The sequence below is a fragment of the Mobula birostris genome, chromosome 8 (genome assembly GCF_030028105.1).
Source record: "Mobula birostris isolate sMobBir1 chromosome 8, sMobBir1.hap1, whole genome shotgun sequence".
NCBI lineage: Eukaryota > Metazoa > Chordata > Chondrichthyes > Myliobatiformes > Myliobatidae > Mobula > Mobula birostris.
In genome coordinates this window covers 44,292,637-44,436,815 of record NC_092377.1, presented here as the reverse complement: position 1 = coordinate 44,436,815, position 144,179 = coordinate 44,292,637, and the positions used below count along the sequence as shown (strand labels likewise).

The following is a 144,179-nucleotide window of genomic DNA, read 5'->3' as shown; positions in this document are numbered from 1 at the left end:
AACACAGCCTATAGACTCACTTTCAGCCTTTGTCATAAAAGGATTTTCATGGAGTCTATTCTATTTTTTATATTTTCCTGTGGGTGTCTGCAAGAAATTGAATCTCAAAGTTGTATGTGGTATACATACTTTGATAATAAATTTACTTCGAACTTTGTAAACAATCTTTTACTACTCTGAATGATACAAGAACCAACGCTGAGAAATGTGTGGATGGTTTTGACATTTTGTATGACTAATTAGGGTTGGTGGAGGAAGGAAGTTGTGGAGTCAGTCATGTAAATTCCTGAAGGCTAACGCAACATGCTTTGATGAGGACATCAGACCCTCTGAGACAACAGTGCATTCTGGCTCTTCTGTTTGCACTTTCTTCATCCCTATGCCATCCCCATCTCATCTTCCTTCTTGTCCTTGTCCAAAGAGGCTACATCATGCCTCTAGCTCCTGCTAAAGACAAGGTCAGTAGAGTGCAAAAGGCCCATGACTCTTACTGTTGTGGTGCCAGCTACATACTGAAAGATAATATTTAGATGGGTCCAAACACCAAAAGCAACATTTAAGTATGCTTGTGGTGAGCCATTTCCTGTAAATAGATGACTTTTCTTAAATAACACTGGATCTCACCAGAACAATTGATAACGTTTCCTTTTGGTTGCCTTGGCCATCAAATAGCCAGACCTTAAGACTGCTGAGAGACAGAAATAGGTCACTGAGGTGGTGGTAGAGGTGGTTGGGGGGGTGGGGTGGTAGTGGAGGGTTGCCATTTCACAGATGATACAAAGTAGCTGACAAGGAACCTCATGGGCTTATGTAGCACACCTGGAGCACAAGTCCCTGTGACTAATGAGTATTCCTGGGTGATAGTCTTGAGAACCACAATCCCGGGCACTCACTGCAGACTAGGGAGTAGATGTGAGACCAGAAACAGAGGTTATAGGATTAGGGTGAAAGGTAAATATTTAAGGGAAATCTGAAGGGGATCTTCTCCACTCAGCGAGTAGTGGAACTTGGAACAAGCTGCTGGCGGATGTGGTAGATATGGGTTTAACTGTAGCATTTAAGAGAAGTTTGGACAGCAGAGTGGATGAGGAGGATATGGAGGGCTAGGGTCCAGGTACAGGAAAATATGGCTAGGCAGAAAACCAGGTCAGCATGGACTAGATGGACCAAAGGACCTGCTTCTCAGCTGTACTACCTCATGACTCAGTCTGACTAGATAACTCAGTGGCAAAGTTCAGGCAGTTACCAGCTCCTCAAAGCAAGGCGTCCATCCAGCACCTGATTTATTACTGAGACTCGGAGTACAGTGTAGTGATTACTTTCATATCCACAGGTAGGTAGACTAATGGCTTCAACAGACTATCAGTGTTCTTCCTGGTTAGTAATGGCCTGCCACCTTGTGACATAAAACTATGAACCATACTTGCTTAGATCCTCTGTATGTCAATTCTGCATGAAGAAATAAAAATGGAACATGCTGAAACCAGATAGCGTCAGGTGGCCTCTGTCGAGATTTTTGAGAAGGCAGATTTAACATTCCAGGATGTAAACTCTGGTTAGAAGAATAATCTCTGATGATCCCCTCTCTCATATACAGCTAAAGGTTTCTGAGGAGCAGAGTGCCATTGTTACTGAAGCTCTTATTGTTCCCCTTTGAGTCTAACAGTCGATGTAGAGCACACATTGTGAAGTCTACTGGAGAGCAGTTAAGTGCATTAACCATATCTACAAGCCCAGTGTGTTGAAACCGAAAGATGGTTTTCACAAATGCTTTCACGAATAGTAGAAGTTTTACAAGTTCTTATTCTAGACTTTCCTAGGGAAAGAGTTTGTGAAGAGTCTGTCAAGAAATGCAAGGGAGAAGATCAATGGAACTATGATAAAGATGTTGCATCTTCAATTGCCACAGGTGAAGTACCAGAAGACTGGAGGATGTTTAATCTTGTCCCCTTGTCCAAGAGGTGCAGTTGAGGTAAATCTGGAGCCAAATGCTGATAAGAATTAGAAGTCATTGGAGAAGATTCTGAAGGTGGATTTATACAGGGAAGATCATGTCTCACAAGTGTGACTGGATTTTTTGAGGAGGTAACCAAATCAATTAAAAAAAGACAGAGCAGTAAATGTCTTTATATGCTTTAGTAAGGCTTTAGACAAGATTCTGCATGTCTGTTGGTCCAGAAGGCTAAAGTAGAAGTTATCTGAGGCAAATGGTGAATTGGATCAAAATCCTAAAAAGATTCTGTAAGTATACTAAGAGTAAAATAGTAGCCAAGGAAGGGAGTAGGTATCCTTAAGAGTTTGTGTGGTAATCTATGTGTGGAGACATGGAAATGAGAGAGGTATAAATGAACTATTCTCGTCCTCATTGTGGAGGTGCTGGTAGTGAATTCAGGGGAAGGAACAGTAGTAATGCTGAAAATATCAACATTACAAAGGAAGAGGTGTCAGAGGTCTTGCAATGCATAGATGTGGATAAATTCCCCTGACCAAGTGTATCCTAGGATGTTGTGGGAAGTAGGGAGGAGGCCGTTGAGGCCCTGGCAGAAATTATTGTAACTTCATTAGCCACAGGTAAAATAGCGGAAGACTGGAAGGGTGCCTAATGTTGTGTTTTTATTTAAGAAAGGCAGTGGAGGAGCTGCAGACTGGTGAGTCTTACCTCTGTGGTGGGAAATTATTGGAAGTGTTTCTGACAAGCAGGGTTCATTTGCACTTGGAAAGGCAAAGACGGGCCCGCGTGGTTTTGGGCATGGGAAATCATGCCTTGCAAAACTGAAAGAGTTTTATTGAAAAGGTGACCAGGAGGACTGAAGAAAGAAATATGGTATACATTTCCTACATGACTTTAGCAAGGCTTTCTCTAAGTTCACAGATAGTCGGCTGCTTTGGAACACGTTCACCAGGAATGAAGGGCTGTAGTTACAAGAAGATTGAATAACCTGAGTTTATACTTACTGGAATATAGGTGATATTATAGATATTTACAAAATTATGGAGTACATTTATTGAAATAGACTATCAGTCTTTTACTTAGGGCAGGGGAGTCTGCAAGCAGAGGGCACCCGTTTAAGGAGAGAAGAGGAGACCTGAAGCAAAATTCATTGGTGAATATTTGTAATGAGCTATCAGTCGAGCAGATAAAATTACAACTTTTAAAATACACTTGGCATGTATTTGGATAGGAAAGAAGTAGAGGATACAGGCCTAATGTGGGCAAATAGGATTGGCATTGATGAGTATCACGGCCAGCATGGAAAAATATTAGTCATGCATGAACTTCTGTTGTAAATAAAACACTTGGAGGCTGGTTACCTAATCTGAAACCAAGGTACCACAGAAGCTTGAAGTCTGATAACAAACAGAAAATATAAGAAATACCCAACAAGCCAGACAATATCTGTGAAGGGAGGTATGGTTAATGTTTCAAGTTAAAGACCTTCTAACAGAATAGGAAAAGGTTACGGATAAAACAAATATATATATCCAGAAAAATGGAGATAAGGGTGTAGTGTATATAACTTCTAATGACTGAATGCCACATATGTTGTGACCTTGATATTTTTGTGCAAGGTACTGCTGTTTAGTTGAGATTGCTTACTTTCAAATTGTTTACTGATTCTTTTTCTGATAATTTCTTATTCAAGCAGCACAGCAAGTATGAGACCCTAATGACAGGGGAAGAAACGAGATTCAAGACTGTCTAATGTCATTTCCAGCAAATAAGTGCAAAGGAGAATGAAATAATTGTATCCAATGCAGCACACAGTTAGTGTTGTTCAGCTTTACTGCTTGGAGAATGTAACTGATTTTGAGTCTGATGGTCCAGGCGTGGATGCCATGTAGCCTCCTATGAAGCATTCACTGATGGGAGTAGGGCAAACAGTCCATGACCAGGGTGGGTGGATTCCTTCATGACATTGCTGTCCCTTTTCCAGCACCTTTCTGTATTAAAGCCCTTGATGGTAGTTAGGCTGGGACCAGTGATGCATTGGGCAGTTTTGACTACCTACTGCAGAGTATTCCTGTCAACTGCAGAGCAGTTTCTGTATCACGCAATGATGCAGCATCTTAGAATACTCTCTACTGCCCATACGTAGAATGATATGAGTATAGATGTGCACAGGCACAAGGAAATCTGCAGATGCTGGAATTTCAAGCAACACAAATAAAAGTTGCTAGCGAATGCAGCAGGCCAGGCAGCATCTCTAGGAAGAGGTACAGTCGACGTTTTGGTCCGAGACCCTTCGACAGGACTGACGAAGTCATGATGAAGGGTCTCAGCCCAAAATGTCGACTGTACCTCTTCCTAGAGATGCTGCCTGGCCTGCTGCGTTCACCGGCAACCTTTATGTGTGTTGTATAGATGTGCACAGTCCAGTTTGCTTCAACCCCCTCAGAAACTAGAGGCATTGGTGAGCTTTCCTCATTGCATAGAACATGTTTTGATACTATGAGAGGTTGTGTGTGATGTACACTCCCAAGAGATTGAAACTGCTTGCAGTTTCCACTGCTGTGCAGCCGTAGTAGAGCGGTGTGAGTGGTATGAGTTCTCCTCAAGCATCTTCTTTGTTTTGTTGATATTGAGGAAGAGATTATTTGCCTGGCATCAGGCCTCGAGTTCTTCCCACCCTCTCTCTGTAGGCCATCTCATCATTGTGAGCAATGAGTACCCACCAGTGTCATGTCATTGGAAAACTTGGCAATGTGATTACTTCCACATTTGCCCATTTGCAGACCCCATTTGCAGTTGTGTGTGAGCAGAGCCCTGGGGGGCACTCGTGTTGAAGATGATGGAAAGGAAGGAGCAGTCATACATCCTGACTGCCTGACGTCAATTGATTAGGAAAACCAACAAAAGGGAAGACCTCACAATAAGCTGAAATCAAGATGAATTTAATGACAAAAGCAGAAGGAGACAGTTCGGAGGCAAGCAAAGAAACAAAGGACTGTTTCAGAGAGTTCAGCAGATTTCTTATCAGTGGTAGCAGGCCCAAAAATTTGAGTAATAGTTATGATCTGAGATTTTTGAACAATGCAGGATCCATAAGGCTGTAAAATTCCAAATGGAAAGATGAGTTTCTGTTCCTTGTGCTCATGCAGAGCATCCTTGGAATGATGTAGGAGGCTAAAGAATGAGAGGTCAGAATGCAAGTGAACGTTGAAAGAAAATGACAGGTGATGTGATTTATATTTCCATTTATGTGGCTGACCTGTGAAATTAAGAGTTATAATATTTCATAGCTGGCCTTGACTAATCTTCGGTGTGTTTCATTCTATACAATTAATGAGGAAAACATAATGTTTCAATCAAGGAATCCAAACCAGTATCCACACTTGTTATGGGACATCCTATTTTACTGTCCTACTATTTTCACAGAAGAACAAAAGAAATCCGTTCTCCCATAAATCAATACTTTTCACACACATGCAGGACTTGCAAGTTCATAAAATGATATTTTATAGGTCAGATCTGCATAGAGGCATCACAGAGTTGCTTAATCTTGGTAAATTAGTCATATGTTTTTAAATTATTCATATCTTTGAGTCCTCAGGAATTTAATGATATAGTACATACACTGATAGTAATTTACTTGCTACAAATACATTTATTTAATTATGCCACTAAACTTAGTGCACCAATTGGTCATCATAAGGGCTTGAGGCAGGGTAGCTAGGCTAATCAGAAATAATGGTATGTGTTATTTTGTCCCTAGCGGCTAGGTTCTGAAATGCTATTTAGATCTCAGAAGGTTAATGTCCTCCTTATGTAAATTGTCCAATTTAACATTCACTGGCAGTATCATAAATCCTAGCTCCAGGATTTCATTAAATCTATGTTCAAACTAGTTGACCTCGGAGGTTAACAATCACAAGTCACACAGGGCAATTATTTAACTCTCTTCTTATCACAAGTCTGAATCATGCTAAACATTCTGCAATTACTCATACCTCACAGATAGAGTTTACAAAAGTAATTGCTCAATCTATGGGTCATGATTTTCCTAAAGACCACATTTGCTGGGGTCTGCAAATGGGCAAATAGTGCATGTTCTGCAGAGTTAAGGAGTGTCTTTGATGCTGTAATCCAATTACAAACCCTTGTCAGGGTCATTTTACATCATGGTAAAAAGGCCAATATGAAAAGAGCCTTGCAATTTGCATACAAACTGAATTAAAGTCTGATCAAGATTAAACTATGTAGGGGAATGATTTGGTCTGTCTTAGTTCAGAATGGAACTAGATAATATGTTAGAGTGTGTCCTGCCATAGGAGAGTTCATGTTCTGCTGTGAATAACAATCGTAACTAACAACATGGGCTAAATTTTTCTCCCTGCATAATTAATCCAACCACTGCTATGTTGTTTTTTAACATTGCTCAACCTAAAGATAACACTTTAAAATCAAGCATATATTTTACATTGAAAATTATATTCAATACAAGCAGTTCTCGTAATTACTCACAGAGCTCCAAGTACAAATCAGCTTAACGCAGAATGGAGCAACTTTGTGCACATTTCAGGAAATTTAACCCCTGATTTTTCAGTGATATTTTCATTCTTTAAGAACAACATCATCAGCAGTGCAACATTCAACTCTTGTCCACGGTAATCTTTTTAACAGCATAGATGTGAAATCCGACATTTCTTATTTATTCACAATACAACCTGATTTTACTAAATCTGTATCCCTTGATGTTATGCTTTTTAGTGGGCCAAAACTCCAATGAGATCTCTGGCTTTGCTGAGAGCTCTGAACTCCTACAGCCTCAAATATGATCTCATCCAAGTGTTTTGATTGTTTTGCACATGGTCACTCCTAACTTCCAAGCCTCAGGGCAATCCCAGGCTGCTGCTGCTTAGTTCTTCCTTCAGCTCACAAGAGGACTACATGGGAGAACTTTCCGTCCACCTGCCAATACTGAAGTATCCATTCATTCAGTAGCAACACACCCCTGAAGCTGGAATTGATACTCTGCAGTATATCTCTTTAAGAGCAGTCTCCAGAGACTCTGTCTAGTGTATGACATACTGAGAACATGCTGAGAACTGCAAGAATTTGATACACATCACAGGCAATGTCATGTTCAGTGGAACATCGCACAAGAAAACACATCAAAGCTGTACAGTGAATCTTACAACTGCAAATCTCAAATTAACTTTCGATAGATAATGTTTTGAATAAACCCATAATACTGCCATAACATTAAAAGAAGATGTTAAAAAATAACTATTACATTAAAGAAGAAGATACAGAGAGCATCTTCTAGGCCCATATACAGTGAACTAAGTGTATTTTCCATTCTTGAGGGAAACATCATAAAATAAGGAGGAGATAATCCATCACAATATCATAAACTACTTAAAAAAAGACATATTAGTATGGGGCAAATATCAGGGGAGGACATTTTCTGTTTCTTGTTATGATTGCAAGATGTAGGAATAGGCAAAATTATATTGACCATCAAGATTATTTCTTTCACAGACTATACACAATGTTATTTACCTGGAGCTCAGTCATATTCCAGATGGAAGCAACTAGTCATTCAAGCTGCAAAAGGACACGATTGTGAAACTTTCATTGCCTACAACAGTAATGAGGTGAAACTTTGGTATCTTAGTCCTATTGAGAGTACTTACTATGTTGTTGCTGGTAATTACATTTTATAGATAATGTGTATTTGGACCCAGCTTCATGAGTTCTAATCTTGAATTGATAAATTATGAAAAAGCTTTGTAAATTTACAGTCATATCCTCCTTTTCTGCAATTGTGTGTACTTTAAGTATGTATTTAACTCAACCTTGCAAGGAAATGACAGAAGTTCTGATGTAAAGAGACCTTTACAAGAATTGGTAATTGGATTACAACATTTAAGACATTTCTTAAGTCTGCAAAACAAATCTTATTTTCCTATTGGAAAGCCCAAAACTTGGAGAACACACTTCGCCTGTGACTTAGCTATTGCACCAAAATTGGGCTTCTTCTGGAGTGTAGTAATATTTGCACAGAGGAGGCAATTGCAAAGTTATAGAGGGTTAGGCAATTTACAAATTTTAACTCAGCTTTTTAATTGAATGATCTTAATTCTTTTGAAGTGTTGCTCTGACTTCTGAGAAAAGGTCACTGACCTGAAATATCAACTGGTTTCTCCTTCCATAAATGATTGACTGATTGAGTTCTTACAGCGTTTCTGTTTTAGTCTGTGGTTTTAGCTGTTGCTCCTTTCTTAAAAATATACTTACTTTAATGTCCCCTGATCCTCTCCTATCCCTTTTGCCTATCACCTGTCCAGCTCTTGGCTCCATCCCTCCCCCTCCTGTCCTCTCCTATCATTTTGGATCTCCCCCTCCCCCTCCCACTTTCAAATCTCTTACTCACTCTTCCTTCAGTTAGTCCTGACGAAGGGTCTCGGCCTGAAACATCGACCGCACCTCTTCCTAGAGATGCTGCCTGGCCTGCTGCGTTCACAAGCAACTTTGATGTGTGTTGCTTGAATTTCCAGCATCTGCAGAATTCCTGTTGTTTACTTTAATTATTTGATTTTTAAGACTTTTGTAATATTTTAAGATGCTTCTAGCTTCCTTCCGGAAGTATGCTACACAGTACTACCAGCTCCTTTTTCCATGCCAACCACAATGCCCACCCAGCTAGTCTTTTGTCCCATATTCCTCTAAGTCCATCCCTCCATATCCCTATACAAGTGCTTCATATAGGGTACTAATGTACCTGTGTTAACTGGCAGGTGACTTCATGACTTTCAGCTAACACATAAAAAATGTTTATATTCATTAAAAAGCTATCAAACATTTCATTCTTAGCATTTCCATTTCCTATCCACACTGCTGATCAAAAGACCACTAGAACCAATTAAAATTTAAAACATTCATTCAATTCAGGTATTAAGGTTACTTTGGAAAAGACACACCCTGAATTCTTCAGAAGAATAGTTGTTCTTTTCCAAAACTTGATGTTTGAAGATACACAATATGATTCAGCTACTGTGGAATGTAATTACAAGATGCTACTTTATCTAAAACATTTATACAATTAAGATTTATCTCTTGAAATGTCAATGGAGCCATTATTTTCAGAACAGTAATAATTAAGTAATGTCATATGTGGAGTGAACATGAATGTCATGACTAAAACGGGAGGGACCCTAAAATTATTTATTTCAATTCAATCTCTCAGCCACCAGACAAGTACTTAGAAAATGTGTTAGACAAATGGCACATTACAACAACAAACCATTATTTGCTCCAAAGTTTTGGGAGCAGATTTAGAAGTACAAATAATCCATTTTTCATTTTCACATGCTATTTTAATTCAATTTGTGCTGCAGGTACTATATGGAATTAAACTGTAAGTTTTTCTGATGAATAATAGGCGCAAAAGCTAAATTACAGCTGTTTCTCAACATTTAAAGTTCTATAAAAATAATATAGACAATTAAGTTTGCATCTAACCTATCAACACTAGCCTTTAATACCTGCGTAGAGCAGAGGGAGAAATTATAAAGAGCCACTCAGCATGGAAGAAGTGTCTCAGAGCGTCATTAGAAAATTACATTACAACATTATTCACTTCTATGTTCACAAATTCATCCAAGCCTGTCCCATAATTTGTGTCTCAATATTTTACCATATCCATCTCCTGTAAATTGTTTCCTTTGCAACTTCTAAGGCTGTCCATTATGCTCTACCTAGAAATTAATTTCCAATAATTTAACTGAAGGTAAATGTTAAAGTGTACAATATTTTTCTATACGAGGTGAACTTTGTCCTTGACAGGGTCAGTTAGTGCAGTAAGTGAAACTTTCTCAAGTTCATGTATGGCCAGGTCAGTTACTGGCATGGGAAGGAGGAGAATTCAGCTGGTAAGTCTGCCACAGAGCCACTGCTGAAGTAAACTCTTAAAAGTGCAAGAGCAGGAATCTGGGAAAGAAGGCACGCAGCAGCCAGCGATGAATAGTAAGGGTCAGGTGAACCTTCTGTTCGTTTTGAAGCATTAGGAAATGGCTCAGAAAAGTGTAGTAGCAATTATATATAATATAATTATGAATTTATGTCCTGATGCTTCTAATAAAATTAAAGCTGACTGGGAAAGAGAACTTGAGATCAATATACCAACTGAAAAATGGGAAAAAATTCTTCAGTTGGTGAATTCATCCTCTGTATGTGCTAAGCATAGGTTGATACAGTTTAAAGTAGTGCACAGGGCTCATATGTCCAAAGATAAACTATCTCGTTATTACTCATATTAATCCAATATGTGACAGATGTCATTCCGAGATAGCTTCTTTAACCCACATGTTTTGGTCATGTCCTTTGTTGGAGAAATATTGGAAAGATATTTTTGATATTATTTCAACAGTCCTAAATATAGACTTACAACCTCATCCAATTACTGCTATCTTTGGACTACCAATGATAGATTTAAATAATTTAACCTCTTCATCACGTAGGATGATTGCATTTCTTACTTTAATGGCTAGAAGGTCCATTTTGTTGAATTGGAAAGAGATTAACCCTCCTAATGTATTTCATTGGTTTTCACAAACTATGGTGTGTTTGAATTTGGAGAAAATTAGAAGCGTGGTTTATGACCCTTCCATTAAGTTTGAAAAAACTTGGAGGCCGTTCATTCAGCATTTTCATTTGATGTAATTTGATCACTTCCAAACTTGTTTTATCTCTCTGTACTGTTGTTGGAGAGGAATGGAGTCATCGACACTAAGGTTTTCTTCTTTTCCATTTTTAAGTTGTTAGTTTTGCCCAAGCCTTTCAGTTTAGTTGATTAACTCTGCTTTTCTTTGGAGATGGGGTTTGTTTTTTTTTTGTTTTGTTTTTTTTTCTTTTTCATGTTTTTTTTCCAGTTTTTTTTGTTTGCTTTGTATTATCTGTTGTTAGTTCTACATGACTGGGAGCTTTGTTAATTTATACTATTTGGTTTTGCAATTACTTTTTTAAGTGTAACAATATATCTCCTACTATTTGTATTATTGTTATGTTTTGTTTCTATATTTTGAAATTAATAAAAGGATTGAAAAAGAAAGAAAGGAAATGTCTTCCAATAGTTGCATTAACAGATTCATTAAAATAATAAATTGTATTAGGAGTCCTATGGTGAATGCAGGACGCCAATTCAGACATTTCAGTGAGTTGTATAAAATTGAGTTACAATTGCCATTACAATACCCAGGTAAAAATCGGGTCAGGCATATATTTGACAGAAGATATTTGCCTACCCCTATTCGTCATGCCATTGAGTGAGTGGCAAATCAAAATAGCCACATGACAAATGTTAAATTCAATGAGCATCTTACATGAAGCATTATTTCTTCAAAATCTAACAAAGTACCTCAAAAAATCAGAGGCTGCGTATTTTCATCAATGCAAAATATTTACGGTCAGGATTTGAAAGGTACTAAATTTAACTGTTGTGATGCACCCCTGCACAATCCTTTTCCTAACACATGATATTGTATGGCATATAATCTCAATGAAGTTTGGAAACAGTTTTAACATGCTAATCTGTACTTGGACAACCTATTAGTTCAAGGCTTAGAATCTACACTGTAAAGGAACCTATAGTGTGTCTGTTGGACTGCCAGTTAAGAGAAATATTACATGCACAAATATTTCTAACCACCAAAATATTTACACAGTTCAGTATATTTACTATATGCAGTTTCAGCGGTTGTTCATGAGCCACTAACCTCAGGGTTTAAGTTCTTAAAGTGGTTTTTAACTGGAACTGCTGCTGGAAATGATGAATTATCCTAGGAAGTCTCAGAATGAATGCAGCAATAATGCCCCATTTTTTAAAACACCAGATTGGAGGTTATAGCCACTGAGATGGATATCAAGAGAGAGGAATATAGGACTAGTCAAATAACAGTGTAAAAAGTCTGATCTACTTACTAATAAAAATCTGATCTGTTTCTTAATCAAAGCAGAGTCCATCTGTGGCTGCAATGAACAGCCCATCAAAGACGAAAATAATGTCTCTTCATTTAATTTGTGCATCAATAGGCCTGCTTCTTTCTGTTAACACCAATAGTTTGTTTGTGGTCACACCGTTTTTTAATAACATAACTGAAATCGAATGTTTCTGCAGAAATGTCAATAAAACACTGAATGCTGATTAACATCATTACCCTACACCTGGCATCCCATGCGTGTACATAGGAATGTCACATACATGACAATAAATAAACTAAAGTTTCAACATGAATCATGGGCTTGAAGGTCCCAGACTACATTTCAAATATTGAGTACCTTAAAAATAAAAATGAAGCTGATATGATTACATTTCCAACCAAATGGCCTTCTAACATGTCAATGTGTACAGAAATGAAAACAAAACTTCATCTGGCCTCCACAATGTAAAAATGACTGTGCATTGCAAACACTGCAAACAAAATTGAAAGAGGTAAAATTAGGTCTTCCAACAGGCACCAACAGCCATTCCTTCTTCCCCAGTATGCATACCCAGGAAATAACACATTTGGTACTTATCTTCTCCCTCTCCACTATCTTGAATGCCAAATACTCATTCCAGTACAGGAGTCATTTACTTATATTTCTTTCAATTTATTATATTTATTTGCTGCTCACATTATCTTCTTGTCTCCGTCAGGGAAGCCATTCTGCGCACGAAACGCCTTTCAGTCTCTACCCTTGGATGTTGTTTGAACTCCTGAGTATTTTCTGTTATTTCGATCCTGATGAAGGGTCTCAGTTTGAAACATCTTCTCTTTACTCCCCTCCATAGATGCTGCCTGATTTGCTGAGTTCCTCCATTATTTTTTGTGTGCTGTTTGAGATTCCCGACATCTGCAGAACTGCTTGTACCTTCTGTCATTTTCTGTTTTTTTATCACCACAGTATTAAATTATGTGCTGTACCTCATCTCCAGGTCTCAGGTGAAACTCAGGGATATTATACTCCATGATGTAGCATGTGAAAATTTTCTTTCAATTATTTTATAAAAGAACTACCTCAATTGAAATAAATAATTCAAATGCTCAATTAAAAGAGAAGGCAATTGAAATACATATACAGTACATGAATATACAACTCTGTCTCTTTAATAAAACTGCATGGTGCAATTTAACCCCACAAGTGTCATTGAAGCCTTTTCTAAAAAAATCACAGACATTCACAGTTAACACTACATGATATATATTCCATCATTTTCAGTGACTAGATTTCTAGACCTTTTTAACGTAATGCTCCAAGAGTCTCTGAAGGACACTCCAGGCATCCCAGCTCGAGAATTTAAAAACTCCCCAGTGAATACCCAAGGTGTTATGAATCAAGTTCACGATAGGTATCATACGCAAAAATCCAATGCTTTTTTGTGAGTCCTCAAGAATGCAAGGAACTGGAACATGGTTTTAGCCTTTGTAATAATAGGAACACTGTTACTGTTCACTGCTGTTGTATTGGAAAACTGGAGTATGCATGTGCTCATTAATGTTCATCCCCTGCAGTACTGAAGTTCTTGCACTTTATAAGTTGTCAAGGATGTCAACACTTTATGCTCGCAATTAAAATTCTTTGAAAACATTAAATTGTTTGAATGAGTTGTAACTTTTAATCGTGCAATAAACTGTAATTTCTGCTGAATACCTCCCAAGCCTTGAGAAACTTAATTTTTTATAGTATTTATTGCTTTCATTATTCAAAATTCCTGCTTTTTACAATTTATTTGTTTGTTTGTAATAGATTTAGATTCTGGATACTGGGATTTTGCGGGATTCTGCTCATAGACGTTCTTGTCATATGCTAATGACTTCATTGCAGAGCTGGGGATCAAAATGAATGAACTCTTTTCAGGCTTCCTGCTGGTTAAGGGTGTTGATTTTAACCCATGTTTTGATGATAAACTCTGCCATCTTCATCAGGGATGATGCCTGGGCATGTCTTGTCTGGTGGCACATATACCCCTGTCATCCATCTCTCCTCGTTGGTTAGTCCTCATCCAACTAGGTTTCCACTGTCCCACCTTGTTTACAATCAAATTCTAGTTATTACTTAAAGTGAGACCTTCAACTTTGTTAAAATCCTTTTCCACTAGCTTTATTTCAATGGCTTCTTTTACCAGATGATCCCAAAAGCCATTGGCACAGCACAGTAGTTTGGGGATCAAAATGTTTGCCAATGACACCAAATTTCAGATGATGGCTTTATTTCATCCATTTACTCATCCCAACCTATTACTACCCTCTTTCATTGCCATTACCGGTTGTGCAACTTCTTTTACAAGCTACACTTTTGTGTTTTTTTCTCTTTTGTCCTCTTAAGCTATTCTCCATATTCTGTATTTTAATGTTTGTTTATCTCCACTTTCTCCCAGTTTTAAAGAAAGGTCACTGATTTGAAATGTTAACCCTGTTTCTCCACAGCTGCTGCCTGCTAAATTTTATCAGCACTTTCTGTTTTTAACGTTTCCTTGTTATGCACTCTTGTAACTCAGCCATGCATGTGTTTTCAATTGTATTTAATGGCCAGAAATAGAGAGGAATATAAAGTATGTAAGTTGATGTCTTGTCATATGTCTACTGTTATGTTTTGCAACTTCAAAGCATTAAACTAATCCAAAGGTAGACACAGGAATCCGGGAATGTGGGTCTAACTTCATATTTACTTTAAGTGAGGTGTGCTTGTGTCACGTGGCAGCATGATGACATATGCAATTCTCGTATTTATACATGTGTAAGGGGGCTTCGTCTTTTATGTTACTGTGTAGGCTAATTAAAATGGCTTCTTTGTTATGTTATACTTGGGAATGCTTCTTCGTTATGTTAAACGCTGAGAAAGTTCTTGCACTAGCAGCTTATTTTGGGTTAGGGTGTGATAAGAATATGTTACGAACCAATTGGGATAGTTGTTATGTTTTTGGTGTATTTGAAGATATTGTATGCGCGGGGTTTGAGGGGAGAAGGCGGGAGAGAGAGACAGAGGATGGACCAGGTGCTGTGATGTCCGCCAACGGGGTCGGACCCTGAGCAGAGCGTTTGGCGAGGAGAGGAGATGGAGACGGACTCGTGTGGAACGTCTGGTCGACCACCGTTGTTGGTCCCAGGTGGCCGGTCGAGGTGGTCCGAGGGGTCGCAGGGTGAAGAAGAAGGGTCCTGAGCTCCAACTGTTTGTGCACGAAGAGATTGAACTTTGATAAGTGTGGCGCCTTTTATTTTCCTTTTATATTTTATTCTCTATTAATTATATAGTTCCAGTAATATCTATAAACTATAAATCATTTAATCGTATCTGGGGTATTGTCTGTTATTTGGGCGGGTTGGGGTACATCACACAACATCCACACAAACTAGTTACCCAGTTTGGCGGGGCCGAGGGCTATTTCCCTAGACGACAGCAAGCCAAGCAACCCTGAGGCTGGCCAGGGGGGCTACATTGTGGGGGCTCGTCCGGGATTGGATCTACTGGTAGGCTGTGTGGGTGCCCTGTTTAAATCAGTAATGTGTGTCTCTGTGGGTTATTTGCTGGTTATTGTATGTGTGGTGAGTGAGGTCTTTGTTCGGGTTCAGACTAGCATTGACGAGTTGGAGGTGGAACTCGGGGCTGTCCATGCTGTTGGGAGAGAGAGGAAAGAGTGGTCTGATTTGGACGTAGTGTGTGCGAATAAATGTTCTAGCTCTGGCATGCTCTGCCTGGCGTTTGGGATAGTGTCCACACCAAGAGGGTTGGAGACTTGCGAGACGTGGGCGGAACGGATCTCTCAGTTGTTAGATGAGTGGCAGTGCTCGGTTGAGGGAGAGCGACAGGGATTGGTTGAAAGTTTAAGTAGGCAGGCTGGTGACGGTGTTAGAGCTGTCAGGTTCACTTACACCATAGTGACAGCTGTCAGTTATTTGAAAGAGGGGGGAAAGTTTTCAGTGTGTCTTCTCTGGCTAGGAGGGCAGCTAAACTGCTTGCAGTGCCAGGAGGATCATTTCAGGGGATCAGCCCCTCCTTCAGTTGTTCAGCTGATCAGAGTGGTGTCGGGAAACTTAGTGGAGGCCCAGTGGGGGAAACGGCTTGGGGTCTCTGGGGAAGCACGTTCCCAGCAATGTACCAATGAACTTCCGAAAGGAAAAGACCCTATTTCTGAAGGCTTAGAGGGACCACGACCCGGGGTGTCGTTACGGATAGAGGGAAGTGAGGCTAAAGCCATCCTCGACCCCGGGGCGCAGGTCAAGTTGTTGTACAGTTCATTTCACAACCGGTGTCTGAAGCATTTACCCTTGACAACTGCAAGGGCACCGGAGATTTGGGGTACCAGTGCCAGTAATTATCCAGAAGACAATGATTGGTCAGTGACCCTGGCATTCATGGGGGCATTTTCTGGGCACCCAGCGTGTCGAGTTGCTTCTGAGGATGTGTGTAGTAGCCTTGAGCCGGTACCGAATTTAAACGAGACCCAGCGGTGGTACGGCCTGGGGAAAGTAGCTGAGGGTGAGACCCTTTTAGTAGACGCTCCAAACTACCATGAGGGAGGGGAGTTGACTGCTGAAGACACCTCAGTGAGAAAGAGGTCATGGCAACTGGACCCTGGCGCCGTGGAAGATGTAGACAGCGTGTGTGTGGGTTATGCGACGTGGTTTAATTTGCTGGATCTGAGGAGTGGATGTTGCCAGATCCCGAGGAGCGCGGCTGATGAGGAGAAGACGGCAGTTATTAGTTCCCTAGGATTCTTCCGATCTGAAAAGATGCCGAAGGGCATATCCGGAGCCCCTGCATCCTTCCCACGGGGCATGAGGAAGACCATGGGGGAAGTGAAGGTGTGTGGAGTTTTGGCGTGTGTGGATGACCGCCTAGAGCTTGGATTCGCCTGGGGGGACTATGAGGCAAAGCAGGTGGCTGAGCCCGGGCGACGGAAGCGAAGTGTCAAATGTGGAGGAGTTTTTGGCCGGAGGAGTTTGGTGCGATGCAAGAAAAATGACCCGACATACCAGTTGAATTTCCTGGTGTTGGAACAGACGGTGGTGGACCTGGGGATGGAAACCCAGGTCGTCAATCCGAATGAGACACAGTGGGGAGAGGGGATTTGCACCGCTGAACTGAGTGCTCAGAAATGCTGGCCGGAGAAAGAGTGCCGCACTTGCGGGACGACCATTGCAGACTTGGAATTCACGTTCGTCAACGTGGAGACGGAGCAACAGAATTCCGAACCGACACTGTGGTCATGTACTGATGAATTAATCCAGTGAGAAGAAACAAGTGATCCACCTTCGAAGGGATCAGCAGTGACATAAAAGACGAAACCCTCTTACACATGTAACTCATAATTAATTATTTAAACATAGAATACTTAATCAGCTAATATATATATATATATCAGAATCAGGTTTATTATCACCAGCATGTGACGTGAAATTTGTTAACTTAGCAGCAGCAGTTCAACGCAATACATAATCTAGCAGAGAAAAATAAATAAATAAATAAATACATCAATTACATACATTGAATACATTTTTAAAAAACATGCAAAAACAGAAATACTATATATTAAAAAAAAGTGAGGCAGTCCAAAAATTCAATGTTTATTTTGGACTCAGATGTCAGAGGGGAAGAAGCTATTCCTGAATCGCTGAGTGTGTGCCTTCAGGCTTCTGTACCTCCTGCCTGATGGTAACAGTGAGAAAAGGGCATGCCCTGGGTGCTGGAGGTCCTTAATAATGAACGCTGCCTTTCTGAGACACCACTCCCTAAAGATGTCCTGGGTACTTTGTAGGCTAGTACCCAAGATGGAGCTGACTAGATTTACAACCTTCTGCAGCTTCTTTTGGTCCTGTGCAGTAGCCCCTCCATACCAGACAGTGATGCAGCCTGTCAGAATGCTCTCCATGGTGCATCTATAGAAGTTTTTGAGTGTATTTGTTGACATTTCAAGTCTCTTCAAACTTCTAATAAAGTATAGCCGCTGTCTTGCCTTCTTTATAATTATATCAATATGTTGGGACCATGGAAGATTCTCAGAGATCTTGACATCCAGGATCTTGAAGCTGCTCACTCTCTCTACTATTGATCCCTCTATGAGGATTGGTATATACATACCAATGTGTGTGTGTATATATATCAATTGTTTGCCATCAAAGTATAAGGATCAGTTAAAATGCACATTTAGTTAAGTGGAAGGTTTACTGGTAAAGCCTGTCACTGTGGCAATGTACAGACAATATTACAAAATTCATTGGTGATTTAGCAGCAGTTAATTTAGACTGTCAGGATGTAAACCCTTGGCATTCCCTAAATTAATAAATACTCAAAACAGCATTTCATCTTTCAATGAAAATAATTAATTATGTCTCAGCTGACTCAACAGGGTAATGGTGAGAGAGAGTCTCACAGTCGGAAATGCTAACTTTTACATAAGCTACCATATTTGCTTTTATATTGACATAAATGGTCCTGTCCCTGTGTTTTCAATTTCATGTTAGGACACAGAAGAAGGACGTTTAGTCCATCAAGTTTATGCCAGTTTACAGAGCAATCCCACCAATCCTATTCACCCCCTCCCTTATTTTCCTCTTAACAATTCTCTCTCATGTGCCAGTTAATTTCCTCCTAATTCTCTTATCACCCATTTACACAAACAGTAATTTACAAGAGACACAGAAGCGTCTCCAGATGCTGGAATCTGGAGCAACAGACAAAATGTTAGAGGAACTCAGTTGGTCAGGCAAAGTTCAAAGTTCAAAGTGCATTAATTATCAAACAACACACATCAAAGTTGCTGATGAACGCAGCAGGCCAGGCAGCATCTCTAGGAAGAGGTGCAGTCGACGTTTCAGGCCAAGACCCTTCGTCAGGACTAACTGAAGGAAGAGTGAGTAAGAGATTTGAAAGTTGGAGGGGGAGGGGGAGGGGGAGATCCAAAATGATAGGAGAAGACAGGAGGGGGAGAGATGGAGTCAAGAGCTGGACAGGTGATTGGCAAAAGGGATATGAGAGGATCATGGGACAGGAGGTCCAGGAAGAAAGACAAGGAGGGGGGTGGGGGGAACCCAAAGGATGGGCAAGGGGTATATTCAGAGGGACAGAGGGAGAAAAAGGAGAGTGAGAGAAAGAATGTAAGTAACAGATGGGGTACGAGGGGGAGGTGGGGCATTAGCGGAAGTTAGAGAAGCCGATGTTCATGCCATTAGGTTGGAGGCTACCCAGACGGAATATAAGGTGTTGTTCCTCCAACCTGAGTGTGGCTTCATCTTTAGAGTAGAGGAGGCCGTGGATAGACTTGTCAGAATGGGAATGGGATGTGGAATTAAAATGTGTGGCCACTGGGAGATCCTGCTTTCTCTGGCGGACAGAGCGTAGGTGTTCAGCAAAGCGGTCTCTCAGTCTGTGTCGGGTCTCGCCAATATATAGAAGGCCACATCGGGAGCACCGGACGCAGTATATCACCCCAGTCGGCTCACAGGTGAAGTGTGGTCTCACCTGGAAGGACTGTTTGGGGCCCTGAATGGTGGTAAGGGAGGAAGTGTAAGGGCATGTGTAGCACTTTTATACAACTTTAAGATACACCTCCTTACAGAAAGCCACAAAACAAAGAAACATCAAAAGATCCCATTAAAAAAGATGTCTATCAAACTCTCAATGTGCAGAGAGGAAGAGAAAAACAAATCATGCGAACAATAAAAGTAAGCAAATAGCTTCAGAACTGAAGTTTCACAAATGACGCAAAGCCAGGCGTCACTGCAGCTGGAGCAGGGCCCAGCCTCAGCTCTCTGCAGAGCTGAGTAAACGTTATGGAGCAGCGAGCAGAACCAAGCAAAACCAGCCCCCGCCTCATCTCTGCTTCAGACAACTTGACCTTTTCAATCTGGCCCAGAACTTACATCGTCCAAGCATGGGGTCATTCCTCACTCTCAGACCGCACTGGGGCCTGAACCCTGCTGCCACAATTCAGCCCATACGCGACCTTTCCAATTCGGCCAGGAAGGGGAGAGAAATGGATAGTCAAAGCTGGATAATCTACAATAGCTATTCAGACTAACAATCAGTGTATCAGTGAGTGTGAGAGGAACCTGAAACACCCTCGGAAACTAAAGAGATACAGGTAGATTGTGAAACAGCAAAACTATATTTTGAAGAGAAGGTGAATTGTTCCTGTGTACTATTTAACATGTAATTCACACAGCAACTTTTTAAAAGCCGATGTTTTGATCATTATCACATCATCGTTGTAAATATACAAAAATTGGCTTCATTATGTACCTTTCTACATTTCTCCATTGACTATAAAGTCCATTGAAATTGAGTTGTAATGAGATACATAACTGCAAGTATTTCTTTCCCATTGTTAGTTCTTTGTGATTTATTATTTCATTGACAAGATCAGATAATTGATCACAAAATATCAAAGCTTTGTTTTAAAGATTAACTAATTTATGTTATTTAGTGTAAATCATAACAAATCAATTAACGTTCACATTTTTTATCTTAAAATATGGGTATTCTACAAATACACATTGCAGAAATATAACCAAACTGAAGACACTTATGAATTCCAGAGTTACAATTTAGTGCTCAACCCACTGAAATTTTTATTAGCCACAAATGAATACTAAAATGCATTTAGCAGACATTAGTTTCTAATCTCCTTTAACTTGCATATCATATCATAATGATAGAATCTATCCTGCAGCTAGAGAGGGAGAAGCTAAAATCAAATGTATTGATGCCATAGTTGAGCAGCAATGGCTGGGGTTTCTGAGAGTAATTCAGAAGACACAGGTTTGGTTCACCCCAAAGAAGAAGAAGCGTTGTCAACAATCGTGGCTGACAAGGGAAATTAAAGACAGCAAAAAAGCAAAAGAGAGGGCATACAATATTGGAAAAATTAGTGGGAAATTAGAGGATTGGGAAGCTTTTAAAAAGCAACAGAAAGCAACTAAAAAAAGCAATAAGGAAAGAAAAATGGCAGACAAGCTGAATAAGTATTTTACATCAGTCTTCACTGTGAAATATACTAGTAACATGCCAGAAATTCAAAAGTTAGAGAGAGGAGAAGTAAGTGTAGTCACTATTACTAAAGAGAAGATGCTTGGGAAGCTGAAAGGTCTGAGGGTCAGTAAGTCAACTGGACCAGATGGACTACTTCCCAGAGTTCTGAAAAAAGTAGCTGAAGAGATTGTGAAGGCATCAGTAGTGATCACTCAAAAAATCTCTAGACTTTGAAATGGTTACATAGGACTGGAAAATCATAAATGTCACTCCACTCTTTAAAAAGTGAGAGAGGCAAAAGGCAGGAAATTATAGGCCAGTTTGCCTGAAGTCAGTGGTTGTTAAGTTGTTAGTCTATTATTAAGGATGAGGTTTCAGGGTACTTGGAGACAGATGATTAAATAGGCCAAAGTCAGCATGGTTTCTTTAAGGGAAAACCCCAACTGACAGATTTGTTGGAGTTCATAGATCATAAAAATAGGAGCAGAATTAGGCCATTCAGCTCATCAAGTCTGCTTCGCCATTCGATTATAGCTGATGTATTTTCCCCCTCAACCCAATTCTCTACCCTTCTTCCAGTAACCTTTGACATGATTACTATCAAAGAACCAACCAACCTCCACTTTAAATGTATTCAATCATGTTGGATTAGACTGTATAACTTATTTTTATACAGTTTAGTGATATATGCCTATTTGTCTTTCATAAAGTTACCTATACACAGGCAACTATTTAATGGATTTCCTAGTAGTTACAGTATGTATATGAAATTCTTCAGTGTATTCCCTAGTGGTTACAGTTATTTGCATTAATATAGAAGCATTTTGCTATCACATTATTTGAATAGGAGTTGTCTGATTGGTTAACTCTTATCTACAAATCTGAATGGAATGTTTCATATCTATGGAGTATAAGAAGATCAGAATATGTTGCCCTGCCATCTTTAGTTTTTTTTCTGAACTTTGTTCTTAGCTACTGGACTTTTACAACTTTACATTTCTGATTCTCCTTGTTCTATTAGTGCTTAATAAAACAATTGTGAACTAGGTTTTGTGCCACTTTCTTGACTTCTGAAAGGACATTGGATCATAATAATCATAGTCGAATAATTTTTGGGATAGTTGGCAGGATGGTTGTGAAAATTTGATGTCTTGGAAAAATCCCTAATGAAGTGGATTTTTTAGCACCCAAGCAAAGGAGGTAAGATCTTCTTTAAATTCCAAATTGTTTGAGATGAAAACGGACTAGTTCTGGCTTTAATACACCATCTGCTGGAAGTGAAGGATTAAGGAAACTACTATACACTACTATTTTGAAAAAAAACAACAGATCTGTAAAAATTAGATGAACACTGAAATTAATATAGGGCTCGGATTAAATTCATACAAGCCAATATAGTGTGAAGAAAAATTCTGGTTGTAATCTAGTGTTTTAAAAAATCTAGATTGTAATCAAGTGAGAGAAGTTTGCAAACCAAAAAAAAAGATTTCTACTGCAGCTCTATAAAGTTTTAGATGCAATCCTACAATATTTCTGTTGCTATCTAATAATATTTTGAGATTGCAGTCAAGGTAATAAAAAGTATGCTTAAGTTAAGTGTTACACGGGATTGTATCAGAACAATGGCCAAAGTCATGAAACTAAGCTCTCATCTGAATAAAGCATTTGAGTTTGATAAGATTAATGAAAAAATCTGGATGAAATATACCATTAATGTTATTAAGAAGGTGTGTAATAAGATCCATGATCAATCACATGGCTTTGAGCCCACATCTGAGGAACTTACCAGTCATTGATTCAACTATTATACAATATGTGGATGATGCTCAATTGCACCTGAAGCTACAGACCAGTATGAATTTGCTTTATTTGCTCAATTATCTATCCTCCAAAGGTCACAAAACAAATCTAGACAAGGCACAATTGCAACAAGAAGTAATTTACTTGGGACAGAAAATTTCCCAAGGTAATTGGGAAATAACTGAGGATCATGCAAAAAACATGAAGTCAGCAAAGTCACCTACAAGAATCCAGCAAATCTGATCATTTCTAGGCTTGTGTAACTATAACAGAGCATGGTTCAATTCAAATGCTGAGATTACTCAGCCACTGAACAATCTGCTAAAATTTTAAAGGCGACATTGTCTCCTGTACCTGCATTACGAATCCCTGATACAGGTAAAGCAATTACTATGGATGTTAATGAGAAACACATGATGGCGGTCTTAACTCAAAAACATGGAGTCTGACATTGTCCTGTTCATTATTACTCTACCAAAAGTCTGTACTTCGATGGCTCATCAACGATTGAGATAAGAATTCAAACAGCTGGATGGGCTGATGATTTTGAGACTGAAGTGCTGGCTTTAGGAAGCATGGCTGCTGGTACCTCTGCACAAAAAGCAGAACTGAAAGCTCTGATTGAAACAGGTTGAATAGTAGCTAATATTTACACCAATTTTTGATATGCTTTTGGAATTGTTCAATATTTTGGAAGCTTATGGAGACCAAGGGAATTTCTTATGACTGTAAGAACCCCAATCAAGAATAGCCAACTAATACAAGAACTCATGAATGTCTTACAATTGCCATCAGAAGTGGCTGTTTTAACATTTAAAAGCCTTTCCAAAATGGCTACAATGGAAAGCCATGGAAATGCATTTGCGGATGAAACTGTGAAAAGGCAAGTGTGGAAAGTAAGAAGTTAAAAAGGTCAAAGAATTGGAAGAAGTACTGAAAACATACACAATTAATCCAATAACTAAAATCACGGAAATGGAGATGGACTCTGTTTCACAGAAGAATATATGAGATATTTGAGAGATGCAAGCTCAGTGCTCCGGAAAAAGTGGTTCTGGATAGAGAATGATGGGAAGTTAAACAGTGATGGAGCATGGAGATATGGCACTAGTCATAGACTAGCAGCTTCAACTACATTGATCCCTTATCTAGCACAGCAGATATACTCACTAGGACACTTTGGAGTGGAAAAGATGACCAACAGATTCTCCCAATGTTGTTGGAATCCAAAGTTCAATACATTAGCTCAACAAATATTTGAGGATGCATGACATGCCAAAACATGAATCCTGAAGCAGCAAAAAGGCTACCACAAGTAAATGCTCCTGTCCCACCTTACACTTACAAGTGAACTACATTACTTTGCCAAAGTGTTAAGGATACTCAGATTAACTAGTAATAGTGGACACATTTTCAAGATGGGTGAAAGCTATTCCAGCAAAACCACTGACAATACAGAGCAAAAACTCTGATCAAGGACTATATTCCTAGATGGGGATTGCCATGTCGTATCAACTCTGACCAAGGAGCACATTTCACTAAGAATGATTGTCAAGAATTATGTTGACTGATGAACATTGAATTCTTTTTCCATTGTCTACATCACCCAGGGTCATTGGGACAAGTCAAGTGAATGACTGGAACCATCAAACAACAACTGACTAGGTGTCATGAGGAAGGTGTACCATGCTTATGCTTTTCCTATGGTGTTGCATAGCATTAGAGCAACCCCAAATGAGAAAATTAAATTTAAGTCCATTTGAGATAGGAACAGGATGTCACTGACGGGTGTTCTCAATCTCAGAGCAGCTGATAAACACAGTGTAACCAACAGTTGAGATTACAATTGTGTGAAATTAACCCGAGCTGTCGAGTCTGCTTCTCAGTAGGTTTCTGCCACTGGGAGTGATCCAACAGAAGGAGGATACACCCTGATTCCTGGTGAGTGAGTCCCTGATTAAGAAACTGCATAAGAACCATTGAGAGCTTGATAGGTAGGTCCTTACCGAGTTAATTACTAACCCAGCAGTGAAAGTAGAAGGTAAAAGTAAGTGGATAAACACCAGCCACTGCAAGCAAGCTAAAGTGGTATCCAACAAGGATGACAAATACAGTGATGATTGTGCTAGTAATCTTTGACCCATGCCTATGTTGCTGGGCTACAGTGAACAAATCATCAACCAGCCAGAAGACTTCCAGCAGAGTCAACAGCTACTGAACATTATGAAGTTTATTCCAATATTATTTGTTGCTATATTTTTGTCAATTATCCCTACAAACAATGAGTACTAATATTTGTCCTAATATATTTTATCATAATTTACATCATTATTACTTGTATTAGGATGAACATTAACAGATTAGTTTAAACTCACATAAGTGTGCCTACTAATCTATCTAACAGTCACATAATCCTACATGTACACCTGTCAATATTTCTATAACTAAGGTAGCTTTTTGATTATTTCATACTTAACTAAGATACTACCAGTTTTCTCTGTCTCTTAATTTTCAGATGTAATGATTCTAAATGTGTGATTTAGAATCAAAGGGGGAATGTTAGATTGGGCTGTATAATTGTTACTTTCTATGCAGTTTAACAAATTTATGCCTGCTTGTATTTTATGTAATTACCTATATACACATAACTGTTTCATATGTTTCCTAGTGGTCACAGTATGTATATACACAGCCCCCTGTGATGCCATGATTTCAATCTCTGAGGTCGACATGTGAAGATCTTCCAAGCGGGTGAGCCTACGGGAAGCATCCAGCCAAGATGGTGTACCTAGCTGAGTACTAAAGACTGGCTGGAGCACTTAGAGTTCTATAACCTCTTGCTGAGGTACTGAATTGCTTCAAGCAGGCTTCAATTGTACCGGTGCCTATGAAGAATGTGGTAACCTGCCTCAATGACTATCATCCAGTAGCACTTACAACCCTCATGATGAAGTGTTTTGAGAAGTTGGTGATGAAACATATCAAGTCCAGCCTGAGAAGTGACTTGGATCCATTCCAATTTGCCAGAACAACAGGTCCACAACAGATGCCATTTTATTGACTCTTTACTCAACCCTGGAACATCTGAACAGCAAAGATGTATACATCAGAATGCTCTTTATCAACGACAGCTCACTCAGTAGACAATACTATTATCCCCTCAAAGCTAATCAATAAGCTTCAAGAACTTGGCCTCAATAACTCCTTTTGAATTGGATCCTCAATTTCCTCACTTGCAGACCCCAGTCAGAACTTTTGTAACTCTATATTTCCAATTCTATTTGTTCTATTAGCGGTGAATAAAATGATCATAAAGTAACATATTTTGTGCCACTTTCTTGACTTCCGAAAGAACATTGGATCAAAAGCATCAGAATCCAACAATGACTTAGCCTCTACATCCATCAATAGCAAAGTATTCCATAGATTCATCACCTTCTGACTAAAAAAAATTCTTCCTCATCTCTGTTCTAAAGATTCTTTTATTCTGAGATCCTATATTCTCTCACAATAGGAAACATCCTCTTCTCATCGACGCTATTATAGGCCTTTTGATATTTGGTAGGTTTGAATGAGGTCCCCCTCCCTCATTCTTCTTAATGCCAACAAGTGTAGGGTCAAAATCTTCTTGAATGTTAACCCTTTCATTCTTGGATTCATTCATGTGAATCTCCTCTGGAGCCTCTCCAATGTCAGCACATCCTTTCTTAGATATGAGGCCCAAAACTGCACACAATACTCTAAATGTGATCTGCCTAATGCCATGCAAGCCACAGCACTATGTCCTTGGTGCTATATTCTAGAACTCTTGAAATGAATGCTAACAATGCTTTTGCCTGCCTCATTATTGACTCCACATGCAAGCTAACATTTAGGGAATCCTGCAGGAGCACTCCCAAATCCCTTTGCACCTCTGATTTCTGAATTCACTCCCTATTTAGAAAATAGTCTGTGCCTTTATTCCTTCTACTAAAGTGCATGACCACACACTTCCATATCCTGAATTCCATCTGCCACTTCTTTGTTCGTTCTCCTAATATGTCCAAGTCCTTCTTCAGACATTCTGCTTCCCTCATTCTACCTGCTGCTTCATCTATCTGTATCTGCAAACTTAGCATAAATCAACAATTCTGTCATCCAGATCATTAACATATAACATGAAAAGTAGCGGTTTGAACACCAGTGCCTGCAGAACACCACTAGTTTCTGACAGACAACCAAAAAATTTTTCGAGGAAGTAACAGGCAGGATAGACAAAGGAGAGCCAGTGGATGTTGTGTACTTAGATTTTTCTCAAGGCCTTTGACTAGGTGCCACACATGGAGCTGTTAAAAAGACAGAAGCCCATGGTATTACAGGAAAGATATTAGCATGGACAGAAGATTGACTGACTGGCAGAAAAAATGAGCTAATGGGGAATTTTCTGGTTGGCTGAAGGTGGCTAGTGGTGTCCACAGGTCTAAGCATTGTGTCCACTACTTTTCAAATTATATGTTAATGCTCTTAACCTGGAAAGTAAAGAGACTTGATTTAAACTTCTTGACTTGTTACTTTTTGTCTCAAGTGAAGACTGCTTCTGCTGCTTAAGTAAACTTAAAATAACCTAGTAGTATCATAAGGTGGTGGCTGGGAATGGACCCAAGTGCAAGACACAGACACTGACATACTAGGGACAGGGCTAGGATACAGGCTGAGGGCAAGGACATGGACACGAAAACCAGGAACCTGGAACAGGACTGGACAAGAGAGCTAGGAGCCTGGGCTTGGACTCTGAGCCAGAGACTGGACAAGGACCCAGTACCTGGGTCCTGCCTCTGGCTCGAACCCCAGAACCAGGCAAGGATGAAGCTTGGCAGGCAGGATGAGGCTGGAGTCTTCAGGCTTGAGGCTAGAGGCGAGGCTTGGCAGGAGGCAGGAGGCTGGAGTCTTCAGGTTTGAGGCTTGAGGCTTGAGGCTAGAGGCGAGGCTTGGCTGGAGGCAGGATGGACTCTGAGCCGGAGACTGGACAAGGACCCAGTACCTGGGTCTTGCCTCTGTCTCGGACCCCAGAACTAGGCAAAGACGAGGCTTGGCAGGTAGGCAGGACGAGGCTGGAGTCTTCAGGCTTGAGGCTAGAGGCGAGGCTTTGCAGGAGGCAGGAGGCTAGAGGTGAGGCTTAGCAGGAGGCTAGAGACTCGAGGCAAGGCTTGGCAGGAGGCTAGAGACTTGAGGCGAGACTTGGCAGGAGGCTAGAGAGGCCAGAAACGAGGTGAGGCTGGGGGCTGGAGGCAGGAGACTTGAGGCGAGGCTGGAGTCTTCAGGCTTGAGGCTAGGCAGGAGGCTGCAGTCTTCAGGCTTGAGGCTAGGCAGGAGGCTGCATTCTTCAGGCTTGAGGCTAGGCAGGAGGCTGCAGTCTTCAGGCTTGAGGCTAGGCAGGAGGCTGCAGTCTTCAGGCTTGAGGCTAGGCAGGAGGCTGCAGTCTTCAGGCTTGAGGCTAGGCAGGAGGCTGCAGTCTTCAGGCTTGAGGCTAGGCAGGAGGCTGCAGTCTTCAGGCTTGAGGCTAGGCAGGAGGCTGGAGTCTTCAGGCTTGAGGCTAGGCAGGCTCCTCTGGGGCAGGGCACTGTACTCCTGGGCAGGGCACGGATCACCTGGGCAGGGCGCAGTACTCCTGGGCAGGGCGCGGTACTCCTGGGCAGAGCACAGTTCACCACCCAATGGAGGCATGGGACAGGAAGGGACAGAACCAACCGCAGGTAACGGCGAGACGGCCTGGCTTACCCGACGGAGGCAAGGGACAGGAAGGGAGCTAGATCCAGGGTGGCTCCAGGACAAGACTGCAGGCGAGACGAGGAGAGAGTTAACAGCAAGACAAGGCAAGGCTTCAGGCAATGCAAGGTGAGATGAGAACTTCAAGAGAGGCGAGAGTTACTAGCAAGACAAGGCAGGGCTTCAGGCAAGGAAAAAGAAGGCAGAGGAAGGGATACAAGGAGTAAGGACAAGAACAATCCAGCAACCACGCCCTGGTCTCTGGAGGTATTTATGCAGCCAGCCCCAATGAGCATCAGCTGCCTCAATTAGAGCTAAACAAGAACAGAAACAGGGTAAACAGGAAAACCCGGAGCAAGGGTCAATGGACCGGACCGTGAACCGGAATACGGACTTCATGGACTGGACCATGACAAGTAGTTGTTAAAGGAGTTATTTTGAATATAGAATAAACTAAATATGATTGGTTCATTTTATCCATTGAAATAATAACATCATTTTTTGGCAGCATGAAATCAGTTGTAAGAACTCTAAATGTTTCCATGGTCCATTTGAAAATCTCTTATCTCATGACTCATAAGAAACATTTTTTTCATGAATAAGAATGTAAAATCACCATAGCAGCATCTCACTCTATATGGGCTCCTATATGTGCCTCATACTATAGCTGTGTGGACCAGTTGCTGGGCTAACCCTGAACAAGGCATTCAGAATCTTGAACAGCAAACCATTTCACTGTTATATCAGATTAATGGTTTATATCAGAATACCAACTGCAAAAAGTGAAACTAGATGGTGCTTATTACGTAACACATTCTTAGCTCCCAGGTAAGTGCCTATAAAATAGAAATTTAAATTTATATTTTAATGTTCCCAGGAGAATTTGCATGCTAATATTCTGATCTTTTCTTAACAGCTGAAATGGACCCTATAAAGTACTGATTATGGAAAATGGAAAGGTAAAGTTTGATCAAACCTTTATGTTGCATATCATCCAAGCACAAAATTGTACATCTACAAATATATTGCTTTAATTTATAGCTTAAGGGGTTCAGACTGCAGTATATCAAATTACATTCCAAATGTTTTTTTGTTTTTATTTCTCTTTCAATATTTTTATTAGTTTCTACATAGAAGAATACAGAGTACAATAAAGTATATGTAAAAGTCAAAAAAAAACAACTACCAATTACATTATATCTATTCATAATAACAATCTCATTACCCCGTATTCATGTAGGTTAGTCAAAGTTATATTGAAGTATACTAATTTATTACAATAAAAAGAGTCTAACCCCTACCAAGAACGAAGCTGTTTATTAAGGAGAAAAAAAGGTAAAATACTTACTTGTATAATAAAAATTAATAATAGCCAACATCTAAATTTAAAAAATGAATTGAGGGTTTTGAAAGTTTTGAACATAATTCAGAAAGGGTCCCCAAAATGTTTGAGAGTCTTGATGAGATTCAGAAATTGAACAATGAATCTTCTTTAAATCTAAGCATGACATAACGTCTCATAACCATTGAGCATGAGTAGGAGGAGAAACATCTTTCCATTTAAACAAAAGCACCCTCCTAGCTATAAGAGAGCCAAAGGCCAAAATATGTAAATCTGATGTCTTCAACTTGATATCTTGTCCTGCAACAATACTGAATCGGGCCGTCAGAGGATTAGGCTTAAAATTGACTTTGAAAAGTAAAGAAAAAGTTTTAAAAACTTCCAGTATTTTTCAAGACATGGACAAGTCCAAAACATATGAATTAATGAAGCTTCTCCATTATTGCATCTGTCACAGTAGGGAGATATATCCGAATAAAAACGAGATAGCTTACCTTTAGTCATATGGACTCTATGTACCACCTTAAATTGTATGAAGGAATGGCAAGCACATAGCGATGGTATATTAACCAGTTTAAAAATTTCATTCCAAGTTTCCTCAGATATTGATGTCTGTAAGTCTTGTTCCCATTGTTAATAAATTTTCTATTATTTCTCTTCTTGGATACTCATTTCCTTTATTTATATGTAAACTAACTGATAATTTAATAGTTAAACATACTCTGAGGATCTGGATACAATTTAGAAAACATTTTGGTTTATTGAGATTTTCCCTTTCTAGTCCCATTTACAGTATTCTAATTTTTTTAAACCCTCCATGACTAATTTAGTTTTTAAAGAATGGGATAGGTTGGGTATTAAATGTTTTTGGGATCTGTTTGTTGGAGGAAATCTTTTTTCATTTGAGCAATTGTCAGCTAAATATAGCCTACCCAAAACTCACTTTTTTAGATATCTACATATTAGAGTCTTTCTAAGATCTCAATTATGCACATCTCCTATAAGCTCAGATAAGGACTTAATAGACGTAATTTTTCATTTGACACCTTTTTATTATGGTTCAATATCTAATATTTATGGTATGTTACTGGAGACAAGGAATGTTCCTTTAGACAAAATTAAGAATCTCTGGGAACAAGTTTTTATTTCTCATAGAACATTTCCCAAGCTCTTATTCTCAGTTTTACCTCCCATAAAGTGATAAAAGCATTACTTTGTTATGATTATCTGAACTAAGATTGACCATTGGGCATTTCAGTTCATGTTAGTACCATTTCAAAGTTTCTCACTAAATACCTCACTCCAATAAGGTCTAACATAATGAGCTACATTTGCTTCTACACAACTTTGAAAGACCCCATTGACTCCAAAGCGATATAAATTTTAAATACTTTTGGATAAGAATGAAATACTATATGGCTTTATGTTATTGCCATAGTTCCTGTATGAAAAAGGATCTGGTGCTTTCCCAGCATATATGATGAATAAACTCTTCATGGGCTTCATCCCTGATGAAGATTGGCAGAGCTTGTCATCGAAACATTGGTTATAATAGATGCCTGTAACCATCCAGAAGTCCAAGAAAAGTCTATTCATAGTTTCTGTATGTTGAAAAAGTATATTTAATGATAACAGTAGTCCTCCCTGCTAGTAGAGAAAGAGATCATTCAAATTCAATAGTTTTCTAGGAAAGATCATTCTGCTCAGGTAGTGAATTTGATGCTATTGATCTGTTTTTTTATAAACATTGAATGCTGGAACACTACAGGAATTGGTTGGTGATATTTCAACTGCATCATCAGGAACTAAATCCTGCACATCTTCCAAATTTGTCGCTTGATTTGAATCCCCTAAATGAATTATGCAAAAGACAGATTCCGTTTCCTTTTTTTAAAGTTGCTTTGTGAACTTTAGGCTAAAACAAAATCTATTGGTTTTACTTCAAAGTCTAGTTCAAAGAGCTGTAGAGACTAATTCTGGGCACAAAGCTTTAGAATGTCAAGGGTTTAGACAAGGGGGTACATGTGAGATTTATTTGAAAGTACTAATGATGTGAGGCTTCTGTCACCTGGAACAACAAATGAACCTCAAATTGGCTTCCTTAATATGTTAAACTCCTTAGTACATTAAAAATATTATTAGTGTGACTCAAACATGATAAACATGAAATTGTCAATGTTTATCAGGGGTTAATTATCACAGTCCCAAAACATTAATACTCAGCTTGAAATTGTAATAACATTAAGAAAATTTGAGAGAAGTATTTTGAACTTTCTCCTAGCTTTATAAAGGATTGATGAAACGTAATTCAGTATCCATTCTATCACTATCTTTTCTGCACTTTTCACAAGTATGAAAACACATATTTAATCACACTCCAGCTGTCTATAGTAGATGTTTGCAAATGATAGAACACAGAGCATAGAACATAAAGCAGTACAGCACTGGATAGGCCATTCAGCCCACAATGTTGTGCCAATATTGATGCCAACTTATATTAAATGACCTCCTCCATATGTCACATCCATATCCCTTGATTCTTTTCACATTCATCTGCCTATCTAAAAGCCTCTGAAATTGTACCAGATTGCCTGATTCCATTAGTAGCCTTGGTAATCTATTCCAGACACATACCACTCTTTGCATCAAAAACTTCCTCCCTCTCACCTTAAAAGTGTGAATTAGCAATAGTCTTAAGTGGGGAATCAGAAGGGAAAAGAGAGAGTATGAGATGGATCTGACGGGTAAGGTTAAGGAAAATACCAAGAGATTCTAGAACTATATTAATAGTGTGGCTAGGGAGAAAGTAAGTGCCTTTAGAAATCAGAACAATTTGTCTATGTCTCAAGTAAACAAATTGTAGTTGGGAGAGTTACTCTCTATTTGCTTTGCCCTTCCATTGTCAGGCCCCATTGTGCAATACAATCTTAACTGATTGCTGCTTATGCTATGTTTTCTTTTGTCAGCTTTCTGGATACTGAGTTCTGCGTTAGCGCCAGCATATTCCAGCCAAAAATGCACGGAGCAATATTAGACAAGGCTCTGCTCTCGTCCCTCTCCTGATCTCCACGTTTCTTGCGGACTTAGAATAACACCCTAGAATCAGTGGTGTATTGATGACGCATGACAGCAGGTTTTGTGTTGTCTCCTTACATTTTTGTACACCAGTCAATAGCACTACTGAAGTTCAATATCAATACATTTCTGGGCAATAATATTCATCTTTTACATAATGTGCCAATGGCCTTCATTTTCTAATATTTATAAATTTCACAATGTTGGCAGCTTAGATAAAAGCAAAGCCGGGGAGGTAACTTATTAAAATAGCATTCCATAGGTAGACACAAGGTTGTACGTCATATCATGTGTCAGAAAAAAAAACACGCTTCAAACTCCAAAACTGCAACGATCGCAGTTAAGGAGAAAGACACGTGTTGCAGCACGAAGTAAGACCTAACCCACAATGGCAATAATTTGATTCAGTCTTTTAAGATACCATATTAAGCTTTTTTTTAGAAGTTAGGTTGTCCTGTTTTTTCTCAGCACCCAGATCAATCAAAGTAGTAGTCTCCTACGTAGCAGGTTTTCCATCTGAACTGTTAATCTCATTCCTCTTGTCTCTGTTGTTGCCTGCCCTGCTGAATGCTTCCAGCATTTTCTGATTTTCCTTCATATTTCCAATGTCTGCATCCACTCCCCGTTTGCTAGTTTTCAGGGAACTGAATATAAGTTGTTCTGAAATGCACAAAACTATAACAATTTCAATCGATCGTCACATTTTGTTTCTGTCGTAATTCAGGATTGTTCTTCAGAGCGGATTGTTGACGCAGAGAAAACTAAAGCCGCAATGGAGAGCTTTCCATCCCAGCATTCATTGTGGTGATAAAAGTCCTACATTGAAACCGCAGCTCTGTCTGCAAATAGAGGGTTTTCAGTCGCGCTGTGGATCCTGGGATTGGCCTATCATGTACAACGTTTGATGATTCCCCCGCGCTGGGATGTGCCACAGTTATCCTTTCAAACCGGATTTATTTTCACCTGACGCATCATTCCCAAAGAGGAGAATTAAGACTTTTTATTTATTTATTATTAAAATAGTATATGATTTAAAAATTAATATATGTTTAATAAAGTGTACATGGAAACAGAAAATATGACATCATGTTAAATTTGTGGCTTGAAACAAAACTGGGTTAAATTCTTAGCTGGTTTTAATAAATCCTTTATTTTGAAGATCAACCTTGTGTCTACCAATGTAAAGTACCCTTTGGTGTGGGTTAATGTGAACAAAAGAATCGAAGTGGAATTGCTGGACATACGTGGGAGAGAACGCTGCATAGAGTATAGGGGAAGAAGAGTGGACGTGAGTGCAATGACTTCCTCTCCCACCTTCTTTACACCTGCACGGAACCGCAGGAGAATGACTTCGCTTTGGGGCCTTATTGCCCCCATCCCGCTCCACTCACAAATATAAGCCGACAGAACTATAGCAATCTGACAAACACAAGATGGTCACCTGCACCTGAATTTCTAAAGCCACCAAGTTACGTATGCTAAACTGTTGTCCCAAGGAAGAACAGTTAAAATTAATTGGGCCATTTACAAAAAGATTCGTTTCAATGTTCATTAGTAATCCTGCTCGCAAATATGAAGTTTGCTGTGGACACAAAAACTGGGCGAAAACGTTCGTTTTTTGGCAAATTGTGAATGCACGCAGTTCTACTAATGTAAAAGTACAGGTCAATTACTGCTGCTTAATGCTCCCGGAACCATCGATTCCAGCTTTTAGCCGGGGGAACTTTTAAAGCCGCCCTCCGTTTCCTGTCAAGATGGCGGCGCAGGTGACGGCAGCTTCGCGTGTGAAAGTCGGAGAGGAATTCAGTGGTAAATGGACGGGGCACTGGTGGGGAGAGTAACCGTGGATCTTGGTGAGAGGACAAAGGGAAGGAAAACGAGGGAGGGAGGGAACGGCTTGAGGGCTAGGGGTTAATTTGATCTTTGAAGCCTCGTTTTCTCAATTCAGATGTCTCCGATCATTTACTTAAAACCTTTCACCATGCTTTCTTTCTGTACTTAGGCTTAGCAACCCCCTGTTAAAGGTTCATTCTGGCTTTTCTCTACATTAATGTTCTACTTTTCGTAACGTTGACAGTCTCCTCCCCCCCCCCCCCCCATGTCTATAATGGACACTGATGTTCTCCCGAGTTTCCCGGATTCGAAGCGATGGCACTTTTGATCTCTCTTCTGCTTTGCCGATTTGCCTGCATGGAATCCGCGCTATCCCCTACATTTTGTGTGTTACGCCTTGTTACCCTTCGTCAGTTTCCACACGTGCGACTAGATTCCATTTTCATTTCTTTAAACATTGTTGCCATCCAATCCATGTGATTCAAAATCCAGCTTAATGCTCAAATTGAGTTTATTACTTTTCCGTTTTTACCAACACTTTCTCACGAGTTCCTCAGTCTCCCTACTACATTCTTAAATTCAGAATCAGATTCCGTTTATTACTACTAACAGGCATTGTGAAATTTGGTTGTTTTGCAGCAGCAGTACAGCAAGACATTAAACATTGCTGTACGCTATACAGTAAAAAATAAAATAAATACTGCAAGAGAGAAATAGTGAGGTAGTGTTCGTGTGTCATGGACCATTCAGAAATCTGATGGTGGAGGGGAAGAAGCTGTTCCTAAAACATTGGGTATGCATCTTCAAGCTCCTGTACCTCCTCCCTCATGGTAGTATTGAGAAGTGGGCATGTCCTGAGTGGTGAGGGTGCTTAATGATTGATGCCAACCGTGAGGCAGTTCCTTTTGAAAATATCCTTGATGGTGGGGATCTTGTGCATTGGAACCTCAACAACAGGTGGTGATGCTCTCTAGGGTATATCTGCAGAAATCTACTAAAGTCTTTGGTAATATACCAAATCTGTTCAAAACTTCTATTGAAGTATAGCTGTTGATGTGTCTTCTTCATGATTGCATCGATATTTTGGGCAATATGTGGAAAAATATGATCAGTGGAAGTGTAATGTATGGTTGCATGCATCCTTCCTTGTTATACAAGTATAAGACAAGAGTTTAATATCTTCTAATTTGTCTTTGATAGCCCATGTAATCCTGATTGGACCCACACATAAACTTTTCCTCAGTTCTGTACCTCTATAGTTGAAAAATACAGTTGAATGCCAGATACCTTTTCAAATGGTAACTTGTAAATCAAAGAAGAAGGAGGGCAAGTGAAACAAAGTCAAAGTGAAATTGGCTGGAACTGGCTGTACCTATATAACTGCCTGTCCAGCACTCACCCTCTTGTGTGCCACTAGCTAAGTAACGGGAATGTGAAAGCTATTTTCTCTGATTCGACTACAATTTCTGCTCCTTTGATCTCCTAGGTTGATATAGGTGGGTTATATTTATTCCTGTTTATCACGCATGCTCTTGAAGAACTTGCCTTTTAAGTGTAACGGAAGAAGAAGAATAGTAACAGCTGACACCTTTATGCATGCTTTTCACTTGCTCCAACAATGCAGTCTAAGTCCTCCCTTACACTGACCTGCTCAACCAGAAACATTCATTTAGAAAATTTTTGACTTTAACTAAAAACGCTTTCATGCTTTTCCACATCATAACTATGTTATCTTTATTGTGTCTTGTGTCCTGTAGAATATTCAGTTCCCTAAGACAAACCTTCTGTGCTTTATTACCATCCACCATTTATCAGTTATCTCTGTTACACACTGGAGTTTTCTGTCTTGCACATACAATATATAATTTCCATCTGTTATTGCAGCTATAAAACTCCTGTCAGAAAATTTCTTGTTTGATATCAGTTTTAATTCAACTGATTGTGAATCTCTTGGCATATGTCCATGGGATACTTTATAAGTGAAAGTAATCATAATCATTGTGATAGCTTCAGATCTGTCATTTTGCCTAAAAGAAAAACCCCCAGGTTACAGTGACAAAACATTCATGAGGGCACATTGTCCCACAATAAAAAGGCTGCAGAAAGTTGTTTGGGATTGAAAGAAGCTTTGACTTTATGCTCTGATGGCTTTCTCTGGTGTCCTTTGTATTGTTGGGCAGGTCCAAAAGAAAACCTTGCAAGACACCTGACCAAGAAATGTAAAGGGAGCAAGCATCAGAAGTTCTGTTTCTTTAAAAAAATCCTGACAGGGGGTTGATTACTGTGGCTACCTGTCTTCTGTGATCTTGTTGATGCAGGAGCTTACAGTGTGTAGGTAAAGGTTTATTGCCTATTGACAATAAACAGTGAGTAAGTATTTGAAATAGCCTGTTTCTGGGGTTTGTATGTAAACGATTCAGTTAGTCAGAGAATAGGGGAGCAAGGGCTCTTTGGCTCAACTCCTCCATGGAGATCAAGGTACCTGTTTTAGTGGGCTGCACTTTTCCACATTTGGCCCATGTTTCTCTAAACCTTTCCTATCCATTTACCTGTCCAAGTGTCTTAAATTGTTATTGTTGTACCTGCCTCAGCCACTTCCACTGGTGGCTTGTTCCATATTCATACTGTCCTTTATGTGAAGAAGCTGCCCCTCAGGTCCATTTCAAATCGTTCACCTCTCATCTTAAACCCATACCATCTAGTGTTTTTTTTAATTCCCTCTTCCTGAGAAAAGACTAGGTGGCGTCTTTGTATTTTCTAGGCCATAAGACACAGGGCCAGAATTAGGCCATTCAGTCTATCGAGTCTGCTGCACCATTCCATCATGGTTGTTTTATTATCCCTCTCAATTCCATTCTCTTGTCGTCTTCTCACCCTTGCCATTGGAGAACCTACCAACCTCCGCTTTTCCTATCATTTTATACACCTCTAATAGGGCCACCCCCTTCTCTTCTTCGTTCCAATGAGTAAAATCCTATCTGATCCAAGCACAGGCCCTCGAGTCCTGGTGACGTTCTCGTAAGTCTCTGCACTCATTCCAGCTTCATGGTGCCCTTCCTAAAACAGGGTAACCAAAACTGTACACAATACTTTATGAAATGCCTCACCAACCTCTAACACAATTGCAACATAATCTGCCAACTCTTTTACTCAATACCCTGACTGGCAAGGCCAGTGTGCCAAATGATTTTTGTATCACTGTCTCTGCCTGTGATGTCACTTTCAGAGAATGAAGTACTTGTAGTTCTAGGTTCCTGTGCTTGGCAATATTCCTCAGGACTTTTCTGTTCTGTATGAAAAATCTGCCGTAGTTTGACTTTCCAAAATGCAGCACTTCACACTTAGCTGGACTGAATGGATTTTGCCATACTATCCAGACTGATAAGGTCTCCTTAGAATTTTTGTTAGCCTCCTTCACTGTTGACAATACCGCCTATTTTAGTGTCACTTGTGTCATCGATGTTAATGAGAAACAACACCAATTCCTATGGCACTCCACTAGTCAAAGGCATCCAGTCCAAAAAGCAACCTTTTTACCATCAAGCTAATTATGTATCTACGCTGACTACCCTGCCCTGCCCTGCCAATGCAGGATCTTATCAAAGTCTGCTTTGTGGAGGAATGCAAATCTAATGCTGTGTGCCTCTGGACTGCTCTTTTATCCGTACCTTTATCTTTGTTAAATCTTCCCAATATGTTTATTACGACGAGTAATCAATTGAGCAGTACCTTTGAATTGTCTCTGAAAATCTAGTGAAAAATATCTCGGGATTGCAAAAGTTGTGTTCAGTGTTATTGTTTTACTCTTTGCACTTTCAAAATTAGACACTAAATTCCAAGGGTTTGATTACACACACTGGTATTGTATATCATTTAACTTGTGTAACTAATAGTTGATCAAAGTTTTAAAACTATCAAGGCTAACTGATATATGGATGGAGAGGAATGTTTTGCTAACAAGATGGTTTATGCAAGAAAGCATTGTCCAAGAGGAAGAGCCAGAAATTTTGGGTCCACTTTTATTACCAAATAGTGGAAAACATTGGACATACTTCTGTGTCCTTTAATTATTGCCACCGTAGATCACTTGTTAAAAAGTTTTAACTTTGAAATTGTTTAACACGATCAGGTTTAAAAACAGGTGACAAACATAAGAGGAATACATAGAGGTAGGTTTCACCTTCACATGCATCTGTCTTCCTGTTTTGTCCTGATATCAAGAAGAATTTATCTTTGAAAATACAAGCATCCTCTGTAATGAACTAGTATCTTCGACAATTCTTTTAATACATACGAGCTTGAATTTTGTTTGTGGTTGTTGGCTGTTGCAAGTAGATGCTGAATCTCACTTTGACACTAGATGTCAGCACAGGATCAAATGAAAATTGGAATGGGAAAGCATCCTTTATTTTCAGTGAAACCTACCTGTTTCTTTTAGATTCCGATGGAGATCTTTCAAGTGACCACTTCTCTTCAGAGGAAGATGAGAAAAATTGTGACCCATTGGCTGAACCTGGAGAGGAATCAACAGCTTTGAATCCCAATGCTGGCTGGGCAGATGCAATGAGCAGAATTCTAAATAAGAACTTGCCTGGTGACAAGCCAATAATACTTGCCAAAAATAAGGAGAAAAAGAAAGAGAAGGAGAAAAGGAAACAAGAGCTGTCAGAAAGGATGAAAAAGGTATTGCACTGAGCTTTTGAGTTGAAGCAATTATTTCTTTTATTTCATAGGTCCAAAGGAATTGCATGGAAAATGAATACACAACTCTGTTCTTTACTTGGCTCTAATTCATTACATTACTCTTGCAATGTTGAATTGAGGAGGCATATTAGAGTGGCATCCAAAGGATTAAAAATAATGGGCTTCTCATTTATAGATGCAAATGCATGTACTGTATAGTATGAGATATGGTGAAAGTAATAAATATATTAGTCAGGGGTCCCATTGAAGCTGACATAGAGTTTACAATTCACTTGTGTTCTGCAGTCAGGAGAAATGAAGAAGGGAAGGTGGTTGGATTGACCAGTGTTTTTAAAAACATGATTTATTGGGCCTAATGCTTTCCGCAAGCTCATGTCATTTGAGAAGATAATTGGCTTTCATAACTAGCAAATTTGGTTGACTTTTCTGAACAAATAACACTGCATCATTAGTATTAGCTGCTTATAATGCATAATGTGTTTTAAGATAACTTCCAAACAAATAAGGGCTTCATAGAGTCCTTCAAACAACTTTAAGGGCTGCAAACAACTTTCAGTCCCTGGTCCCAGCCACTTCGTTTTCACCATGAAGTCTACATCTAGTTCCTGTAGACTTCATTTGGAAGGTCTTCATTGTAATCGGTTCCCATTCACCATCGCCCTCTTAAGTTTGGCAGAACTGGTGCTTGCCCTCAACAACAGCTTTTGGCTCCACCCATTTTCTCCAGACCATGGGCGTGTGTACGGGCCCCAGTTATACCTGCTTTTTCATTGTCTATGTAGAGCAATCCATGTTCCAAACCTACACCTCTCTGTGCTACATTGACAACTGCATTAAAGCTGTTTCCTGCACCTATGCATAGCTTATTAATTTCATCAGCCTTGTTATCAACTTTCATCCCACCACATTGCTGAAACCTGAATAGATTGTGGAATTGCTTTGTTGTGCACCTTTGCTCAGTTGGCCTTAATAGCGAGGATCTCACAGTGGCTAGCCATTTTACTTCCCAATTCCGACACCAACAGGTCTGACCACAGCTTCCTGTATGGCTAAAATGAGATTAGATGCAGATTAGAGGAATGGCACCTTGTATTCTACCTTAGTATTCTCAAACGTGATGGATTGGACATTGATTTTTCTAACTTTGATAACTACCCCCCATCTGTTTTCTCCACTCCCACTTTTTTCATTTATCCCAGAGGCCCTATCACCCTTTCTCTTCCTCTTTCTGCTGTCTCAATCTGCCCATTGTCCACACATTCTGTCCTCCAGTTCTCCTCTCCACCTCCTTTCCTTTATTCCATTTTCTACTGTCCTCTCCTGTCAGATTCCATCTTCTTCAACATGTTGTCACTTCTACCAATCACCTAGTTTATTTCCATACCCCTCTCCCCGAATCCACCTATCTCCTGCCAGATCTTGCTCATTCCCTTCCCCAACCTTCATTTACCATCTATTCCCTCCCCCCTTTCTTTCCAGTCCTAATGAAGGGTCTTGACCCAAAATGTCAACTGTCCATTTCCCTCCATAGATGCTACCTGATCTGCTGATTTCTTTAAGTGTTTTGTGTGCTGTTCCAGGTCCCTAAATCATCAGGGTTATATTGTTGAATCTGCTAACTTTTCATTTTTCCTCATGGGTAAAACAGAATGGGTTTACAGTCAAAATGTGGTAGACACTGGGAATTCTGTCAAATTCTTAACTCCACATGAAGTGAAATGAAACAGTGCTGGTATCACAATTAAGAAAAATTACATCATTGAAGGAGACCTTTTGGTAATGGACCATCCTGTAAATGTTATGATAATATCTTAGAGGATATTATATGAACTGTTGGTGTACATGAGTGAGCCATACTTAAAACAGTAAACAGAAAAAAGTGTTTCCTGTAGACTAACATCGAATTGCAAGCATTTGTCTTGGCCACTGTTTCAACTAGGAGGGTCATATTAGTGAAGCATGCAATACATCTGGAGGCAACAATGTCATTAAATTCAGGGAGTGAATTTCAAAGAGTTTGTCACCGAACTCCCAATATTGGATTGCTGCCAGTAATTCTGGACCAGATCTCGTGTTAATTGTGCTTATTTGTAAATTATATTAAATTTACAAACACTTTAATAACTCTGAAATTTGAATTTGACAGGATGTTTTTCGAAAGTCCTTGTGCTGAGGAGCATGAGTTGACGTATCATTTCAAGCCTCTGGAATCGAATCTGACAGGAGTCAAGTTTTTGTTTCCTTGATTACACACGCTCCATCTGAAATGCATTTGCCTGTCTGTGCTGCATTTCCTGATGGAAGTGGGCCTACCACATGCATTTCCAATTTCATTAAATGGATCTTGAAAAGACAGGTGTTGGATAAGGAAACCTTACATTTAGCAGAAAAGCATATTGTTAGAATTTGCTCTACTTCCATCCTGAGCTCGACTTGATACAGAGATAAATGAAGCAGACATCGAATGAGGGGAAAACCTCTAACTGATAATAACGTTCATTTAGTCCAGAAATATACCAGTAACAGCCAGGTGCTCAACAAATTTCCACATTTACAAATAAGTAGTAACTGTTTGGCTGAAAGTTTAGTTTTGCTGGATAGTGTCATTAGTATCCAATTTAGAAACTAGAATATTTGATATAGTATTTCATTCATTAAAAATCTTTGAAGTTAAGATTATGCAGCATGTTCTTAAATGAATTTTTTTGGCAGCTGGATGAAAGGAAAGAACGGGAGCAGATGTGCAGAGTGAAACCTGATCTAGTTCGAGACCGGGAGATTGAGAGAAACTTGCAGAGGATAGCCACTAAGTAGGTATTCCTTTGCTTGGCTTGAAGTAATTCTCTAAAGTGGTAATTTCTGATATATATCGCAAACTCACAATTTTATCTAAGGACTTGAAGATGCGTACATAAGTTGGTGTCTTATGATAGGAGAAACAGGATGCTTAATACGTTCTTATTTAAGATGGCACTGATGATTCACAGCAATGACTTGCTGGCAGTAAAAACAAGTATTAGTTACTTTACTAATCACACTTGAAAAGGATCACTGCCTGTAACTTCCCTTTCGGAGTCGAGCTGTTGAACCGCCTGTATGACCTAGAATTTTGGTGGTGTGAACTGAAGTCTCGAATGTGCAGGGTGGTTATGGTGAGGCAGCAGGGCCCAGGCCTGAGTGGGGGGAATAAGTCAAAGTTTGAGTGATGTAAGCAGCGGGATGAATCGAAAAGGTCAGTACCCAGGCCCAAGGGCATATCAAAGTGGCAGGGCCTGTGTCCGACAGCGAGGATGACCTGAGATTTGGCCCATTTAAGTGTGGGTCTGATTGAAAAGGTTTGGGTGAAACAGCTGGAGGCAAGGAACAGGCCACTGTTCAGCTTGCTGCTCCACGGAGTTTACTTGTCTCTGTGCTGAACGGAGGCTGTGGCCTGCAACTAATGGGCTTGTGGATTGGCTGCAGTGATGACTGTCTTCTTGGCTGTGGATTCACTTTTGTGAATTTCAGTTCTGAAATGTTATTTGCTAACTTTTATTGTTTGTACTTTCTTTTTGCACTTTTGGGTGGCGGCATTGGGAATGGGTTCTATTGGGTTTCATTGTTTTGTGACTGTAAGGAGCCGAACCACAAGGTTATATAAAGTATACATACTTTGATAATGTTCTTTGAACTTTGAAATTGTGATGTGTTTTAGAAGACCTGTTTGAAATATCTTTTTATTGATTTATATTATGTAATATAGCTTTTTCTCATTAAAGCAAGGGTCAGTTCTGTGAACTAAACTCTGCCCATCCATCAACAATTTTTTTCTTTTTGGCTACACAGTCTGGAGGCAGATGCTTAAACCTACACATTCTCATTCCAGCTCCCTGTACTTTGAAGGACAATTATTTATGTTACTTTAGCATAATTAAAATATTTTAAGGCATTTCACATGAGCACAATCAAACATAGAAGTATAAGGTAAAACGTTCAAGACCTTGGCAAAAAAGTTTTAAGGAGCATTTTAAATGGAGAATGAGAGGGAAAATATTCAGAGGGGGGATTTTGGAGGCCAAAACTTCAGCAGGTGAAAGCATAAGCTAACAAAGGTGGAACACTTAGAGTCGAAAATCTGTAGGAGCATATTTGAAGGAGTGCAGTAATAGGAGGACGGGTGAAAGGAGGAAATAAGATTGAGTTTTACTCAATAAGGTAGATGAGAAATAAGATTTACTAGAACTAGGGGATATAACTTCAAGATTCAGGGGAAGTGAGGAGGAACTGCTTTTCCCAGAGAGTGGTGAATCTGTGGAATTATCTGCCCAATGAAACAATGGAAGCTTCTTCAGTAAATATATTTAAGACAAGGTTGGATAGGTTTTTGCATAGTCGGGGAATTAAGGGTTATGGGGAAAAGGCAGGTAGGTGGAGATGAGTCCATGGCCAGATCAGCCATGATCTTATTGAATGGTGGAGCAGGCTCAATGGGCCAGGTGGCCTACTCCTGCTCCTATTTCTTATGTTCTTATAAGTTTTGAAGACAAATGCAAATTTGAAAATTTGAAATATTGCTTAATTGGAAACTTATGCATTTCATCAAGCAGTGGGGAGATGGTTGACAAGACTTCATTCAACGTGGTTGAGAAATTTTGGGTGATCTCCAGTTTATGAAGGATAAGAGGGACACCAGTCGGAGTGATGGAAAGTCATGTCACATTTTGACAACAGATGAACAAAGACGGGCTAAGTTGGGCAATGTTACAACTGTCTTAGCAGTTTAAGCAAGAGTGCTTTGGTTGGATCAAATATATCAAAACTAGGAATTGACTGATTCTGACTTAAACAGTTGCTATGAAGAGGAATAGAATTGATGACTAGAAGGGACTTGAAGTAGTGTTGTTCTGAATTAAGTTCTTCCTTTCACCTGCTGTTTATGTTTCTGTGTTGAAATAACAGATCTTTAAACAAGTCTAAGGATATAAATTTTGAGGATCTGTGGAGAAGGTTCAAAGTTTTGCGCATTCAGTTATGCTATTATACAGAAAAAATCTTCAGTCTTTCAGTAGACTTTGATGCCTTCCTCAGCAAATTTTTATTTCAAAGGATAGAAGTAAATCTCCATTGTGTTAATGAGCAAATTAATCAGGAAGTGCCTTAATCCTTGGCCAACAAATATCTCACATTGCTGCTCTGTGCTCAGTCTGAAAGTCTAGGTTTTGATGTTCTTGGGTCTCAGCCCTTAAATGATCTTTCTAGGGAGTACAAACGAGTAACCTGCTCTGGATGATATTTCACTGTTTCTTCTCAAAAATAAGGGAAAAAATAAATTCTGGACTTGAATTACTCTGATTCACTTTTTTGAGAAAGCCAAAGGTGAATAATTCTCTACTTCTCTCAGAGTAGAGAAGTCTAAAACCAGAGGCATAGGTTTAAGATGATAAGAGAAAGATTTAAAGGAAGCCTGAGGGGCAACTTTTTCCACACGGGGTGGTGGATATATGGAATAAGCTTTTAGGGGTACAATTCAAACATTTAAAAGACAGATATATGGATAGGAAATACTTTGAAGGTTGCAAGTTTAACCCAGGCAATTAGCACTAACACAAGTAGACAACTTGGTCAGCATACCAATGCTACACTTTAGAATTTTTCACTGCAGTCTATTTATTTGAATCTGTTTGTGGTGGAAATTCATTTAGCATGGTAGAAACTCACTTAACAGTTGTATTCAACGATTAAATTAATAGATATTGAAATCTTGCATTTCCTTCAGTAGTTTGAACAAGGATCAACATTGTATTTGAGGTTCAAGCACATTGCTGTGAAGTTGAGTCAAATGTAGATTTTTAAGGCATATATAAAGCCTTGTGAAATTGGTAAGGATTTTACATTTAGCTTGAAAATGGTTATATTATGCAAAGCAATTTGGAATTTCATTTACATTGCAGATTTTGCTATTTGGACTGATTTTTTAAAAATCATTTCATGAAAATATTTTTCTACTTTTTTGTATTGTTGTCCAAGGCAGCTAAAAGTAATGGAAAACACAGTTAAGGTTATAGCTTATCAAGTTGGCAAATCAATACGAAATTATCGCAAATTATAGCTTAGAACAGGCAGAGAATTAAATACTTCAGTATTTCAGTACAACTGAGGATAAAGCAATTGGCTAGAAACTAGGCAAATATTTGCCATCTGTATTGATGAAGATGACTGACCTATTTGTGTAAATTACAGGGGTGTTGTGCAGCTGTTTAATGCTGTGCGAAAGCATCAAACTGTTGTGGATGAAAAGGTTAAAGAAGTGGGTGGGTCTGAACGAAAACGTGCCAAATTGATGTCAACTGTCTCAAAGAAAGACTTTATCAGTGTGCTTCGTGGATCATCACAGGCTGCGCAGCAAGACTCGGCAGAAAAGACACCTAATAGTGAGAAACAGGTGGGAATTTTCTTATGATATTGCAAATTAGCAATTAACTTACTCTTGTGGAAATGAGCAGCATTTTTTATAAAAATAATCAATTCTTTCATGACGAATCTATGCAATCATTGTAATATGGGGAAATCAATTGACTTTAATCTAATTAGAGTACTGTGATCTTTAATTGGTAAGTAACAACAATTTCCTGTGGTTATTGAAGAAATACTTGCCTTGTTGAAACTGTACTCTCGTGCTGGTTCACCTAACAGCTAGGAGGAGTATGGGTAGAGTTAATGTTAGTTTTACTCCAGTTTTAAGTAGGAATAGGCATCTTAAACACCTTCAGTAAAGGGTGTAACTATGCAAATGAGCTATATAAGCTTTATTTATCTCTGAGCACTATTATAAACTTGTAACAATTATAAGAGATGTTTTCAAAAATATCTAAGTGTGTAGTTGAGTAAGGAATGCAAATGCATTGTTGGCATTCATTTTGAAAGCATTAAAATATAAAAGCAAGGATGTCATGCTGTGGATTTATAAGGCATTTGGAGTTTTGTGAGCAGTTTGCCCATATTTATGAAAGGATGTGCTGGTATTAGAGACGGTGCAGAGGAGGTTCATGAGAATGATGCTGAGAATGAAAGAATTAAATGTATGAGAAGCATTTGATGGCTCTGGGCTCTACTCACTGGAGTTTAGAAGAATTTGGGAGAGATCTCACTGAAACCTACTGAATATTGAAAGGCCTAGATAGATATGGAGAGGATGTTTCCAATAGTGTGTGACTCTAGGACCAGTGGACGCTGGCTCAGAATAGAAGGGCGACCCTTTTGAACACAAATGTGGAATTTCTTTAGCCACAGGATGGCGAATTTATGGAACTCATTGCCACAAATGGCTGTGGATGCCAAGTCATTAAGTACTGTATATTTAACATGGAGGCTGAGAGTGGCAAGTTCCCAGAATACACTGCCTGATAGAGTGGTGGTAGCAGAGCTGTTGACAGCATTTAAGAAGTATTGCGCCAACTACTTAAATTGTCTAGACATAAAAGGTTATGGGCCAGGTGCTGGAAGCTAGGATTAATGTTGATGGGTGTTCACTGTTTAGATTAGATTTACTGGGCTATACAACTCTATGACTATGGCTGTGGAACTGTAATATGTGGCTATTTTCCAATTATCTATTGATGCCAGTCTTTTCATAACTTGTATTTGCTTGCACTTGAAGAGGTGTGGACAGATAGCAGGCTGTGACGCAGTAGCGAGAACACCTTTTAGGCTGACTGCTGAACACTGCCTTTATCTATCCACTGCAGATATCCTTGGCTGAGAAATTAAGGAGTGTTCCTTGGCTGAGGAGTGAACGTGTGTGAAATGTAACTGAAGCTGCACTTGTGGCTGTTAAGCCTTTTGTCATATCTTGTATTTGTTGCCCAGTCCTTTCTGCTATAGGGGATGTCGCAAAGGCTTCTTTGAGTTTAATTTTTTTGTGTTCTCCTTCAAGTTGCTGTTGTAGCATGCTCTCTGGCTTAAGTTGGACAGAAATCATGCAGCTGTTGCAGTGTGTGATTTGTGCATTGAATGACATATGCTATTGATTGCAGAGCTGAAGGGTGTGAGGCTGCAGTAACACATTGTCAACACTAGTTGAGAGAGTGGTAGCATACTGAGGGTGTCAATTTCATATTGCTAATTAAATCTAAATTTTTCACATGTGTTAAAGTGTCTCTCCATGTGCTGTTGGAGGTATTACTCAGATTGGGATTGTTGCTTCGGAGCCGTTCCATGATGACAGCCTGGCAGACTCCTGCCTTGGCTCACAGACAGGCAAAAGCTGTCTTTCAGTGGTTTTGATGCATGCTGTCTATGGATGAGCTCTAGGCATATGACAGCATTAGAAGAAATTGTAAATCCACTATCCTGTTTGACCCTGCTGTGAACCTTGAGGAATTTTGTTTCTCTCTGGTCTCGACCACAATGAGCAGCATCAGTGGCAGTCTGTTTTACTGAGCAGATTGAATAAACTTGCTATAACCTGACATTTTGAATGCCTTGGTGATGTGTGTGTGTGGTGCTTCTCCTGCATTTACCAAGCAAAGATCATTTTCATGATCAAAAAAACTGCAGATATCGGAAATCTAAAATGAAGGAAATGCTCAGCAGGTCAGACTACAGCTGTGAAAAGAACAAACATTTCAGAACAGATCTGACGAAGGATCTTTGACCTGAAGTGCTAGCTCTGTTCCTCTTACCACAGGTGTGTCCTGACTTGCTGAGATCATTTTGATTGTGGATTTTCTGTTGTAAAATCAGATTCTGGGTATATGTGATCAGCTTAGATCTACAGTATGGCCAGGACAACACAAGAAAATACTTTTCTGATGGTACTCAGCAGAAAATAAAGGATTCATAGTTGTATAAAAACAAAGGCCAAAATTATTTTAACAGGTGGTTCTTGTATACATCTCGCTGATCTTGCAGCATAATCTCTCTGCTAATGCATCAGACAGAAGGTTGAGCAGGTGTTGCTTAAAATTTATACTTTCTTCATTCTGTTACTTCCTCCAACTCCAACCCAGTTAGATTCAGGCTTTCAAGCAGCTTATTGTGTTAACTTGCCTATTCCCTCAGGCAACATGTTTGCTCAAACATTGAGTTGTGCAGGTTCCAGGAGCACTTAGTTATAATTTGTCAAGCCTGGTAGACTGTATGTTTTTGAGCTGTAGTGTGATGTGAATTGCTGAAGCTTGCAATCAATGTTTCTAACAGGAATAGAATATATTTTAGAAACCTAGAATTCAAATTTGAGCTGAGAGACAACATTTTTATTTAGTATAGCACTATATGTTGCCCAGTAAAGCTAAGGGTGAAAATGCAGCATTTGGACTCTTTGTCTTCACAGGAGAGGTTTGACAACTGGAAAAATGGTCTAATTATTGCCAGTGATTGCAAAAATGTGCACCAGCCAGCCCAATGTTAGCTCAGAGTAGTACACCATGAAAATGGGCCCATCAAGTCAGTGACAACAATCATATCCTACTTTCTTCTCCTACATTTCCATCTACTCGTTAAGATTCTATAACTCATCTGCATACTACAGACAAAAGATAGTGGAAAAGCAATATCGGTCCTGTCCAGAATATGAATGCCCATGTATGTACAGCTTGTACATACAAACAAGTATTTTGAAGACCCAGCAGAATTGATTTTCCAACTGCTGCAGGGGTGTAGGTGACTGTTCTTGATGTTAGCTGGAATTTTTCCAAAGATTACATTTGAGTTTAACACATTGATGCCCATTGTGCAAATACACATCATCCCTTTTAAATCCATCAATAGCATTTAATTTCTCATATGCAATAAAATCTTTTAAAATAATATTATTATTAGCCTGAGATAGACTTGGGCTAAGTTTGTTGATGGCAAAATGAGGTTTTACAATTCTTTTCCACATTATTCCAATGGGACAGTCAACTTCTGTGGGGGTCTTCTGCCATGTGAGAACTTGGTGGCTATATTTCTAATTTGGAAGCCATGAGCAAGAGTGGAGCAATAATTACAATTATTTTGGCTGCCAATTTGTTTTGTTGCTAAACTGAGTATTAGAAATAATTGAGTCAGATATGGCAGGAATGGGTCATTCACAATGGTGCTCTCTTTTTGTAACTTTCCATTTTTACGGTAACTTTTAGAGGTATGAGCTGCTAGTAGTCTAACTTGGGTAGTAGGAAATCTGGGACCTTGGTGAAATTGGGACTGACAAGAAATCACTGAGAATGAAACAGAAGTAACTGAGACTGTGTAAATCTACAGAAGCCTGAAGTCCTACATCAGTAGGCTCAAGAAGTGACTTCCCTTCAACCATTCAGTTCTTAAACTAACTGTGCTTAGCCCTAATCACTACAGCACTGTGATACTCTGCACTAGACTGTTTTATTTGTTCCAATTTTGTTCTATTATAATTTTTCTCTTGTGAATACTTTTATATGATATTAAGTGAGGCTGCTGCAAGCATATTTTTCATTACATCTATGCATGCATGTACTTGTATGCATGACAAGCTCAACTTTGTCCTTGAAATAGAGTCAAGTATGATGAAGTGAAAGTGGGATGGGATCTTTGAAGTGGCATTTTTGGGTGATGGTGGAACTAGAGGTAAAGAGGAAAAGACAAAGGCAGGTGATCAGAAAATTGAAAATACAGTGATTTCCTGTTAATTTGGACTCACCAGGACCAGTACATTTTGGCTCATTAAGCTGTTGTGCTAATTAGCCAAAGCTTCATGGAGATCGTTAAAAAGGTATTAAAAACAGACTACTGTTTAACTGAGTAATGAATTGTGTATTTAAATGAAATATAGAACAAACTAGAACATTATCAATATTTTGATTGTAACTAAACAAAATCAGAGTAAACACCTAGTGTAGATAATGGACTGTCTTCATACTATGTTCCAAGATCTTTATTTTCATTGTAATATTTAAGATGATTGGATGATTGTCAATACCCTCAGATTCTTCATAGTTCCAACTTGTTGAAGTAGTAAAATTGTTTCCTTTCACTCTTAGTTGTTTCTGGCATCCCCAAACCCAAAATGCTTCAAACCACAGTGAACAAAACAGTTCTGAATTGTCTTGCTGCTTATTGCTTGCAGCTTATTTCTTGACAAAAGTTACTGCTTTTTGAACACAAGCACACACAACTGATACTGGTTTCAAAACTTCACTCTAAGCATGTAGTGTCTAACAGTTACACAAGTGCATATGTCTGACACTAGTTATAAACTGTTTGCCAACAGTCTCCTGTCCCAGTTAAGCAGCATCGTGTCCTAAATACATAGAGGGAAACATGGCTATTTTCTCGATTAATTTTTGCTCTTTAAGAGTTGTCCCAAATGGTCGCCTGATTAATCGATGGCCTAATTAAACAGAATCCTCTGTATTTGGATTTTATATTTTAAAGTATCAAGCAGTTGACTATATTGTAAAATCATAGAACAAAAGAATTGAGCATATTTGAACTATTGTGCATGTGCTTGTTTCTTGAAATACCTCTCCATTTAATCCCTTTCTCTGTCCTTTCTTTGTTGCAATTCGTTCTACCATTATCAGCATCTTCTATTTCTTACTAAATAAGCTCCTATCCCCGACTGTATACTCCGGTTCCAAAGAAGTGAGACAGAATTATTTAACATACTCCCTTGGTGGATTAGAGGTTTATTGACATTGCATTAACAATTAACACATTGTTATGAGAATGCTAGTGTTGTTCATTAGTAGCCTTTACTCTTTGTGGTTTATTTAATACACAATTAAAGTGAAATGAATAAGTTCTCAAAAGTAACAGAGACGATGGATAAGATGTTGGTACCTTTCAAGCGATTTGCAAAATAACATGTATCAATCAGCAAAATATGGAGATTTACAATTTGATGCACATCTATCAAATTTCCAATCTCGCTGTCTGATTGTTCTAATTAATGATGCGTGTGTCATATTAAGGGTGCTGTTATTTTTTTTTACTGGGATCTGGTTAAGTGTCTAACAAAATAATACAAAAGCAAATTTAGAAAACAACATTTAAATGTCATGTTAAATCTCTTGATGCTTTCCAAAATTATTACACAGTTGGATGCAATGGGGAAACCTTAGTGGTAGGTGAGAACAATCTATTCATCATTTTAACTGTTAGATTCCAGATCCCAGTGAATGGATTGAAAACGTCAATATGTTCCCATCGGGGTTCCAAGGTCTGTTGACTTTGTAGGAACAATTAGCACTTTGTTACAAAGGTGCTTGTGTTCTTCATTACCAGTCTCCACTTTTCATGGCTTGTTTAATGGACAATAAATGGATAAAAAGTGCCTAAATATTCCAGCATGTGCTACTCTCATTCTCAATAATTAGTGTATTGTTACTCAAAAGCAGCACTGTATTTGGGCAAAAGGTGGTGTCCTAGCCCAAACTTTCCATTTTATCAGGATTGACTGTTTGAGGGAGATGGACAGATTTGAGCTGCAGATTTATAGAAATCATTCATTGACATATGCTACTCTTTTCTTTCAAGCTTGCATTTCACTATAACTTCCTCTATTTAAGAACTTGCTGGAGATGCATATTAAACTTGCAGTAAAATGTGTAATCTGGCAGTAGTGTTAGTAGACTTAATGAAGAATGATGATTACAGTCTTACCTACTCTGGGGATAACCTGTGAAATGATGGCTTTCAGCATGAGAAAACAGTATTACATATTTTCTTTAAAAATTAAAATGACTAACTTTTTATCTTTCTACCCCAGCTGTAAGAAGATGAAAGAAATGTTTATTTAATTGATGTAGATGAAGTACATTGAACTTCACTTTCTTGGTATACAGTTTTCAGGAAATTCAGTTAGAATTCAATACTAATGTGGATACTTTTTCTCCCTTTGCCCTTTTTTTCCTATTGTTTTTTTTCTTCCCCAGCCTTCCTATCTGCCACACCATAACCTCTGAAGCTTTTGAAAATATTACAGTAATACAGGAAAATAGGAACAGGGTTAAGCCACCTACCCCTTCAAGCCTGATCATGGCTGAACTGTCCCAGGTTTTTGCTCCTTCCCTGTGGCAATCTCCACTGTTCTCGTTCCTTGATTGTTTTCAAAATTTATGTATCTCCAATTTTAAGCACCTGGTGAGCTAGCTTCCATAACTTTCTGAAGAAGACAGTTGAAATGATTTGCTATCTTCTGCAAGACTGGTTTTGCATGACTAGTTCCTTGAAACTGTGCTCCCTCATTTGAAACTCTCCAATTAATGAAGGCTTCTCAACATCTACCCAGTCAAGCCCTCTTAGGATCTTTAGAACAATGCAGCCCAGGAGTAAGGTCAGTTGTAGTAGGCATTTTACCCCAGCATCTCACATACTTTCTTGAACCTAGACTGTGATTGTTTAAATGGTGTACTCAGTATTGATGGGAAGTTTGTATGTTATTAGTTTAGGCAGATTATATTTGTCTACTATTGCGACTTAGATGAAGATCAGACCACATTTTATGAGTAACTAATTTAGAAAATCGGGTAACTGCAAAGGATTCACAAACTTTTTCTTGCAACTGTATATAAGATCATAATCTTAGAAGCATAGAGTGGACAGCCAGCACCTTTTTCCCGGGGTGACAATTGCCAATATCAGAGATCATCTGCTTAAAGTAAATGGAGGGAGGTTTAGGGGAGATGTCAGAGGTGCTTTTCTTTTTTGTTTCTGCAGAGTGGTAAGACATTCAAAAGATTTTTAAGCCATGGATGTAAGAAAAATGGAGGGTTATGGGATGTGTTGGAGGGAAGGGTTTGCTTGATTATGGAGAAAGTTTATATAGATTTACTCAACATTATGGGTTGAAAGACCTACACTGTGCTGTATTATTCTATGTCTAAGAACACTTAGGTTCCTATGTACTTCATTCATTTGCAGTATCTTTCCACCTGCATTATAAATTTGCCTTTTCCTATTACTGAGTTGCCTGACCTCACACTTTGCCGCATTAACACCATTTGCCAAGTTTTCCAAAACTCAATCTATCATGTTGCAGATTCAACAAATTCTTTATTTCAGTTTGTCCTTCCATCTATTTTGTGTCAACAGACAAACTTGGTCACCTTGCTTTCTTCCCTTTCCTCCAGGTCATTAATATAAATTGTGAGATAATTGAGGGCTAAGAACTGATTCCTGAAGTACTTCACTCGTTGTATCATTCTAGGTCTGTGTGCTGTCTCTCATAGATGTTTTGTTCCTTACTAGTAAAGCTTTACTTGGCTAATTGCAGAAATGGAAACTTGCTTAATCTTATCCAGGTGAAATCCTACTACTGTTCGCTGTGATGTTTGATATATCCTTACAAACAGTTTGCAAAATTGAAAGTAACCCTCTCAGCACTTACACTTGGATGGGAGCAGAAATTAAGAAAAGCATCTTGTATTGCTGTACCATACTTGTATTTCTCTGCTTCGAGTCTGGATGTAGGCCCATTTGGGGAAAAAAGTCTGAATTGAAGTATCATTGATTCCGCATTTGTTTTAGTAAAGATCAGAACTTGATGGTTCATTGTTAGCAATGTGACTAGTTGTCTGATTTGCATAACTAAAGCCACACAAATTATTGAAGACAAGGACCAAGAATAGATCACGGAATGGATCTTATTTTTTTTCCATTCAGACTAGATGAGACTAATCACTGTAGAGGGTTTTTTTTCTCTGGGGGGAAAAGTTGAATAGGCTGAGCTCATATTTGTTAGAGTTCAAAAGATTAGGAGGGTCTTGATTGAAATGCATGGGATCCTGAGAGTGGATGTGAAACAATGTTTCTTCATGTGACAAAAATCTAGAATTAGGAGTTACTATGTGTATTTAAAGAAATAAATAGTGGTCTCCTATTTAAGACTGATAAGGGAATTTTCTTGAAGAGCACTGAATCTTTGGAACTGAATATATAAATTATTGTAAGGCAGAGGTAAATGTTTTCTTGATAAATATTGGACTAATGCAGATGGACAGGAATGTGGAATTGAAGCCTTGATTGCAGTATGGTAGAGTTGGCTTGAGGGGCCAAGTAGTCTACTTCATTCCTAATGTGTACACTGGGTTAGGTTGGGTTAGATCTGTGTCATGACACCATCATCTTGTGTTGACTCTATAATCCTTGATGATTCCCTTTCAAGGTAGTATGGTTGCACCTACTTCCATCTGCACTTTTCTTCAGTTGTTGAAGATGTTAAATGAAATCTGAATGCTAAAGTAATGACAAAGAAGTGCTAAAATATTTTCAGGACCACTTCAAGCCAAATTGACGGCACTTTATATCAACCATAAAGGCTTTTCGCCCAAACCCCAGAATGATCTAAAGAACTTTTAATTTGTTGTGGGCATCACTTTGAAATTTTTGTTTAGAATCAAGCTTAATTCAAAGCCAGATTTGACAAAAATCTGTATTTTAACTGATTAACTATGTTAAGCACACACTTCTTCACATAGAAGGTAACCTGACAGTGATTTGAAATTTAAAAATGAAAAAAAGAATCTGCAAATGCTAGAAATCTAAAACAGAAACAGTGTTAAAAAAGCTGGAAATAACTCAGCAGTTTAGGCAACATCTGTGGTAAGTGAAACAGTTAACATTTTGAGCCAAAGACCCTTGGACTGAAGTTTAGAAGCAGTGTAAATTAAGAGTGCTCTAATTTATGATTGTCAGAAACTTCAGTTGCCTTCATAAATTACAGTTAATGAAATAATGTGGCTTTATAAACAAAGTGATGCAGTCAATTACTTTTAGATCATAAATTTTACAGTATAGTCTTTTCCATTTTAAAGACCGGTAAGTTATTTTTGTACAATTTTATACAAAGTTGCCTTGGTTACTGATGATTGCACCAGATACTCATTTTTATACCAAGAGCAGAAAATTGCTCTAACAGCACTTTTTTTTTCAGGTTTCAGACATTGTTTTTCTGTGTCTCTCTCAATAAGCAGTGAGACAAATCAAATAATTGTTATACCTTAAGCAAAATGCCTGCACTTATTCGCCAAAATTAACAGGAATAAAGGGACAACGACAATATTGATAGAACTTCAAAAATACAAGGGTGCGTTGTTTGATTGTGTCTTGGGATGTCTCATAAGAATGCACTGGAATATGGATTCTGTTTCTGTTTATTATCAATTTAGATTTAGGAAGTTTAAGTGATGAACTGGCCTAATTTGGACTACTTTTCTGATATTGCAGCAATTTTTATAATTTAGTGGTTTTGTCATCTTTTTATGACTGGTTAAGAAAATAAAAATAAAATAAATCTCTATTTATAGTTATTCGCATAGAAAATAGAAGCAAGAGTAAGCCACTATTTAATGAGGTCATGGTTAATTATTTATCTATCATGCTGCATTCCTGCTCTTGCCACATATCCTTAATATCTGAAATCTGTTGATCTCTGCCTTCAATATACATTCAATAGCCAATTGATTAGGTGCTCCTGTACCCCTGCTCATTAATGCAAATATCTAATCAGCCCATCGTGTGGCAGCAACTCACTGCATAAAAGCATGGAGAAATGTGATCTAGGTGACTGACTGTGGAATGATTATTGGTGTCAGATGGGGTGGTTTGAGTATCTCAGGAACCGCTGATCTCCTGAGAGTTTAGTGTACAACAGTCAGAGAATGGTGAAGAAAAACAAAAAATAAAAACATCCAATGAGCAGTAGTCTGTGGTTGAAAACGGTTTGCTAATGAGAGAGATATGAGGAGATTTGGCCTAAATGGTTCAAGCTGACAGGAAGGCAAGAGTAACTCAAATAAGCATGCGTTACAACAGCGTTGTGCAGAAGAGCATCTCTGAACACACAAAACATTGACGCTCGAAGCAGAAGGGTTCCATTCTGGTACCTAGTAAAATGGCCACCAAGTGTACTTGGTGAACAAACTTCTGAAGTCTTGTTGGGTAGAGAAATCTATAGATTCATTACCCTCTGGGTTAAGAAGTTTCTTCTGATCCCTGAATGGTTGACCCAACCAGGGGAATATCAATTCAGTTTCTACTCCACTAAGCCCCTTTAGAAACTTGTATATCTCAAGGAGATCACCTCTGATTATTTTGAATTTTTGAATACTGGGCTAGTCAGCTTAATCTCTCTTCATACAGAAGCTTGCTATCCAAGCAATCAATCTGTTGGACATTTACTGCACTCCCTCTATTGCAAGAATATATTTCCTTTGATAGGGCTGACCTGTCAGCAATATTCCATATGCCTTTTCAACAGGCTCTATAAAGTGAAGCAGGATGCCTCCACTCTTGTACTCAAATCCTTCTGCAATAACAGCCTATATATTATTTGCCTTCCTGATTGCTTGCTGAATCTGCATGTTAACTTTTAGTGATTTGTGAAAAAGGATATCCTGATACGTTTGAACTGATGAGGTCCTGGATTATAATTGATTCATAACTCTTCATGGGTATTTTCAATTGCTATTCAGCAGAAATTTTGAATACTATTCTGGTTAGACATGATGCATCACAATGCATGGGAAATTGGATATATGGGAAATCATATTTGTTTAAAAAGTACTTGGCAAGTTGAGTGGGTAATTATGTTTCAGTCCTTAATTTCTTTCACTGACGGGCCTTGCATTTGATTAAATTGTTTATTCAAATCAATGCAAATACATAACTTGTTTTCTGGTTTAAAATATGGTGTCCAAAATTTTGGAAAAGGTGGGAGAATACATACCTTGGTTATATACATGTTTCTTCTAGAGTTTATGGCTAGAAATGCTCTTCAATAATTTGAGGTTTGACTGTTTATTTTGCAAGCAGTTGTGATTGAAAGAGCTGTGGGCTGAAGTCAAATATTTGCTTTCATGGCTTGAAACTGTAGTCTTTTTGCAGAATTTGTATGCCCAGATGGAAATGATTACCTCTGAATGCAAGCCAGAATAGTTTTTTAAAACTAACTTAAGGTGTCTTTTTCTCCGTAAATGACTTAAACTTGGCATTTGGAGATCTATTTTATTTTGTCCATAATTTTGTAGTTTTAAAGTAACACTTAATTGGTTACATGTTCATTACAACTTGTATTTTTATTCTGTTTTAAAACAATGTCAATATGGGGACTTTAGAAGATTATGGAAGGATTCCCCCCCCCCCCCAATTAAGATTGGGTGTTGTAATTAAATGCTTCACACTCCTAAAGCTTAACTTGTGTACTAATACTGAAGTATTTGGAAAGATTTGATGTGTTACTTAGCAACATAAGAGAACTGAGTCTTAGCTGAGCTCATTTCTGTGTGGCGGTGTTTAGCTATAGGCCAATACAGAAGAATACTTTTTGAACAGTGGACAACACAAACAATAAGCAAACCAGCTAGCTTATGTATATATTCGCAGTGAAGTAAACAAATCCATTTTTTTTATTGATTTTAACTTGTATAATATGTTGAAGCAACACATAATTTGGAAGTTTGTTAAAGAGATAAAGTTCATTTTGACGGATTTTTGGCAGCACTTCAACACCATTAGAAAGAAAGTTTACACAAGTCTGTCAAATGCATACACTTCTTTCTTACCATAACAAAAAGATAAAAATGCATTAAGGTGGCATTTTAAAACAAGTGTTCTGGACATCTTCATAATGTGTGAGACTTCACCAAAGTGCAGGTTAGATCTGTACTTGAATGATGATGAACCAGGTTAACTTGGAAGTCAAAGGCACTTTCAGTTTCATTAACATTTTGTTGTGGAGCTGTGCACATCAGTACACAAAACCCACTGATTTCTCACATTGACAAATGGCACAGCTAATCCCAGAAGACTGAGGGGGATACATTTTGGTATCTGACACAAAGGAATTGTGCGGTTGGGCTTGATAAATTGTCCAAAGAATTGTCAGATCACATAATCAAAATAAAAGCTATCTTTTCATTTTTAAGGTAAAACATTAGACTTTGAACAAGCACTAACGAATAGGGTGCAACTCCCACCCATCACTAACAGACTTTGCTTAACGAACATTTTCTCTCCTGTTTTGTGTAAGACATTGAGTAGGTACTATAGGCCTGCCTAAAATAGGTCTACTCATCTGCATCATTTTCCCAGCAGACGGTTGGTTGCTAGTTGTTTGTTTTTGTTTGTGGATGGTTTTGAAAATCTGCCCATGTTCCATAGTTTCCAAATGGAAGAACTTTTAAGATTGCAAGTTTAAAATATTAAATGGAAAGTCTATTCTTTTCAGCTTAATTCACCTTTCTTTGGCCTACTAATGAAGATGTGCAATTAATGGAAATTATTAATGAATATGTCAGGGGGTAGATGGCAGATTTGCATTTCTTTGTATTTTGGTGAGAAACTAAAGCCATAAATGTCAAATATCCCATTATATATGAAGCCATTCTTTTGGGTTAAACAATCACAGTTTTACATTATATTATTTGTAAATAATGAAATCCAGCTGGCTCTAAGTTTTTTTTCGACTAATTGACAGCCACCAAACCAAAGACTTAAATTGCATAATCGTGCTTGTTTTGCTGGCCTTTAGTTGAATGGAATCTAAACGATTGAGTTAATGTATATGCAGCACTTTCCTGGGCTAGTACCCATGTAATTGTGTCAACACACAGAATAAAACTGACTGTTATTTGAATAAAGTGAGTCATTTTGTTAAATTATCACATTCTATTTAAAAAGAATTCAACAGCTGACAAGTTTGGCTTTTCATTTTCTTACCCTCCATTTTCCTTCCCTTCCAAGGCATCTAGCCTCTGCCAATAGCTGACTAATTCTTAACATACTTAATAATTGATTCAAAAATCAGTTCTAATGTTCAGGTAGAACTTTCTAGGCTCTATTTTCAATCACTATGGCTTTTATTTTATTAATAAGCTTGCTAACAGAATCTCTCCTTTGTTTTTGCTTTAATCTCCTATATTATTTTTTGGTACCACTAATAGCATGGAACAAATGTGCTGTACTGCATTTTCTTTTGGAAAAGTGATTCTTTTTTAAATTTATTCATTCTTAATGATCAAGGCCCGTATTTATTGCTTGTCTTTAATTGGCCTTGAGAAGGCCGGCTCAGAACACTAAAGGTCTCATATCTATATCTGTGAGAAACCTATATTTGTCATTGTGATTTTTGCATCTCCGCTCCATCTCCCAGAAGTGGGATTTCCCAGTGGCCAACCATTTTAATTCCTATCCCCATTCCTGTTCCGGCACGTCGGTCCACAACCTCCTCCTCTGCATAATGAGGCCACTCTCATATTGAAGGAGCAACATCGTAAATTCTGTCAGTGGCCTCCAACTTGATGGCGTGAACATCAATTTCTCCAACTTCCGGTAATTTTTCCCGTTCCTTCTTCTTCAATTTCTCACTCTGCCACTTCTTCTCACCTGCCTACCACCTCCCGGTTCTCTTCCTCCTTCCCTTTCCCCCACAATCCATTTTCCTCTCCTATCAGATTTCTCCTCCTTTACCCCTTTACATTTTCCACTTATCACCTCCGAAGTTCTTGCTTCATTCCCCTCTCCCAGCCACCTACTTCACCTATCACTTTCTAGCTTGTCCTCTTTCCCACCCCCCACCCCCATCTTTTTATTCTGGCATTTTACTCCTTCCCTTCCAGCCCTGATGAACATTCTTGGCCCGAAACATGGCTGCCTTTTTCATTTCTAGAGACACAAGAGGTCTTCAGCATTTTGTGTGTGTTGCTGTGTGATTTATAGTGTGTCTTCAAGAAATACACTCGTAACCATCATCACATGAATGACTAGTTTCCAGTAGTACTATTTAAGGAGTACCTCTCTCACATACGTTTCTTCGAGTAGTGTCATAGGATCTAAAAGAAGCATGCAGAGCTTTGGCTTGGTGTCTTATTCCCAAGGCAGCAAGACTATCTCTTCAAGATTGTGTACCTGGAAGGGTACTGAAAACTTGTGCTGACCAACTGGCTGAAGTACTCGAGGACATCTTCAACTTATTACAGTCATTGTCTGAGGTTCCCAACTGCTTAGAAAGGGTAGTAATCATCCTGGAGGACTGGCAAGTAGCTCATATTGTTTCATTATTCAAGAAGGGAACCATGGATAATCCTGGAAAATATAGATTGGTGGGTCTCACATCAGTATAGTGCAGTTACTGGAGAGAATTTTTGGGGTTGGGATTTATGAGCATTTGGAAAACCATGACCTAATTAGGGAAAGCCAGCATGGCTTTGTGCAGGGCAAGTCAAATCTTACTTGATTGAGCTTTTTGACAAGGTGACAATGTTGACCAATTTAAGCTTGAACTGTGGATGATGCCTTCATGGATTTTAGTAAGGCATTTGACAAAGATCCTCATAGGAGGCTCATCCAGAGGATTAAGATGTATGGGATCTGTGGTGAATTGGCCGTTTAAATTCAGAACTGGCTTGCCCACAGAAGACAGAGGGTAATGTTGGAAGGGTTTTATTCTGCTCAATGTCTGTAATTAGTGGTGTTTTTAGCAGGGATTTGTCCTGGGACCTCTGCAGTTTGTGATGTGTATAAATGACCTGGATGTAAAAATAGGTGGGTGGGTTAGTAAGTTTGCAGATGATACAAAGAGTGGTGGTGTTGTGAATAGTGTAGATGACTGGCAAAGAATGCAGTGGGATATAAATCAGTTACAGATGTGGGTGGAGAAATGGCAGATGAAATTTAACCTGGCAAAATGTGAAGTGGTGCATCTCTTGTAGGTCAAATGTAAAGACTCAGCACATCATTAAGGGCAAGATCCTTAACAGTGTTGAGGAGCAGAGGGCTCTTCGGGTCCAACTTCATAGCTGTCTGAAAATGGTTACACAGTTTGAAAGGGTGGTTAGGAAGGCATATAGCATTCTTGCCTTTATTAGTTGAGGCATTGAGTTCAAAAGTCCGGAAGTTATGCTGCAGCTTTATAAAACTCTAGTTAGACTGCGTATGGAGTATTGCATGCAGTTCTGGTCACCCCATTATAGGAAGGATGTTGAGGCTTTAGACGAGGGTGCAGAAGAAGTTTACCAGGATGCTGTCTGAATTAGAGGGTATGTGCCAGAACAAGAAGTTGGTCAAAGCTGGGTTGTTTTCTTTGGAGTGGCAGGGACTGAGGGGATATCTGACAGAGGTTTCTAAGATTATGAGAGGTATAGATGGAGTACTTTTATCTACTTAGCAATACGGGACAGAATAGGCCCTTCCAGCCCCTACAACCCCCAACAAACCTGATTAACCATAACCTAATGCTGCCCTCAACTACATCTCTTCCATTTCATGCACGTCTGCTCTTACCCCCATCCTTCCGCCACCCTACCAGGGATAGCATTCCTCTTGTCCTCACCTACCACCTGCCAGGCTCCATGTCCAGCACATAATTCTCCAAAACTTCTGCCACCTCTAACTGGATCCCACCACCAAGCACATCCTCCCCCCCCCCCCCCCACTTTCTGTTGTCTGCAGAGATCTCTCCCTTGTCCATTGGTCCCTCCCCACTGATCTTCCTCCTGGCATTTATCCTTGCAAGCGCAACAAGTGCTACATCTGCCCCTACACCACCTCCCTCAGGACCTTAAACAGTCCTTCCAGGTGAGGTGACACTTCACCTGTGAGTCTGTTGGAGTCGTATACTGTTCGGTGCTCCCTGTGTGGCCTCCTGTATTTGGCGAGACCTGACGTAAATTGGGAGACTGCTTTGCAGAGCAGCTATGCCCTTTCCACCAGAAAAAGTGGGATTTCCCAGTGGCCACCCATTTTAATTCCACTTCCCATTTCCATTCCGGATATGTCAATCCATGGCCTCCTCCACTGTTGTGATGAGGCCCCTCTTAGGTTGGAGGACAACGCCTTATATTCTGTTTGGGTAGCCTCCAACCTGATGGCATGAACATCGATTTCTCAAACTTCCAGTAACCTCCTTCCCCCCCACCCCCACCCACCTTCACCATTTTGCATCCCCTTTTCCTTCTTCACCTTATCTCCTTGCCTGCCCATCGTCTCCCTGTGGTGCTCCTTCCTCCACCTTTTTCTTTCTTCCATGGTCTTCTGTCTCTTTCACCAATCAACTTCCCAGCTCTTTACTTCATCCCTCCCCCTCCTAGTTTCACCAATCACCTGGTGTTTCTCGCTCCTTTCCCTACCTTTTAAATCTACACCTTAGCTTTTTTTTTCTCTAGTCCTGCTGAAGGATTTCAGCTCGAATTGTTGACTGTACTTTTTTCCATAAAAGCTGCCTGGCCTGCTGAGTTTCTCCAGCATTTTTGTGTGTAGTGCTCAGATTTCCAGCATCTGCAGATTTTCTCTTGTTTGTAACTATAACCTAATCACAGGACAATTTACAATGACGAGTTAACCTACCCGGCATGTCTCTACTGTGTGAGGAAACCAGAGGACCTGGAGAAAAGACGGGGAGGACATACAGAGACTGCTCACGGTCTGTCACTGGAATTAACTCCGAGCACCAGAACGTCCGGAGCTGTGAGCGTCGCGCTGACTCCGAGCGCCAGAACGTCCGGAGCCGTCAGCGTCGCACTGACTCCGAGCGCCAGAACGTCCAGAGCCGTCAGCGTCGCACTGACTCCGAGCGCCAGAACGTCCGGAGTCGTCAGCGTCGCACTGACTCTGAGCGCCAGCACGCCCGGAGCGGTAAGCATCGCACTGACTCCGAGCGCCAGCACGCCCGGAGCCGTAAGCATAAACATTGCACTAACCGCCACGAGATTGTGACACCCAACAGAAGACAGTATGTCTTTCTCAGGTTGAAATCTCTTAAACCAGAGGGTATGCAGTTAAGGTAAGGGGGCTAATTTCAAAGGAGTGTGAGGGGCAAGTGTTTTTTTTACACAGAAGAGTGGATGCCTGGAATGCATTGCTTGGGGTGGTGGTAGAGGCAGATATATGAGAGATTTTTTAAGAGATGTTTAGCTAGGCTCATCAATGTGAGGAGGTTAGAAGAATATGGAACTTGTGTAGGCCGAGAAGATTAGCTTAGTTTATTACTCAGTTAACTGGTTTGGCACAACATTGTGTGCCGAAGGACCTGTTCCTGTGCTGTACTGTTCTGTGTTTTAATGTTTGTGATTTGGTTAACAGCATATACAGCACTGGAGTAATTCTGTACATTGCATTGTACTGCTGCTGCAAAAGTAAACACATTTCATGACCCGTGAGTTATGCTAAACCTGAATCTGATATGGGTTCTGTTGTGGACTGCGAGTGGGAAGGGGGCAGGGAAAGGCAGATTATGGTTGGGAAAAGGGGAAAGGAGAGGGACATTCTATATTGATCAATAAACCAATTGTTTGCAATCAAGTGGCCTTGCCTGATTTGTTTGAAGTATTTCTATATTATTCATGGGCATTTTGAGATGCAAGTATTTCAATGAAAAGTATTCCAAATTTATTTTCAAATTTGCAGGAAAAGTTGTTTATGCTTCCAATCACCATTAATAGTAAATATATAATAAATCTATTTATTTTATCGGTTTGATATAGACCTAAGTTTAACTTGAGAGTCATGCCTCTGCACTTAATTAAAATGAAATGAACTGCTGGGGACACTCGGGAAGTCAGGAAGCACTCGTGGAGGCAAAAGGATGATTGACATTTCAGAATGAGAATCTGTATTAGGATAGGGTGTAGAGGGATGATAACCAGTGTGAAAGGGTGAGGATGGCTGGTGCTGAGAGATGGAACAAAATGCAGTGGAAGACAATAGAGTTGAGGGATGAGTTTTTTTGACAAAGACAATGACAATGGGTGGAAACTGAGGTTTTTTTTAAAAAATGAGCAAGTGGAGCCCTTTTGGGGTGGGGAAGGTGTGTGGATGGTGAAGGTGGGGACAAGTTGTGGATAAGTAGGCACACAAAGGCTACAAGTGCTGGAATCAGATAATGGCAAGATGATGGTGGGAACCATTGAGGGAGATGAAGGGCAGATAGAACCAGATGTGGGGGGGGGGGGGGGATATGGTAGGTGAAGTGTATAGCTACGTGGTGAATGGAACCAGGAGGAGGAGAGGGATGAAAACGGTTGATGAGGGCTAGGAAGGACGATGATGGAAATGGAAAACTCGATGTTCATACCACTGGGTTGCAGACTGCCCAGATGGAATGAGGTGCTGCTGCTCTAGTATGTGTAGTGCCTCACTCTCGCAGTGAAAAAAGTGTTGGATGGAGTTGAGAAGTTTTTGAGTTCTGTTTTTGTCCATCACCCACCAGCCTCTGCCTTTGAAACTCCTCCTCTCTCATCTCCACTGGAAGTCGACTGGAGGAAGGGGAGTTTAATTGTCATGCATCTGGGATGTCAGGATGGCTATTAAGGACAGAGTGCAGGTGCCCTGCAAATTGGTCACCTGATCAGCACTTGGTGTCGCAAACATAGAGGAAGGCACATCAGGAGCAGTGAATGCATAACCGAGGTTGGAAGAGGTGCATGTGTATCTTGGCCTAGCCTGGAAAGGCTGATTAGGTCCCTGGATGGTGATAGTGGATGAGGTGTAGGGACAAGTGTTGTGGTTGCGGGATGGCCACAGCAAAACTGAATTCTGTGGAAGGTCAAAAAAGATGGGGGAGGGTAAGAAGGGGCTGTGGAAGGCTCAGTGATAAAGGACGATGTGCTGGTAGTGGAAGCCGGCAGGGTGAAAGTTGAGGACTTGGGGAAACTCTCTATCTCTGTTTGGGGGCAGCGGCGGTGGGGGGGTGTTTAGGAATTGGGCTGTGACAGAAGAAATCTGGAAAACAGACCTAAGTGCATGAGAATTTCCTAAACAATACTGGCATTACAGATCTGGAATAGAAGGCCCATTTGAGAGCAGATGAAGTGGTGACAGAAACTTGGAGAAGGAGATGGCCTGTCTTTCCTTTACAAGAGACAGGATGGGAAAAGATGTCATCTACATTGGATGTGAGAGTTGGTGGGTGTATAACGAGTGGTTACTGTAAACTCCATCTCTCTGGAGATGGAGATACAAAGATTCAGAAAAGGAAATGATCCAGGTGAATTTGAGGTCACAGTGGAAGTTCATAGTTATTCCAAATTGCATTGGACCCAAAGACAGTAAAGCTGATTTTCAGGATAGTGTCAACTTTTTATCTGTCATCTCATGAAACTGAAAACACCCAAATTTACAAATCTGCATTGCTGTCGATACCAAATGCTGTCTATGCATTTGTAATTAGAACAAACATTCAGCAATCAATCTAATCACATGAGGTATTAACGTTATAAATGTATTTCAAAAAGTTTAAGTTTGGCACAACATTGCATTTAATTGAAGTTGTGATTTATGATATTATTCAATTAGTTGGAAATAAACATTGGCAAAGAGATTCTTGCAGCTTGTGGGCTTTACACATTGTTTTAATGTATTAGAGGTCAGCCCCTTCAATCAGCATCAAGAGAAAAGTAAGGTCTTGTTACTGGCTTCTGATTAGAGCAACTATAACTGTTGTGCTTTTCATTTGATCTGTTCATAAAGTTTTGGCATGGATCCTGATGTAAGGGAAAGAATGTATAAACCCATGAATGAAACTCAGATATTGGAAAAATAGTTGCAGAAGATCAGTAAAGAAAGGAAATGAAATTAAGTTGGTATTCTTGTCATTGAAATATCTAATGGAACCCAAGAATAATAATTGGCTTAAGTAACCACCAAGAAAACTGATTTCTTTGCATTTAATATGTTTGTGACATTCAAAAAGCAAATTAACTTGACATTTAAGAACTTTTCAGTTACCAATAGGCATGTACTTCAGAGCCACACAATTAAGTTGTTCCTTTTTTTTCCTCAAACCAAATAATCTGGAATTGCCAACCGCAACCGATCAAACCTTTCCTAGTTCCTTCTTTATATTTAGACGTGACTTTCCTGTGGTCATATCAATGTATAAAATTACCATTTCTAACATAATGCAAGATGCTGGAGAGAAGTGTGGTAAATACACTTAAAATTGGAAATTCCCTGCAAGTAATTTCAAAAGTCTAAGTTTGAAACTTTACTCCGAGTATGGTGAAGAGTCGGAGAATAGTATGGAAGAGGGAGAAGGAGATGCAGATATTAAAGATCCTAAAGTTTGAGGAATTGCTAATCTTGGCTCTCTCATTGATTTAAAATTTAATCTCAGGTATGTTTGCCATATCTTGCTGATCTTGACATTCCCCCACCCATCCACCAAACATAAAAACATACAAATAGGAGCCCTCAAACCTGTTTCACCATTCAGTAAGATTATGGCTGATTGGATTGTGACCTCAATTGTGCAATCCTGTACACATCCTGTAGCCTTTTACCAATCCTCACCTTAAAAATATTCAAAGACTGTGCCTCCACTATTCCTTGAAGAGGCATCTAAATATTTGTAACCCACTGAATGATGATCTTTTTATCTCATCTGTCTCAAATGGGTGACCATTTAATTTTGAACAGTGACAATTATCTTTAAACTCTCCCTTGGGAGAAAACTTCCTCTGCATATCCACTCTCAGATTCATATGTTTTAATAAAGTCCCCTCTCTTTAGTAGATGCAAGCCTAGTCTGTCAGATTTTCTCATAAAACCACTGCATTCCAGGTGTCGGGGTACTAAACCTCTGAACTGCTCACAAGGCATCAATATCTCTTCTTAAATAAGGATGTCAGTATTGTTTGCAGTACTCCAGATCTGATCTCACCAGTGTCCTGTGCAGCTGAACTTAATGTATAACTAAAGCATAAAGCATAAGACCTCCCTATTTTGTATTCTAGTCATCCAGCAATAAGTATTGATATTACCTTTCCTAGTTACTTACTGTGTTTGCGTTTTGTGAGGGATGCACCAAGACGCTCAGAGGCTGCTTCACAAACAAAGAAAAAATCTGCAGGTGCTAGAAATCCGAGCAACACCCACAAAGTGCTGGAGCAACTCAGCAGGCCAGGCAGCTTCTAGGAAAAAAGTACTGTACAGTCAACATTTCAGCCCGAATCGTCAACCATACTCTTTTCCTAGGTGCTGCCTGGCCTGCTGCGTTCCTCCAGCATTTAGTCTGTGCTGCTGAGATGCTGCTTCAGCTGTGTTCTGCTCTCACCATTTAAATTGTATGAATTTATTTTCTACCAAAACAGATGATTTCAAATGTTCCCATATTATTCTCTTAATTGTCAAATCATTACTCACTCACTTAACCCATTTCTATCCCTTTTTTCAGTCTTGTGTTCTCTTCACAGCTTTCCTGCCTTTCTTTGAGTTGTCAGACAATTTGCCTGCCAGCCTCCTGTCCACATCAATATGTGATCTCCTTCACCATGAGTTTTTATTTTCCACAATTACTTACTTATTCCCTCCTCTCCATTCCATCTCCTCACTCCAACCCATCAATGTCAGCTTGGTCTGCAGTCACCTTCTGCAGTACTCCCTTGTCTATCTGCAAGCTCTGTATTATCTGGACTTGCTGTCTTGTTATCCCCTGTAAAAAAAAATGCTTGTAATATTTTTGTCCCTCCTTCAGAGACAATTATTTCAATGTATTGGTTTCAAGGGAAATTAATTCAAAAGAATCTTAACATTTATACAGAGATACACTAAATTATTTCTTATAAATGTAAAACAAAAACAAAATGCTGGTAACACCTAGCAGGTTAGGCAACCTCCACAGGAAGAGAAACATTTTGATTTTCCAGGATTTGCTGTTGGGATTTACAGCGTCTACAGATTTTTTTATTTCACATGTATGTTAATCCACCTTCCTCTTTACCAAAAATTTAAGGTTGGTCCTGAGGAAAACTGGATTCATCCTGCTGAATTCTGGAGTCAAACAGAGGAGTGCCCTTGCAGATTTATCACTGAGAGTCTGATAAAATCGTGGACTTCAGCTTTCAACTGATCAGGCATGAAAGTGTTGCCAGCTAATGAGATTAACCCACAAGACTAAGGAAGTTTGTCTAATTAGGATTTGTCCAGTGTATATGATAATATAACTACAAAGATGAAAATGTGGGTCTCTCTGTCCCATAGGGTAAAGGTACCCTCTGTTACAATAGTAACACGTAGACTAGAAGATTGCAGATAAATTTTAGTCTAGGCTGAATTGGCTTATGTTAGCTGGGGTAATATATGGAATGCTAGGAATTGGAAAAAATTGGGACCTTGCTGTTGATCATTACCATCTGAAATAGAAAGTGTAGCTATTAATACGTACAGACTTTTTTTCAGTGGAGCTTTTTTTTTTCATCAAGAAAGCTGCTCGTGCTAGATATTGACTGGGGTACCACTGTCTGTGGCTGTGTGCAGTAAAGAGGTGTTGCTTCTGGTACAGATCACCTTTCTGGAGCTAGTCAGCTTCCTGATATTTATTTAATTGTGTCCTTATCCCTGTTACAGCTCTGGCCACGACTGGACAATTAATGGTTACAACTTTACAATCCCTCTGAGGGAAAAAAAAGTTCACAATTTGTCTATTTTTCCCCATTTATAACTGCTCCAATTTTGATTTTTAATATTTTGCAGTTGCCTTGATTGCAAAAATGTATTTTCCATTTGTTATACACAGTCATAAAATGCTGATTTTTTTCAGTTTATAGCTATGGTGAAGAACAAAATAATAGAACTGAATCAACATGGATTTATGAATTGGAAATGATATGTGGCTGGTAAACTGGATTGTAGACTCAGTCAGCTGCACTTTGTAATTTATAGCAATCTTGTGTCTTTGAACTATACTGCTGCTGGACAACAAGATTCACATCAGAGTGATAATTCAGTGATAATTGTGATTCTCATTCTCAAAGATGTGAATAATATGGGTGAACCAATGGATGTGAACTGTTTAATTTTCAGTAGGTTTTTAGTAAGGATCCCCATAAGAAATTGATCAACGAGGTTTGAGAATGTGGCTTTGGGGTAATACAATGCCATGGTCTCAGAACTGGATATTGAATAGAAGACAAAGAATGGGAATAAACGGGTTTTTTTCACAGGTTGTGGGCAAGGATCAGTGCTTAGATCCCATCTACTCATATTCAACATCGAATGATTTGACCTGGAATCCTAATATTAATACAGAACCATGTGTCATTAAGGATAGGGTGGAGGATGTAAAGGGCCTATGGACAGTCAAGATGAGTGGGTAAGAACATGGGTGAGGGAGTCAATGATATAATGTGGCAAGTTAGGAGATGAACTGCTTAGACAGGGTATTTTTTTAAATGTTTTTTGGGAAAATGCTGAAAGTGTCATGGGTATCCAAATCACTGAAAACTATAGTGTGTGTAATTAATTAGATTGGCAGATGGTATATTATACTTGATTAAAGAGGATTTAAATACATAACTATAGATGTCTGGTTACACTTATAAAGACCTTGATGAAATGACACCTGGAGTTTTGTCCTCTTACCTATGAAAATATATATTTCCTATAGATCAAAGGATCATGACAAAGATTCACAAATTGACTCTTGGGGTTTGCAGGTTCGCTGCATGAGGACAGGCTTTAGGCTGGGCCTTCTCAGATTTTTTTTATTTTCTGGAGTTGGGCAGAATGAAAGGAGATTCCACTGAAACTTTCTGGATGCTGAGGGACAGGAAGATGGTTTGGGAAGATAGCACTGGTATTTCATCGGCCACGTTCTTGATGCATGGTGGAACAGGTTCAAAAAGCAAGGTTGTCGTCTTCTAATTATGTTCTTCCTCTTTAACACTGTAACAGCTAAAGTAGATGATGTTAACTCCAAAATAGCAATAGTTATACGTATAAACTTTCTAAATTATACCAACCCTAGACCCAGTAACTTCACAGTTCCTATAGAATCCTAATTCAAAGCCCATCATTATCGCATGGGCATGTTATCATAAGAGTATTAATATCGATACTAATTCCCAATCCTGAATATTGGAAAAAATGGTGCAGTGTTGTGAGATGTTATTTTGAAATATGCCGAATTTTCAGAAACTTCAATGAGCTCTATAGTTCTTCTAAACTGCATGCAGTACCAAGTTTTGCAGGTGTGTGGGATGTTGTAAGGATATTTGGGGATAATTTTTGAACTGCTCATTCATGGTCAAGTACTAACAATTCTTGGTGAATGCCAAAATCCATTTTTTTTTCACATTCATATTTTAAAGTGAAGGTACTTTGTTATTGAAGGTGAACGATAGCAGAATTAACCTGCAGCTATGTAAGAATGTGCAAAACTTGTTGGATCATACAGTGAAAAAGGATTCTTTCCACAGCAAGATGAATGGAAGGCCAGTGAGCGGAGTTGAATCCCAAAAAAGAACATTTCTTCCCATGAAAAGAGACTTTTATTTTTATTTAGCCACGAATATATTAAGCATCTAACAAGGTTATCCTCTATTGTTTCAAAGTCGTGCCACTTTGTAATTCCATCGGTGCATGAGAAAGGCTGTTGATGGTTGGTGGTGTACGACTGCAAAGCGCCTCAGGGTGGCGCTCCAGCTCCACTGGAATGGACAGCCTGTTTAGTGAGTGAGTTGTGAAATTCTACATGCTCGTGATGCACAGCCTTGTTTAAATAGGAACTCCTGAAAGCGAGTTGAGAGGGAGCTTACGGCTGATTCCAGCTACTGAGCCGGATGCCTCGAGTTTTAAACACAAATATAGGAAATGTTGTACAAGATTGTTTCCGTTTTAACCAACCGACCGCAAGAAAATGAATTAATGCCACGATAACAATGTTTGACGGGTTCCAAAGACACATGTATTCTGCAGTCATCAAATTTCCTAAAAGTCAGCTTTGTGCCATACGAGTTGATGTAGTGCATAATGGGGAGTTGGTTCAAAGATCAAAAGAAATATCACGTTTCAAAACATTTATTAAGGCCATATTTGTATTGAAGTTGTGTGCCAAGAACTATTCTAATGAGTCAGCACCGGGGGTGGGGTGGGTTAAAATTACATCAGATGGGTATATAAACGGGATCATGTGTTAATTTTGTGTTTTTGATTATATTTGGTAATCAGCTGGTTTATTTTCAGGTTGTGGTTAAATCAGAAGAAGTTGCAGCATGGAACATATTACGCGATGACTTCATGATGGGAGCCACCATGAAAGACTGGGATAAGGAGAGTGATGTTGCTGGCGAGGAAAGTGCTTCGGACCGCTGATCCTTCTCAGCAGAAGCTCTCCTCGGTTTGAAATGTAAACTACAGCGATGCTCATTCTGTGAATGCAAGGAATTGTATAATATATGGCTTTTTTTCCTAAAATAAAGCAAACTATTTCTTTCCAATGTCTTTTTAATCGTTTCCCAAATCCAAACACGTCACGGTGTCTTCTGAAATGTATGTGATTACCTGGAATGCGGGAGAAATGTTGATGCTTATTAAGACCACACCAAGTTGGGCTGACTGGAAATAATGGTGGACCAAGTCTATTATTTAACATAATCTGGTCTTTCGGGGTTGATCTGTGTGGCAGCCGCACAGGTGAGGTGCGTAAACGCCTCAGATCTTCAGGCAGCGCTTTACTGTTTCTGAAGTTCTATGAACAGTTGATCCAGGGGATGCATTTTACGAATGTTCCGTTCGCATAGCAATGAGACAAGTGGGCGAGGAATCTCGTCAGTGGGGAGAAGCAGCCATCGCACCTGGTACTTGTGTGAAATATAGCCACGTTACTTTCAGACCGGACAGTGTACGGTTTAAATCTACCTTGTGTTGGTAGGGCTTGCTTTATTTTATACCTCAAATAACAGTATCTGTTTGTAATGTTTATGCATATGTGCATGACAGATCTTATAAATTAATAGCGAACGGAGAAACTCTCGACCAGATACTGCTGGTGGGGGAGGTGGGGAGTTGCTGGAGCAACAGACATTAACTCTCTGTGACCTATGTCCTTTACTGCTCTTTTTTGACGGGAGAATTCCAATTGTGCTGCCGGGTCTGAATCACTTAATTTTCCTCTGCGATGTGGAACGATTTGCCTGTTGTCTGTTAGTTTAAAAACCGAGTTCCTTGTCTAACTGCCTACTCTGATTTTTTTTTTGAGTCACGTCGGGTGACTCGGATGCTGAAAATAGTAAAGTAACCGGGCACACAATGACCCTCGCTATAGAGGGGATGCCTCCTGCTTCAGAATTGGAGTCCACCTGGGCCCTAGTGCTCCTTTATATTATTCGTTTATAGAACGCTTTATTTTCTCAGTGGTTTTATTGTTTGTAATTCAATCCAATTTGAACTGCGGTGTTTGCTTAGAAAGAAGCAAAAACGACAGTTTCCTCTCACTAACACTCCACCTCCAACTTCCCGTTTCGCCAGATATTATGCTTGGAAATATTTATACCTGAGCTGTAAGCAGTAGCGGAGTACCCGCTGACTCCAAGTGGGAAGGTTTCGGATGATGATCTTGATGACGTATCACGCACTGAAGTTCACCTTCTCCCGGCTCTCTCCAAAGTGCTTTGATCTCACGCCCCGTGCTTTGTAAACTTGTTTGAACGTTCGGCTTCGCATACATTTATTTCAGATCACTTTATAAACCAGGTGGCCTCAACGATTGTAATTTTCTCACAAGCCTCAAGGTATCCCTGGTCCATTCTTTTCAATGGACAGATTACTTAATTACGATGTATATTGGTTTTGGAGACTTGGGCGGAAATAACTTTATAGCATAAGCAGCATCAGCACTTCTGTTATTGTCATATAACCTGTATGTGTTACAAAGGTCGGGTTGTTTTTTTCTCGCATTTTAATTCCCAGCACTCGTTAATATGCAAGATGGCGGGATAGAAATGCAAACATTCTCCTAAAATTCTATATAAATGAACGACGGTCCATATTCTAAGAAACCCCGACCTGTTTTGAAATGGCAGATCTCCTGCCCCGCACCCCCCCCCCCCCCCAGTCGTTATCCTCCTGTTTCTCAAAATTTGAAAGTCGAAAGTAAGTTGCGGAAAGTGGGAGCAGACGGCAGGCACTAAGACAGCGCGGAATACCAGCGACGCCTGTATGTGGACAGCCTGGTAACGGCGGCGAGGAAACCTCGGACCCCACGTCACTCGATGGAGGTAACACGTGGTCAAGTAGGACATTATAAATGCCTCCCGTGTGCGAGCCTGATGTTATCTGCTGGCAACTCTCTCCCTCACACGCACACACACACTCTCACTCTCTCTCTCTCTCTCCCCCACTCACTCACTTCCAGCCTGGGATCCTTTACTAGCATGGGGCAGCGAAAATAACGGTTCACTGCTTCAGACTTTTTTAAGTATAATAAGTTAATTGCATATAAGAAAAAATCTAATCTTTCTGCCTCTACAAAAACCTAACGTAGCATTTGACAAATTAAGTTTTTTTTTGGCAAAATTGTACTTTTTTTTAAATCTCCGTGGATCTAAAATCTCATCGTGGTGGAATAAAGCTGGTATTTTATTGGCATTTCACTGGAGAAAAGCAGAGGGGTCAGAGAGAAAGAGAGAGAGAGAGCGAGAGAGAGAGAGAGAGAAGTTGGGCGAAGTTTAAAGACTTGGTGCGGATTGCAATGAAGTGAAGGTGTGTTTATCTTCGGCAGTAGCAGTGTTGGTGCCGGGACTGGCGCTGCAGCGAGGAGGCAGCGCTTGGCAAGTCTGTGAACTGCACAAGGCTTGAGAATCAAGAATAAGCAACTAGAAAGAGCCTTTATGCCTTTTTTATTGTAAATATCTAATCTGGTGCTTTTTTTCGCGTGAAGATTACGATCTGCAGCTGCTTTTCTTCCCCCTCTCCTCTCCCTCCTCCCTTCAACTTCCAACTTACCAACTTTGAAAATGCACCACTCCATTTTCACTGTGTTTCTCACGCTGGATTTGGCGATGATCGGCGCTTGCTTATCGACCTGCAACACCCTCGACATCAACCAGTTCAAGGATAAGAGGATCAAAGCCATCCGAGGGCAAATCCTCAGCAAACTGAAACTTACAAAACCCCCGGAACATTACCCGGAGCCAGAAGAGGTGCCGGCAGAGGTAATCGCGATTTACAACAGCACCAGGGATTTGCTTCAGGAGAAGGCAAACGAGAGGGCTGCCACTTGTGAGCGAGAAAGGAGTGAAGAAGAATATTACGCAAAAGAAGTTTACAGGATTGATACGAATCCATATAGCTCCCGTGAAAGTAAGCCTTAAAAGTAGCTTAAAGAGACCACATCCCTTTTTGTCAGCTTATGTATGTATTTTACCAAGCATTAAGACGACATAAATCTGCTTACTTCAAATGCCCATTAGTTTGGCTCCAGATGTATGATTGGCAATGCTTCGTCTAAAGCGAGGATTTAATAGTTGTAATACCCACCCTGTGCCAGCAAAAAGGGATGTCATTCCTCCTTAAGAATTACTTAAACGTTTTTTGCACGGGTAATCAACGCGACCAAAGAAACACCCTGGTTCCTCGCCAGTTTTTTTTTGTATGATGTAGATATTGTGATATATAAAGCATGAGAGGTATTCGCCTATTTGGACAGAGCATACTGACGTGACTGGAAAAAATAATAATGACATATTTTGGTCCTGTTTATTTTTGTAGCGGTAAAGTTGAGTTTTGAGCGGCGTGCACAGCCGCCCGACCACCAACTGATTTGGGATAATACTCGTGGAAATCATATCTAAAATATTCAGCTCAGAATCTAGAACCTGCTATCTTCAGTGGAAATGCAGAAATTCCAAGACAGGTGCTTTGTAAACAAACACGACAGTCAGGCATGGGGTTGAATATTCGATGGTCGACTACTATTTAACTCATTGCGTGCTGAATCATATTTTGTCAGTTTCCAAATACGCCTTTAGGCGATGTGACAGAGTAAATAAAACTGGCACGTGCGTACACGGTAAACGCCGAATGGTGCAGAAGTTAAAATGGGTCCAATGGGATAAGCTCAATAAATGTTTTTTTAAAGTTAAAATGATTTTCTCTGGGCCGGTGCCCATAGAGTTAACAAATCGATCTTGATTTTGGATGAAAACAGCAGTTAATGTCAAGAAAATATATCTAAAAAATCTAGTAAGTGTTGTAAACAAAGGAAAGTTGTTTCTGGGAGGAATAGGCCGTAGAAAGTGATTTAGAAGATTGTCCCAATATCTCACACCTTAGAGGCAGGTTTAAGATGTTTGTTGAAATGATTTATAAAGTGTTAAAGCAATTAGTTATTTATCAACAGGCCGAAAATATAACATGGCATTCTAAAAAAACTGTCAGTCGAAACCGAAGTTATTAATAATAGCCTACAAATGCGAATGGGTGCGAAGTGAGGGATCATTCCAGTGCTTTTTGGTTAAAATGATTTTGACTAGCTCTTTGCAACCCCTTTCACCGCAAATGGAGGGAGATTCGTTCTTATTAAGTTGCTTCTCACCAGGTTGACGGAGGACAATGTCAGGCCCCACAGCCCTCAGAGGGCAGTTTCACATGCAGACCTATCCTTGGCTGTTGCTGTCAGCCTCCAGGTTGGGCGGAGTGCCAAAATCATTACACAATAAACGGGTCAAAAGGGTAGCTGTGAGATATAAACCGAGGTATCGTAGCGATTATATACATAAAACAGTCTAGTTTCAACAGTCTAGTCGGTTGCTTCTATTGACCTGAATCTTGTTATTCGGATTTAGGGCAATTGTATTGTCCAATAAACTACAGCATTATGTAGAAACCACGAATCCAATATCAAAGGTATTTTATAGTGTAGTTTTTAAATAACGAAACAGGAAAAGGCAACTCAGTTTGCAGTAGCCTTTACTTGCCTTGGAAAAAAAAATAGATTTTTTCTTAACTTTTACCTTAGTGTGAGTGGTCGGGAGAGAGTATTGTTTAACGGGAAGCTCTGCCAAACTCTCCACTTGATTTTTTGCAGACGTTTGTAATGCAACCCCTAAAACGTTTACTTTGAATCACTTAGAGTCAAGTTTTCAAGTTAAAGATTGCAATTTACGGTTGTGAGCATGTCTTTCTCATTTTGAGAGTTTTCAACCCCGGAATATAGGACAAGGAAATCGGATTGCTGGAAAAGAAAGTACCATGTTATGAAATCTGTGAACAAGAATTTTGCTGGATAATTGAAAGTGAAATAACCCAAGAGAGAGGAGGGGCGATATTCCTTGGGGCTCCCCGGCGCGTTCGGCCACTTTAAAACGCGTATCTTGTTTCGATTTGCCTAATTTGGCACAATGGCAACCTGGCTCCTAACTGCATGCACTGTTTTCCTGATACAGTGTCCATATTAATTACATCTGGCTTTGAAACGCGTGTTCTGTGCGGAACTCCTCGTCCTAAAGTCTGCAGGCAAGAGTCTGAACCTTTTGTATACGGTGCCCCTAAACACCCAACTTCGTGCTGTTGCCTGTGTGTGTGTATACTGGACCTGACTGAGCTCCAGGCTCCGTCCCAAAAGGCTCGTTTTCCAAGCAGTTGCATGTACAGTATCTCTATGAACAAGATTCGACCAATCGGAAGCCAGGAAGAAAACAAAGACAACTCTGCTATCGCTGCAGTTTCCGAACAGCCAGAATGCATCTATATTAGCAGGAAATGTGAGCTAGTACTCTCCACAGAGGACCCTACATACTGCTCACGAATTGATACTGTGGCGCTTGAAAGAATTCTGGGAGATCAAGGGGACGAAGAAGTATGCAATGTACCGATCGCTCACAATAGGCACTGCTGTAATAAAACCCAGAGGAAATGCAATGACCTCCCAACATTAAGAGCAGCGAACTTTGTACGTACTTACTTTTCTCGAACTGAAAGCGCATGCTAGATTGGGGCGTAAGGAGTTGGACCTTGGCGAATCACAGATTTTCACAAGTTTGTTCTGACTAACCATTGGCCACGTACTTAAAATGCGTTTGGCTGCAGGATGTTAGCGCTGCCTGATTTGCTTATATTCGTTGTAATTTCACGAAGGCGTTCGGAAGAGACATGTTTCTGTTAAAAAAAATGCAGAACCAAAATAAAACAAGACGAGATGATTCAACCATTCATAGTAAAACGATGCTTAAAGGCCTCATCTTATTTGCATCCACATCAAACCAGCTCAGGATTGCGGCTGGAAACGGCGGTGTTGTTTTAGAAGCACTTGTTTTACCGGGGAGAAATGCCATATGCCTGAAATATTGGAATCTCCTGAATCAGCATTTCACTGAAGTTACCGAACCTCATAGGAATTTTGAGCAAAGTTACGGAGCATCATAACTGGAACAAAGGAAGGGCAGATACAGAGTTACAAATAAGTAATGCCAGCGACGCTCCATTCTCACAGGATTTTGCCCGTTGTCCCCCTGATCTCTTGAATTAAAATGCAGAACTTGGTTTTGTTGACCCGGAGGTCATTAGCCGCGCAGTTTTCTTACATTGAGTCTTGCTGAAGTACAGTGCAGCCTTTAGTAAGTTTGTATTGAAGAAAGTCCATTATCAAATTCCAGAAATCTCAGTTTCGTTAACACCAAGCTACACATAGCAGTGCTGTGCCCAAATCTAGCCCCGAAGCATTCTAATTTTTCCCGTGCTGTATGACTGCGACGCGCGAATTGGTCGTGGATACAGCAACGTAGGTGAGCGGCAGTGAGGCTGGACAGAGTGAGTGAAAAGCTGGGGCTATTTGCACATAGCGATATGACATGTGATACAGGTGCGCAAATCTTTGAAAAATCTGGTGCATCTTCAGTCGTATACCACAGTTTCAGAGGATCGTTCCAGGAAATTCCAGACCAGCATTCATCATTAAGTTGTGGGAAATTATTTGCCATTTTACAACTCTGCAGATTTGAAGAGAGAGAAAATCTGCAAATGCCGGAAATCAAAGCAATACACACAAAATGATGGAGGAACTCAGCAGTCCAAGCAGCATCTATGGAAAAGAGTAAACAGTCGACGTTTCGGGCCGAGACTCTTCGTCAGGATTGAGCTTTCTCCCAACCTGTTTCATTGCAGTATTTTCTCTCTTTTTTTTTGGCCCACGAGGGAGTTTTTCATTTTTTTAAATCCATAGTTGGACTTGGCAGCTTCTATTTACTGGAATATTTTGCACGGGATGAAGAATGGACATTGCTTTAAAACTCGAGGATCTGCCATACAACGTACTTTCTAAACAAAAACGTGGAAAATAATTCCCACAGCGTAATGATCATACCTTGAGCTCCCTGATTAAGAGATTATTTAGGTAATAGTAATGTAAATTTTTAACAAACTGCATTGTGGTTTTCAGAGAAGAATTAGTGAAATTCTGATAAGAGGTTCCCAGAAACTCTTTTAATGTAAACACAGTTTGTCTCCAGCCTTTGGAAACCATTCATCCTAAATAGGGAATGTAAATCTGTGTCGCAAATTCAAAAATAAAATGTCACAACATTCCATGGAAGCAAATAGTTTGAGCTAATTAAGACATTGTAAATAAATACGTTAGCAAATCAAAATTAGAAAAAAAAAGAAATTAAAGAAGGGCTAAAACATCATTCTCAAAGTTGCAGATCTAAATATTGTTAACAGCATGACATAGTTGACAGCAGAAATGAAAACCATGGCTAGCTTATTGAACCTGATCTCCAAATGCAGTGTTATCGAATCATTGTTTTGTTCTGGTACAGAGGGTATGATGACAAATAATGTTTCTGATAGCTGATGTTGCTAATCAAAATGTATACAAACTATATCATCGTTTTATATTTTACAAATCATCTAAAACAATAGAAAATCCAAAAATTGAACACAGTGGAATATAAAAGAAATAGATTAAATGTAGGAAATGTGCAAAAGTTTTTCTAATTTTCCTACTAAGTTAAATGTTAATCTAATTCTTCAGAAAATTTCCACAATGATTATCAAATTAAATTTTTCCTGAGTGGAATATTGATACAGCTCTAGTAATTCTTGTTCAGGAAAGTAAATATTCTTAGAAGATGCAGATTTTTTTTGGGGGGGGTCTAAATTAAAATGCTTAGGTGGTTCATTGGAACAGCAGAGCACTTTGTAAATTTAGGAGTGAGTAATTCTTATGCTTGAAGGAGAAGTGGATTCTAAGTCCACTTGCCCTGTACCATGACTGTGCAAGAAGCACACATGCACTTAACTCTTTCCTGTTCAGCAGAATACAGTTCCTGTCGTGTGTAATGCACACTTTGAGTTGAGCATTACTGGCTGGATTTCACACTCCACAATTACAGGCCTCGGATGGTAATACAGTCCAACTGAAGATGCACTGAGAAGAACAATAGTGGCTAGTTTATATCTGTGCCTTTCTGTGTGAGGTTTTATTAAGATCTTTTCAAGTGCACATATTTCTTTTAGCAAGACACATGGCCACCCTAAGTTCAATGATTCGCAGATGATGAAATGGATTGTGACTGTAGTCTGTGTGATGACTTCCTGGTATTTGCAAGTTCTTGCAATGAGGAAGTAATTTTGGGCAAACTTGCCCTCATCCAATTCTAATACCCTGCCAAGCACTTCCTTAATGCAGTGCACCACTAATAATATCTATCAGTCTTACAGGCATTAACAGATCTATCTGTGGAACAAGGTCATTGTATTCAGGCTGAGATTCAACAGGAGTACGCTTATACAACTTTCCAGTTGTACACAATCCCAGTGTATTAAGGACATAGACGGTATTGACCAGGTGACTGACAGAGCCCGAACATCTCATTTTTAGAAGCTTTCGGAGCTATCTGCATGCATTGCTTGGAATTCTGATTGCCTAAACATCTTGGCATTAGTAGTAGATGTATTCCTAAAAGTTGTTACTCATTCTCCGATTCGTAACTTCTAACTAGCTCCTAACCACCGAAAAGATAGATGGAGGGAACATAAATCAAATAAAAGGAGCACCATCTTTGAATCGTATTCCCTTCCTTTCATAAAATACCAGCCAGGCCTTTTAGTTCTTTTTGTTACTTATTTTTTTTCCCTATTATCTCAGCAATTTCAGTAGGCACGTGGATGTAAGGAAGATGGATGGATATGGACGTTGTGTAGGTAGAAGGGAATAGTGTTTGGGTGTTTTTTGCTTTGCCTTTTAGCTGGTTTGGCACAACAATGTGGGCCAAATAGCCTGTTCCTGTGCTGTTCTATATTCTATGAGCAACATGTAAGTATACAATAGTTACTGTTAATGATCTTTTCCTCAAAAGAGATGTTAATTTTCATTTTCCATTCCAAAAGGGGAAAAGTGGGTGTTGATTAAAACCAAAAGTAGTAATGAGATTTATGTTTAGGCATACTGCAGTCTGAGACACTCTAAGTCAGCACTAGTACAGAATAGTATAATTTTCTAACCAAAGCAGTATTTAATGTGTTACAATTGTATAATTAATGGTCTGTTCAATTGGCTCACAATAATGCATTTGCCTGATTGCTTTTCGAATGAGCGTAGTTCCCATCAAGGAAGTGAATGTCAATATTAAAGAGTCGTTCATTTTACTTGGGAATCATTCTGTATCAATATCAAACGATGTGAAGCCTGCTGCAGCATGGTCAGACAAAGAACAATGTTTTCCCTCCTATGCCTAATGACGCATTAAGACCAATCCTAAGCAATGTGAATTGAACCGGTGTGCCATCTTTCTAATCACCCACACCAGGCATACTGTGCCCTTGCTATCCATGATTGCCATGGAGGCACTGGAGATAAGATCCTGAATTTATCTTTGCATTAGGAACTAGATTCAACCAATGATTTTGACAGTATATGAACATGTAAAACAGGCAATGGCATACAGATGATTTCATAGACTAGGAAGTTCCTTGGAGCTTGCTTTGCCAATGATACTTTTCTGATAAAGAGTTAGTAAACCTGAGTGTTGTGTTGGGGAACTCTCCTATTCTTTGTAAAGCTACATTATGAATCAGAGCTTTATGGTGGCATTAATAAATAATATTTTTTCAAGGAAGTTGCATTGGAGTAGATTTGAGCTTTGAGCAATAAGTGAAAAGGACTTTTTTCCCTTTTGCATATTTCCTAAAGGAGAAATTTGAATGGAACATGAAATGGATGTCCACTCTACCATTTCTTATCTCCTATACAAAAATAAAAACAAAAACCCATTCTATTTCAGCCAGAACATCCAACTTTGAGTGCAGTTTCTAACATTTAAGGGTAATCATTCCTGTAGCTAAGAACAGGTCAATAGTTCCTAAGAAGCACCACAAATAATTTATTCTAATGTTAATCCAAAACATTCACTCTCCGAACAGTAAAATAATCCCAATCTTTTGAATGGACTCTTGAAGAATACTTAGAGTTCATATAGTTTAATGAAAAAAAAGTGTATAGAAACTGAAATCGTCAAGTGAAGTTTCCAAAATAAATGCAGGCAGCATAACTTTCACATGCCCCACCAGTTCTCGAATAATGGCATCTGAAATATTTTCCAGTCAGTCAAAAAGGCAACAGGAAACAGTTGTCTTCACTTGTCTGCTGTAAGTTTACTTTCCATTGTCCAGTTTAATTGTTGATTGAAATGATCTAGAAATTCTTGACAAGTACCATGACCTTGACATTTGATAATTTGATTTATATTGTCTTTGTAGTTGAGATTAATTTTAAAGGATAATGCCACAAGGGAGATACTGACACTTGAGATATGTTTAATGATGTCCGCATTGGCATCCATTGTTCTTTCTTCATTTATTCTGCTTTCCTTTTGATGCAGTCATAAGATGGGATCTTGATGTTCTTACATATCTTTGCCTTTAATGTTCGTTTTGTTAAGGGCAGGCTTTATTTGGAATTTAGCACCTAGGGCCATGGTACAGTGTCAGTGGACCAGGACATGTTGTACAGCATTGCACCACCAAGACCTCAACTTTCGAAGGGATAAAGTAATATTTTCTGAACCACATCCATTAGAAACATCAAATTGCAGCTTTCAGTTTTTTTCATGTCTACAATAGTCAAAACAAAGTGCCAGGTTTTGCACTACAATTTGAAACTAGACAGCTTGGCCTAAAATATTAGTCTGGTTGTTAAATTTCTGCAACTCTAAACCTTGGCTCTCAGATTTCTCCTTTAACAAAATCACCTGCAAGTGTAATGGATGTTTGATCCAGATGCTTGCTGATCATATAGAAAAAAAAAGCTGTAATGTTTGTGGATAATTGAATCAAGTTATGAGGAGAAAAGCTAAGTGATATGTTTTTATTCTATCACCCAGTTTAGCACATGTTATAGCAATGATGCAGATGTTAACTAAATGTGACAACTAATCACTATCAATGTCTGCCATTTAGTCAGACATGAATTGAGGAAAACCCTCAGTGGTGGAAAATTCTGGGAGCCATAGATCAAAAATCCACTGGCCCTTCCGAGTATGCTCTGTTAACCAAATGCCATAGTATCAAATTGTCTGTATTTATCGAATTAAGACTGGAACTTGCACACATGTATAATTGATGGCATAAATTTTAAACTTATTCTCACACAATTGTCATCTTAGCTTTCAATATGCTTCAACATTGGTGTCCTCATGGAGTCCAGTGGTGGAGCTGGATCTTACTGAATTCTCTAGCATGGTCCACAAATTCATTGAGTTCTATGGAGATTGTGCGGCTGAAAAGAAGAAAAGTGAGAAGTTAAGACATTTAAGAAAATTATTTGTAGCTTGTTCAGTGTTTTTAAGGTCTTTTGTCTTGTATCTTAGTCCTCTTCCCAGCTCTGTTATGAAAGCTAAATCTTTCCTCAATTCTGAAGGAGGGCTACTGATTCAAAATGTTGGCCAGTTTTCTTTCCACAGATGCTGTTCGACTGGCTGAATTTTTTCAACATTTCCGTTTCTGTTTTCTATACCAGCATCTGCAGTTTTACTTGCTTTTTTATTATTCTACTTTAAAAATCATTTTAATTGACTTGTTAAGAATCTGTGACTTCCTTTATTTTTTGAAATTGAAATATTTAAAACCTTGATAGGTTTGAAAGCAGGTTAAGTTATGTGGGGTGGGATGGGGGCGCTTTTGTGGCTGTTGAGTTTGAAAAGAGAATTTTCAGGGTTAGACTTTTCCAACAGGTTTATGGGCCCTGTTGCTGCACTCTGCACTGTTTTGGACCAGTGATATAGTCCCTATTTTGGATTATTGCAGGTAGTGGTTGTAAGTTATTTTACCCCAAAATATAATTAGATAAAATATGTCCAATATAACTGAAAACATAAATCTCAAATGTTATTCAGATGTACTGAAAGATTAACATTTTCCTTATATCTATAGTAATTAGTTTAAGATACATAGCAAAGGATTAAATTTGACTCTGGTGATATTATTGATGCTGTGGTTTAGTTGGTCACTGTACATGTGGCTCATCTAACTGGAAGTCCTTAGTATTTTTGAATTTCATATTTGCAAGATGGAGAACTTGCTGAAATAATTAATAGGTTTATAATCTATCATTTATGATAGGTCATCACATGAATTTTTTTTTCAAATGCTATAATTGACCATATTGATTGCAGTTCAGAAGGTGCTAATTCTATACACTGTGACTGAACTCCCTGTATTGGTGAGGAGCTAAATCACTCCTACCCACTGGGCAAAAGTATCATAGAGGCATACAACTGCAGAGTTTATAAACATCAGCATCTACTTTTCAGGACCCATGTTTAAAACTCTAAAGCAGAGGTTCCCAACCTTTTCTATGCCATAGACCTCTACCATTAACTGAGGAATCTGTGGACCCCTGGTTGTGAGCACCTGCTGTAGAGAGAAGTATCAGTTTTGCACCTCTGTATAAAGAAAAGAACTGTTACTTTTGAACCTAATACTTGAACACGATACTTTAAGTGAAATTTTTACCTTTCTATGGTCTTGTTGAAAGAATCTTTCAGTGATTACCATAATTGCTTTGTGAAACTGACAACAACTTTAAGATTTCTGTGCATCTTAAATTTATTTAAAGTAGAGATATCAATATTGTAGGCTGTTATTTGACACTCTCCCATAGACTTCACTACATTAGAGACTTCTACACCATCATCAAAGGATATATATGGATTGATGAGAAAGATAGATTTTATAAACATTGCATCAGAGCTAAGTGAGTTTTGAATGGTTTATTAAACCATAATTACTGTGTAGAAAATCCTCTGATCCTAATCTTGTATATAATTTAAATGCTGTAGATGTAATTTTAAATATTCTCAAATAATTACATTAATTCTTTATAATTTATATAAGGTATTTTAACTTGTATCTTAATTTTAAAAAAACGTAGAAACAGAAATCTTCAACCTATTACAGGCCCTTCGGCCCACACTGTTGTGCCAACCATGCACGCTACACTGGAAACTGCCTGGAATTTCCCTGCCGCGTAGCTCTCTAACTTTCTAAGCTCCATGTAACTATCTAAGAGTCTCTTAAAAGACCCTATTGTATCCGCCTCTACCACCTTCACTGGCAGTGCATTCCACGCACCCACCTCTCTCTCTGTGAAAAACTTGCCTCTGACATCCCCCTTAAAACTAGGCCCCTGAATTTTAGGAAAACTCTGTATTTCTTGCTCTGTAAAATGTTTCTTTGAGTGTGTAATAGCTTCCTCAGTGACATCACCTGGGTCGTTATACTGTAAGTTCAAGTAAAATAAAACAAATTTTCTAGGAAAAATTGAAGTTCAGTTATGAAACAGTTAAACATGAGTCCCAATGAAGTGGAAAGAAAAAAATAATTTTATATGCAATTTTGTGCAAAGAAACTAAAATGTGTTAGTTAATGTTGTTGTCATGGTGACCTCTATATCCAAAATCATATTTCATATGGGTCGGATAAACATGCTGGCCACCTACAGCTCTTTATATCGACCAACTTATTTGAGGGCACCTGGACCGTGTAGATTGCTGAAAACAATCCAGAATGTCATTGCCAAGATTTCTGTGCAAACATTTCAAAGCCCGTATTTGGAGGACTGCTGTTGACAGTGACCACATTGTTGGGTTACTAACTAGCGTAGACAGCAATGTCAAGGAGCTTTATTCTATCAGCCCAAATGATGACTCATGACAGCCCTGGTTTCCCTGTGCAGACTACAACTAGTATATTGGAAGACAACCAGGGCTTTCGGCCCCTCAAGCCTTTTCTGCTTTTCAATTAGATCATGGCTGCAGTGTATGTGAGCCTCATTACCTCACTCAATCTGAGATCCTTTAATATTCCTGCCTAGTATGTATTATTGTTCTCAATTGGCCAGAGTTCCATCCTTTATGTGAAGGTGTGCTTCTTGACTTTGTCCCTAAATAGCGTAGCTGTAATTTTAAGGTTGTGCCCCTTTTGTTTTCAGTTCTCTTACCACGAGTATAGACTCATAGTAAACAGCAGTAATTTATTATTTTGTGTTGCTCTGTATTATCCCTTGAGCTTACTTGGATGGTGCACTGCTGAACTGTGCCATCTTGTATGGGACTTCACTCAGAGGCTTCAGTAAACAGTATTGCTGTAGTTTCATATTTTCCTTTAAGTCTAACTAAAATATTCAGGGTTTGAAATGTACAGGTCAGCTCTTTCACATGTTGGAAGGATGGATTTTGTGACATCAGTGTTGGAGAATGAAACATTATTCTGCTCTTCCCTGATACTGTTTCACCTTCTACTCGGATACCATGTTGTCCATCTTTTTAAATTTGGATATGCGATGCATTAAACAGGTCGACCATTCCCTGTTTTCCTCTAGAAGGTAGCACATCACTGCATATGCATAAATGGGAGATGGTAAAGGATTCTGATATACAAAGTGATGCACAGAAATCTGGTTATATTTGTTCCACTGAGCAAAAAGAGTGATCTCCCAGCCTGCCTTGGTTTCTGGGTCACTTCTTCATCTCTAGCCATTACATTGGATATGGCACTGTTGTTCTAATATCTATCCACTACTCAAATTCTCTCCAAAGTACCTAAATCAACTTGTAACTGCAACTGTACTAAGGAATCTAAATTAAAGTTATTTTGAATGGTGTAAATGTGAAGTGAAAATTCCAAGTATGTCTACTTCCATCATGTATTCGCAATAAAGAGTTGAACAAACACAGATCCAGAATTCAGTACCTGCATGAATAAATGAAATAAATAAATAAGGCATGCCCAATCCAATGTTTTTTGTAGAAGTATCATAAAGAGATCTCCGAGGTACTGATGAGAGATTTTTGGATAGTTCAAGGTAACTGCAATTTAAAACATTGCTGTTCAAAAAGAATGAAATAAGTGCAAATAATGATCACATATTAGTCACTGCAACTTCTGTGCATAAATAGAACTGAACGTCAGAGTAATTTTGAGGATTATCTAACCAAAATTTAACCTGTTAATCAACAGTGAACACAGCTTTATCAAGCCTGATCTAAATCCTGAGTATAAAATGTCATGTTCAGCACTAACCTCATATCACAGCAGATGGTTCTTGTTGACTTCAGTAGAACCTGAATTTCTGAAGTGGATTTGAGTGCACAGTTGCTGCTCTATATTAATAACAGAGGACAAATTTCTATCCCTCTGCCTTAGAAGTAACTACAAAATGCTCAATTTTAATAAAATACCACATTGAAAAAGGCAATTAAATCATTGATGTACAGAATGTGAATTGTCAAAATATGTGAGTGACAGGATGAAATCTATTCCAAACAGATAGAACATTCAAACTAAGCTAAAACAAAGTAGGGCAAATAAAAAAAAACAAACAAGTAAAATTTAAAATTACTGAAGGTATTTAGCACAACAGGCAGCATCAGTGGTAAGAGAAACAGTGTTAATATTTGAGGCTGATAGCCTTTTATCGTGAATGGATAAAGTTAGAAATTAATGAAGTTTTCAGTTGCAAGAAAAGAGGAAGGGTTGAGACTAGAAAGGGAATGTTTGTGATCTCTCTTGTCCTTACCCCACCATAAACATTCCCTTCCTTCACTGCAGCTTGGAACATTTTGATACCTAGTTTTATTGAAAATGTCATTGACTGAAAAGTTAACTCTGTTTCCCACTCCATAGATGCTGCTTGATCTACAGTCTATTTTCGGTATTTTCTGTTTTTATTTCTGATTTCCAGCACCTATTGGTTTGTTTCTGAATAGAAATAGATCTTTGAGTTCAATTAACAAGCTGATAGGCATTAGAGGAAGTAACTGTTTGGACAGCGCACATCTTGAGTAGTATGTCCAGTTCTGCTCATTAAGAAATAGAAGGAATATTTAATTCCCAGAATTATGAAAGGAAACAATATAGGCCAATCCCCAACATGGGTGCTTAAATTTTGAGAAAAGGCTGAACAAGACACGACTTTATAGTTTGTGAAGTCTCAGAGATTTTAATGTGGAAGTGAACATACAGCAATGTCAAGATTATTCTGCAATTCTGTTGAAAATCAAAGCATGGGATTGGTGTACAGAGAGACAGAATCAATCTAATAAAAGCTAATGCTTTGCAAATTGGTTTCTGGTTGGAGTAGAGATGCAAAAGTTTGGAATCTGTTCAGAAAAATCTAGATGCAGGTATCAGGAGAGGTTAAGGTTGCTGGAAGTGGATGAATTGAAATAAACCGAACAGTCTTCCTCACCTGCAGTCATGTAATCTTGTAATGGCAGAATTACTATTCCTTTGTTTTCATGTTAACCTCATTCCTTACTAGCTGTGTTCACTTTTCTTGAAAGGAAGTCAAATAACAAAGTTGCAAGAAGAAACCAACAAGTTGTTAACTGAAAAATGCAAACACCATCATTAGTAGCATGATGACAACTCACATTCTTCAGGGAATTTTGGTGATCAAATTAAAACCTGTAAATTCATAACAATGATGTTATTCATTACTCAATACTTCATTGAAATAACTCACATTAAAGCCTGATATCTTGGATAAGGTGAATAAATTCAGTGCATATCTGTTGCAGTGATTCAGCTAAGCTGAACTACTAATGTTATAGCTACATTAATTCAGAGAGTTTACAAATATTCCATACATCTTATATAATGTATTATCTTAAAAACTGCAATGTTCTGTAGAACATAGAAAGCCAAAGTATGATGGGTATTGGCTCAAAATTCGAAGGCAAAATTACTTGCAATTTGAAGCCCAGTGTGCCAGCACTCTAGAGTTATAAGAACCAGGTTGAAGCAGGTTGTTATTAAATAATACCAGCCTTGGAACAATTTAATAATTTAGAGTCAAATAGATTTTTTGATTAGGAGACACTTACTATGAACTCTTTAAACAGGGAAATCTAGGATTACTGATTGAAATTAATACTTTGTATATTTGCATCATTTGGAGCCATAGTAATGTTTGCTGATCTTTGCTGATAATTGTTCCGTACATTTCCTTGCAGATGTCATCTCCGTCCCACAATACAACCGATACTTCAGACATGTGCCTTTTGACGTCAGTTCAATGGAGAGAAATGTTTCCAACCTGGTGAAGGCAGAGTTCAGAGTGTTTCGTTTACAGAATCCAAAGGCAAAAGTAGAGGAACAACGAATAGAACTGTATCAGGTAGTGTTTGAAATAAAATATTATTGCATTTAATATTTATTTTAATAGATGTTAATGTAAATGTTCAGCAATTGTGCTACTTTAGTCCAATGAATACACTATGTTTGTAGCCAAGTAAGGCTACAAATGGGTAAAGTTTATCATAATTACTTATTTGTTTGTTTACTGTAGGCATTGTTGTGAGGTTGGCATTTATTCCCCATTCCAGATTGCCACTTAACTGCTTGACTTGCTAAGCCATTTCAAAGTATATTGAAAAGCCAACTGTATTATTTCATGTTTGAAGTTACATATAGACCAGATGAATAATGAGAGCAGGTTTTCTTTCCTGTGGTACGTTAGCAAATCTGGTGTGTGTTTATTACCTTTGCAGATTCTTCATTAGAGATAAGCTCTGCAAGTGAGTAGCAAAGTCATTCTTTTTGGTTAATGGACTTTTTGATAAGTCAGTTTAGAATACCCAAAAGACATGAGAAGACTATGTGGACATGCAGAGGTTAGAAGAATGCATGGATCCCAAAATGGTTCAGTGATGAGTGAGTGGAATTAGTGTTCACTTGACATCATTTCACCCGGTGAGTCTTGTGAGGTGAAACTAGAGCTTCGCCATTTCTGGCATATTACAAACTTCTGGTTTTTTGGAGTAAATCAGAATTTGGCTCGTAAATTCATTCTGCATTCTGTATTGTACACAGAAATGAAGAGTCAGTTGTAACTTTCAACTGTAGTTAAATTTAATATTCAAAAACTTTAAAAACTGACCATGACACACTTCAAAATGTTAAAAAGGTTACCAATAATAGGTCAACAACTCATGTATCTTGGGTGAGACAGAGGCTATGTACCCAGACTCTGTAATTAAAAACATCATATATTCAGTGCACAGAAATGTTTAGTTCCATCAATGAAAAAAAAAAATTTCTGTATTGTGATTGTCACAACGAAAAGTTATGGTTGCATTTCGTAAATCAGTAGTGTAGTTACAATAAGAATCTCTCCCACTGCACTCAGCATAATTAATTTTAATGCAATAGGAAAACATATTTTGCTTCTGATGGAAAAGGATCTGAAATTTTTTGATGTGATTGCAAAACATCCTTGAAAATCTTGGAATCATATTCAGTGGAATAAGTTTTCCCATACAATTTAATCACCATAAAGCAGTAGCTCTCATACTAAACCAGTTTTCAAGGCTTCCTTTTGAGTTATTGAATGTTACTTAAATTATAAGTATATGTGTCTGAGGGATTTTGCTCTGGGCTGCTGAGTTTGGGTTTGACATAATACCAGTTTCTTATGGGAGCATGGGGGCAGAATTTTCTCTGCAAGAATAGAAGGTAGAAGGAAACAAACAAAAATGAGACACTAGTTAGTGAGGTCAAAGCTGGAGTATTGTGCACAGTTCTGGTCACCGCATCGTAGGAAGGATGTGAACGCATTGGAGAAAGTGCAAAGGAAGTCCACCAGGATGTTGCCTAGGATGGAGTGTTTCAACTGTGAGGGGAGACTGGACAGGCTGGTGAAGGATCTGATTGGAATATACTGTACAAAATTAATAAGAACATAGTACAAAACTTCATTTTTTCTCCCTGGACAGAGACATTTACCAGACGGCACAGGTTTAAAGTAAGGATAGCAGAGTTAGAAAGAATTTGAAAAAGTTTTTGTTGGGTGCAGTTGAAATCTTGAAACTGAGGGGCAGATGTGTGCAATTATTCTTACTGAGAAATGGTAAGGGTGAGACCTTGAAATGCCACTGCTTGGAAGGCTACAGGCTGAGTGCTGGGAAGCAGATTCATATAGAAAGGTATCTGACAGCTGGTGTAAACAATGTGGGCCTAAGGGCCTTTTTCTATGGCCCTGAAACTCTACGATTCTACAGTATATGAATATGTATTCTGATTCTGGATCTTCAGTGTGATTATATGCAGTTATTATATTTAACTTCAAGAAATGCACAGAAAATACCAACCTGCCTGCGTGGTTTCTAGCTAAAGCACAACATTTGAATGCAATAGTTGTCAATGGGGACTGTTGCTTCAAATAGTATAATTGAATCTGAAGATGAACTGTAGAAATAACCATCTGTACCTTTGAAGGCTAATTTGATTGGAAAATTCGGCATTTGATTCATTTTGTTAGCAAAAAGGGAAAGATGATCGCAGGTATCAACAATGGATAAGGATAGGTACTGAGTAGCCGGTTGGATCTAGACATGTGGCCATGGACCAAACTGGGATATTGAATTTGCTGCATTTATCCATCTGTGACTCAGATGAGTGAATAGACAGGGTTAAATATCCTAGTTAAGTGGCATTAAGGTTCTGAGTAGCACTGATGGGGGAAATGAAGCTACTTAGAGACTGAGGTGATTTAATGCCAGGAAGCATATGGGAAACTTGAAACTGCAAAGGGCAGCAAGTATATTTGATTGTTAACACAAGTTGCAAAAATGGGAAGAAAAAAGACATAATTATTTAGGATTAGCTGGAATATATGGGTTAGAAACAGGCCATACTATCCAACCAGTCCATCCTGATATGTAGACAGTAAGACCATAGGATATAGGAGCAGGATTAGTCTATTTGGCCCAATAAGTCTGCTGTGCCATTTCATCATGGCTGATCTATTTTTCCTCACAACCCTGATCTCTGGCCTTCTCCCTATATCCTTTCCTGCCATAACTAATCAAGAATCTATCAACCTCTTCCTTAAATACATGCAATGACTTGGCTTCCATGGCCACTTGTAGTAACTAATTCCACAGATATGCCACTCTCTCATTTAATGCTTCACTTAAGCTTCTTCCATCCTTCCTTGGATAAGTCCAAAAGTGTAACCCACTATTCCCTTCTTTGTCGCATAGTTACCCAGCCTCTGCTTTAATACTCAATAATTATACTATGAAACTCTTGTTTTTACTTCAAGTAGCCTCACACAGGAAGGAGGTATTTGTGCTTCTGTTCTGCAGACCTGTGATCAGACCTCATCTGGAGTATTGTTTCTGTCCTGGGTGTTCTGCATAGCAACAAGCATATATTAAACTTGATGCAATACAAATTCACCAGAAATTGTTGTTGTTTAATGGTTTAAATTTTGCTGGTAGCTTATGTACATATAAATTTGTGTTTCCTTGAGTGCTGAAGGATAAGGTGAGATTTAATTGAAATTATTTTAAAATATATCTACTTCCTCTTCTTAGAGAGCTTAGAGCAAGGAAATGTGATCCTAAAATTAGAAGCTATTCAAAAGTGACTTGAGACACTTTTCTTCCAGGGAAAATACTCCATAGGTTGAGTTTTAATTGAAACTGTTGAGAATTTGATCAATAGTTTTTTGTCATTGAGGGTACCAGGCAAGGTCAGGAAAATGAACTTAAGGGAGTGAAAGACCTCTGCCATTGGAATGTCCCTGTATAAGGTGTGTCCAATATTGTTCACTGTGGACTCAACTCTACAATTCCATGTATTTCTGCAGCACATTCTAAAGCTTAGGGGCAGGGAAAGGAATTTCTCCCTTGTGAATGCCACCCAAATAACAAATTGACACAAAATCTCCTCTCATTGCTGCGTATTGTTTCTTCTGTGCCCATTGTATGTAACTGAAAGGCTAGAAGGGGGAACCTGGGCTCCTTATGATATTGATCCTGCCTGCCCAACTTTTCCTGGTTCCTGGGGAGTCTTGGAGGTTGAAGCTAAATTCTAGGAACAGTTCTCTTCCTTCTTTCTGGAAACTAATGAGGATTTTGTTCTAGATCAAGAAATTTCATTCCCAATTTTTTTGCACATTTTTAGCCCTTCACTCTATTTGTTCTCGCTTGGTGGACTCTATCTTAATGGAAGAAATTCTGATCGGCGCCAACCATGAAGAAATTGTATACCCAATTTAAAGGAATAATCGGCATAGCATCTTGCAATGCTTTACATATACACACTCGTTATTCTGTAGGAACTTTTATTTGTTGGACGGTGCTGTTTTAGCAATTTTTATTACAAATAATTTATCTGCAATAGAAAGCTTTTGTGATACCATCAAAGGTTTGTTTTGATTATCTAAAATTCTGTTGTGGGTGTTCATCTTGTTTTAGTAGAAAGTAAATTGACTGTGGATAGGATGGGATTTGTTTATTTCCTTAGGGCTACTGCTTAATAGTCTGCATTAAATTCTCTCTTTCTATAATGCCAGAACCAAGCACATCAGCGCCATGTTTATTTTGGAGATTGGAAAATCTCCTGATGTGGTGCTGAGAATATAATCTAATCATTGTTTGAGTGCCAGATGGCACAATGCCATCCATCTCTTTATACTTTAAAAAAATCAAAAATGGCACAGTGGAAGTGTGGTGATACTTTACAGTGCATTTAAGCCCCAGGATACAACATCAGAAAATGAAAGATATGACTTAAGCACAGGACAGGACCAGACTATTAGGCCCCTCAGGCTTGTTCTGGCATTGAATTAGACCATTTGCTTCAGTTTCTCATTTAGCAGGTTCCAGAGCACATCAAAGAGAGGACGTCACACATACATTTCACAAGAGGAAAATCCACCGGACAGTCAGAGTGAATGGTTTTGTAATTTTGAATTTGAACTCAAATCCTTTTCAGATTGCTTGGAGCAGACTTCCCACCCTTCTGTCCCCAAATCAATAGTTGGAGATTCTTACCGATAATCAAAATAGGAGATGAAAATCAATACCTTGCTGAATCCAGAGAGCTGAAATATGAGCAGAGACTGATGAAAATACTCAGCCAATCTGTCAGCATTTGTGGACAGTGAAAGAGAATTTGTGTTTCAGGTCAATGATCTTTTGGCAAATTTCTGTACGTAGAATATTGACCTGAATATATTCATCTGATACTTCCCCCTTCATGGTTTCTTTCTGACTGTCACATTATTTAAAGAAATTATACTTGCTTTCCCATCAATTCTCTCTCCCCATCAGCAACCCACAAAAAAAATACATATTTAGAGCTGAGAAATTCTGTTGTGTGGTGCATGTTTTTGAAATTGATCTATGATTAATGTTGAGTGTATGATCAATTGTGAAAAACATTTTCAAATTAATAATGTTGATTACATAAAATGCAAGCTTCTTTCAGAAACCTGGGAATGGAGCACATTCAATACCCTAATGGCACTTGCCTGTGAAACTATATCACTACAGGATTAATGCACAATGCAGAGAGGATGCAGTCTAAGCTGCAGGTGCAGGCAACGCACCTGCACTATAGAAAGAGATTATCAGTCACATGCAAGCCAGTGGCAGAGTTAGTAATAGTTTCTTCAGCAGACCAGGAGTTGTGTGCAGAGCCTGTGTTTGTTTTACTGCTTGTTAGGAGTGTTCCAAAGGTGATTATGTTGGCTCTGCAGCATTATCAGGAATAAGGCAAGAGGGAGCAAAGGCAAGAATGTCTTGCCTGAAGCTGAAGAATGAGGGGAAAAAAGGCTTTGATTAGAAATTCCTATCCCTTAAGAGTTTTCTGAGAAGCATGCTAAGGTATCAGTGATGAAGATCTGACATTTTTTTAGGCAGTGCTCCCATCAAGCATCCATTTCAGCAGAGGGGAAGTTACTATTACAGGACCAGTAGCTAATGTATTTCACATTTCTTGGCTCTAAAGTATACAATATGATAAATGTTCTGTATTCAAGGAGAGAGGAATTAATATTGTTTTTCTTGATTAAAGAGTAGCAGATGTTACAGGCACATCGATTTTCCCAGATCCAAGCTTCTTGAATGTTCAGGGATTTGGGGTGAATGCACGCAACCTTTTTCCCAGTGAAAAGGATTTAAAAAAAGAACGCAAGGAGAAGTTTTAAAGTGAGAGGGGAAAGAATTGAAAGGGACCTGAGGAGCACCATCTTCATTGTAGTGGGTGGAATGTGTATGGAACAAGCTGCCAGAGGAAGTGGTTGAGGCAGATGGTATAACTGTATTTAAAACACATTTGGACAGCTTTGTAAATAGTGAAAGGTTTAGAGCATGGGTTCCCAACCTTTTTTATGCCATAGACTGGTAACATTGAGCAAGGGTTGTGTGGGCCCCAGGTTAGGGACCTCTGGTTTAGAGAGCTATGGCCAAATGTGGGCAAATGGGACTTAGAGCATCTTGGTTTGCCTGAATGCGTTGAGCTGAAGGGTCTCTTTCCATGCTGTATTACCCTATGACTCTAATTGTACACATATGGTATCTTAAGCTCTTTGGATGAGCTGGCCCCTCACCATGAACTGCAGAGTTTATCACTCATTGAATGCACAGATGACATGAAAACTCTAGTAATAAATGCCAGAAGTCAACATTCAGTGAGCTTGCATGGCATCTTCATCAAACGAATGCTCACCTTGCCTGCAATATTTCAGACAATACACTGGCCAGCTGGATTGGATAATTCTTGTGGGTCAAAGGGTATCCCTTTCTGTCTTGGCTCCTCACCACAGACCTAATCACGCAGAAGCATGTAATTGCAATGGCAGTTATGCAAGCTGCAGGACTCTTTTGCTCTTCCGGCTTCTGTTACAGACAGAAGCTCTCTATGTGTTTGTCGCTTCCATCAAAGTTTTTAGACATGCACTAATGGATCAGGGGTTCTGATACTTTGCCTGTTCTGGCATCATTCTTTTCAATGTTTCCTAAGCTGACCAGTGACCTCTTGCAGTGTTCAGATTCAGTACTGATCTTTTTTTAAGACATAAAGACACAGTGTCAGTCAGTAGTTCTTGTAGAATTTTGGCACTCATGAAATTGCTTGCTGTCAATGGGAAAATACTTCTTTGTAAGAAGTGTGTGTAGTGAAATCGGGTACATATGGCATTGGGACAGACTGGGGCAGGTCTCATGTTTAGCATCACTTTTGGACTTGTTTAGTTTTTGGGCAACATAACTCACCATGGATCCTGATCAGGCAGATGATTTCTGATTGGTACTTGGGCTTCTTTAGCAGTAAATACATAATTTTAAACTGTCACATGTTAATGTAACAAGTAGTAAAAATAGTATAATCTTATTTACACAGTGCCATTCATTACTATCTTCCTACCAACATGATTTTATGTGAGAACTGTTATACAAAAAGGTTGAATTCATCCACACTGTTAGCCACCAACCACAGGCGTCTGGCTTGCTTCATTATAAATGTGTAAAAATGATGGTTTGTTGATTTTGTTAACATATATTTCAAGAAGCTTATTAAGTCTTCAAGATGGAAGTTAGACAGTGTCCTTTTCCTTTTCATTGGGAGGCAGGATGGATTCATGGCAAATAGAAGGAGCATCAAAGCTGAATTATGTTAATAATCCTACTGGCAACCAAACCGGAATATGCTAAGATTTTTTTAATAATGTATTTTTACGGCTTGAAGAAACATTTAAAGTAGCTATTTATATCTGATAATAGGAAAAGTGTGAGGACTGTCTTGCAGAAGCTGCAATCTTTTTTCCATTTTTCAAAGGATTTCATAAAATCAAAGGAATGAAAATAATATTTTAGAGTTAATAGTGGTGGTAATTTTAGATCTGAAGTTCAATCAGGAATAAAATATTGTCACAAGTATCCAGCTTTGTATGGTAGTATAAAGAAAGAAAGGATTGTGTTTCTGTGACATCTTTCACATTTCTTTCAAAACATCCCTAAATGCTTTACAGCCAATTAAGTATTTTTGAGGTGTAGTCACTGCTAACGTCATCATGAGAATAACCCAGTAATCTGTTACAGAAATATAAGTCAAAGCATGGAGAGCCACAGTAGAGTGAGCGGTTAGCGCATCGCTATTACAGCTCGGTGTGTCGGATTCAGTTCTGGTGCTGTTTGTAAGGAGCTTGTATGTTCTTCCCGTGATTACATGGGTTTCCTCCCACAGTCCAAAGAGGTACTGATGTACTGGTTAGTGGGTTAATTGGTCATTGTAAATTTTCCTGTGATTAAGCTAGTGTTAAATAAGTGGATTGCTGGGGGGCACGGCTCATTGGGTTGGAAAGGCCTTTTCTGTGCTGTATCTCAAAATAAAATAACAGATTCCATACTATGGATACTCCCCTGCTTGCTTCAAAATAGTGTTGTGGAATCTTTTACATCTACCTGAGAGAGTAGACAAGACTTTGGCAGACCTTGACCTTATAAGATCAGACCATAAATCTGATATTATGGCCCACCAATACCAGGAGGGCAATTTCTGAGAGAGCAGCATTTAACTGTGGGAATATTTTGAGTCACTAATCATATAGACAAAGCTGGAATATAATTCAGAATAGCACTTATTGGACAGTTTAAATTGTTATTAGCTTGCTATATTCCATAGTTAACCTGAGCTGCTAGCATAGCTTTTGATTAGCCTGGCTGTGCTTTGCATTACTGCCATAAATAATAATTTCCCAAAGCTCAAGCAGTAAAGCTGATAGTCTTGCTGTTTCTTGAAATATGGAATGTCTGAAGCTAGCCAGTATCACAGGAAACTAAGCTCTTGACTCCCAACCAAAAGGCTGAAATATTTTGAGTCCTTTTAGCTGATTGATTTCTTTGGAAGAGTATTGTTCATTGTCAGTGGGATTGCTAGATAAAAGTACCACACAAAAGTGTGTCTGTTCGGTTGTGATGAGAGCCAAGTAGAAAATACTTAGACAGTTCGTTTTGTTGAAAGCAGTTAAGAAGTGTCTGCAGCCTAAATCATTCCAGCCCTGTTCTATCACAGAATGTGGAAGTGGAGAATGTGAATGAGAATGTTCATTGTGGGATTTGGGGACATAGGGTGGGGAGGATGTGATTGTGGGTGAAGGAGAAAATATTGAAGGTGGATTAAACAATAAATTAATATTTATCTTTTATGTTGCATATCCACATTTGTAAATCTTTTTTTTTGCTTCTGCTGGTAATGGAAGGTCCCTTAAGTATGACATGCAATATAAGCTAGAATGCCCTCACTGTCAGGAAAGGGTCTGTGATCTATGGTTTCTACATAAATGGAATGGAAAGTTTGACAATAATACTGCCATACCATTGATTTTATTAACTCCAACACCCAGCTTGAATAACTTCTCCACTTGCCTTATGTAAATTGATGTGGAGACAGACAGTGAAGTGGTTATGGGAAGGTGTCAGTAGACCTGAGCTAGCTTTGGAGAGGACCTTAAAATAACTTGAAAGGACAGACAAGGTCTACAGAGGTTTTGTTTCCTATCTGCCTGTTTAAACCTTGCATCTCATATGGGTTATTCTAGGCTGCATGAACTTTTACATAATTCAATGGTGCTTCCTGCCTTTTTGTGTACTGCAGCAGTGATCCTGCTGTAGTGCCATCTGATTTATCTCACAGATTGCTGGTCAGTTCTTGCTCACTAGTGGAGATCACAGCGAACCTTAAAATGAATACATATTTACCCCAAGTCTATGAAACCCAGTGGAGCTAATGAAAGAGATGACAGGTTTTTAGAATTGAATAAAAATACATGTATAAACTGATAGGAAAATGAAACATAGAGAACAGTGAAAGAAATCAAAAGCAACATTTGTCTCTCTGATGAATTTACTAAATGTATGCAATCTCCAATATTTAGTGTCACCGTAGTTAGAGCGCATGCCTTTCTCTTCACATTCCTCAATTTTTGAAGCAGAACCAGAATCAGGTTTATTTTTAATGTCATAAGACCATAAGACATAGGAGCAGAATGAGGCCATTCAGCCCATTGAGTCTGTTCTGCCATTCCATCATGGCTGATCCCAGATCCCACTCAGCTCCATACACCTGACTTCTTGCCAAAACATTTGATGACCTGACCAATCAGGAAGTTATCAACTTTCACTTTAAATATACCCATGGTGTTGGCTTCCATAACTGTCTGTGGCAGAGCAATCCACAGTTCACTACTAAAAAAAAATCTAAAAAATCCTCCTTACCTCTGTTCTAAATTGTGGCCCCTCAATTCTGAGGCTGTGCCCTCTAGTTCTGGAGACTCCCACCATAGGAGACAACCTCTCCACATCTACCTCATCTAGTCCTTTCAACATTCGGTAGGTTTTAATGAGATCCTTTCCCCGCCCACCCCCATTCTTCTATATTCCAGTGAGTACAGGACAAAGCTGCCAAATGCTTCTCATATGTTAACCCCTTCATTCTCGGAATAATTGTCGTGAACCTCCTCTGGACTCCCCCAATGAAAACACATCCTTTCTGAGATATAGGGATCAAAACTGTTGACAATACTCCAAGTGCAACCTGACTAATGTCTCATAAAACTTCAGCATTACTTTCTTGTTTTTATATTCTATTCCCCTTGAAATGAATGCCAACATTACATTCCTTACCACAGATTCAACCTGTAAATTAACTTCTGGGAGTCTTGCACCTCTGATGTTTGAATTTTCTCCCCATTTAGAAAATGGTCCGCACTATTGTTCCTTTTACCAAAATGCATTATCATACATTTCCCAAATATGTATTCCATATGCCACTTTTTCCCCATTTTCCAATTTGTCTAAGTCCTTCTGCAATCACATTGCTTCTTCAACACTACCTACCCCCCCACCTATCTTTGTATCATCTACAAATTTTGCCACAAAGCCAGCAATTCCATTATCTAAATCATTGGCAAACAATGTGAAAAATAGCAGCCCCAATACTGACCCCCAAGGAACATCACTGGCCACAGGCAGCCAACCAGGAAAGGCCCTCTTTATTCCCGGTCCTGCCTCCTGCCTGTCAGCCAGTCCTCTATCCATGTCAGTATCTTTCCTGTCATGACTATGTCATAAAATTCTGGAGTACAAGTTCATTTGTTATAGAACATAGAACATAGAATAGTACAGCACAGTACAGGCCCTTTGGCCCACAATTTTGTGCTGACCCTCAAACCCTGCCTCCCATATAAGCCCCCACCTTAAATTCCTCCATATACCTGTCTAGTAGTCTCTTAAACTTCACTAGTGTATCTGCCTCCACCACTGACTCAGGCAGTGCATTTCATGCACCAACCACTCTCTGAGTAAAAAACCTTCCTCTGATATCCCCCTTGAACTTCCCACCCCTTACCTTAAAGCCATGTCCTCTTGTATTGAGCAGTGGTGCCCTGGGGAAGAGGCACTGGCTACCCACTCTATCTATTCTTCTTATTATCTTGTACATCTCTATCATGTCTCCTCTCATCCTCCTTCTCTCCAAAGAGTAAAGCCCTAGCTCCCTTAATCTTCTGAGCATAATGCATACTCTCTAAACCAGGCAGCATCCTGGTAAATCTCCTCTATCTATCTTATCTATGGAATAAAATCAGGTCAGCTTAGTGGCAGTAACTGAATTCATTTAAGATACACTGCCACTCAAGTAATCTGACATCAGTTCTGGGGATAATACTAGAGCCCATAATTAAAGATGTAATAGCAGAGCTTTTGGTAAACTGTGAAGGGATTGATCAGAATCAGTATAGTTTACAAAAGGGAAACCTCGTTTGACAGACTTACTGAAGGTTATTGAGGATGTAACTGTAGCACGGATATGGCGTATTAGGACTTTCAGAAGGCTTTTGACAATATCCTATTTAAGAGACTGTTGTTCAAAACTAAAGCATCTGGTTGCTGGTAATGTGCTGACTTGGTTGGACAGTTTGTTCATAGATGGGATCTGGAGAGCAGGAATAAATTATTCAGCCAATTGTCAGTGCGGCGAGATAGGACACACATGCCTCCACAGCATTTCTGAGTGGCAGGCAGTGACAGATTGGGTACCGCACGATTAACTGCTTCCGACACAGGTATTCACAGTAGACCATAAGACATAGGAGCAGAATTAAGCCATTCAGCCCACTGAGTCTGTTCCACTATTCCATCATGGCTGATCCCAGATCCCACTCAACCCCATACAGCTGCCTTCTCACCATACCCTTTGATGCCCTGAACAATCAATAAGTAAATGATTTAAACAAAAGAATTAAATGTAATACTCCAAAGTTTGCAGATAAAACAAATCTGGATGGGAAGGTAAGCTATAAGGAAGATACAGATAGGTCCAGTCTCACTTAGGTAGGTTTGAATGAGTGGCCAAATGCATGGCAGATGCAGTAAAACACGTGAAGTTATCCACATTGGTGGCAAGAACAGGAATGCAACTTATTATCTGAGCAATAATAGATTAGGAAAGGGAGAATTGCAACAAGAACTAGATGTCCTTATCAAAGTAAGGATGCACATGAGCAGGTGGTTATGAAGGCAACTGGCTTATGGGCCTCCGTAGTAACAGGATTCGAGTGAAGGAGCAGAAATCAATAACCGCAGATATGTCTAGCCTTGGTGAGATCACACTTTATATTGTGCATGTAGTTCTGGTTTTATCCAAGGAAGGATCTTCCTACATTGGAGGGAGAATAGCAAGGTTGACCAGACTGATTCCTAGGGGATGGAAGCACTGGCATATCAAGAGAGATTCGAATGACTGGGCTTATCATTCATGTTTCCATGAATGTGACGAGACTTCTTCCAAACATAGAAAATACTGAAAGAATTGAGCAGACTAGTTGCAGGAACAGTATGATAGGGGTGTGATTAATGTAATTTCCCACATGATTAGTGGTAAGCTACAACACAGAAACAAACTCTGTGTATATTCCTTTTGCAACTAATAATTGATATTGGGAGATCGCACTAAAGCTTACAAACCTAAGGATGAACGCTATGACTGACTGCCGTAATTGTTAATAATTGTTGGGTTTGAGAGGTGGAGTAGAAAATATAACTCCTGACAGGGCTTCAGGATATGTTGCCTAGAACATCTACAGGCAAAAAGACAAGACTTAATCAGTCTCTCATTGAAAGCCTTGCTAATATTCCCATCTGTTCCAGATGGGATCTTTCAACACAGACTCTGGACATAATCCTATAACAGAGAAGAGCTAAAATTAAATGGTAAAGCTGCTGAGCTGACTTCCTCTGGATTCCAAATTCTGGTATGCTCCCTTTGCAGCTTAAACAGGGCATGTCGGGTCTTAGAATCCATTTGTTTATGAAGGACTTTATTTGGTTTCTATTCACAGAAATTACAAAAGTTTTTTTTTCAGTTTAAGAGATTAACTAAAGGTAGGTTATCTGTTTGTTGAAAATTAAGAAGAATTTGTGCATTATGTTTTCAGTATACTTGAGTGAATGGATTCACCAGAGATGATGTGATTCAATAACCTTTTTACCTGTTATCTGTCAATACTTGATTCCTCTGTCTCTGAACTTTGATACAAATGACCTTCCATTAGCTTTAGTATCAGTAGAGTAGTTGTGGTCTTCATACACAGTAAGTCATACTGAAATCCCAAATATACCAGACTTTTTTATGGGTTGTTTTTTAAAACAGCCTCATTTCATAGCAAGTGTTCTACTTTATTTAACGGACTGCATAATGCTAACAATTCCAGTCTTATGGCTGGGTATTTGACTCTATCTAATCATTATGTAACTCTAGGTTGATGAATGTAACAAAAGAAGACATAAAAAGTGATTACAGCAAAGCCCTCATTCATGCCCTTGTACCTTTAGACTTGATTATTCCAATGAATTACCATCCTTTCTGATTCAAACCTCCATAAATATGGTCATCCAAAACTCCATTCAAGTATCTTGTTAGGTGGAGCCTCATTCACCTGTCATCACCATGCATCCTGATGAAATCAAGGCCTGATATAAAATTCTAAAATCTTTTCATGATCTCACATTTCCATACCTTAGAACATAGAACAGTACAGCATAGGAACAGCCACTTCTGTCCACAATGTTGCAACAAACCAATTAAAGTAGCAATCTAAATCATACTTAAGGGTGGAAGTTAGAGGCAATGTTGATGAAATTGATGACCTCAGCATGGGTGCATAAAGCATTATCAATGCAGTTTAAAATCTAAATACGGCAAACCAAATGTGGCTGATTACTCCATATTCAGTCTAAAGATGTTCCTCCATTTACCATTGTTCTCGTTGGGAATTTCTGCTATCACGTCTTTGACTTGCTCTTGTTTCCACAGATACATCTATGTCATAAATTGAAGAATATCTGCATTCTTAATCATTAACAAAGGACAGTATCCATCGACATTGGCATCTTGTGGTGGTTACCTACCAATGATCTGGATAAAAATTCCCAGTTCATATTTTGCCAAGTCCCAAATTTATCACAGCCTAGATCCAAAAATGGACTAAAGAACTGAATTCCAGAGATGAGATTGGAGTAGCTGATTTCGACATTAGTATTTGCCCAGGTCTGACATTGAGAAATCCAAGTCAAAATGTAGTCAATAGGACTCGAGGGGAGAACTCTCCAGCATGTAACCTTACAGAAAGTTTATCATTGTTAGAAATCAATATTCACAATTACATATTTTCACTGTAGGAGATTATTCGAGCAGTGTCCTTGTCCTAGCCGTTTTAACCTGCTTCTTCCTTCTATCATCAGATCAGAAGTGTGAATGTTTGATTACACAATGTTCATGTCCATTTGCAACACCAGAGCAGATGAAGTGGTCCATTGCTGCATGCCGCAGTCGTAGTGCGATCACCTGAGTCGAGTATGATGCTCTCCAACAGCGTTGTTTTTGGGTGTGTCCTCAGGTGGATGTAGAAGCCATTTGGGATCCTGATAACTGGAATATTAGGGTGGATTCCCTTAAAGGGGAACACTGTGCATTCTCCATTCATTTAACATGGGGAGTCTGATGCATAAGCTACACAGTACTTGCCAGATCAGTGTCAGGGTCCAGTGATGTTGAGTGCCAGATGATTGGGGACCCTTCACTGCTGCATCATTCTTCAGCCTTCACTGCCATTATGATGAGTCATCATCTTCCACCAGCTCCATTGTCGAGGCCTTAGTTGGATTGATCTTCGTCTGGAGCCTCCACAGGAGCTAAATGCCAGATGGCTGAACTCCCGTCAGCGTCACTCTTGGGAGTCAGGAACTCATAAGCCTCTCCACCAAAACAAGGTGATGATCTTCAGAGACTAGTTGCAACAAGAGCCAAGAAGACCCTGGATGAGTGCAGCTCCAACAATACTGAAGAAAATCAACAACTTCCAGAACAAAGCAATCTCCTTGAATGATATCTCAGACCCTAAATATTCATCTCCTCCGCCACTAGCGCACAGTAACTGCAGGGTTTACCTCATATGAAATGTTACTCGTCTAGACAATCTCCCAATCCAATGACCTCTGTACCAAGGATTTCAGGTGCATGAGAACACCACAACCTGCAGGTTCCCTTCCAAGTCAAACACCCTTTTCTCTTGGAAATACATCAGCAGTCCATCGATGGTGGGTACAAATCTTGGAACTCCCTCTCAACAGTACTGCTGTGCAGCAGTTCAAGAATGTATCTCACCACCTCTTTCTCAAGGGAAATTAAAGATGGGCTGTATATGCTGGGCTTGCCAAAAATACCCACATCCTGAGAAATTAATAAAATTAAAATGCCTCTCTTTTATGTTGTTGCTACTGCTCCAGCCACACTGACATAGATATTTTAGAGGTGTTTATACTGGCTTATTGTTCTTCCAATTTTTAAATAGCTTTTTAAACTCATGTTGGGATGTAGGCAGGAAGATGTTTGCCGTGAATGTGGCAATTTCTGTCACTGAATATACGCAGATCTGCTTGCATTCGATTTTCTCGCCCCTTCCAGTCATTTGCCAGCCATTTATCAAGATTAAGAAAGGCTCAGCCAGTCTGTTCTGGCTCACACACCCAACCCATAGTGGAAAAGGTATTACATGTGTGCGCCACATTGGCATGAACTGACTCCAGCTCAAGAGAAATATAACGGAGGCATGTGCGTCCTGTCTCGCCACACTGACACTTGGCTGAACGATTGCAAGAACAGACTCCTAACTCTTCAGACTGCCAGTTGTCCCTGAAGTGAAGAAGAACCAGGAGTATGTATATTATACAGCAAGCCCATTACCATCTTCTTTGCAGACTATTTAATTGTTTGTATTCTGTGTACTCCTCTTTTTGTCAGGATCTTTTTTCATAGTCCCAGCTGTCTTCTCTGTGGAATGTACTTTAGTATTAAAACATTCTTTTCTCAAACACCCTCAGCTGTCCTTTTGTGGAGCTTTCCAGCTTCTAAAGCTAGGGTTGCCACCCATGCAGTTTTAGATTAGACGGTCCTGTTTTTGGAGGACTGTCCGGAAGGTTCTAAGACATAAACCAGACATCTAAAGTCTGATTTTTAAAGTATGCTCCAATTCTTTCCATACATTCTGCATCTTATAATGTGGGTCCATTAATTGTTCAGTTTATTAAGACTATTTTCTTCAGCAACACATTGTGTCTAAGTTTTCAAGCTTTGATCCCACGCTCCCTCCTGCCCCAATTCCACCCCCTGTCTGGTTTTGGTCTTGGCAAGAGATGTCCTAATCTGTTTCATTTGTCTAAAATGCAAAATGAAAGTCTGCTTCTTTGGACCATTAGTTTCTTATTGGGAAGGAAGCAAATATCATTAAAATACTAAATAAATATAGAGTAGCTTAGGAGATAGCATTGAAGTGCTAAACTTTCTATTTCCAACCATTATTATCTTTGCATATCTGGACCTAGGGCCACAGTTCTTTACTGTTTTAACTTTACTCTACAACGTCATATCTCATACTTGGCCAGCAGCTGCAGAGTATCATTGTGTTACAGTACAACAACTGCCCTACTGAATCTATTTAACACACAGGAGTGCTTCATTTTGGAGGATATGGTTTAGCAAAGCATAAATTTGGGTGGCACAGTGTTACTGCCAGTGCTCCTGGTACACTTTTAATCTCCAATTCTGTTTGTGTTCCGTCTGTGATCACATGCATTCCCCATGGTGCTTCAGTTTCCCTTGATATTCCTAAAACGTGTGTAATGTAAATTACACTTTGAGTAGCAGATGGGAATCGACATGTGTGAGAGAAGAGGTCATGCCAAAATAGGTGGGTACAAGGGACTCACATATTGATGACTGGTCTCCTCTTATTTAGAAAATATGAACATATGGAAGTTCGCATTTCATTTCATTACTTATCACTTGCTAGGCCCTTGCTTTGTGTAGTATATCAAACTGAATTGAGCATTGTTGAGCAATTTGACAGGGATATCAAAACTGGTGGTATGTCTGCTGCTGAGGAGAAAAGTTCTAGGGTATAGAAAAATATAAATAAATTGATTAAATGGCATGAGATTTTCAAATGGAATTCATTCCAGTGAAGTGTGAGAAATTAGTTTGGAGAATCACAAAGAGATAAAGGAATTGCGGTTCTGGTCACCGCAGTACAGAAAGGATGTGGAGGCTTTGGAGAGGGTACAAAAGAGGTTCACTGGGATGTTGGCTGGTTCAGTGAACATGAGCAATAAGAACGCGTTTGACAAACTTGTCTGGTTTATTGGAGACTGGAGGGGGAGAGGGTGGGTGACCTGATATAAGTATATCGTACTTACGGGGAAGCGACGTGGTACCATAGCAGTGAGCACCATGCCAGTACAGCTTAGGGTGTTGAAGTTTGCAGTTCAACCCTGATATCTTCTGTAAGGAATATGTATGACATCACCATGGAATATGTGGGTTTTCACTGGGTCATCTGGTTCCCTCCCACAGTCCAAATACATACCAGTAAGTTAATTGGTCATTGTAAATTGTGTCGTGATTGGGGTAGGGTTAAATTGGCGTTGTCGGGGGTTGCTTGAAGGCCCTGATTTTCCTATTCCATGCTGTATCACTAAATAAATAATAAAATTATAAGAGGAAGAGTATTTTTCCCAGGATGGAAGTATCAAATACTAAAGACATAGCCTTAAGATGAGAGGAGAAAAGTTTAAAGGTTATTTATGTTATTTACACATAAAGCAGTCAGTGCCTGGAATGTACTGCCAAGGAAATTAGTGGATGCAGATGCAATGTCAATGTCTAAGATGCATTTAGCCAGACACATGAACAGAGAAGGAATGGAGGGATTTACAATGTGTGCAAGCAATGTGTTGTTGAAACTGGCATCATGGTTGACAAAGACATCATGGGCTTGTTCCTATGTTGTACTGTTCTAGGTAGGTTCATGAATATTTAATGAAGAGCACAATATTATGAAGTGAACAGGGCAATTTTATTTAGAAAATAAAAGGAATCTTGGAATACTCATTCACAGTTCCTTGAAAGCAGGTGGAAAGGGAGATAAGATGTTTACGAAGGCAAAAGGGTTACTTACTACAACTGGTTGAGGTATAATTACAAGCATAGGAAAATAATGCTGGAAGTACAAAAAATCATCTAGGCCACAAATGCAGTAAGCACGTGATTTCGGGGGGGCGGAGAGGGAGATATATACATATATATTCAGGAGCATGTTGCTGGAATTGGAGAGGTGAAATTATGAGAAAGAAACAGGTTATTTTCTTTGAGACAAAGGAGACATAGGAGTGATTTAATTATTATGCTTTAATGTATTAGAAGTTCTACATCTACACATAGGAAGAACATGTAATCCCTTATCAAAGATCCTAAAACAAAAACAGAGACTGGCAAAGATCACTCTAAGAGTGAGCTATGGATCTAGTGATTGAAAATGTGTCTAGGTGGGGGGAAGGGAGGGAGCAGCCAAAATCATCACACATTTAGTAACGACTTGGATGGGAACTTGAAAAGTCCTGACCTGCAAGGATGCGGATCAACTGTTGAAACATGGCTGGTATGAATTTGATGGACAAAATTGCTTTTTTCTGTGTCATCATGTTCTATGATCTTAACATACACCGTGTATACCTTGTTAATTTCCCAACGTGAAAGGTTTCAAGTTCTTCCTTCTCTTGCAGTGACACCAACCTAACATCTATGTAGATGAATTGCCAGACATAGACATATGGGCTATGTTTTTGAAATATGGTAGGAAAATAGGTAGCTGAAATCCAATGTGTGATACTTTCAGGAAAAGAGGGAGTCTTTCAGAAGATAACTGGGGAGCTCATTGAAAGCAGTGTTGAAATGAATCAATTAAAATTATATTTGTTTTTGTACAGTCAGACTAAGGTGCAAATTTTTGCAAGTGTCAGGTTAGTAATGTCTCTACTAGAAGAGCTGCTATGAAATTGAAGTCAGACTCGTGCAGTTTTTAAATTTAGATCACTAATTTATGCCAAAGGGGGATATTTAGCATGTATTGGGACACTTTTTCTATTTAAGAAGCAAAGTAAAACATATTGGGAGAATTACTATTTTTGTGTTCTACTTTGTATATTCATATCATCTCTGTTCCACCATGTATATTCATTTAGCTCTATCTGTTTGTCTATACCTCTATTTCTTTTTTTGTACCCTGCTAACCTGATTCACTGATGAGGCAATCAGATTTAATTTCAGTCCACTGGACCAAGACCAGGATGTGTAACATTGGCCAGTGATAATCAGAACGTAAGTGATTCAAAGTTTTATTTAGTGACTATCAACTTGGATTTTGCTGAAGCACATCCAGACACAGACACAGACACAAACAGACACACACAGACACACACATACACACGCACATAAGGCACTCCTATACATCTATCAGATATAGTAAGAGAACTACAATTATGTGAGCCAAAGATATTCTACAGCTGCTGTTTTTTTTTCCCCCTGGTAGTGTTATATATTCAAGTACTAATCCTGCTCATACTTAACTGATAGTTGACTGCTATTCCAAACACTGATAATCAAAATATAAACATCAACTTTCACTAGAATCATAAAATATTCTCTCTTAAAAGGACAGAATAATTTGAAATTCTTCCTGAGGAAGTGTTGTCATGAAGAGTCTCAAGTGCAAGGTTTAAAACGTTTTGATGACTTACATATTTCCAATTGAGAGACCTTATATTGGAACAGAATAGATGGAAGATCAGGCAGGAGGATTCTTTTTAACTATGTACACACCTCGTACATTTCATTCTGTGCTAATATTAGTCGAAGGCCTTCATGAAGGAAAAACAAATTCATTCTTAATGTGTGTTTCAACTCAACAGCTCCACGTTTGTTTTCTGAACTGCATTCCAATTCTTGTGAGACCATGTCCTTATGTGTTGTAAGAATGAAATGCCAGGAACGCCATTCATATTGGGGGGGGGGGGGGGGGGTTGGTGGTGGTGGTGGTTGGAAATAGGCTCTGTTGTGCTCTCGGAAGGAAAACTTTTGTATTCACAGGCGGCCACAAATATTCATACGTGGCTATAGTGTCTAAGTGAATTTGCCAAAAAGATTTAACCATTGTGGAACTAAATTATGTAACATTCAGTAATAATATGTGGATATGTGAAAACAGGGAAGGATATACATCATTAGTTTCTATTGCTAGATATGGCAGAATTTAAAAACCATTTAGAGTTGGGAAAATTCTTAGCTCACAGCATTGACCAAACAAAAAGAGGCATTCTTTATATTTTGGCACCAGAGTAATATCCAAATCTCAGAAAATCTTGGGTGTTCCACAAGAAGGTTGTGGGGATAAGTCCAAATAAATGTACTTATTGTTGCTGTAATGACAGTAAATGAAATTGATTTGTATTTGCAAGTGTGTAGCTTAGCAAAAGGAAGTACCCAACCACAATAAAAGGGAGAGCACAGGGGGAGAAAACTGTCAAAGCATGAAGCTCTTGACTTATATCATTCCTATTTGAGAAGACAGATAATTAATCCTCTCCAGCTCCCTAGACCTGACCTTCAGTGGAATCACTCACTTAGAAATAAATGGAATGTATTTTCTTTCTGGATATTAGATATCAGGAAATCTATGTATATCTTATGACCCCGCAATGGAAACATTGTTTACAAATAGATAAATATTATTAGCACAGTTAGTCAAACGCTACAGCCACATGTGATTATCCTTGTGTGCCAAAGCACAGAATGATGATTTGCTTCATATATTCCTACGTTGAAATGAAATTAATTTTTACTTAAATGGTAAATGTCAAACTTCTTTAGTAAGCCAGCATTTATTGGCCTTAATTGTCCTTGAGAAGTTGATATCAATCTGTCTTCTCAAATCGCCATAGCCTATCTAGTGAAAATATTCCCACAGTGCTTTTGGTGAGTGTTTCAGAACCATTTGTTTAATGACATGCAAATCAACAAACATTGGCTATTAAGCCATAAGGTGAGACAATGACGTTTATCTAGATGGACAGTGATTTTTGAAATAATTATAATATGGATATCTTATAATACTGAATGATAGTATTGTAACTTTCTGATTGCTGGGTAGTTCAGTTTATTGCTTGTAATGACACCAAATCAAACTGATTAGGTTGTTCATAGGCCCAAGATCCTCAGATGTGTTGAGTTAGCAGACACTAACCAAATAAGGACAGATAAGGCACACTTGGGCAACTTTGACCAAGAAAGGGAAAAATAAATTTATTGTTTCTCAGAGATTCTTGCTGGACGTGTATGTGTATGAATATGACAGAGCTCAGCTGTGAGATGGTCAAAAATGTAATAGTTGGTCAGTCCTATCAACAGTCACTTGCCTGATGCAGATATGAAGAATGCTTGTTAATACCATTGAATCAATACTAGAGAGACAAGAAGAGAAAGCCAACAGAACAACCCTTGTCTGTTGTATATCAAAGTAACCAATATTACTTAAGGCAGATGTTATATCCTGAAGTACAGAGCTACATTCCAATGTGTTTTCAGGCATTTTATAACTCCAATCAAATTCCTAGATTTCAAAAAAAAAACATAATTCCTGAGGAACAAGATGCCACAAATATTGATCTGTGTAGGTAAGGACATGAAATAATTCAAGTGGGAGATTGTCTTAGAGGTTAAATTTAAAAAAAAATACTTGTGTGTAAAAGAGGAACGAAGGATAGGGAGATGAAAGGCATTTGACAAGGTGGATGCCTTGAAAAACATGAGTCAGACAGGGAGAAAGTGTGGTAAGTTGATTTCAACACCACAAGGCACAGAAAATAGAAAGATTGTGCTGGATGCTTTATATGCAACTTAAGAAGAAAAGGAGTGACTAATAATTCACCCATAGGTATCTATTATCTTATAACAAATGACATACTCAGGCACAGATAACGTTCTGTTTAGATTTTGTGTGTGGTCTTGAGTTTTCTAGTGTGTGGCTGTAGGATGACTTTGAGCCATTCTTGTAAGCATTGAGAGCTTGGCTCCACATCCCTGTCTCCTCTCCCTTTTTTCCTACAAACATCAATTAGCATCACAGCTGGAATCCTCCCATACTCTAAATTCCACTTCTGCATGTAAACCTAAATGAGTTGCACTTTCGTAGGAAAGTTCATGCAGTAATATCTGAAAAGAGCATATCCATCGAAGCTATCTATAAACGATTCAGGGTTTGGTCTGATTCTTCTCTTCTTCACACTAAGTCCAGTAACACTGTGAGTTTAACTAAAAGATCACTAGTTGATGAAGGCCTGAAGCATATTTGCACTGGGTAATTTTGTAAGGTGAGGGAGGAATATGGTCGTTAAAGTCCTTTCATGATTTGATCAGCCTTCAAGAGTACCTTCTGAGATATTTTCTATACATGGTGATTGCCATTTTATGATTGCAAAGAATCATAAAAGGTGATATATATTTAAAGAAGGCCATTTAGCCTACTGTGTTTGCGTGAGTCAAAAAAGAGCTTCCCAAAGTAATCCCACCTTCAAGTATCAGGTTGCTGCCCTACAGGTCGTAGCACTTCAGATGTGTATCCGAGTACTTTTGATCCTTTTTGTCTTCTAATTAGAGCACTGGTCTTTTTATTGGAGCAGTTCCTGAGATCTATTGACTTTAATGGAAAGCACAGCACAGGCTGTATGTTAATACCAACCATCGAGCCTTTCTAATACTGTAATAGCACTTTCCTGTTCCCATATTATATCATTGCCAAAAGTAATAGTTATGAAGGCCAATAATAACATTTTTGCAGTTAGTAAATGTAAAAACATGTGACCTTTAAATGCAAAAATGAATACTAAAAGGAAAAATATTAAATACAGTGGTAATGAATTAAGGTAATAACTTGTGTCTTTCTTCATCTCTAAATACCTACATTTCTGTTCTGTAAACAGATTCAAGACAGCATTTTTCTTTTGTGTTTGTTTAAAGCTACATCTTAAAATCCTGTTTATCCCCTTATCACTAATAAGTAATCCACTACATTTTGTCTAATTGGAGCATGCCCCCATGTTTTAGAATTTTTAAAAAATTTCTACCCTTCCTTTGCTCCCATTTTCAGTTTTCCATTTGTTGCTTTTTGCTCCACTTTATCATAATTTGAGAGATAAAGTTAGTATGTGTAAAGATGAAAAGCATTTCGGGTGATTATTTTCTCCACATTCAAGAAGACTATATGTATATGTATGTGTGTGTGTGTGTGTGTGTGTGTGTGTGTGTGTGTGTGTGTGTGTGTTTGTGTGTGTGTGTATATGTCTTTGGGCGATAACTGAGTTGATTTAAATGTTTGAATTTTCCCATTTAGATCCAGTAAAGGCAGTTACATTTGCTCTGGTTTTTCTTTTCTTACTCTTTTATAAAGTCCAATTGAAGATTTGTTTTGGCATTGTTTCAACCCAAATTGACATCAGTTCCTCCCTCTACTTTTTGTTCCCCTCCCCCACCACCACCTTCCCCCGCCCCCCCCCCCCCAAGATGCTGCTTGACTCACTGATTTCTATTAACCAATTGTTATACTATTTTATCCTTGCCCTGAGGGGAAAATTCTCAAAGTGCCTTTTTTGCAAAATGCATTTCAAGGTTTTCTCATAGAGGACAGAATGATAATGGATCTAACCTAGTAACTAAACTTGCCACCCTCAATATCCATGTGCACCAGACCGAAGTGAATGTGGACTAAGTTCCCTTTCCACATATGAACGTTATCCTACAAAGCACTGAAGGCTATGAACAGCAACTATTGAGATCCCACGTTGTTCTACCATAAAGCCTTGGTGTGCTTTTGACAACATATTAAAGGTCTTTGCCATGTTTGATAATTATGGGTATATAAAAATAGTTCAAATGGGAAAACAGTGAAAAAATGTCTATGTAATTAAAATATCCATCAATGCACCTGTCCAACTGTCTTTTAAATGCTGTTAGGCAGGTACATGAACAGGAAAAGTTTTAGAAACATACAGGCCAAACACTGACAAATGGGAGTGGCTTTGAATGGCAAGTTGGTCAGCATAGACCTATGGATCGAAAGGTTTGTTTACGTGTATGACTTCATGACCTTAAAGTAAGGTGGTGATGAATCAGCATACAGGAGGGAGATTGAAAATCTAGGTGAGTGGTGCCCTAACAACAAACTCTTTACTCACTGTTAGAAAGACTGAGGAGCTGATTATGGACTTCAGGAGAAGGAAACTAGAGTTTCATGAGCTAGTCCTCATTGGAGGATCGGAGCTGGAGAGGGTCAACAGCTTTAAGTTCCTCAATGTTATCATTTCAGATGATCTGTCCTGGACTCAGTATGTAAGTGCAATTATGAAGAAAGAACAGCGGTGCCCCTACTTTCTTAAGTGTTTGCAAAGATTCAGCATAACATCTAGAACTTCTATAGATAGGTAGTGGAAAGTATGTTCATTGGTTGGGATGGAAACACTAATGCCCTTGAATGGAAAATCCTACAAAGAGTAGTGGATATGGCCCAATCTATCACTGGTAAAGCCCTCCCCACCTTTGAGCACACCTACATGAAGTGTTGTTGCAGGAAGGCAGCATCCATCATCAGGGACCCCACCACCAGGACATGCTCTCTTTTTGCTGCTGCCATCAGGAAGGAAGTACAGGAGCCACATGTTTCTGTAACAGTTATTATCCCTCCTCTATTGGGCTCTTAAACCAAAGGGATTAACTTCACTCAACTTCACTTGCCTCATCATTGAAACGTTCCCACAACCCATGGAGCCACTTTCATCTCATGTTCTCGATATTTATTGTTTATTTATGTTTTAAAAATTATTTCTTTCTTTTTGTATTTACAGTTTTCTGTCTTTTACACACTTGTTCGATGCCCAAGTTGGTGCAACATGCAACATTTCATTGATTCTATTATGGTTATTATTCTATTAAGGAGTTATTGAGTATGCCCACAAGAAAATTAAACTCAGTGTTGTATATGGTGATGTATACTATATTTACTTTGATAATAGATTTACTTTGAACTTTACAGTTTAATTTAAGACATAAATAATGAAAAATAAATAAACCATTTTCTATACTGAGGTATGACAGTTTCAGGAAAATGAAAGGAATCTCCATATACCAGCTATGGTCAGAGTAAAGCTGAGGTAAAGAAACCCAGTGCCCTTCTGCTGGTCTCAGTGGTGAGTTCAGTGGTGAAACAGCAGGTATGATATGCTGGTAGCTGACCTCCAGCTTATTTCTGACTTTTATATTTCAATCTACAGGGAGGAGATAACCTAATGCTTTCAGTGAAACCATTGGCTGGAGGTGAGCAGGATATGGGCTAAAGCCAAACTTGAAATCCAAACACCTGTGTCTCAAAGATAAACCAAAGGGTGTTTTTACAAGTACATTCTGAAAATATTGATGCCAGTCCATTGTTCCCTTGTCTCCCGAAGGCTGAATATTTTCTAGATCAGAGAACAATTTCAGCAATAGGAAGTACAATATTTATAGGAAAAATAGATTGGAAAAATCCAGCCAATCGCAGTGCCAGCATCATTATCTTATTCTTTCCAAGAACTTCCAGAGTTTATAAAGTTTTAAGGTATTTATTTCTTCTATTTGTTTTCCTCTCTTCATAAGCTTCTGAACAATGCTATTTTAAAAATAGAGAGAAACATTTAAAAAATACATTTAACCATGTACATATGTGTAGACTTGCCCATTTTGTTTAACTGGAACAGACTGTGGGAGAGGAAATGGAAAATAGAAAAATGACTGGAAGAAAAGCTGGAACCAGAAAAGAATTCTGCACTTCCCTTAAAATTTTTGCTTTAGTTGTCAGCTGCATGTACAAATTCTATTTGCCGTTCTTGAATAAGAAAATGAACCTTCATTTCTTGGACTGCTGCTGCTGCAGACACTGTCTGCCTACCAGATGTTTTTCCTAATTTCCAAAGAGAAATGCCGAATCAGTCGTTAGTTGGATATTTCATTATTTGAGTTGTACTTTAAGTGTGCTTCAGTCTGATTCTTTGTCTTGTGTAAAGAAAGGGAGAGCGCAGCATTAGCTCGGAGAGAAATAGAGAGTGTGTATCTGTGTTTGTGAGAGTGAGTGTATGTGTGTGAGCGAGAGAGATAAAAATGAAAAAGCTTAAAATAGAAAGGTTTTTTTCTTCCTGGTCAACTGAAGATAGCTCTGGGTGGTGAAACATTTAGAACAGGGATAAGCGAGGCAGGCGTTGGGAGGTACTGGTAACATAAATCTTGCTACACCAGCACTTACAGTGTTTACCGATATATAGCAAATGCCATGCTTGTTGAAATAGAAACCAGGCTTACATTGAAGTCACATTTTTGTTCTTTTGAGCAATCCTGTACACTGAATTAACTCTTTCATTGGTGATTTTTGTTTTTGTCTGGCCGCTTAAGGATCCTGTGCAGTCCTCCTGAGTTTTAAATAAATATTTGCACCAGCTTAAGAAAGCCCAGGTTATCTCAGGTTCTAACAAAGGAATTTTGATCTGAATTACTAGCTCTGTTGCTCTTTCCACAGTTGCTGCCTAACTTGCTGAGTGTTTCCAGCATTTTCTCTTTTTTGTTCAGATTTTGAGCAACTGCAGTGCAGTAGTGTTTAAAGACAGTGTTTTAGATGGGTACACAACCAACATATTTCACTGTATGTTTCGATGTATGTATGACAAATTAATCTTTTTGTTCTATGGGCAAGCCAATTCTGAAACCAAATAACTTCCCTACCACTGAAATGAGACTCACCAGTCTATAGTTTCCAAATTTATCCCTATTTCTCTTCTTGAATAGTGGAACAAATGTTAACTACTCTCCAATCCTCTGGAATCTTGCCAGTGACTAGAGAGGACATGATGATATTGGTCAAGGTCCCAGTGATCTTCTTTCTTGCGTCTCTCTATAATCTGGGATATATCCCATCAAGTGCTAGGATCTTATCCACCTTAATGTTCTTTGAGTGACCCAACATTACCTCATTTTTCATCTCAAAACACCCTAGCATTCTGTTAAGCTCCCCCCTCTGACCTCCCTATCCTTCAGATCCTTCTCTTTGTTAAATACTGATGCAAAGTACTCATTTAGGGCCTCACCCACATCCCTCACCCACATCCTTCACCTCCAAACATATGTTCCTCCAGTATCCTTCAGTAGTCCTAGTTGCTCTCTAGGTAACCTCTTGGTTATGATGTACTGTATGTCTAAAATGCCTTGGGATTCTCTTTAATTCTACTTGGCAAGGACATTTTATGAGACTTCCTGGCTTTCCTAATTCCTTTCCTCAGTTCTTTTCTGGCTTCTTTGTAATTCTCAGGGGCTCTGTTTGATGTTAGCTTCCTAAACCTTACAAACGCTTCCTTTTTTCATTTTAGTTAGAGATACTATATTATATGGTAGTAAGTCCTTCAGGTCCAATGAGCTCATGCTGGCAAATCACAACTATGAATCTATTAACCCATTTATCTTTGGAATGTGGGAGGAAACTGGAGCACCCAGAGGAAACCCACATGGTCACGGGGAGAACATGCATATTCCTTACAGACAGTGATGGAATTGAACCCAGGTTGTTGGTGCTATAATTTTGCTGCATTTACCACTACACTACCATGCCACCACCACGGTAGCATAGCAGTTTTTCTTCTTAACTAAATTCATCACCTCTCTCAACATCCAGGGTTGCCTTGCCTTGACGTCCTTCTCCTTCTTTCCTACTGGGACATCCTGTAGTCCATGCGGTCGATTTTTAAATAGTTGTTTTTGGACAAGTCTGCATCTGACATGTGGAGCTTCCCAAAACCAACTGTTCCAAATTAACTCTTCTTATGTGCTTCCTAATACTCTGGTAATTCACTTGCTCCAATTTAATTATCGCCCACAAGGTTGATACTTATTCTTATGTTTAGCTATCCTAAAACTTCAGGGATCATGATCATTGTTCCCTAACTGTCCTCCACTGTAAGGTCAGTTACCTGGGCTGGCTTATTACCCAACACCAGGCCCAATATAGCCTCTCCTCTTGTTATACTCTCTACATACTGATTTAAGAAATCCTCTTGGGTGCACCTAACAAATTCTGCCCCACCTAAACCTCTTTCACCAATGAGGAACCAGTCAAAATTAGGGAAGCTGAAGTCACCAACTACAAAATCCTGTTGTTTGTAGACTTTTCTTTAATATGCCTGCAGATGTGTTCCTCAATATCCCATGGGCTATTTAGGGTATAGAAGGCCAGTTCGGTGGTATAATTCCACCAGAGTGATTGCACCTTTCTTATTTTTGAGTTCTATCCAGAGATACCTGTGAATGAACCCTTCATTATATCCCCTCAAAGTGCAGCTGTCGTATTGTCCCTGATTAACAGCGCAAGTCCCCTCCCACTCAACTTTTACCTCCATCTCTATTTTTTCTATAGCATCAAAACCAAGGAATACTTAACTTCCATTCCTGTTCCTCTCTCAACCAAGTCTCTGTTATGGCCACAACATCAGAGTTCCATGGACTGATTCATGCTATGTTCATCACCCTTACCTATGATACTCCATGTGTTATTCTCAGTAAATTGAATTATACATTCCAAGATGCTTCAAAACAGTCTGTCTCCATTCAAATGAATCCTGGTGGTGCTTCTGTGGGAAGATTCTCCAATGAACAAATAAGTTTGGGACGTCAATGATTTCACATATGGAGTTGCTATTATTTCCAGCCAAATTTCAGCTCATTGTGTTGGTCCTATGCCCATTTGTGGGACTGTGAGATGACTTTATTTGACTTGCCAAGTGCAGAAGACCATAATTATACTTATGTAGTATTTCTTTAATGACATTTGATCATCATTGAATTCAACTCTGAGGTCCATCATCAATATCGGCCTTCAAACAGAATTCTGCAATGGGTCCTTTGTCATGTTCATACTAATCACTGTATTTATCTGTGCTAGTCCCATTATCCCACATTTGATCCATGGTTCTCTCTGCTTTGCTATATGAAGTGTTTGCTTAGATCATTCTTCAATTTTGTGAGAGTATCTGTTTCTGTAGTTCCTTAGACACTGCATTCCAAATTCTGGCCACCCTCTGAGTGAAATATAATCCACCTCAGATCACCTCTAAACCTCCTATCCCTCACTTTATACCTATGGCCTCTTACTTAAGACAAACCTTTCCCCACCAAGGGGGAAGAAACCTCTTACTATCCACCCTACCTAACACACTCATAATTTCATAATTTCTATCACATCTCCCCTCGGGCTCCTCCGCCCCAGGGAGAAGAAACCCAGTCTACCCAAACAACAAAAATATTCTAATCCTGGCAACATACTGGCAAATCTCCTCCGCAAGTTCTCCAAGAAAATTACACCCCTCTGTAGTCTTGTGCTCAGAAATGAACACAGTACTCTAGGTAGGATCTAGCCAATATTTTATAAAGAAGCAACATGATATCCCAACCATTATGTTCTGTTCCTCAGCTAATGGAACCTGACATCCTATATGCCTTTCTCACCACCCTAGCTACCAGTGCTGCTACTTTCAGGAATCACAGGCTTTGTACCCCAAGGTTCCTTTGTACATCAACACTTCCTATGGCCTTGCTATATACTATGTGTATCTAACCCTTATTTGACCTTCCAAAACGCATTGCCGTGCATTTGTCAAGATTAAATTCCATCGGCCATGGCTCTGCCCAAGTTTCCTACTGATCCTCATCATGTTATAGCTTAACACAATCCTCATCACTATCTGCAAAACCACAAATTTTCACGTCATTTACAACTTACCTATCATTCCCCTACATCAATATCTATGTGGTTAATGTATATCACAAACATTAAGGATGCCAGCACTAATCCTCATGATGCACAATTAACTATGTTTTATCACCGGTGAATGAACTTAAGGAGACAGATTTTATTTTTATTCTCACAACCATCAGGGTGCTACAGTCTGTGTCAATTTTATTGACCATCTCACATCGTTCTTCAATTCCGCCTTCTTCATACTTACAGCTTTACTTCATACTTACAGCTGCTTTCCTGCCTGTGTCCAATTACTTCCCACTCTGTAAGCTTGCCAAGCCTGAAAACTGTTTATTCACAACATTACCTTCTCCAAAGTCTTGTCAATGTTTTCTCAAAATCTTAATGCTGGGAGGTACCAGAAGGCACAACAGCTGAAATGTGATGGACTGAAGAGTCACACTAACTGAAGCATTATAGGCAAACAGCCAGAAACTGACTGAACTGGCAAAGTTGAAACACGTGTTCTGGGGTCACTTTATGTCTATCCACATCCCTACACCTTTTACCTTGTAACATGCAGATGGAATTTCCACTTGGTGCAAGCTTTACCAGAAACTTCCTGAAGTAGAAGAGACAAAATGCAGCCACTTCTCCATTGGATTCTGCTCATTTCCCTTTGGAGTGGTATGAAGACAATACCACCACAATTGTCCGATAGAATTTTAGGATTACAGTGGCTAATTGGGTTATCAGTTAATCAGGGCAGCCACTTAGTTGGGAAAACACTTAAACAAAAACTAATCAATGAAATGTATGGGATTCCCTTTGTATATTTGGGACATTGTGCTACTTAATTGGACCAGGAAGCTGTTGCTGGACAGTTTCTATCTAGCGACAGGCATGTGCACGTATGAGGCCATTAGACACTACACCATGCTTAGAAGGAACAGTTTTTAAATAGTGCCAGATATGTCAGCTTCTGTTCAGAAAACAGTGATTTTTGTCACTGATAGTTGGTGAGAAATAAGCAGTAAGACAATTCAGAATTGCTCTGCCTGCTGCTGTTTGAAGCATTCAGGCTTAGAGATGTCACAAATGACCAGGAGTGAAAACGAAACTGTTTCACTACTTCAAGAGCTATGAAGAATTTGAAGGTATCAACAATCATCTTGAATGTTACAATGAAAATGAAGATTTGAAGTTTGCAATTGTTGATAGCATTGTATGAAGGTAGTCCATTATCTACACCAGGTGTCTGCACTGACTTTGTTTATTTACAGTCAATCAAAAGAATGCTGTAGTGTACAATGGATCAATTCCTCCATCAATAAATATTAGGAACTAATATACAGTTTTATAGTCACAAACACATGAGAATCTGTTGTTGCTGGAAGTCCAAAGCAACATACACAAAAATGCTGGATGAACTCAGTAGGCCAAGCAGCATCCAAGGAAAAGAGAAAACAGTTGATGTTTTAGTTCAAGACCCTTCATCAGTCCTGATGAAGGGCCTCAGCCTGAAACATCAACTGTTTGCTCTTTTCATGGATTATGCCTCACTGCCGAGTTCCTTCAGCATTTTGTATGTGTTGCCACAGTTTTATCATACTGTAGTTGTATTGAGAGTGTTCTAATTAGTTCTGTATTTCATTTAAATACATAATTTGTTAAACAGTAGTTTGTCTTTTTTTATACCTTTCTAACTATTTCCATGAAACTTCAGCTAATTGGGGCAGCCGCTTTATTGGGCCAAAAACTTCTGGTCCCAATGTGTCCCAGTTAACTGGACTCCACTATATAGAATTTCATGGCTCAAGCTCATGAAGAAATACAATTCTACAATTCACACATGTCGTTGGTCTCAGGACCTCAACACACACAATTGACAATTAGCTTTGAAGCGAGTGACTATATTTCACTATCCACTAATGCAGGTTGTACCATTAGGCAATTCCCATAATGTCAAAAGAGAAGCAACACTCACAACACGCTGGAGGAACTCAGCAGGTTGGGCAGCATCTGTGGAAACGATGAGTCGACGTTTTGGGCCGGAACCTGACGAAGGGTTCCGGCCCAAAACGTCGACTCATTGTTTCCACAGATGCTGCCCGACCTGCTGAGTTCCTCCCACGTGTTGTGAGTGTTGCTTTGACCCCAGCATCTGCAGAGTATTTTGTGTTTATGTCAAAAGAGAAACCCGATAATAATCCTGCATTGAAATTATAATCTTCTCCAGAATATGCAAAGCAAGAATCCTACTATCTAATGTACTTATATGTCCTTGATTATGGAACAATTAACATTACTCTTCTTACCAGGATTATTTTCTTTTCTCCTGAAATCCTGAAATCCATAACGTAGAAGTTAATTTGCTTAAGGAAAAATAGTATATCATTTTGTATAAATAACTATAGTAGGTAATAATAAATTTTTACATCATTAGATGAAGAATAAGTTCTATATTTTAAAATATAGCGTGCAAATATAAAACACAATGAAGAATTTATCACACAGTTTGGGGTCTCAGATTAGCAGTGTCTGAAGAGAACAGAATCACTCTTAGCCTAGCACAAAATTGATATATACAATTGAGTTAAGATGAATGGTTGAAATTTACTAATTTGGCAACTCCACCTAATTTCTCAAACTTTCTCCAGGAAAGCAAAGATACCTTGAAATAATCGTAGAGCAAGTGCTGTAGGCAGCACTGTTTTTTCCTCCTATGTGGAGAGTCCTTCAAATCATGTATGATCTACTTACGCTGTATACTTTATACTTTATTGTCGCCAAACAATTGATACTAGAACATACAATCATCACAGCAATATTTGATTCTGCGCTTCCTACTCCCTGGATTACAAATCGATAGTAAATATTAAAAATTTAAATTATAAATCATAAATAGGTAATAGAAAAATGGAAAGTAAGGTAGTGCAAAAAATCCGAGAGGCAGGTCCGGATATTTGGAGGGTACGGCCCAGATCCGGGTCAGGATCCATTCAGTAGTCTTATCACAGTTGGAAAGAAGCTGTTCCCAAATCTGGCCATACGAGTCTTCAAGCTCCTGAGCCTTCTCCCGGAGGGAAGAGGGATGAAAAGCGTGTTGGCTGGGTGGGTCATGTCCTTGGTTATCCTGGCAGCACTGCTCCGACAGCGGTGTAAAGTGAGTCCAAGGACGGAAGATTGGTTTATGTGATATGCTGCGCCGTGTTCACTATCTTCTGCAGCTTATTCCGGTCTTGGACAAGACAACTTCCATACCAGGTTGTGATGCACCCTAGAAGAATGCTTTCTACAGTGCATCTATAAAAATTAGTGAGCGTTTTAGGGGACAGGCCAAATTTCTTTAGTTTCTTCAGGAAGTAAAGGCACTGGTGGGCCTTCTTGGCAGTGGACTCTGCTTGGTTGGACCAAATCAGGTCGTTTGTGATATTGACCCCGAGGAACTTAAAGCTTTTGACCTGTTCCACTTGCGCACCACCTATGTAAATTGGGTCGTGCGGTCCGCTACTCCTTCTGAAGTCAACAACCAATTCCTTCATCTTGCTGACGTTGAGGGATAGGTTATTGTCTTCGCACCATGCCACCAGGTTCTTAATTTCCGCTCTGTGCTCAAATCCATTATTACCCGAGACACGGCCTACAATTGTTGTGTCATCAGCAAACTTATATATTGAGTTCGATGGAAACTTGGCTACACAATCATGGGTGTACAGTGAGTGCAGCAGGGGGCTGAGTTCACAGCCTTGTGGGGCGCCGGTGCTCAGAGTGATTGTAGAGGAGAGCTTGTCTCCTATTTTTACAGCCTGGGTCCTGTCTGTGAGGAAGTTGAAGATCCAGCTGCAGATCTGAATGCTAAGGCCCAGGTTCTGGAGCTTAAGAATCAGTTTATTTGGAATGATGGTACTAAAGGCAGGGTTGTAGTTAATGAAAATGAGCCTTACGTATGCGTCTTTATTCTCCAGGTGTTCTAAGGAGGAATGTAGGTCCAGAGAGATGGCATCTGCCATTGACCTGTTGCTCCGGTAGGCGAATTGCAAAGCATCGAGGTTGACCGGTAGTAATCAATGTAGAGAGAATGATTGAATTTACTCTTTAATAAATGTATTCCTTTCTTGAATGTTTATAATCCAAAGGTCTCTGGTTTCTATCTCTCATGGTCTTGTGGGGGAATGGGCTTGAGAGGAAGATATATCAGCCATGATGAAATAGCAAAGCAGACTCAATGGGCCAGATGATCTAATTCTGTTCCTATCTTTTATGGTCTTATGATCAAGTTCAAATTGTAAATAGCAGAAACTTAACAGAATGTGTTAAAGCATCTTAATCTAAAATGCTATTCTGCAATACAACTCTAACAGAGAAATATTTACAGACGTCCTACTCGTAACTCCTGTGATGTTACAACATCTTGATGGATATACCAAGCGGATTCATTATTTAGTATAGTAAAGACTGCAGAGATATAGGTATTGTTGTACTGTGAGCATTACTAAAAGTAAGTTAATACTAATTAGGATAATGGGGGGTTTCTACTTTCTTTCTTTTTACTTCCGGTGGGCTTTGTATATAGTGTGCCTGCCATGCCATACGGGTTGTGAAAGCCTCTGTACATACATAACGGTTTTGAAGTTCGACATAATGTTGTTTCTTTGGCATGAAGTTGTCGAGTGTGCCTTTTTCAAAGTAGAAGTTACCACAGGTATTATCCATAAAAACCAGACACGTCACCATTTGGATTTCTTCCAGCATTTCTGTTTTTGTTTCAGGTTGCAACATCTTCAGATTTATTTGTTTTCCAGGCCATGTTACAGTAACTTTGGGGATGAATAGAAGAATGGTGTCTGGAGCACTGAATATTTTTTATGTACTCTATGACCTGCATCAGTTTGCCTTCAGCATTTATAGAAAACAGGAGGGAAAATGTAAAGCCAAAGATGTAGGATATTTTTAACCTATTGCTGAACACAGAAGTCCTTTTGACTCTCCTCATTCCTATCTGGCAAAAGGGATGAAGTGATTCATATCAGTCCACACATTAGAATATAAGAGCATGAATCATCCTGCAGAATGTGAGCCACTTTAATAGGAAAAATAATAGTTCAGATCCACTCACACTAATTTTTGTCCCACAAATTATAAAGGCAAAATGTAGTCATAAAGAAAGGACGGAGGATCAAGAGTATTCAGCAAGACTGATGATTCTGTACCTCAAAGCAACACATACAAAATGCTGAAGGAACTCAGCAGACCAGATTTCCAGCAAATGCAGATTTTCTTGTGTTTATGTACTTCAAATCTGTTCATTATCTTTTCCCGATATCCTTTAGCATACAGTGCATAAAGAAAAAACACACAAACCCCTCCACAACTTGTACGGTAGTGGTAGTTCCAGAATTATATTGCACATTTTATTATACCTATATTTTGCATAATATTTCAATTACTGGCTGAGAATTTTGTTCCTTTGCTGCTGTCTCTTGATGTCCATGAGGTTGGCTGACTCTTATTCATAGAAAGTGATCCGATTAATTTGCATTGCATTTTTATTCTCAGATTCTAAAGCACAAAGACATATCATCTCCAAGCCATCGGTATATTGATAGTAAAGTTGTACGGACGAGAACTGAAGGCGAATGGCTTTCCTTTGATGTTACAGAGACAGTCAATGAATGGTTACTCCATCGAGGTAAAACCCTGTGGTTTTTATCTCCATTTAGGTACTAAAATTGCCTAAAATTATTTTTAAATAAAATTTTGATTCTGTAATATGTGTGTGGTAATATACATTTATTAATTTAATATTTTGTCTTTTGTAGAGAGAAACAGTGGCTTTAAAATAAGTCTACATTGCCCATGTTGCACATTTGTGCCTTCAAGTAATTATATTATACCAAATAAGAGTGAAGAGCTGGAAGTTCGATTTGCAGGTAAATGACAGTTTATAATGTTATAAAAGAAGTTTTTGTGACATTTTGGCCTATCATGGTCCACACTGCTTGATAATATAACTGGATAACTTTGGGTTCAGTTTCTGTAAATAAGCTATTTGTTAATTGATCCACATCTTTTGCCTTGTTGTTTTCATTTATCTCAATGTTGTATTATTGAAGCCAAAATTGCGATATCTGTATCTTGAATCAATATAGGTGAAAAATATCAATGGCATTTACTGGGAGACAATGGCATAATGTATTTCTCAATAGAGCTGGGAATGAGAGTGGAAAACAAATGTGTGTTTTTAAATTTTGAATCTAACTTTTGATGAAGGGTCAGAGGTAATGACAGAAAATCTACATCATGAAATTTCTTTCTTGGGTGTCACTTTTAAGTGAAATGAGCTAACTCCATGCTGTGAGATGCTCATAAACCTTGCCTTTTGTAGGCATTCATTAAAATACTTCAAATTTCTTATAGAAAAAGCAACATGTATGAATAATGACTTCAAAATGTTCCTTATCACAGTGATCAGGCAGATTGAGTCCACAGAGGAAATTCTCTTGATACCAAAATAGTCTTGACTTTTACATACATTTTAAAAACAGATCATTTGCACAGCTTAGAATTTTTATAAAATTCCCCAAATATTGATTTTGTAACTGTTTTGGGGCAAGGACATGCATTCTCCAATATCATCAACTATAACGTCTTAAAAAAGAAATGGATGATTAGTTTAAAAATGTTTTTGGAGACTGTGAGATCAAAGGTGAATGCTAATGGAAATAATTTTCTGTTTGGTTAATTTATTACCATTCTTTGTTCCTTTGATAAATAGTATTCGTTTAACACTTCATAGCATAACAATTTCAATTAAGCAAAACTAATGAATCAACTATGCCACTTAATAATAATGAGAAAGTGGTAATAAAAGGGGCTCAAAGCCAAAATAATATCTGTATATGAAAGCTTTAATATTCTTACATTTAAGAGGACCAAGTACCATATTTAAAAAAATAAAAAACACTTTGTTTGATGCCCAAATTGCAACTAAAACAATGTTTAGAAACTTAGTTCTTTCCTAAATCTTAATTTTATTGACCTAACCTCTCCCTATCATTGCTGGGACCACCACTGGAATTCAGGACTTTGAGCAGCTGTAACTGCACTTAGTACACCACCTCAGTAAAGTGCATTACAGTTGCTGGAAAAAATTGATCTTGCTACTGGAAACAGTAAGCATTCCAGAGATTCCTTAAGTTATCAGACCCTGGTTAGGTCATATTTATGGAATTTCACAGTAATGTTATATTAGATCTTTAAGTTCTAACAATAAAGAAAAGTATTTTAGTTACTATTGTGACACCAAAATCCGACTAAAAATCTAAGCACTCTGATCTGTGGCATTTCAGTGCCTTTCATTAGCATTATCAGTTTGTGAAATGAGAATTGTAGTGAGAACCTTAACACCGAAGGAGAGCTGAGAACCTAGGGATGAAGTGCCTCTGGTTTACTTTTATTTCAGGAGTTGTTATGGCAATCACTTTGAGAACTTTTACAGCTTGTGTTACCTCATAAATAGTGCATTTTACCCATTTAAAGCCTTCCTAAATTTGAGATAATGGGTTTTCTAAAAAGAAACACTTACACCCAGGGAAAATGGGGCCAATTTTCATGCTGGCCTCTGCTCCAGAACATGGCAAATTGTGGAGTGCCTGGTCTGTGGCTTGCATCACTTCAAAAGCACTGTATGGTCAGAATTGGTGATAGAAAGAGGATGATGATGCCAAATGCTGGGCTGGCTTTGGGGACCTTTTTTTAGCAACTAGTTGCTAAGAGGATAATTAGGCTTGAAAACCAAATTGGTGATTCAGTGAAAGGTAGGCACTGACCTTTTATCGATCTTTTGTTATCTAGTACCTCAGAATTATTAACCTGAAAGATTTCGGGTTCATTGTCAATGTCTTGGGGTGCCAGTAGAAATGGAGCCTCGGGTATGCAAGCACGGGTCACCTAATGTCTTAGGCTATGTCCACACTACGCCAAATAATTTTGAAAATTAAGCTTTTTCTCTTCATTTTGACCCTCTGTCCACACTAAAACGGCGTTTTCATCACCCGAAAATGGAGATTTTCAGAAATTGTCTCCAGAATGAATAAATCTGAAAATGCCTAATATCCGTTGCAGTGTGTACGTGGTAACCGGAGCTTTTTAAAACCACTGTCATGATGTGCTGGAACAGATGGCGACAGCGCAGCATTTGATTGTCTTCTTCTTCTTCTTATTATTATTATTACTACTTTATTGTCACCAAACAATTGATACTAGAGCGTACAATCATCACAGCAATATTTGATTCTGCGCTTCGCAGAAACTAACAATTTCAGAACAGACGGCAACGAGACTGAAGCCAGAAGAGTTAGAAATGTACTCACCAAATACTTTGACCCATAGCTTACTGAATAAATAAGTATTCTCACTTTGCCCTGTTTTCTGTCCTTGCTTGTATGAAGGTGGTTTCCCTATTTATGCAAGTACTTCTCTGACAATAGATGTGTAACAGTCTAATGTAACATTGTATGGAAATACAAGATAACACTGATGCAGACATGTTTTATACATTTAACAAGGTGCTTTATTAATGCAACAGAGTTAGTCAGTTTTTCAATGTTTGTCGTCAGCCGGGTCATACTGTCCGTGAACTCCCTGTCGGTTGCCTCCATACGCTCCAGTATTTGCTTTTTTTAGTTTTAAGTCCTCCTGCGCGAGAGCCAAGAGCAATTCCTTTTAAGTTTTTCTACTCTGTAACTGGACAAACGCGCACCAAGTATACTGTTTCCTCTTCGCTTGTTTTCTGTGTGTCCTGCACGTGCCCAGTAGAGGAGATTCGCCCAAATGTCTGTCTAATGTGGACAGAGATATTTTGAAAAACGCTTAGTGTGGACGCCTGTCGTTTTTACTCGAAACCGGCATTTTCGAAATTATCCGGCGTAGTGGGGATGTAGCCTTAAGCTACTTTTCTAACTCATTATTATGTACATGCTGAGCCTGCAGCTATCTTTGGTGCCAATGCCCATTGTTATGGAAATCTGATGTTAAATAAAAGCATTGGAATCATACATAGCAGAGGACTCAAACAGCTCCCTGAGGAGACTTCCCATTTCATTCCTTTCAAGAGTGGTTCTGTGCACCATCGTCAGAATAGAATAACAGATATATCCTTTGAACCATGTTTTTTTTAATTTGTTTATAATGAAAACAATGCAAATAGTAGAATGTTATCACCAGTGGAAAATCTACAGCTCCCAAAGGGCTGTTGCAGACATGGCCTGGGATAATGCTGATCTGAAAATACTGAAACTGAAAGCACAGAGTAGCATGAACCACTAAGAAGCTGGTTGGTACAAACCCAAGCATATCAACATTGATTTCTGTAAGTTTAGCTTGTAAGGCTAGTGGTGGATGGGTTGATAGGGAACTAAATTTTAGAACAACTTTTCATCTCATTCATAGCCATGATAAGCCGATATTATATCGTTGTCATTGATGAAAGATTTTCCATGAATTAAAATGCAGTTCACTTCTGTATTGACTTGCCTAGAGAGATCTGAGATCCCACCTTCCCTCCTACTTACAGCAGAACATTTATCTCAATCACTCAGCTTTTAAAGTCGGCAAGAAGATGGTAGTGCAACCAAGGAACCCTCTGGACTGGACATGACAGTGCTAACAGACTGAATTTTATCAATCAAGAGAAAATCTGCTGATGCTGGAAATCCAAGGAACACACACAAAATGCTGGAGGAACTCAGCAGGTCAGGCAGTATCTATGGAACAGTCAACGTCTCGGGCTGAGACCCTTCAGCAGGACTGGAGTAATAAAGATGAGGAGTCAGAGTTAGAAGGGAGGGAGGAAGAAACACAAGATGATAGGTGAAGTTAGGAGGTGGGGAGTGAAGTGAAGAGCTGGGAAGGTGATTGTTGAAAGAGATACAGGGCTGGAGAAGCGAGAATCTAATAGGAGAGGACAGAGGACCTTGGAAGAAAGAAGAAGTGGGAGGAGCACCAGAGGGAGATGATAGGCAGGCAAGGAGATGCGGTGAGAGAGGGAAAAGGAGATGGGGAATAGAGAAGGTGGGGCGGGCATTATTGGAAGTTCAAGAAATCGACATTCATGCCATCCAGTTAGAGGCTACCCAGATGGATGTAAGATGTTGCTTCTCCAACCTGAGTGTGGCCTCATTGCGACCATAGAGGAAGCCATGGATGGACATGTCAGAATGAGAATGAGGAGCAGAATTAAAATGGGTGGCTACTGGGAGTTCCCGTTTTTCTGGCAGAGCGTAGGTGCTCATTGAAGCGGTCTCCCAATCTCTATCAGGTCTCGTCGATATATAGGCGGCCATACTGGGAGCATCAGATACAATAAATGACCCCAGCAGACTGGCAGGTGAAGTGCCGCCTCACCTGGAAGGACTGTTTGGGGCCCTGAATGGTAGTGAGGGAGGAGGCATAGGGGCAGGTGAAGCACTTGTTCTGCTTGCAAGTATATGTGCCAGGAGGGAGATCAGTGGAGAGGGACAACTGGACGAATGAGTCGTGTAGGGAAAGATCCTTGCGGAAAGCAGAAAGTGGGGTGGAGTGAAAGATGTGCTTGGTGGTGCAATCCTGCTGGAGATGGCGGAAGTGCTCTCAGGAAGAGGTTTTCATTTCAGAACGAAGGAGATGTCCTTCAAAGAAAGGGGCTTCCCTTTCCTCCACCATCAGCACTGCCTTCAACCGCTTTTCTTGTGTTTCTTCCTCCCCTCCCTTCTAACCCTGACTCCTCATCTTTTTGTCTCCAGTCCTGCTGAAGGGTCTCAGCCCAAAACGTCGACTGTACTCTTTTCCATAGATGCTGCCTGGCCTGATGAGTTCCACCAGCATTTTGTGGGTGTTGCTCGTGGAAGCCTGAATTGTACAAATGGACAATCCCCATCTACCTCTAGGGTCATTCATTTCTCTCCCTCAGCTGTACTGAAACCAGTCAGAATGCACTCAGTATTAAAAGCAAGCTCAATGTTTGGAGAGTGCAGAATTCTGCAACATCTAATTTATATCCAAAAGACAGGTGAAATTTATTTCAAGTACAAACCCCATTTCCAGAAAAGTTGGAATGTTTTCCAAAATGCAATAAAAACAAAAATCTGTGATATGTTAATTCACGTGAACCTTTATTTAACTGACAAAAGTACAAAGAAAAGATTTTCAATAGTCTTACTGACCAACTTAATTGTATTTTGTAAACATACACAAATTTAGAATTTGATGGCTGCAACACACTTAACAAAAGTTGGGACAGAGGCATGTTTACCATTGTGTTACATCACCTTTCATTTCAATAACACTTTTAAATCGTTTTGGAACAGAGGATACTAACTGTAGTAAATTTGCAATTGGAAATTTTGTCCATTCTTGCTTGATATAAGACTTCAGCTGCTCAACAGTCCGTGGTCTCCGTTGTCTGATTCTCCTCTTCATGATGCGCCATACATTTTCAATAGGAGATAGATCTGGACTGGCAGCAGGCCAGTCAAGCACACGCACTCTGTGTCTACAAAGCCACGCTGTTGTAGCCAGTGCAGAATGTGGTCTGGCATTGTCCTGCTGAAATAAGCATGGACATCCCGGGAAGAGATGTCGCCTTGATGGCAACATATGTCTCTCTAAAATCCTAATATACGCCTCAGAGTCAATGGTACCTTCACATACATGCAACTCACCCATGCTGTGGGCACTGATGCACCCCCATACCATCACAGGTGCTGGCTTTTACACCTTTCGCTGATAACTATCTGGATGGTCGTTTTCATCTTTGGCACGGAGAACTCGATGCCCGTTTTTTCCAAAAACTAGCTGAAATGTGGACTCATCTGACCACAGCACAGGGTCCCACAGTCTTTCGGTCCATCTGAGATGAGCTCGGGCCCAGAGAACTCGCCGGCATTTCTGCATAGAGTTGATGTATGGCTTCCTCCTTGTGTAATACAGTTTCAAGTTGCATTTCTGGATGCAGCGACGGACTGTGTTGAGTGACAATGGTTTTCCAAAGTACTCCCAAGCCCAGGTGGCTATAATTGTCACAGTAGCATGACAGTTTCTTAGGCAGTGCCGCCTGAGGGCTCGAAGATCACGCGCATTCAACAGTGGTTTCCAACCTTGCCCTTTACGCACTGAGATGTCTCTGAATTCTCTGAATCTTTTCACAATATTATGTACTGTAGATGTTGAAAGACCTAAATTCTCTGCAATCTTGTGTTGAGAAATGTTCCTTTTGAACTGACTAACAATTCTCTCATGAATTTTGGCACAAAGAGGTGAGCCACGACCCATCCTTGCTTGCAAAGACTGAGCCTTTGATGGATGCTACTTTTATACCCAGTCATGATACCTCACCTGCTACCAATTAGCCTGCTTAATGTAACACACATAAAAGTTGCTGGTGAACGCAGCAGGCCAGGCAGCATCTCTAGGAAGAGGTGCAGTCGATGCTTCAGGCCGAGACCCTTCGTCAGGACTAACTGAAGGAAAAGTGAGTAAGGGATTTGAAAGTTGGAGGGGGAGGGGGAGATCCAAAATGATAGGAGAAGACAGGAGGGGGAGGGATGGAGCCAAGAGCTGGACAGGTGATTGGCAAAAGGGATAAGAGAGGATCATGGGACAGGAGGTCCGGGAAGAAAGACACGGGGGGGGGGGACCCAGAGGATGGGCAAGGGGTATATTCAGAGGGACAGAGGGAGAAAAAGGAGAGTGAGAGAAAGAATGTGTGTATAAAAATAAGTAACAGATGGGGTACGAGGGGGAGGTGGGGCATTAGCAGAAGTTAGAGAAGTCGATGTTCGTGCCGTCAGGTTGGAGGCTACCCAGACGGAATATAAGGTGTTGTTCCTCCAACCTGAGTGTGGCTTCACCTTTACAGTAGAGGAGGCCGTGGATAGACATGTCAGAATGGGAATGGGATGTGGAATTAAAATGTGTGGCCACTGGGAGATCCTGCTTTCTCTGGCAGACAGAGCGTAGATGTTCAGCAAAGCGGTCTCCCAGTCTGCGTCGGGTCTCGCCAATATATAAAAGGCCACATCGGGAGCACTGGACGCAGTATATCACCCCAGCCGACTATATACTGCGTCCGGTGCTCCTGATGTGGCCGTTTATATGGTACCCCATCGTACCCCATCTGTTACTTATTTTTATACACACATTCTTTACTCTCACTCTCCTTTTTCTCCCTCTGTCCCTCTGAATATACCCCTTGCCCATCCTCTGGGTCCCCCCCCCCCCCCGTGTCTTTCTTCCCGGACCTCCTGTCCCATGAACCTTCTCTTATCCCTTCTGCCTATCACCTGTCCAGCTCTTGGCTCCATCCCTCCCCCTCCTGTCTTCTCCTATCATTTTGGATCTCCCCCACCCCCTCCAACTTTCAAATCCCTTACTCACTCTTCCTTCAGTTAGTCCTGACGAAGGGTCTCAGCCTGAAACGTCGACTGCACCTCTTCCTAGAGATGCTGCCTGGCCTGCTGTGTTCACCAGCCACTTTTATGTGTGTTGCTTGAATTTTCAGCATCTGCAGAATTCCTGTTGTAGCCTGCTTAATGTGGAGTCTTCCAAACCGGTGTTACTTGAATATTCTGTGCACTTTTCAATCTTATTTTAACTCTGTCCCAACTTTTGTTGAGTGTGTTGCAGCCAGCAAATTCTAAATTTGTGTATATTTACAAAATACAATTAAGTTGGTCAGTAAAACTACTGAAAATCTTTTCTTTGTACTTTTGTCAGTTAAATAAAGGTTCACGTGAATTAACATATCACAGATTTTTGTTTTTATTGCATTTTGGAAAATATCCCAAGTTTTCTGGAAATGGGGTTTGTAATTAGGATACAGTGTATGGAAGATATTTTTGAAAGCCTTTTAGAGATGTGCTGAAGTTACCAACTTGCACTGAAATCTTCTCTAACTTGAGCTGTTGTTTTAAAGGAATTCCTGACAACTACCCAGGAGATTATTCTGGCGTGGATAAGGGAAAAAAGGGTAAGGACCATATTGGGAAGACAGCACATCTCCTCCTCATGCTATTACCAACCTACAGACTTGAGTCACAGCAATCTAGCCGACGGAAGAAGCGTGCACTGGATGCCACATTTTGCTTTAGGTAATATGTACATGCATTGCACTTTGCTCCATGTGTCTTTGGAAGCACAAAAATGCCTTAAGGTTTAAATCATTTATAACATGTAAAAGGCAGATAATGCTGTCCCCTCAATCTGATCTGATAGGTTGCTAAGTCTTTTAAGCCTTCATGCAAGTTTATTTTCCAAAGATATAAGGATATATTTTGCATTCATGAATATGATCTAGACATCAGGTAAATTAAAGTTACCATCTTAGTTACAAAGTACAAACTCTGTTCTCTGGTCACTGATGCCGTGCCCTCTGTCACCCACACCTCACAGCACCCACAGCTCATCTTTCTCCATCTCAACCACTGAACCACACTTTGTCCCCAGCCCTTTTATGAGTCATAGAGAAGTACAGCATAGAATCCTTCAATTTCGAGATAAACGCCCTGTCTGCCCTTTCTATAGCAGGCAGCTTTGATAGAATGGTAGGAAATAAAGTGTGGAAAAGCTTACCAAAGTAGGCAGTTAAATCTCCATCTTCAGCTCCTTCTTGCAGCCCAACAATTCGTACATTCTTTCGTCGAGACCTAGTTTCCAGGTCTATAATCTTATTTTGATATCTTTCCAAACGAGCTGTAGCTTCAGACAACTTTTGCTTAGTTATCTTCATTTCCTCTTCATGTGAAATAACTTGAGTTTCCAGGTCTTTAAGTTTTCCCAGAAATGACTTCATTTCATTACTATTCTGTTCCAGTTGGTCTTTAATTGATCCATTCTGATCCTTAATTGAATTGTGTCCGAACGATATCTTCAGCCCACGATGGCATTTCATCAGATCTTTCCTTTTGCACCTTTCCTTTCCCATTACTTTTATCGCTAGGTTCAGGTAAACTCTTCCCGCTTCTTGTAGACATGGACATATTGTTCCCCCTCAAGAATCAGCAAGTAAAAATTTTAAATTCAAAGCTTAAACTAGGGGGAGAGAAAGAAAACTAAGAGCAGCACAAATATACTGCTACTCCATTTGCAGACAGAGGCGGTCTTCGAAGTACAGCATAGAAACAGGCCCTTCAGCCCATCTAGTCCATCTCAAAACTATTTAAACTGCCCACTCCCATCAATCTGCACAGGGGCCCCCATATCCTTGCTATCCATGTACCTATCCAAACTTCACTTAAACATCAAAATCGAGCTCCCATGCACCACTTCTGCTGGCAGATCATTTCACACTCTCATGACCTTCTGAGTGAAGGTTCCCCTTAAAGTTTTCACCTTTCACCCTTAAGCCATGACCTCTGGTTGTAGACCGACTCAACCTCAGTGGAAGAAGCCAGCTTGCGTTTACCCTATCTATGCCCCTCATAATTTTGTATACCTCACAAATCTCCTCTCAATCTTCTGTGTTCTGAGGAATAAAGTCTTAACCTATTCAATGTTGCTGTATAACTCAGGTCCTCCAGAGCCAGCAACATCCTTGTAAGCTGTCTTTATATTCTTTCAACCTTATTTACATACTTCTTGTAGGTAGGTGACCAAATCGGCACACAATACTCCAAGTTAGGCCTTACTGGCATCTTATTCAACCTCAATATAACAACTCATCTCCTCTACTCAACACATTGATTTATAAAGGCCAATGTGCCAAAAGTTTCCTTTATGACCCTGTCGACCTGTGACACTACTTTCAATGAATTACGTACCTGTATTCCCAGATCTCTTTGTTCTACCACACCCCTCAGTGCCCCACCGTTCACTGTGTAAGATCTACACAGTCGGTCCAACCGTAGAGCAACACCTCGCACTTGTCTGCATTAAATTCCATCAGCCATTTTTCAGCCCATTTCTGGTGATCTGCTTGATCACAGATCCATATTCTCTTTAGCACAACTCTGATACCATTATAACACTGTCTACTTCTGTTCTCTTGTTTCCCTTTGGGTGAGATGTGGGGTGCATTTTCTAAGTTCAAAGAAAATTTATTATCAAAGTACATGTATGTTACTATATACAAAACTGAGATTAGTTTTCTTGCGGGCTTCTCAAAAAAACACAATAGAATCAATGAAAGATCACACCCAACAGGATTGACAAGCAACCAGTGGGCAAAAGACAACAAAAAATAAAAAGAAATAATGATTTTAAAAATACGTATCGAGGACAGTTGTGGTAACAGCTCAGTGATGGGGAAGTTATTCCCTCTGGTTCAAGAGCCTGATGGTTGAAGGTAATGGCTGTTCCTGAACCTGGTGATATGGGTCCTGAGGCTCCTGTACCATCTTCCTAATGACAGCAACAAGAAGAGAGCATGGTCTGGGTAGTGGGTGTCCTTGATGAAGGATGCTTCTTTCCTGTACAGCATTCCATGTAGATGCGCTCATTGGTGGGGAGGGCTTTATCCATGGTGGGCTGAGCTGCATCTACTACTATTTGTTGGATTTTCCGTTCAAGGGCATTTGTGTTTCCATACCAGGCCATGATGCAACCAGTTAATATACTCTCCACCACACATCTATAAAGTTTGTCAAAGTTTTCGATGTCATGACAAATCTACACAAACTTATAAGGAATTAAAGGCATTGAAACGCTTTCTTCATAATCGCACTTACATGTTGGGCCTAGGACAGATCCTCTGAAATGATAACACCAAGAAAGTTAAAGTTGCTGAGCCTCTCCATCTCTAATTCCCCCATTAGGGACTGGCTCATGGACATCCGGTTTCCTTCTCCTAAAGTCGATGACCAGCTCCTTGGTCTTGCTGACATCGAGTGAGAGGTGGTTGTAGCACCACTCAGCCAGATTTTCAATCTCCCTCCTATTTGCTGATTCGTCTCCACTTTTGATTTGGCCAATAACAGTGGTGTCATCAGCAAACTTAAATACGGCTTTGGAGCTGTGCTTAGCCTCGTAATCATAAGTATAAAACGAGTAGAGCGGAAGGTCACACACACAGCCTTGTGGTGCACCTGTGCTGACGGAGGTCGTGGAGGAGATGTTGTTGCCAATCCAAACTGACTGGGGTCTGCAAGTGAGGAAATTGAGGATCCAATTGCACAGGGAGGTATTGAAGCCAAGGTCTTGCAGCTTAATGGTTGGCCATAGTTTCATGATAATGGGGCACCCATTTTAGTGGGTTGCAGGAGATCACAGATACATGAAATTTGGTACAACATTGAATTGTGGAGACAGTTATCAAACACATATTAAATGCTGATCCTTTGAATCTGTTCTGCGATTCACATATCTCCTGTTGATGTGTGACCTATTTAGCCCTGTATACTTTAATAATTTAGAACAACAGATTTCAAATTAGGAATTGACCCCATGTCAATTGCCATTTGTGACAGAGAGCCTCAAGGATCTACAATACATTGAGTGCTCTAGTTTTATAAATCATATTGTCTAATTTTCATAGAACTCTGCACAGGCCTTAGAGTCATAGTGTCACAGAGGGAATATAGCACGGAAACAGGCCCTTCAGCCCAACTGGTCGATGCCAGCCGTAGCACCTTCCCTACTAGTTCCAGTTGCCCACATTTGGTCTATAACTGTCCAAGCCATCCCCTCCATGTACCTATCCAGATGCCTCTTAATTTTTGCAGTTGTGCCTGCCTCAACCACTTACTTTGGTAGGTGGATCCAGATACTCACTATTCTCTGTGAAAAAAAGTTTCACCTAAAACTCCGTTGCCCATGGTTCTAGCTGTAGCTTATTCTGCTTTTCATTTCATTTTCCTTTGTGGAACTCTATATAACTTATCACCATTTACAATGAAGCATTTCACATTCCCATAATTTCTCACTCTTTTATCATTTTTTTACTTTTGCTGGATTTGATGTTTACCCCGTATCATAATATATGGTCTCTAATGAAAAAGAGAATTAACTCTTTTTCTCATCATCATTATCTTTATTCTTCTATCATGCTTCAATCAAATGTATTTTCAGTTTTCTCCATTTTGGAGAATACACACTTTAAGGTATTTGTTCTAGATCTTCTCAGTAATTTATATTGTTTACTCAGTGCATGGTATCCGGTGAAAGCTCTGCTGATATAATGCCCTCAATCTTAATCCTCCCGTCAGACGGTTAAGTCCTAAAAAAGGAAGATTGTGTGGTGTTAGTTTATAAGGAAGGACATTTTGAGCTGTGTTACTATACTGTCTTGGCAAAGCTGGAGAAATCCCATCATTTTTTTCATACTTATTTTTATTTGGGTGACATTGTGGCATAGTGGTTAGCATGGTGACAGTGCAGCAACCAGGTTCAGTTTCTGCTGCTATCTGTTGCAGATCAGTACATTCTCCCCATGACTGCGGGGGTTGGCTCAGGGTGCTCCAGGTTCCTCCCACATTCCAAAGACATACAGGTTAGAGGGTTAATTGGTGACATTGGTGTAACTGGGCAACACAGACTCATGGGCCAGAGGGCCTGTTACTCTGCTGTATCCCTAAATAAAACAATGAAAATCCATTAAATTCCACCGCTGTCTGCAATTCGAACCTGACCAGAGGGCTTAAAAAGAGGATCTTCATAGCAGTCATAGAGTCCATTCTCACATACGGATGTGAGACGTGGACGCTCACCAAGACAATGCAAAAGTCTCTAGATGGTTGCTATACACGAATGTTCCGGATGGCTCATGACGTGAGTTGGCAACAGCACATGACGAACGTCGAGCTCTGTGTTGACCTACCGATGCTCACCACTAAAATCGAGGTGAGACGACTGCAACTAGCGGGGCACTGTCTACGCCACCCCGAGCTACCTGCCAGCCTAGTCATCATATGGGAGCCCAAACACGGGAGGATGAACACTGGGCGCCCTCCCAAGACTGTGGTCAACACGCTCCTAGAAGACAACGGCGCGACTAATGTAGATGAATTGAACACACTGATGAGGGAGAGGGAGAAGTGGAGAGTCCGTCATCGTGCCCAATGCCGTCCCCCTAGGCCTGAGTCGACATACTAGTAGTAGTAGCTGTCTGCAATGAGTATGTACAATCTCCCTATAACTGCATGCATTTCCTACGGGTGGCCTGGTTTCCTTCCACATTACAACGCTGTACCGCTTAGTTGGTGTAATTGGGCAGTGCAGGCTCAATTGGGTTGGAAGGTCTTATTATTGTGCTGTATCTCCAAATAAAATACAATAGATAAAATTAGCCATCTCCCATTATTCTTTCAGTTAATAAATTTAGATAGTAGTATGTTGGGTGTCAAAGGACAAACTAGGGTCTGTTATTAAATTTTGTAGGACCTCTGTGTCCCAATGTTTGATGTTTTTCTTGCTACCCTAGACTTCCCCAGTAAATATAGTGTTTATATTATACACTAAGTAAAGACTACAATTCCACACAGAATTTTCAATTTGTTAGCAAATATCTTTGTGTGCAGATTGAGTTCTCACTATAAATGGCAAATTCCATTTTAGCCCACTTTTTATAACTTGTATCTCCACTTTCAATTTCATCTACTCTCATTCCACTTGTTCAGCAAGAGTAGTGTTAGTAGCGGTTTTGTGGTGGGTTTGGATGACTGGGAATGGCTTCATTGTCTGGAGATGGCGTCAGTAACCTAGAGGGCGGGGAAATGGGTCCAGGAATGGGATAATGGATGAAGTCAGACAATTGGGTAGGGTAACTGGTCTAGTTAGGATAGGTGGTCAGAAGGTATGATTGGAAGTCAGGAATGTGGCGTTTATAGTTAGTGATGGCGTCTATGTTCAGGTAGTTGGGTCAGTGGTCAGGCAAAGTGTCAGACGTAGAGGATAAGTTGTGTTTGATTAGAAGACAAGTAGGCGGATGGGTGTGTGAATCGGGTGAAGTGTATGAACTCAGGGAGGTTAGGATCTGTAACTAGCATGTTGTGGCTCAGAGGGAGTGTCGGCTAAGTGAATCACCGAGAGGATGTTTGTTCAAGTAGGTTCCCTACTCCAACAGGGCACCTGCTCAGGGAAATTCCCCTTGGGTCACTTTGAAGTTTGTTCATAGGTACTGTTGTAACTGTCAACAATATCACTGGAAAAATACTGAAGCTAGTGTATATAGAAGTGTTTTATTCAGGTGAAACGAGCAGCAGGCATCAAGTTAGACTGTAAGATATAGGAGCAGAATTAGGCCATTTGGCCCATCAAGTCTGCTCTGCTATTTCATCATGGCTTATATGATTTTCCTTGCCTTGACCAATCAGGAATATTGAGACACTGTTGGAAGAAGAGGACTGCTCAACCTAATATTACATGACATTTTTACATGCTAAAGATCAAAGGTAACAGCAGGACAATTCTATAATTACAATGGGACAAAACTTCAAGATTCAGGGAAGTAGATTTAAGATGGAGATAAGGAGGAACTGCTTTTCCCAGAGAGTGGTGAATCTGTGGAACTCTCTGCCCAAAAAAGCCGTGGAGGCTACCTCAGTAAATATATTTAAGACAAGGTTGGATAGATTTTTGTAAGTAGGGGAATTAAGGGTTCAGGGGGAAAGGCAGGTAGGTGGAGATGAGTCCATCGCCAGATCATCCATGATCTTATTGAATGGCAAAGCAGGCTCGACAGGCCAGATGGCCTACTCCTGCTCCTATTTCTTATGTTCTTATGTATCTTATGCTTCCTTTGAGTTACATATAGTTTTCAAACAGTACCTTCTTTGTACCCACACTCCAGACAACCAAAATGAATATTAATTCTCACTGACCATAGGCCATATTCATGAATATGCAGGTATCTGAGGTCTAAATGGAGAGTTAGCAACACACACAAAATGTTGGAGGAGCTCAGCAGGCCAGGCAGCATCTATGGGAAAAAAAAGTAAACCGTCAATGTTCTGGGCCAAGACCCTTCAGTCCTAAGCTGAATTTTAAAATCAAGCTGCAATCCACATTCAAATCTGAAAAAAATGGCTGCTGTTGAACTTAATATTTGCTGTATGCCCTAACTCCAGAGTAGGTCATACCAGCTGCTGTGACTTCGTGTTTCAGCACTCCCAGTCTGCAGATAGATTGGGAGTACATCAGGACTCAAAGATTCAGAACAAAAGTCACAGACTTCATCATGCATGCATCTTACCATGAATTTGAATTACTTTTTATTTTTCAAACAGGTTACATAACACAGTACAGGAAAACTTGATGTTATGTGGTTCAATTTCTAGTAGCTATGCCAACAGTTGAGATTGTGTACGATCTGCCTGGATTCTTCAAATATGAATGTCCTAAATTAATAAAGTGCTACATTTAATACTAGATGTGGTAAACCCCTGAACTTCAATTGCACTTTTGAAAGAATTGATGAAAATCAGCTGCCTGAATGTTACAAACAAGGGAGCCAAGACGCACCCAGCAAGGTCACACTAAAGTAATCGAGATGATTCCGGCCAACACCTTGTATTGGAATGATACCATCTCCTTTCGTCTGTACTCTATGTTAATACAAAACACAAATTTCTTTACCCCTTTTTAATTGTAGCTAAGCACTGGATTGATAGTTTTATCATAATTTCCACAGCTGTAGATAATTATCCATTGTGTCTAAATAGATATAGGTAAAAATATGTATTTAAACTGATTTTGTTTTACATTTACTGCCGAATAATTGAGAGCACCTCTGAAGTTGTTTTACAAGCAACTCAGTATTATCAGTTCTTGGCAGATTGTGATGGGCAACAAATGCCAACCTTTGATCACACCCACATCCCAAGTGAAAAATGAATCCTGCTTTAGCCATACTCTTGCATGCTTAAAATTCTGGCTGTTATCAGGAAAACAGAACAGAAATTGAAAAGAAGAGAGCAACATTTTACATATTTCTGACATTTAATTGAGAATTTTTATTCATTGAACAGAAATTTACAGGATAATTGCTGTTTACGCCCACTGTACATTGACTTCCGAAGAGATCTAGGGTGGAAATGGATTCATGAACCCAAGGGCTACAATGCCAACTTCTGTGCTGGGGCCTGTCCTTACCTGTGGAGTTCAGACACTCAACACAGTCAGGTAAGTACCACCTTTGACAACATGACCATATTAACACCATTATATTAAACAGTTTTGATGTTTAGATCTTTTACAATATTGTTAATTGCATGTAATATCCAGTTTGATCTATTTATTATGCTGGAAAATAGCAGTATGTTATTCATTTTTTAAAATATTTTTTCAAAGAAAGTATGAACCATTGACATTAGTCAATAGAAGTATACAAGTAAAGATTATGTATTGTAAATGCTCTTTTATCTGCTAATGTCTGCACATTCGCAAGTGAAAAAAGAAAAGGTTGTGGTCTGTGCCATCTTTGCCTGATTCTGATGAGATTTCCGTAATTGGGAACCATTTGATACCTATGAATTTTATCATTTTCTGTTAATGCATTGTTCCATAAATTCCTTTTGAATCAAAATGTCTTTTGGTAAATTACAATAAATAGGACTACGTATTTATTTGACAAGTTACACCATGATATGGTTCATTCACTGAGTGAGAAAACACAAAAAGGCTGAGGAGGAAGGATGTGGGAGCTGCAGTCTTTGTCCCTGGCAGGGTCAGATTGTGGGCAGTTTGGGAAATGGGTCGCTGCTTCCACCAGTTACTCTGGGTTTCCAGGTTCTTTCGATGAAAGGACTCCAGGTTCATAATATCACCCCTAGTTGTCCACCTGATCAGTTTTTATAAAACCATTTTACAGCTAATAAACATAAATTCTAGGCAATTGAGCATTATCCCATGATAGCTCATTGCTGGGTAGAATGGTAGCAGTTAAATCTTTTGTGTCACCAAGGTTTCGCAAGACAGTCTGAGCACATTGAGGTCCCGAATGATATTAGAACATTTAAGTGCAGTCAGCCCATTATGCAATTTTTTTTGATGAAAATCTACTTGTGAGAAGAATCTATTAAGAGATATATCAGGGTTTTGTTTAATCTCTGGGAGGCATCCAAAATATTTACAGATGCCTAAAGAGAGCAAGCTGGTGTAACGGCAGCATTTTACACATTGCCATAGAATTATATTAAATACACCATGGCCATCTGGTTTGGGCTGGGTATCAACTAAAAATCAAGTGCCACATTTTTCTTGGAAGAAACATTACTGTAATGTTGCTTTATTAAGTTACAAAGCACAAAAACAATTCTCTTTTGCCTATTCAATGGAGCAGTGTTCAACAACTGTACCTTTCTTTCTCCCAGTTAGGCTGTGTTTGTTTAAGATATTTCTCAAGTGACTATTTATTCTTTCAGTCATATATAAACTTCCTACTAGAATGACCACAGGCCATATGACTGTTTTTTTTTCCTGAAAGATTACTTGGCAGACTAAAGGATGTTTTCTTTATTTCAGATACTTGGCCTGTACAACAATATAAACCCCGAAGCTTCCGCCTCTCCTTGCTGTGTTTCTCAAGACCTGGAGCCACTCACTATCCTCTATTTCATTGGCAAAAATCCCAAAATTGAACACCTTTCAAATATGATAGTTAAGTCCTGCAAATGCAGCTAAGAATGAATACATCCCTTGAAAATCCCAGGTTCATCAGTGTTAAACAAAAGAACAATACACGGTACTAGTTTGAACTATTCGGAAACTATTTTCTTGTTTAACTACCAACAGAAACAAAAGAAGCAAAAAATGTACATTGAAGGCTTTAATTCTATCCTTCACTTACTATTTTAGTGTGATAGATGAGACACAGAACCTTTAATTTTTTTAAAAAAATAAAACACTGGAAGAATTGTAAGTGTTAATATGTGAAATAAAAGGAGTCCCACTTAGTGGAAATGCTGTACAGGTCCCGTGCCTTACTTGATCTCTTGTGTATTGTTATGCAGTTGGCATCCTATAAAATTCTTTCTAAGGGCACAAGTATAATAAAATATATTGCTGATCTGTTCATCGAGGGATGTGTTATTGGGTCAATATGGCAGAATATGGCAAGAAAATTTGAAATCATTATGAATGGTCAAATATCATATTGGCTTGAAATGCTATCAGTAAGCACTTGGGCCTAAAAATCAGAGTGACAGGAGGAAGAAGGAAATGTTAAGTGAAACATATAGAATCCAAATGTTAGGATACTTTATCGAAGAAGTGCCTTCATAGTAAAGAATATCAGGCAAAATAAAGATTAGCATAATTTGGTGAGAAGGGGTTAACTTTTCAAAATAATAGTCAGATAACACCTTTCCTTTCTCCCTCTGCATTAGTTTTAACATCTGTAAACATGTTAACCTCAGAAATGTAGTGGTACATAGTCTGTGTGCTGATTGGGTAATTAGCTGCAGTGATCAGCGATCAGAGGGTAGCAGATATTGAATACAATAATTGCAAGTTTTATCTACTACTTGGTTTGGGTTTACAGATTTTCATGCGCAATTGTGATGGTCCTGTTCCTGTGCAGGGGGGCAGGTCAGAAGTTCAGAGGTCAGCATTCACAATCAGTGGGACTTGTAGTATTATGGCCTCTATTTTTAATATCTGAAAAAACTGGCTAAGCATTAACTCAGGTGCAGTGATCTTTCTACCATCTCTTCAATCTGCCCTCCTGTTGAGCAAGTCAGCGCAGTGGGAGCAGATTCCTCCAAATCCAGGGCAAATGTATTTGCAGAAAATAAAGTATTGGGGGCTTATTTTCATTGCGCTCTCAGGTGTTTGGGCTCTATCCTTAGATTTCATCTTTAAAAGCAGTTAAATAAATGTCCCTTGCTCCCACATATCAAACAGAAAGTGTTAAATAACATTAGCTTTCTCCTTTCTCCAAACTGATCATCAATTTGTATACAAAATTTCAACTCTAACTCTGCTATAATTTCTGTTTTTAAATTTGTTAGTGTGATGCTTTATTGTTGCCAGTTACATATGAGTGAACAATTAGCAAACACAAAACTGAAATGTGTACAGTATTGTTTAAAAAAAATAAAGAAATTAGAACTACAACGTGAAATTGATGCTTCTGTTTACACCAAGGTTATAACATTTTGTCTGCAAGAGTAGCCAAATACCCACTCTGTTTTGGGCTTGAATCGAGTCGACAGTAAAATTCTAGGATTGTGTCTTTATAATCATGTTATATTAGGGATGCTATAAGATGCTGCAACATGGAATAAGAGGGTATGGTTCTGTGTCTGCAGTTCTTCATTTGGTGTTGCTCTCATTTCAAGTGGAGACCAAGTATTTTTTCAACAGAATAAAAATCATTAGGGTTCGTTGATCCATTAAACCCCATGCTTTTCTGTCATTAACAGAGTTCCCTCATGTGCCTTTTGAACACTGGGATGGGTCTTCCTTCCAGGACAGCTTCATTTCTTTCTTTCATTGTATAACCACAGAAGGCAAAATAATAGTGCTAAATCCTTTGATACTACTTTGCTGGTGAATGAGCCATGAGGCATGTCTGTTTAGGCTAAAAGGTGGCAAATCTCAGATTTCCTCTGCCCATCACATTAAGACATTTC

At 39.3% G+C, this 144,179-nt stretch overlaps 2 protein-coding genes across 3 annotated transcripts; both read left to right on the top strand.

The window, feature by feature from the left end:
* The first annotated feature begins 34,646 nt into the window (after positions 1–34,646).
* On the top strand, positions 34,647–71,599 carry rrp15 (ribosomal RNA processing 15 homolog). Of its 2 annotated transcripts, none has more exons than XM_072265083.1 (5): positions 34,647–34,724; positions 39,187–39,431; positions 42,165–42,262; positions 45,672–45,873; positions 71,346–71,599. In XM_072265083.1, the coding sequence occupies exons 1-5, from the start codon at positions 34,670–34,672 to the stop codon at positions 71,472–71,474; spliced, it is 729 nt and encodes a 242-aa protein (XP_072121184.1). In that variant the 5' UTR covers positions 34,647–34,669; the 3' UTR covers positions 71,475–71,599. The 2 variants fall into 2 exon arrangements, with proteins under 2 accessions (XP_072121184.1, XP_072121185.1); XM_072265084.1 differs by having other exon boundaries at positions 34,681–34,768.
* Positions 71,600–73,447: 1,848 nt separating this feature from the next.
* tgfb2 (transforming growth factor, beta 2) lies at positions 73,448–142,506 on the top strand. The gene is made up of 7 exons (XM_072265082.1): positions 73,448–74,462; positions 88,613–88,776; positions 124,195–124,327; positions 124,458–124,568; positions 132,590–132,764; positions 140,574–140,727; positions 142,069–142,506. Exons 1-7 carry the CDS (start codon positions 74,117–74,119, stop codon positions 142,225–142,227), a joined length of 1,242 nt encoding a protein of 413 aa, XP_072121183.1. The 5' UTR covers positions 73,448–74,116; the 3' UTR covers positions 142,228–142,506.
* The last annotated feature ends 1,673 nt before the right edge of the window (positions 142,507–144,179 follow it).

Bases quoted from the DNA above. Each gene is read 5' to 3' on its own strand.
- tgfb2 (XM_072265082.1), top strand. From the start codon at position 74,117: ATGCACCACTCCATTTTCACTGTGTTTCTCACGCTGGATTTGGCGATG. The intron at 124,328-124,457 runs GTAAAACCCTGT...TGTCTTTTGTAG, and splicing joins TGAATGGTTACTCCATCGAG to AGAGAAACAGTGGCTTTAAA. The intron at 132,765-140,573 runs GTAATATGTACA...TTCATTGAACAG, and splicing joins GATGCCACATTTTGCTTTAG to AAATTTACAGGATAATTGCT.
- rrp15 (XM_072265083.1), top strand. From the start codon at position 34,670: ATGGCGGCGCAGGTGACGGCAGCTTCGCGTGTGAAAGTCGGAGAGGAA. The intron at 39,432-42,164 runs GTATTGCACTGA...TTTTTTTGGCAG, and splicing joins TGTCAGAAAGGATGAAAAAG to CTGGATGAAAGGAAAGAACG. The intron at 42,263-45,671 runs GTAGGTATTCCT...TGTAAATTACAG, and splicing joins TTGCAGAGGATAGCCACTAA to GGGTGTTGTGCAGCTGTTTA.